At 42.1% G+C, this 144,179-nt stretch overlaps 1 protein-coding gene across 1 annotated transcript; it reads left to right on the top strand.

Annotated features, from left to right (window-relative positions):
- The first annotated feature begins 69,546 nt into the window (after positions 1-69,546).
- LOC126162225 (U6 snRNA-associated Sm-like protein LSm4) lies at positions 69,547-143,581 on the top strand. The gene is made up of 5 exons (XM_049918583.1): positions 69,547-69,676; positions 116,519-116,560; positions 116,662-116,760; positions 122,834-123,014; positions 143,153-143,581. Exons 1-5 carry the CDS (start codon positions 69,674-69,676, stop codon positions 143,227-143,229), a joined length of 402 nt encoding a protein of 133 aa, XP_049774540.1. The 5' UTR covers positions 69,547-69,673; the 3' UTR covers positions 143,230-143,581.
- Positions 143,582-144,179: the final 598 nt, after the last annotated feature.

The raw sequence follows: 144,179 nt of genomic DNA, 5'->3' as shown, positions 1-144,179 counted from the left end.
ATTGTCAAAAGCTTTCTCTAAGTCTACAAATGCTAGAAAAGTAGGTTTGCCTTTCCTTAATCTTTGTTCTAAGATAAGTCGTAAGGTCAGTATTGCCTCACGTGTTCCAGTATTTCTACGAAATCCAAACTGATCTTCCCCGAGGTCGGCTTCTACTAGTTTTTCCATTCGTCTGTAAAGAGTTCGTGTTAGTATTTTGCAGCTGTGGCTTATTAAACTGATAGTTCGGTAATTTTCACATCTGTGAACACCTGCTTTCTTTGGGATTGGAATTATTATATTCTTCTTGAAGTCATATTTCGCCTGTCTCATACATCTTGCTCACCAGATGGTAGAGTTTTGTCAGGACTGCCTCTCCCAAGGCCGTCAGTAGTTCTAATGGAATGTTGTCTACTCCCGGGCCTTGTTTCGACTCAGGTCTTTCAGTGCTCTGACAAACTCTTCACGCAGTATCATATCTCCCATTTCATCTTCATTTACATCCTCTTCCATTTCCATAATATTGTCCTCAAGTGCATCGCCCTTGTATAGACCCTCTATATACTCCTTCCACCTTTCTGCTTTCCTTTCTTTGCTTAGAACTAGGTTTCCATCTGAGCTCTGGATATTCATACAAGTGGTTCTCTTTTCTACAAAGGTCTCTTTAATTTTCCTGTAGGCAGTATCTATCTTACCCCTAGTGAGATAAACCTCTACATCCTTATATTTGTCCTCTAGCCATCCCTGCTTAGCCATTTTGCACTTCCTATCGATCTCATTTTTGAGACATTTGTATTCCTTTTTTATCTGCTTCACTTACTGCATTTTTGTATTTTCTCCTTTCATCAATTAAATTCAATATTTCTTCTGTTACCCAAGGATTTCTACTAGCCCTCGTGTTTTTACCTACTAGATCCTCTGCTGCCTTCACTACTTCATCTCTCAAAGCTACCCATTCTTTTTCTACTGTATTTCATTCCCCCATTCCTGTCAGTTGTTCTCTTATGCTCTCCCTGAAACTCTGTACAACCTCTGGTTCTTTCAGTTTATCCAGGTCCCATCTCCTTAAATTCCCACCTTTTTGCAGTTTCTTCAGTTTTAATCTACAGGTCATCACCAATAGATTGTGGTCAGAGTCCACATCTGCCCCTGGAAATGTCTTACAATTTAAAACCTGGTTCCTAAATCTCTGTCTTACCATTATATAATCTATCTGATACCTTTTAGTATCTCCAGGGTTCTTCCATGTATACAACCTTCTATCATGATTCTTAAACCAAGTGTTAGCTATGATTAAGTTGTGCTCTGTGCAAAATTCTACCAGGCGGCTTCCTCTTTCATTTCTTAGCCCCAATACATATTCACCTACTAAGTTTCCTTCTCTCCCTTTTCCTACAATCGAATTCCAGTCACCCATGACTATTAAATTTTCGTCCCCCTTCACTATCTGAATAATTTCTTTTATTTCATCATACATTTCTTCAATTTCTTCATCTGCAGAGCTAGTTGGCATATGAACTTGTACTACTGTAGTAGGTGTGGGCTTCGTATCTATCTTGGCCACAATAATACGTTCACTATGCTGTTTGTAGTAGCTTACCCGCATTCCTATTTTCCTATTCATTATTAAACCTACTCCTGCATTACACCTATTTGACTTTGTGTTTACAACCCTGTAGTCACCTGACCAGAGGTCTTGTTTCTCCTGCCACCGAACTTCACTAATTCCCACTATATCTAACTTTAACCTATCCATTTCCCTTTTTAAATTTTCTAACCTACCTGCCCGATTAAGGGATCTGACATTCCACGGTCCGATCCGTAGAACGCCAGTTTTCTTTCTCCTGATAACGACATCCTCTTGAGTAGTCCCCGCCTGGAGATCCAAATGGGGGACTATTTTACCTCCGGAATATTTTACCCAAGAGGACGCCATCATCATTTAATTATACAGTAAAGCTGCATGCCCTCGAGAAAAATTACGGCCGTAGTTTCCCCTTGCTTTCAGCCATTCGCACTACCAGCTCAGCAAGGCCGTGTTGGTTATTGTTACAAGGCCAGATCAGTCAATCATCCAGACTGTTGCCCTTGCAACTACTGAAAAGGCTGCTGCCCCTCTTCAGGAACTACACGTTTGTCTGGCCTCTCAACAGATACCCCTCCGTTGTGGTTGTACCTACGGTACGGCTATCTGTATCACTGAGGCATGCAAGCCTCCCCACCAACGGCAAGGTCCATGGTTCATGGGGGGGGGTGTATGGTGCTTGTATATGTATATAAACTTCTAATGATTTATTAAAGGTGAATAAATATTCTGTTCTTGTCCATGTGCATCTGGTACATACAGAAGAACACATGGGTACATAAAAAGGACAAAAAGGAATGTAATTATTACAAAACACAACCATATGTAAATATGTGTAATTAAATAACTTTCTTTATATTATAGACTGCTGATGAAGCCTATCATGCATAAGCAAAACGTGTTTGGTAGCTGAAATTAAACATTCAGGTGCAAAAGATAGATGTGTTCCAATCTATATAATAAAGCATAACTAGCAGACGAGGAAAACTGATTACAATTATTAAGACCTTTATTTTACAGATTTCTTTGTTTTTGTCACTCTGAACGTTTTTCACTTAAGAGGTCAAATATGTTACAGTGGATAATAGTTTAGGTTTTGCAAGACCTAGACAAGTAAAGAATGTACATACACTGTGCAAAGATAATAATGTAACTTGATGAAACAATTGTCATTAAATAACTGTCTTTAACAGGAGAAAACGCTCTACTGAAGGGGAAAATATAGATTTTTTAAAATTATTTGGTGCTTGGAAACAAAGAAAAATTATGGATAAAGTAAAATGTCCGTATATTGACACACAAATATTATTTGATGTGTTTAAATGTACGTATTTCCTTTCGTATGTAAATGTCAATGTTTTCAAATGTTCAGATGTCATTTTTCCTATTATTTCATTTTTCACCAACATGTAAAATTTACCATGCAGTCTTTGTCAAGAACATTCCTTATTAATTTAGCTTTGGCATCAGTAAATTCTACTGTTACTAGTTCCTTAACAATGATACTGCATTTCGGCTTTTTGTATAATGGATGGTATAATGTAACCTCGATTTCAGTGCTCAGTACACCTTCCTTTCCACTCCATTTAGTTCCACTTACGTCCGATGTGAGATGACCTTAAATAGTTAGTAGAGCGCCTCTTTCCCTTATTGTTAGTAGTGCTATTTCTGAAAATAAGTACTTTTAATGAAGGCCCTGAAGATCGACTGGCACTGGACATCATTGAAATAAAAACAAATGTGAATGTTACCATTAAATCCACTTGTGTCAACATTAGGCAGATTTTCAGTTCATCACTTTGCTTAGTGTGCTACTGCTTGGTGAAAGTGAGGTTCTTCTCTGATATAAGAAATCGGAATATGGCTTTATAACTAAAAATCTAGCAATAATATGAGAGAACAGTTTATTAAGCACCTAGAATAATTCATAATACGTGTTCTTGAGAAAAACCTTAAGGCAAGGTTGCCATAAGACGAAGAATGGGAATAGTGTCGTACAGATATTTCAAAATATCAAGATTTGTTTGCAAGGGAAAATATACACATCAAACAGTATTCAGTGTGTCTGTAGATAAGACATTTTTGCTTTGGCCATTGATTATTGTTTTCTGTGCAGGTACCAAGTAATGCTGAAAACAAGTTTATTTTTCTCTTTCAATAGTTCTGACTTTCCCACGCTTAAGGAAGGCTCTTTATGATAATTATTTTATATTTATGTTGTGAAGCATGTACTGTCTTGACTTTCCCTTTGCACAAGTGTCATAGAACTTAAGTCATTAATCACTTTTAGACACTTTGCTTTTTTCTGCGAAAAAATTTGTTAAAAGTACATCTAAGTTCTCACACAACCTCAAAATGAGCCATGAAAACAATGAAAAAAAAGTAAAATAAAAGTTAAGGACTTGTAAAAGCCAAAATCCACTACTATAACATGGAAAGGACAGGTTAACTTCATATGCTAGCAGATGATGCGACACTCTTCCATCAACATCAGTGTCAAAACGTGTCCAAAGAAACCTTGATTCTGTCATTCTGTTCCATACTGTTCCATTTCATTCCATTTAAAGTTATTGTGAATGCCACCATTTCAGTTCACAAGAAGAAGTTCATCTTAAGTGAAGACATAAATATAAAAACAAACTGATGAAACCAGCAGTACTCTCATATGTATTCTACATTGTTTTGGCGTGTCACTGTTCATCAACTGAGGAACGAAAGTAACTAAACCACTGCACCAGTACTCGATCATGTTGTTGAAAATATATACATGGCGCACTGCATTGTACATGTAAAATACCTTGGACTGTCTAATTATTTCTGCCAGTTAGAAAAGTAAAAATTTTGCTGCACAAGCACACCAGACTAGAGGCATAGAAACTTGCCAAACCCAAAATTCAGTATTTTTGAAATGGTACTGTCAAACATAAGCTGGGATGAGGTATACACATAAAAAATTTAGATGCATAATTCTCCAAATTCTGTACAATACGTACACCACGCTTTAAGCAATCATATCCAAAGTATTCAAATTACAAAACGCTACTTAATGCTGAAACAAAGCAAACTGGAAGGGGTTAATACAAGAAACAAGATAACTGAGACAAGATCAAAATAACTTACAAATAAAAGCCATAGTAGATCGACAAATGATACACGGAAATTAGCAAATTTTGTGAATGAATATTTTTCGCATATGGTATAGAAGCTATGTCAAAAATTCTCAAAGTCAAATATTGTCCACTATTATTATGCAGTAACTAAAATTATATTGCTACCCCCCACTGAGGATGAAATCAGGATAACAGCACAAAGATTAAAAACACAAAGTCTGCAGTCATATAAAAATGTCCAGCAGCGTACATAAAGAATGCAAAGACAGCTTGAAAGCTACACTAACAAATAAATAAAATATTCCTTCAGCTCAGATAACTATCAGGAACATCAAACAGTCAGGAGTTTTTTCTCTATTGAAGAAAGGTGAGGCCAAATATATATAAAACCACAGGCCTCTTTCTCTGCTGTCATTAGTCTCACAAGTAATACAATCTCTTAGTAAAGTCAGAAGTGATACTTGATGCATTAGACAAGGATGAATGTGTCACACATATGAAACTAGTTTGATGTTGACCATAAAATTCTCTTAACAAACCAGAATTTTTGGGAATAAGGTGCACTGCCAATCACTGGTTCTTATCATATGTTAAAGAAACAGGGTACAAAAGGAAGAGGTATAACCGGTTCAAATGAAACAAAAATTTTAGTGTAACATTATTAGATCCCAAGTATATTAACAAAGGTAGCCCTCAGGGCAGCATCTTAGGGTTGATATTGTTTTTGACATACATCCGTGACTTTCCAGACAGTGTTGGTAACAGGGAAACCATTCGTTGTGCTGATGAGAACAACACTGGAATCAGAGATAAAACACCAGAATTCCTAGTGGACAAAAGCAAATGAAACCCTAAAGAATGTGTGTAGTTGGTCATCTTGCAATACTAGCACTGAATATACATGACACAAGCAGCATGAATTTTTGCTTAAGGAGGGCAAAATTTGTAAAATTAAATTTGAATGAAGATTTCATAGATTGCATAGCAAACAAAACAATTTTGGGAGATAATATTGATGGCCACTTGAGTGCAATGAAGACACAATTCCACTAGCAAAGAAAATGTGATCTGCACACTATCCCAATTAATGAAAGTAAAATCTGTGGTGCATAAGCCCACTGGTCACAGTCCTTCTATATGTGTAATGGACAATACCTTATAGTTTTATACTGTTCATATGTGCACTCTAACTTTAGCCATGGAATCTTTTTTGGGAGTCCCAATACATTGAACATCAACACAGTAACACATTACAGAAAATGGGCATTACAAGAATAACTGAACATCTTATAAAAATACTATGTAAAAATTGCTTAAACAACTAGAGATTATAGTGCCACCAAGTGAGTATATCTGCCAAACTGTTATGCTCATCAAAAAGAACATCAGCAATGATCTAACAAACAGCAATGTAAGTGATCATGGAACAAGAGCTGAACTAAATTTACATTTCCAAGAGTATACAAACAAAAAACATAAAATAGCATATTCTAGATTGGAATAAATTGCACAATAAATTTCTCAAGAAGATTAAGCGGCAAGTAAAATCCAAAACTTTAAAAAGTCTTTTAAAGCATACCCATCAAATAAATCATTCTATAACGTTGAGGGTTATTTAGATAACATAGAGTAGAAAAGGTAAAAAATAAACATTGTTTAATACTAAGTATCTGTAAGTCTACAACAAACTGAAATAATTTAATGAACCATACTGTCAAATTCTATTAGAATGATCTTTGATGGATAATTATTAACCTCATCGAGCACATGTGACGATCCTATTAAATATATAGGTATTGATCAACTGCACAGACCAGTTTATTGTTCAGACAATACTGTAAGTCGCAAGAGACGCTCTCCTGTGGCCCTGTATCGTTGTCTGAAAAATTATTTTCTAATGCGCTTTGTACACTGCAAAACATTTTATTTTTATGCCACGACTTCGAGATCTGTGTCACATTCTAAACTGCCATTAAGACGTTCTGATCCACGACCTCTCGCAGACAACAAGGATATCACCCCAAAGTACAGTTATCCAAGTCTTTGCACTGTGACACGATTGATGTCATTCAAGATGGCTGCTCTGACGTCAGCTGATGACGTGAGTACCGTTACCCAAGATGGTAGGAGAGTGCCACACCTCCTGCCAAGCCCCCCTGGTGGGAAGTTTGAATTTTGGAGGGAAGTTAGGTCAACTGGGGTACCTCTACATTTAAACTCGTGTGTCACAGTGATGGAATAGCTGATAGCTCTGCGTTCCGTTTCGACTGATTCCTCATATTGCGCTCATGTACGCAATCATTGTTTTGGTGCTAGCAACCCCCAGAAGGTGTGACCCATCTACAAAACTCTCTTCCCAACTCAAACAAGCGCTGTCAGTCAATCATTATGTGGTAACCAACAGCCTATCAGTGTATGGATGGGATGGATAAGGCATCGCCACTGTACTGTAATAATAAGCACCACAGTTGATAGCGTGAACAATTTTAGCAATTTTACAGTAATTTCAACACAAGCCAATGATGTGACAGCATGTTTCCCCAATTTCAGTATAATAGCTAAACCGGCCCTTCTCTACTTTGCGAATATCATTGGGAATGTAGATAGATGACTGTGCAGTACATCCATTCAATGTTAGTTCTCGAACACATAAATCATCAAAGTATGTCAGACACCACTCTACATATTTCTAACACCTCGAGCATAGTGCATAATTTATGATCTATCTCTATGCGCACAGGAGTCATAGAGCATTCTCGCTGTCTTAGGATAAAATTAGAGACTGAAATGCCTCCCTGCACTGTGTTTGACCATCCTGCCCTGTAGCACCGTTACCGATTTAATCTGCAGCTGACCAGTAATAGACCGCTACATTCCACGTCTTGTAATGAATGGAGCTTGCCGAGTCCTCAGCCATTCAGGTGCACAAGATTTCCCCAGATGCAGTCATGTCAAGGAGGTTAGCACCCCTTATTGGTGTATAGTAACAGATTTGAAAGTGTTGTGATGAAATAGCACAGAATTTGCGAGGTTTAGTTGTCGGTGCAATATCGCGATTAGTGCAAAATGGTTTTTCGGTGTTGAAAGTCTCATCTGCAGAAAGAAAAAGAAAAGGCGGATGGTTCTTCAACACCGACAGCATCAGTAAATTTGATAAGAGCCGATCATAATCCCACATTCATTCACAAGACATCCATTGTGCTGGGATATAGGCGTCTCTCCTTAGCAGTGAGAACGTTTGTGTATGTTGAATGCAGGAAGGGTAACACGTGATGGACAGGGTGCTATGTTACGACTGCAAGGACGAACGAATTCGCATTTTCCTTGATGTTCTATCGATAGTGATGATGATTACAGTACACCAAACCACGTCGGTGATGTCTTTCCAAGCATTACGTCCATGGGTGCGGTATCTGTAGTACTTGCCTCTACTTTTTCTGCTGCAGAACCAATAAGTAAGGTGAAACGATGGGATAAAAAGGCCAAAGCAAAGGGGAGGAGTAGAGCTTTTAGACTCACTGATTGCACTATACTGGATAAACATCAGATCAAAAAAGTACTACCATCGTTTATTTTTTCACTTCCTTGATATGGTGGTTGAATGCATGGTTGCTGTACAGAAGATACTGTGATTCTTTTGGTGTAACAAAAATAAACAAAGGTAACTTTCTCAGTTCAAGACTGAAATAGCTGAAGCATTGTGCAAAATGAACAAGGACTTGAGTGGGAGAAAGATGGGTAGACCTTCTTCAAGTATTGATGTCGAATATGTAAAGAAGAAGAACCTAGGACATGCATCTAAGCCAATCCCCCAAAGGGTTGTTCATCAGGACAATGTTGGACATTGGCCAGTTGTGTCTGACAAGAGAGGTAAATGGGAAAAGCCATACTGCAAAAGAAGTTCATCAATTGAGTGCCAGGAGTTTGGTGTTCATTTGTATATTGAGAGAAAAAGAAACTGTTTTCTGGACTTTCATAGGGAATGAGAAGTATGAAAGTCAAACGTTTTAATTCATAAATATTTTCAATTGTAAGAAAAGTATATATATTTGTATTCACTCTCCAACATTTAATTACTTGGTATCCTTAAATGCCTACCGTAACAAATTTGAAATGTTAAAAATATATATTGTTTAAATATGACTTTTTGCATTTTTAATCAAATATGTTTAAAGTGACCACTAAGTAATACAAATATAGCATTTAGAGTTTTTTGTTTGTATTACATCATAATACTGTCCATAGAGGGTTAAATAAATAAAAAAAACTAACAAATGATCAGCATGGAGGCATATTTACAACAAAAATGATGTTAATATAAAAATGACTCATTTCACTTCATTAAGATGTATCAGCAGATGATCAAAGTAGTTATACATTCCAGTTGTGATGTGTTTGATTATTCCTGAAAGCTGACAGAGTTACTGGCGAAAAGCATTCTGGGAAAAGAAGCAAATAGGCTGCTGTTGGAAAGGTATACCTATATGTTACACAATGACTTACATACATGTTAAAGCAAAATATCCATTTTATCGAGTCTAAACGTTTGAGATCATTCCCTTAATCACATTTATGGTATCGCACAATGCTGGAACCTGTTTGAAAAGTTATATCTTTTTTTTACACTGTAAATGCTATTATTGGTCTCACACTGAATGATGCATCGTAGGTAAGATTTCAAAGTTAGAAAACGTGTAAGCTATAGTGAAACTAATGCACTGATAACCTAATAAAGCAAGAACTCTACTCTGCATGGAGGTACACCTCAATGCAGTTCTGTTTGACTTTTCAGTAATCCTTCACATTGTTGACATGCACAAGACACGATAGCATGCCTTGCGTCTTCCCTCACTGCACACGTTTATGGGCTTGCAAAGAACACGTAGGTAAGTTTTTTGCAAGCTCGAACATTAAAATATTAGACATATGAATTTAAAACTGAAAATGTAAGGATCAGTAAGTAATAAAAGTTAGAAAACGAGCATTGGTTTCGGAGTTCCAGCTACATTTGCTATGAATGCAAATACAGTGAAAGTGGGATTAAATGGATTACGAAATCATGCTTTTCAATCCGTTTCTTCTCTTCTTGGTTATTCGAAACATAGCAATGAATACAAGTTACGTTAACGAGGCAAAATATGTCGTATTACAAGAATAAATATGCATTTAAGAACAGAAAAACGTTTGAAATTGCCTTCCTGACACTAGCCTATATTATTCATTGAAGAACTGTAATTTTTAGTATTTAAAACAGCTGTTGCCTGAACATGACAGAAAAAACGTACAAGAAGCTAATGTTTTGCGCTATTTAAGATGGTGGCAGGCCCCACCCACTCTGGCTTCAAAACAATGGACAGCGTCAACTCCCTTCTTTTTTAACCTACATGTTTTTTTTCACCCTGTATAGCGATGGGAAGTAGAAGGTGGCATGTTATGTGCTGTTAATTGTCTTCATGTTTCTTAGATAATTGAGGAATAGGAATAAAATCCTGTAACCAGTTTCAATCCATGTTTTCGTTATTTAAAATATGCTCAGTTATAGGATTCTGTTGAAATTCCGACAAAAGTAGCAATTTACTTTCATGTAGCTTCTTGTTACCTTTAAATTTCATCATGCAATTCGATCCTCAAACAATTTATGACATACGAGTAATGTTATGATTATTTAATTCTGGCTTTTACAATAGCATATGAGTCTGGGTTGACGCATTTTACATAAATCTATTTTCTTGAACTTGGTGATAGATAGCGACATCTTTCCAAGTTTAAAGAATAATCTAGTATTCATAGCGACCCGTTTTTCGCTGCAAACTTTCCAAACTACTTGTAGTAGTTTACTTAATGTCTAAAGATATGAAGCTGAAAAATCAAGCTGTGAAATGTGTGAGAGTCAAATTCTTTTACAGAAAAAATTCTTTACAATCGTTTGAGAAAGACTGTGTAATGGGTGACTTGCGCGTCTTGCCATTCACGCAGTCAAATGAGGCTGTTAGCTTTGAGGCTTACTCTTACATCATGTGCAGGGTTTAGTATGAGAGGTAGCTGTCACCCCTCCCTGATAGCTGGCAGTCAAGCATGCCATCTAGCAAACTTCTGGCAAACCTTACTTCGTGTGAGATGGGTGTAAATCAAGCACTCGAGTGCTGTGTCAGTCCTCCCCATCACTGAGCCCTGTCCCCACCACCACATGTGAAAGATGAGGGAGGGGGGGAGGGTTACCTGAGTGCCTGCCTGTCCAGACAGGACACACAAATAAATTCAATCTATTTCTGATGCTACACATACATGCACCTTATTTCAGTGGTGTCTTGACACCTGCATGTTCAGCCAGTATGCTGCACAAGCAAGTTTCAATCTGTTTCTAATATGATTCGTAAGTGCACTCAACATCAGTTGTGCCTAAACAACTGCCTGTCCAGACATGGTGCACAAACTGTTACGATATGTTTCTATTGCTATACATAAATGCACTGAGGCCATGCAATACCTAGAAACCTGCACAAGTAGATGGGATGTAAAAACAAGTTTCATCCAATTTCTGTACTGTCTCATCCTGCAGCTGTACTGTTCAATGACAAACATGTTTTAAAATGTCATGATAGATTGATTGATGGTATGACCTGTGTGGATAGAAAACTCCCTTAAAAGCTTACCAAACGCATTTGAACATGTACTCTAGACCTACAGACAATGCATTTGACCCTGCATGGATTCTATATGGAATATAATACATTGTTATCAAAGAAACTGCATTAACAACAGGCTATATGAGGATTTAATTAGGTTTCATTCATTCATCACAACAATATCACTAAGTTTTGTGATCTCAAATCTGAGAACACTATAAGAAACACATCTGTGAAGTTAAGAAACAATTATCAAGTATCAGGATAGAAACTGCTAAGCATGGATTATTATATAACCGCATGCATTGTGACAAGACTGTATGATGGACCTAATAGTAATGTCTCCATCATAGGAGAACAAAGTGAATTGTACAAAACAGTGGCTATTTCATGAGGCTAATGTACTTGGTATTAAAGGGTATTATTGTCTGTAAATTATGGTCAGAAAAAGTGTGTTTGCAATCCACACAAGAAACCAAACAAGATATGTTCTATGGAAAATGTTCTTTTAATTGTGAATTGGTTAAATAAACGAAAATTGCTTATCAATGAATGTAATTTGAGTGTGAAGTTTATAGTGATATGTGGGAGTTATAGCTCTTGTCAGTAAGGTGACTGAGTCATACAAAAATAGGTTACCTCCATTTGATGGTAAATAATCCTTAAGCAAAAAACAGACTCATGAAGAAATTGCATACCTACATCTCTATTCCTTCTAACCATCCAAGTTGTAATGATCACACAATTTGTCCAGAGACAGCTAATAGAAAAACAATCAATATTTGTGTTTTTAATACGTCATCCACACTTCAACTCAAAATAATATATATACTAAAAATAAGTAGAGAAATAATGTTTTTCGTTATGAATGAACCATTGAAGAGGTAACAAAATGAAGTGTTCAGTACCAAAGCAGCAAAAAACAACATAATGACGATGATAATAGACAGTTGATGACTATTTAGTTGTATGTATTTAATTAATTTTTGACATTCTCATTTCAGTTGATGTAATCGAACATTCTCTGACAAAACCACCGCCACAAGAGGACCTATCAGAGGCAAAAGTATCAGTTTTCCACGAATCTTTCAGTTTAAATGCCAGTGACACTGAACATGCTGTTTTCAGAATGAGGTTGGATCATGAATTCAACACATTTGTTATTACTTTTGTTATGCTTGTTATTAATATGTTTGCTTGCAAAAGTCCTGTGTTGTATTTTGGAATTCATGACATGCTCTACACCTGACATGTGGTTATTATGTAAGTGATCTGATGTTGTGGCTTAAACTGTTTTAACCCTAATCTGCAATGATAGTCTGTGACTGAAACCGGTCGATATTTGGATTTAAGATAAAAGCAGCTGATGGTCAGACATGCATTTCATACATTGCTTGATGGCTGTTGGTACTCTCCTTTCAAAAATGTTTAGTTTAATAGAGCTTGCATATCAGATCTACAACGTACAGAAAATACCTTCACACAACATTGTGAAGCATACTGTGCATCATAACTTAGCACATGGCATATAAAACCCAATATCTTCTCAGAAACACACAAAATGTACGCCAGCATGCAATCACATTTCTCACAGCAGAAATGCTACAACATACTTTCGAAGAGATCGCCATTTACATGGCAATATCACTGTGCACGCTCCAGTACTGATCAACAAAAAAATGGTTCAAATGGCTCTGAGCACTATGGGACTTAACAGCTATGGTCATCAGTCCCCTAGAGCTTAGAACTACTTAAACCTAACTAACCTAAGGACAGCACACAACACCCAGCCATCACGAGGCAGAGAAAATCCCTGACCCCGCCGGGAATCGAACCCGGGAACCCGGGAGTGGGAAGCGAGAACGCTACCGCACGACCACGAGATGCGGGCTACTAATCAACACTGTGCTATCAGTGTTTCTGGTGTTACTGCAGCATGTGCAGCAGGAAATCTGGCTTTCATGTTGTCCATTCTTGTTGGAATCTGCTGATTCTCTACACTTTTCACATGTCCCTAGACAAACACGTCAATGGGGTAAGGTCCAGTAGCTGTGCTGGAAATCTCTGAACAGGATTGGCTAGTCCTATCCGTTGATTTGGGAATTGTTTTTATTTTATTTTCACAAGTCCGTCTTGATCACACAGATTTCTTACACTTTATTACCAGTTTCAGCATACTGCCTCAGATGATGGCAGTATCACCGGTAATAAAGTGTAAGAAATCTGTATGATCAAGAGTTGTAAAAATAAAGTGCCAAAAATGATTGTGGATTCAGTTACAGACTTTATGTCTTCAGTTAATAAAAATTGTTGGTTTGGCGCATTTCTTGCTGCCATGGCAATATGCTAATACCACATTATACACATATCAAAAAAAGTTTTGCATCACTCCGGTTCTCAGAACTCCTGAAGATAGACGTTGATTGTGGATATTGTATCAGAGACACAGTCCCTTTCACTGTTCAGAGATGTCACTAAGCCCACCCAAAGGTGTAAACAACCATGCATGAGCAGCGCCTTTCAGACAGAGAGGGTCCAACAGCCGATCAGTTCCAGTCATTCCACCAGGAAGGAGGTACATGGCTCGTGTTGTCTGTAGTTCAACCATACCTAGACGGTCAATACCACGGTTCCATTGCGTCCGCATTGTTACTTTGTGCCAGGAAGCGTTCTCAACAAGGTAAGTGTCCAGGCATCTCAGAGTGAACCAAAGCGATGTTGTTCGGACATGGAGGAGATACAGAAAGACAGGAGCTGTCGATGACATGCCTCGCTCAGGCCGCCCAAGGGCTACTACTGAAGTGGATGACCACTACCTACGGATTATGGCTCGGAGGAACCCTGACAGCATCGCCACCATGTTGAATAATGCTTTTCGTGCAGCATATTGGCGAGGCATTCGTCTTCATATACGGCAATTCGCGCCCCCATCGTGCACATCTTGTGAATGACTTCCTTCAGGATAACGACATTTCTCGACTAGAGTGGCCAGTCTGCATGTTCTCCAGACATGAACCCTATCGAATATGTCTGGGATAGATTGAAAAGGGCTGTTTATGGTCGACGTGACTTACTAACCACTCTGAGGGATCTACGCCGAATCGCCATTGAAGAGTGGGACAATCTGGACCAACAGTGCCTTGATGAACTTGTTGATAGTATGCTACGACGAATACAGGCATGCATCAATGCAAGAGGACGTGCTACTGAGTATTAGAGGTACCGCTGTGTACAGTAATCTGGACCACCACCTCTGGAGGTCTCTCTGTACGGCAATATAACATGCAATGTGTGGTTTTCGTGAGAAATCAAAAGTGCGGAAAAGATGTTTATGTTGATCTCTATTCCAATTTTCTGTACAGGTTCCGGAACTCTCGGAATAGAGGTGATGCAAAACTTTTTGATGTGTATATGATGCACAAGAGAAAGTAGGCCTTCCATCAGTCCTGATAAGGTACATCCAAAGAACTGCTCATACTGTTACTGGCAAGAATCCCATCAATGAAATATGGGCCAATGACGTGTGTCCTTCAATACGACACCATAAGTTGACACTCAAAAGACATTGATGTTCTACATGAGGAAGACAATGCGGGTTTTCCGGTGACCAGTGCTGCATATTGTGTAAACTGACGTTCCCATGGTTTGTAAACATGTCTTCATCAGTGAACAGTACCCTTACACGTGAGGTCATAGCCTAGCCACAGAACCCACTGACAATATTTAAGGCGAATTTCGAAAGTCACTGCTGTGAAGCCCTTAATGTAGTTAAACGTGTACAGATGGTGCTTACACCTGTGAAGACTGCTCAGAACACTTGTTCAGGACCGATGACCATGTAGTTTGGTCCCTTTAGACATCAAACCATCCAACCAACCAACACTTGATCGTGGGCTTCCCACCAGTCTCTCCATTTCACTAGAATTGGCATGAGGGTTTACTGCAGCTGCCACCAGAGCAGCTACTTCGGTTGCTTCACTTTTGTTTCAGATCCGCGTTCGTAGAGACATGCGTCCTATCATGCAAAACCATCTACCAATATTCGTGAAGGTGTGGGGGGTGGGGGTCAGATGATATCTATTAGGATAGCACTGGGCATGCAGTTGTGCCACTCATGTGGCATTTTAGTGAGATTCCCCATAAAGTAATAATAAATGGTTCAATTGGCTCTGAGCACTGTGGGACTTAACATCTGAGATCATCAGTCCCTTAGAACTTAGAACTACTTAAACCTAACTAACCTAAGGACATCACACACATCCATGCCCGAGGTAGGATTCGAACTTGCGACCGTAAAAGTAATAACATGTGAGCCATTTTTTCATTTGTGAAAACCATATCAAATGCGAGGTAAATTAATATCACGTTTACAACATTGATACCAATTACTGTGTACAGTACAACAGTGCCTTTTACCTGTACATACCTCAACACAGAACAACCTGCTTTGTAGTGAGCTGATCCCACACACAGCCGATTGCGGTCCGTCCCAGTACACAGCTGCAGAGCCGAGAGGTTGTATTGGGTTGTGTAAGAATGAGTCAGCGTAAATGATCAGTATTATTCGGTAATGTGCATGTAGAAAAATAAAACACGCAAAGGAGAAACCATTATGTACATATCAATGTACTTTCGGCCCTCCTGATAACAGTGAAAATAAGGTTACGTACGCCAATCACATCGCAATTACGAGCAACGTGGAGTTCATGCTTGTATCTATGGATGTGCAATGGTGGCCGATATGGTTTACGTCAAGCATCAACTTCGCCTTGCAGTTTCTCAGGGTGTAACTAACATATTGCGATGCAACCAACGCCATTCTTTTTTGTGATTTTTCGTGTTATTGACTGTGTAAGAAATAACATCGAGTGTCCATTTAAAAAACATTTTATGTTGAAACTAATATTTGCTTCCGTTTCAGAATGTTTACTTTCATGAGCCCCTGCCTTAACATTCATACCTGTGAAAGCCGCTCTTCAATGTTTATAGTTGTTCCAGAGGTATGTGTGCTGAAATATTTAATGGACCACCCTGTACATATCTTGAGCGGCTAAAATGACGACATTAAAAAAATTATCTCTCCCTGTGCGGGAGTCACAATGTGAGAGCATAGAGAATATGAACAACAGGACAAATAGAAGTTTATATTGGTCCAGCGGGCGTGTATGGATAGCCAAAGTCTTTAAGGTGATGGAAATCAAGGTTTGCATCCTAGTCTGGCACAATTTTTCATATGTCACTAATAAAATGTACATCTGATGTCAATAAATATTCACAATTTGGAAATCCATATCAGATTGTATTGCTAATGTACCCAGATGGAGTTCATTTTGAACATATACATATTTTTTCAAAAACGTTATTCCAGCCCAAATACCAGCTATTGCACTAGGTACTGTCAGGTTCTGATGGTGTACCATACAAAATATTCACTAGAAGCAGCGATATTCCACTACGGGAAAGAGTAAAGCCGAATACTGTGTATATTTTTGATGGTGTTGCAGTGCGAATCCGCATCAAATATGAAAATATTTCTGTTTCAGGTGCCAAATGAGGATAGATGCTTTTTGTTTGAGTCACACTTGCTGTATGATTCAGGAACAGTTGGTAAGTGAAAACACAAACATTATTATCACTTTTAAACAAGATGATATGAATTTATAAAACCTTTCAGAAGCACATGTAGGAACTGATGTGACATTCAATGACGTGGGAGTTTTTAAAAAGATGATGGACATATTTACACAAGTATTACATATATGTGAAAAGAACTTAACATGAACAGCTCATATACACATACACGCATATTGCCACAAGGCATAGTCCATACAGCATAGTACACTGGACAGCATCACTGACAGGCATGCTGCGGCTGCCAGTTAAAATCCAGACACCAGACATTATTTGTTACTTAGTATTTATCATTACTGTGAGATTCTTGAAAGATCTGATGTTTATAACCTTTGTATTTTCTGGAATGTTCGATGTTTGTATAAATAGTTGCACTCTCTGTTCATGAGATTAGTTCTTTTCTGGGTGTATGTTGGTGTCAGTAATAAACATACTTTCAATATGAAGGTTGAACCACTGACAATCCTGATTTCGGATTTAGTCTTGATGGTGGTTTAGATGTGACATTGTTTGATGGAGACAAACAGGAACTTCAAAACATCTTCAGCACCATAGCTCTAATTAGGAAACACAAAGCTATCACTTGATTGTTGAGAAAAGTTTTCTTCACTTCAGCCGCTAATTTGTCCCAAGTATTGAACTTCTCTTCATTGTTCTCGAACCCCTAGACAACAAACAGACTACAAGCAGTACATCATTTCTAAGACCTTTCCATTCACGTATCAGGTGTATTCCAAAACAGCAGTAAGTCTGCTACACGTCAGGCATCCATTGGTGTTTTCTGGAGATGCTGGTCAGGTTCCAATGAAATGGCTAAGCTCATTAGACCAAGTCTCCAAATGTAACATGTGGGATGACATGATGTGTTTGGGGAATGTGACCTTCCATTTGACAGCATAGCCCAGCAGTGGTTCGAGAACAATGAAGAGAAGTTCAATACTTGGGACAAATTAGAGGCTGAAGTGAAGAAAAATCTTCTTGACAATCAAAAGTAAGTCTGCACAGTGGAAGAACGACTGAAGAACAGGGTCCAATGTCATAGGGAAATTATGTAATTGTACATAAAGAATGTTTTGGCCAAACAACATACCATACATCGGAATATGTGAGAAACTGACAAAATCTCACACTTGATGAAGGGATTCACAAAAGACATTTACAAAGCTCTTCTGATAAAGGATGTCACACGACAGAGGAATTCACCAATTGGCGCCATGGGATTGAGGAAATGCAACAGAAAACAGCTTGAAGAAAAAAATATGACAAACTACTTAATAAGGTCCTGATGACAATTATGGAAGACCACCATGAGCTCCCTTCTCTCATATGCCAGATAGTAAGAAAAGAGATACAACAATGTACAGCAGCCACAAATGTAAGTCCGAGCAGACAAGAGTTAGCAGCCTTTAACATCAACCCGATAAATCAGGAGGTATTAGAAAATATTGAAGAAGAGTACTAGTCTCCACCACCAGTCGACTGTGCCTTGCAGAATGGATTCAGCCAACTCGGACTCACATCACTACTGCCGCCGTCAAACTACAACTCAGCATCCAACATACACAGATACAACCTACTCCTCCACCAAGTAGGAAGCTCTGCAGAAGAACTGATATTTGGAGGAAGGAGGACAAATGCCAGTCTGTTTTCAGTGTGGACGCCCTAGACACGTTGTGCGTCCTGCAGACAGAGAAAATTGATTATTCGACGACTATGATCCCACTACACATTAACCACCACAACAGTCCTATTGATGCCAGTGTTGCAGACGATTATAGTCGACATGTGGGATGAATCACATCATAGTTCCCTCGTCGAGGTCACTTCCTAACACACTGTAGTCATTCTCCATCACCATCAAAGGTGGTGGTGGAAGCACATTCCTATGGGTCCAAACTGCTGAGGTCATCAGTACCTAGGCTTATACACTTCTTAATCCAACTTAAACTAACTTATGCTAAGGACAATACACACACACCCACGCCCGAGGGAGGACTCGATCTTTAAACCGGGATAGCCGTGCGAATCTGTGGCAAGATGCCTCAGACCATGCAGCTACCCTGCATGGCACCGTCAAAGGTACCAGCTAATCACGTAGCTGCTGAATTCAGGAAAACCGTGTGAGGCGATCATCTATGTAGATGTAGCCGCCACAGATGAAAAGGCTTCATGGATGATAGTCACCAAGGTGATAGGAAATCTCATCTTTGTCATCATTGATGGCCAATCAGCCTGCTGCCTACTCGATTCAGGGGCTTTTTTCTCTGCATTGTTGAATACTTATGGCTGCCAGCTGAAGAAAGGTATGTTTGGTGTTATGAAATGAATTGTGCTGGAAGTGACAAATGTGTATTACCTCCAGCTGACAGGAAAATGTGCCGCAACAATAACTGCCAATCACAGTAAACAGCCCTTCAAATTTGTCGTTGGGACTTCTTGCTGGTATCAGAAGTAATCGTGGATTATGGAAGATCAGAACTTCAGACTGATGAAGGTATTCCAACAAGAAGACATAAAAAAGATTGCTCCAGACGGTTGTTTGCCGTTGAAGACGTTGTTATCCAGACATCATCAATGAAACGAGTTCCAGTCATCATTCAAACTGCTCGGTAAAACTGAGAGGCTCTTTTTTATATAAAAAAAGCTACTCACAGTCACAAAATAAATTTACGTACCTGCAACGATCAAAGCATTGTAGGTGGCCAAGGATTTCTCAAGAGCAGCCACAACTCATCCTTAAAGGTATGTGAATAGGGATGGCCGAACCAGCTCAGAAAGGACAGCTTAATGTCTTCTACTAAGAATTGTGCTCCGCAATCACTCTATGTAACACAGGGAATGGGAGGAATCAATTGTTGAGCTGCCAATAGAATCTGGATTGACTGAGGAACAGTGTCAATGAGTAATAGCCATCCTGTATCAGTTTTCAGGTACTTTCAAACCTGGAGTGGAAGAAAAACTGACCAAGCAACCCTTTATAAAACACTGTACCAACACCAAATATCATCCACTAATTGGTCAGCGCTAATAAAGAGTGTCGCTGGCTGAACAACAGATAATCCAGGAGAAAATGGAGAAGATGTTGCAAGTCAACACCACTACCCAGAGAGGCCTTAGTTCTCTCCAGTGGTCTTGTGAGGAAGAAGTCCAGCACATGGCGTTTCTGTGTCGACTACAGGCGACTGAATGACATACACTGATGATACCGTTGACTGCTTGAAGAGAGCAAACTATTTCTCTCACAAGCCAGTATGGGCCATGCAAAACAAATTTAGTCTTTTTTATTTTCGACTTTAATACATGTCTTCCTCCTTGTCGACTGTATCCCTAGGAAGTTAGATGTAGCTCCACACCCCTTTATTGGATCAAAGACATGTGAGTGGATGTCAAGATAGAGTCCATCCAGAACCCCATTCCTGCGTTTCAGAAAATTTGTTCTGTATGACACTCAAGGTTAATGTCTGAAACCACTCAGCATTAAGAGCCCACAGTATCATATCACTATCCACTAATGGTGATCATCTCTTCAACACCAGAGTTCTGTCTTGGAGGGTGCAAGCTCACAGGATAACACTGCACTACGCTTAATGGTGGGATATCGCTCATCGCTCATCGCTAATGATTTTGGAAAGTTTTCTTTCCAAAACAGGTAGTCAAACGTCAGTCAAACGTTCAGGACATGGATAGGATTTCGGTATTCTGGTACCGCGCGCCGCGGAATTTAAATCCGCGCCAGACGTCATGGACGTTGAAGACCCGTAGAGGTCTCTGCACCATCGCGCCGTCAGCTGTGGCGGCACGCGCCTCCTGGCCCGCTTTTAGTGTGGGGGCGCCACAGTGGAACACGTGGTCCCAGCGGCCACTAAGGCGCCCCCGATAGCATACTTAAGTGCCTGCCTCGCGATCAGCCAGCAGTCTAACATCGCGTGCGTCTCAGGGCATGTCGCCTCAGGCAGCGTATTGACTTTCGTGTTTCTATTCCAGTGGACGTGGTTGTCTTGTTTGGTTCGTTACTCTGTTGTCTGATCATGTTGTGTCGTAACGTCCTCCGTTGGTCGTGTCCGTCCTCTCCCGTTGTGTTGTTGTTCGCGGGCCGCTCCGCAGGTCCCGCCGCGATTCCGTCACTACTACCCTGCGACCGTTCTGGTCGCTGTTACAACAGGTACCCTCCCAAACTATTGTCAATCCTATTGTACAAGATCCTATTTCCAAATGCACTTCGAACTGCAGAGTAATTTAAAGGTGACCTGTGGCTGACCTGATGAGCATCTACATTATCACTAGTAGGACGGGGCAGGGAACTGATGTTAAAAATGAACTGCTATCACTGTTAGATGACAATGAAGATTGAGACCATCACCTCCACAGTGAACTGACCTTGCATGGCTGTCTGCTTGGTCGGGGATGTGGAGCAGCTGCATATGTAAACCCCCGATCAAATGCATCAGGCCAGAAGGAGCATCCAGACTGCAAAAATGCGTCTTGCGTGAGTTGACAAGGCATGTCGGCCACAGCAGCAGGTGCAACTCTGGAAACTACCAGCCTTGACGCAGTTGGCGGCGTCCTAATGACTGGGCATAGTGAACCAGAGGGCGGAAGCCCACAGGCCTTTTATCACCCACGTTTGCTAGTGCGATGGCAAAGGTGAGGCAGTGGTGGCGGAAGTGGCGGGGACAGCGGCGGACGTGGTGCAAGTGGCTGCCTATACAGGACCAAGCCTCATCCTTGCGAGCGAAACGTGCCTGATGAGGCCACATTTTGGCGACTCCTTCATCGGTCACGACACCCACGCTACTGCTTACTGTGGGGATGGTGGTGGTGGAGGAGGTAGATCTCTTAGAGACACTGTTGTCTCACTGACTGTAGAGAGACAGAAATAATAAAGAAAATAAGTACTCCATTCCAGAAACAAACGTATAAACTTGCCCACTCCAGAGAAAGAACAAGTAGGATAAGTATATAAATTACCTGAAGTAGGATCATTGATACCATACTGCATCTACAATGACACCAGTACACAGGCTACTGGCAAATCGAAGCTGACAAGGTATAATGGGAAAAGACTACCTTTGTAACTCCTGATGTCCTCTATGAGTTCAGAGTTATGGCATATGAACTATGTAATGCTTCGAATGAATGAAGGACAACCTGATTCAACACCTTAAATAGAAGACATGTCTTTCGTATCTGGATGACACTGTCGTTTATTATAAGGCATTTGAAAAACAACTAAGCTGATTCACAACCATCCTAAAGTGAGTTCAGATTGTGGTGTAGACATGAATCCGAAAAAGTGACTCTTCATTGCCTAGATAATAAAATTATTGGGATACCTAAAGAATTGCGATGGAGTCTGTTCTGACCCAGAGAAAATAGCAGCACTACAAATACTTTGAATCCTCAGTGTAATCCTGATGCAAGAAGTTTTCTCAGAATGTGCTTGTACTATCAGCGATTCATAAAGGACTGCTATACCAAGGAGTATTGGAACAAAGCTTGTTTTGGTACAGCCCTCATTGTTGCCGAATTTATCCAATATGGTGGATCCAACATGGTGTTGTTAGATGTAGAAATGATAGAAATGTTATACCCCATACCCTGCCCCCTCCCCTACTTTATCTCTCCCCACATCTTGCCCCCCCCACCCCCACCCCCACCACCACCACTCTCACCAACCCTCCCCTCCCCATCTGGAAATGGAGGATGCTCAGAGTGTGCTGAGCTGTTGGCGCAGTAGGATGTAGGGTACACTCTTTATTTCATCATTTTTGGTATGTCCAGATGCTATCCTGTTGGAGAAATCTCCCTAAAATTTTCTTGTGTGTGTATGTGTGTGTGTGTGTGTGTGTGTGTGTGTGTGTGTGTGTGTTCACCTTGGTGTGCAGAGACTGAGTAGTCTGGTTCGCAATACTGCCAGCAGAGGGTGCTAGAAACAGGTGGGAAAAGCAACCTCACCTCCCCTACCCCACCTGGAAATGGGTGGAAAAAGATCACTCTGTGCTGAGCCGTTGGTGTCGAAGCATATAGGGTTTTTTTGGAAGGTGCAAGTTTTACCTGACTGGAAAATTTCCTGCCAAACAACTATATGTCCTAATTACGTAATTAAACTGCTAAGCCCTGTTACAAATCATCAATAGTGACCCAACTAGATCAGTTAAAAAATCATAAACATAGTATACACTGCTACAGATCTCATAAAGATCCAATGCACAGTCCTATACATATTTAAAAGATCGTGAAATACTGCAAAAAACTGTACCCCAACACATTATCATAAAAAAACCTCACCTAAACTTCACCTAGAGATCATAAACATGCACCTTACGTACTGCAAATAGGGTCTAAATTGACATCTAAACATTGTGCATAATAATACTTGCACCTTTGTGGGAGTCAGAGCTGTATATGCCCAGGCCACTGCGGGCATGGAATGCACATGGTCAGTTCGGAGCCCATAGCTACCTACATTCACTCACTGCGGCAGCTAGCGGCTGACACCTCGTTGCACACTCGGGTGCATGAGCTGCTACATACAGATCACGCAACAGCAAGGAGAACTAGTACATTTCCTGAGATTACACAACTGAGCCATCTAGCAGTCCTTGAGTCAGCTGAGGCCTGTGGGCCATGCAACAGTGGCCGCGCCCTTAGAGGTCCCGCAAGCGACCAGTCCTGCCCAGGTGAGTGGTCTACTGTCACATAGGCTGCTGTCCTTGCCAGCCCACCCAAGGACTGCGCTGAGTATTGTAATTCTCTCGACATGTGCACTGGTGGCAGCTTGCTTTCTACAGTGCTGCCTCCAGCAGCAGTAAATCATCTGTCTCAGGTGTCACGAAAGTACATATTCTCATTAAAAAATTCGTAGTTCTGTAATTTATGTGTCCTTGTGTGACTGCAGAATAGTGGTACATTGATTCCTGTAGGAGTGCAAGTCAGATGATGGTGAAGTGCCAAACGAAATTGTCAGATCTCTTTATTTCTCTAAATTTGCTGGCCAGTGTGATCTGTATATTGATTTGCTGCTATTCACTGTGGCGGTTAATCAGCACTACTGCTGGATCAAGACATATCCTAACTTATATCTTTCCAACTGAGCATACACACTCATAAATTGCATTTTTGCTCCACATGTTTGAACTTGTTTTCAGTAAGTGAGTATTCAACAAAGCATTAGAAGATTGCAGTTAACATGAATCATCACATGTTGGCCTGTCCACCAAGGAAAATAAATTCTTAAGATTTATGAACACACATCAGGAGTGATGTTCCTTTGCAGTATATGCTGATTTTGAGTGCCTCCTCGCAACTGTGAAACTCTATGAGGGCAACCATACAGCCTCACTTAGCATCTTCACAGAAAAACATGTACCATATGGGGCAGCGTACTAAGTTGTGTGTCCATACAATTCGAGGCTTAACTGCCGAAATCATTTGTTGGGGTAATCCTACGATTTGGCTGCTTAGTGAGTTCGAAAAACTTTAGTGGGAGACCGGTATGAGGTACAGCAGCAATGTTCCATGACTGCATTGCAGGAAATTGGTGATTTGTACAACAAGACAGTTGGCTGTCATGTTTGTGTGCTGCCATTAGACAGAAAATCGGAAGCTCCTTGTAGGGACCACTGTCATCTAACGGGTAGGTTCTCTGACACAGCTCATAATAAATGAAATCTAAATTACCATGACACATATCCGTTTTCTTTTACAATTTGAGTCGGTATGATGCTCACTTTCTTGTTGAGGACTTGGCAAATTTCTGTATGGAGGATGATCAGGTCACTGTCCTGCCTGAGATCTTTGAGAAATATACACTGAAGAGCCAAAGAAACTGTTACACCTACCTAATATCGTGTAGGGCCCGGCGAGCACGCAGAAGTGCCGCAACACAACGTGGCATGGACTCGACTAATGTCTGAAGCAGTGCTGGAGGGAATTGAAACTATGAATGCAGGGCTCTCCATAAATCCGTAAGAGTACAAGGGGGTGTAGATCTCTTCTGAACAGCACGTTGCAAGGCGTCCCAGAAATCCTCAATAATGTTCAGGTCTGGGGAGTTTGGTGGCCAGCGGAAGTGTTTAAACTCAGAAGGGTGTTTCTGGAGCCACTCTGTAGCAATTCTGGTCGTTTGGGCTGTCGCATTGTCCTGCTGGAATTGTCCAAGTCCGTCGGAATGCACAACGGACATGAATGGTTGCAGATGATCATACAGGATGCTTAAGTACATGTCACATGTCAGAGTCGTATCTAGACGTATCAGGAGTCCTATATCACTCAAACTACACACTCCCCAAACATAACAGAGTCTCCACCGGCATGAACAGTCCTCTCCTGGCATGCAGGGTCCATGGATTCATGAGGTTGTCTCCATACACGTACACGTCCATCCGCTGAATACAATTTGAAACGAGACTCGTCCGACCTGGCAGCATATTCCCAGTCATCAGCAGTCCAATATCGGTGGTGATGGGGTCAGGCGAGGCATAAAGCTTTGTGTCGTGCAGTCATCAAGGGTACGCGAGTGGGTCTTCAGCTCTGAAAGCCCATATCGATGATGTTTTATTGAATGGTTCGCTCTCTGACACTTGTTGATGGCCCAGCATAGAAATCTGCAGCAATTTGCGGAAGGGCTGCCCGTCTGTCACGTTGAAAGATTCTCTTCAGTCGTCGTTGGTCCCGTTCTTGCAGAATCTTTTTCCTGCCGCAACGATGTCGGACATTTGATGTCTTGCCGGAGTTCTGATATTCACGGTAGACTCGTGAAACGGTCGTACGGAAAATCCCCACTTCATCGCTACCTCGGAGATGCTGTGTACTATCGCTCGGCGCCGACTATAACACCACGTTCAAACTCACTTAAATCTTGATAACATGCCATTGTAGGTGTAGTAACCGATCTAGCAACTGTGTCAGACGCTTGTTGTCTTATATAGGAGTTGCCGACCACAGCGCCATATTCTGCCCGTTTATATGTCTCTGTATTTGAATACACATGCCTATACCGATTTCTTTGGCGCTTCACTGTATTTCTTTCTCCAAACAAAAGGCAACAACAATAATGCTCCACTTTCTGGACTCACTACGTTTCATGCAAGCACACCTCCAGAAGCTTGTTGAAATTCTGCCGCAGGAGGATATGCACATCACTCGAGGTGCATATCCCAATGCTGAGAAGTTTCAACTTGCGACGAGAAAGGAGATATTACCGCACGAGTGTCTGGATTATACGGAAAAACTCGACGAAACCTGACTACACGACGTAACTACATTCACCAGTAACCGTACAGGCGATGACATATCAGGTGCAGAGTATGAACATGGTGTGAATGTTTGGCGTGAGTTCAACATCCTAACTTTAGGGGAGTATGCAAAACTTTATGTGGGCAGGGACGTGCGTTTAATTGCTAATGTTTCTGAGAAATTCTGGAGCGTATCCATTACCACAAATACTCTGGATCCCGCCTTTTGTTATATACCACCTGGTTTTTTTTTGGAGGCTATGCTGAAGAAAGATGAAAGTCAACTTCGAACTATTGACTGGTGTTGACATGCTTCTTTTCTTTGAACTCGGGATCCGTGGTGGATTTCGCCAGTGTGTCCGTAGATACATGGTTGAGAGGGTCAACATATCCAACGATTTGAGTTACATCATGTATCTAGATGTCAATAACTTATAAGGGCATGTCATGCTACATTGCTACCCATTGGCGAGTTTCGATAGGCTCCTGAAGATGAATGAGTTGGGTTAGCAGAAAATATCCATAATGTGATGGTGATTCTGGTGTAGAGTTTGTTGTGGAAGCAGAACCCACATACCTATTAGTTTGCATGATGCGCACAGTGATTTCCTACTATGTCCAGAGCAACTAGTTCTGCAAGGAGACTCCAGCTCCAAACTGATGACAACGTTGGGGAACAAGCAGAGATACATTATCTCCAGCAGTGTCTCAGCTTATGAATCGAGTTGGTTGAAATCTACATCTACATCTACATCTACATCTATACTCCGCGAGCCACCTTACGGTGTGTGGCGGAGGGTACTTATTGTACCACTATCTGATCTCCCCTTCCCTGTTCCATTCACGAATTGTGCGTGGGAAGAACGACTGCTTGTAAGTCTCCGTATTTGCTCTAATTTCTCGGATCTTTTCGTTGTGATCATTATGCGAGATATATGTGGGCGGTAGTAATATGTTGCCCATCTCTTCCCGGAATGTGCTCTCTCGTAATTTCGATAATAAACCTCTCCGTATTGCGTAACGCCTTTCTTGAAGTGTCCGCCACTGGAGCTTGTTCAGCATCTCCGTAACGCTCTCGCGCTGACTAAATGTCCCCATGACGAATCGCGCTGCTTTTCGCTGGATCATGTCTATCTCTTCTATTAATCCAACCTGGTAAGGGTCCCATACTGATGAGCAATACTCAAGAATCGGACGAACAAGCGTTTTGTAAGCTACTTCTTTCGTCGATGAGTCACATTTTCTTAGAATTCTTCCTATGAATCTCAACCTGGCGCCTGCTTTTCCCACTATTTGTTTTATGTGATCATTCCACTTCAGATCGCTCCGGATAGTAACTCCTAAGTATTTTACGGTCGTTACCGCTTCCAATGATTTACCACCTATGGCATAATCGTACTGGAATGGATTTCTGCCCCTATGTATGCGCATTATATTACATTTATCTACGTTTAGGGAAAGCTGCCAGCTGTCGCACCACGCATTAATCCTCTGCAGGTCTTCCTGGAGTACGTACGAGTCTTCTGATGTTGCTACTTTCTTGTAGACAACCGTGTCATCTGCAAATAGCCTCACGGAGCTACCGATGTTGTCAACTAAGTCATTTATGTATATTGTAAACAATAAAGGTCCTATCACGCTTCCTTGCGGTACTCCCGAAATTACCTCTACATCTGCAGATTTTGAACCGTTAAGAATGACATGTTGTGTTCTTTCTTCTAGGAAATCCTGAATCCAATCACAAACCTGGTCCGATATTCCGTAAGCTCGTATTTTTTTCACTAAACGTAAGTGCGGAACCGTATCAAATGCCTTCCTGAAGTCCAGGAATACGGCATCAATCTGCTCGCCAGTGTCTACGGCACTGTGAATTTCTTGGGCAAATAGGGCGAGCTGAGTTTCACATGATCTCTGTTTGCGGAATCCATGTTGGTTATGATGAAGGAGATTTGTATTATCTAAGAACGTCATAATACGAGAACACAAAACATGTTCCATTATTCTACAACAGATTGACGTAAGCGAAATAGGCCTATAATTATTCGCATCTGATTTATGACCCTTCTTGAAAATGGGAACGACCTGCGCTTTCTTCCAGTCGCTAGGTACTTTACGTTCTTCCAGCGATCTACGATAAATTGCTGATAGAAAGGGGGCAAGTTCTTTAGCATAATCACTGTAGAATCTTAAGGGTATCTCGTCTGGTCCGGATGCTTTTCCGCTACTAAGTGATAGCAGTTGTTTTTCAATTCCGATATCGTTTATTTCAATATTTTCCATTTTGGCGTCCGTGCGACGGCTGAAGTCAGGGACCGTGTTACGATTTTCCGCAGTGAAACAGTTTCGGAACACTGAATTCAGTATTTCTGCCTTTCTTCGGTCGTCCTCTGTTTCGGTGCCATCGTGGTCAACGAGTGACTGAATAGGGGATTTAGATCCGCTTACCGATTTTACATATGACCAAAACTTTTTAGGGTTCTTGTTTAGATTGTTTGCCAATGTTTTATGTTCGAATTCGTTGAATGCTTCTCTCATTGCTCTCTTTACGCTCTTTTTCGCTTCGTTCAGCTTTTCCTTATCAGCTATGATTCGACTACTCTTAAACCTATGATGCTTTCTTTGTTTCCGTAGTACCTTTCGTACATGATTGTTATACCACGGTGGATCTTTCCCCTCGCTTTGGACCTTAGTTGGTACGAACTTATCTAAGGCGTACTGGACGATGTTTCTGAATTTTTTCCATTTTTGTTCCACATCCTCTTCCTCAGAAATGAACGTTTGATGGTGGTCACTCAGATATTCTGCGATTTGTGCCCTATCACTCTTGTTAAGCAAATATATTTTCCTTCCTTTCTTGGCATTTCTTATTACACTTGTAGTCATTGATGCAACCACTGACTTATGATCACTGATACCCTCTTCTACATTCACGGAGTCGAAAAGTTCCGGTCTATTTGTTGCTATGAGGTCTAAAACGTTAGCTTCACGAGTTGGTTCTCTAACTATCTGCTCGAAGTAATTCTCGGACAAGGCAGTCAGGATAATGTCACAAGAGTCTCTGTCCCTGGCTCTCTAGCATTCAAGCAGTCATCCTGGGTGAAGGAGTATATTGATTTCAATACTGAAAAGAGGAGTTCCACGGTGAGTGATTTTGAAAAAGATTTTTTTAGGTTAATGAATAATGTAATTTTTGCTAAGACAGTGGAAAATTTGAGAATACCACGAAATTCTTATTAGAACATAAAGGGACGGGAGTTGAGTCATAAGGAAATGTATCGCCAGACCAAATTTTAATGGATCACTGTCTTCAGTAAGTTTTATGCTGTGGAGATGGTGAAGGTTGCAATAGAGTTCACAAAACCTGTCTGTGTGGGGAAGTGCGTATAGCTGTAAGACCTGTCCAAACTCCACATATATCGATTTCATTATGAGTTTGCAAAAACCCATTTCGCAGATCCCAAGCTACTTTATATGGATACAGATAGTCATATCACAGTGAGAGCTATTAAATAGTAAACCTCTACTGCTGAATAGCACACAGATGGGCTGGGTTACTCGAAAGTATTCGAAACATAGGATAGTGGTGTAACATCCACGAGATAAATTTTATCTACAGTGCGACGAGAGGAAATTATGCCTGTAACAGTTATAAACATTATCTATTCGACATATGAAAAAATAATGAAAAATATTAATTATTTATGTAATATTCTATGATATAATTGGACATATCGATGTGTATCATACAAAGACAATGATAATTGTAAATTCCTTTTATGATCTGCGTTTGTCTTCCTTTGTTTTTACCTTTTTGTTGGTTGGCTTTTGTAAGTTGCGGACGCATATCAAACTGAGGTCTGTTAAGAAATTGTAATTATTTGTTAATTATTACTTGAAAATAGAGTTCATTATTATTATAAATATGAGTGAATAATTATTTGTAACTTTAATTCCTCTCTCAGTAAGCATTATCTGTGTTAATTATTTCTTTCCGCTGCAAGGAGCGTAGCCATTGCTGATAGCGATTTGTATCGCGTTTTTGTCTGTGTTTTCCTTAGAAACAAATCAAATGTTTGCTTGATGAAGTCTAAATAGTGCACAATACGAAAGTAGAGTTTCTGTAAAGTTTGTTGTTGTTGTTGTGGTCTTCATTCCTGAGACTAATTGATGCAGCTGTCCATGCTACTCTATCCTGCGCAAGCTTCTTCATCCCCCAGTACCTACTGCAACCTACATCCTTCTGAATCTGCTTGGTGTATTCATCTCTTGGTCTCCCTCTACGATTTTTACCCTCCACGCTGCCTTCCAATGCTAAATTTGTGATCCCTCGATGCCTCAGAACATGTCCTACCAACCGATCCCTTCTTCTAGTCAAGATGTGCCACAAACTTCTCCCCAATCCTCTTCAACACCTCCTCATTAGTTATATAATCTACCCATCTAATCTTCAGCATTCTTCTGTAGCACCACATTTCGAAAGCTTCTATTCTCTTCTTGTCTAAGCTATTTATCGTCCATGTTTCACTTCCATACATGGCTACACTCCATACAAATACTTTCAGAAACGACTTCCTGACACTTAAATATATACTCGATGTTAACAAATTTCTCTTCTTCAGAAATGCTTTCCTTACCATTGCCAGTCTACATTTTATATCCTCTCTACTTCGACCATCATCAGTTATTTTGCTCCCCAAATAGCAAAACTCCTTTACTACTTTAAGTGTCTCATTTCCTAATCTAATACCTCCAGCACCACCCGACTTAATTCGACTACATTCCATTATCCTAGTTTTGCTTTTGTTGATGTTCATCTTATATCCTCCTTTCAAGACACTATCCATTCCATTCAACTGCTCTTCCAAGTCCTTTGCTGTCTCTGACAGCATTACAATGTCATCGGCGAACCTCAAAGTTTTTATTTCTTCTCCATAGATTTTAATACCTACTCCAAATTTTTCTTTTGTTTCTTCACTGCTTGCTCAATATACAGATTGAATAACATCGGGGAGATGCTACAACCCTGTCTCACTCCCTTCCCAACCACTGCTTCCCTTTCATGCCCCTCGACTCTTATAACTGCCATTTGGTTTCTATACAAATTATAAATAGCCTTTCGCTCCCTATATTTTACCCCTGCCACCTTCAGAATTTGAAAGAGACATTCCAGTCAACATTGTCAAAAGCTTTCTCTAAGTCTACAATTGCTAGAAACGTAGGTTTGCCTTTCCTTAATCTAGCTTCTAAGATAAGTTGTAGGGTCAGTATTGCCTCAAGTGTTCCAATATTTCTACGGAATCCAAACTGATCTTCCCCTAGGTCGGCTTCTACTAGTTTTTCCATTCGTCTGTAAAGAATTCGCATTAGTATTTTGCAGCCGTGACTTATTAAACTGATAGTTCGGTAATTTTCACATCTGTCAACACCTGCTTTCTTTGGGATTGGAATTATTATATTCTTCTTGAAGTCTGAGGGTATTTCGCCTGTCTCATACATCTTGCTTACCAGATGGTTGAGTTTTGTCAGGACTGGCTCTCCCAAGGCCGTCAGTAGTTCTGATGGAATGTTGTCTACTCCCGGGGCCTTGTTTCGACTCAGGTCTTTCAGTGCTCTGTCAAACTCTTCACGCAGTATCGTATCTCCCATTTCATCTTCATCTACATCCTCATCCATTTCCATAATATTGTCCTCAAGTACATCGCCCTTGTATAGACCCTCTATATACTCCATCCACCTTTCTGCTTTCCCTTCTTTGCTTAGAACTGGGTTTCCATCTGAGCTCTTGATGTTCATGCAAGTGGTTCTCTTATCTCCAAAGGTCTCTTTAATTTTCCTGTAGGCAGTATCTATCTTACCCCTAGTGAGATAAACCTCCACATCCTTACATTTGTCGTCTAGCCATCCCTGCTAAGCCATTTTGCACTTCCTGTCGATCTCATTTTTGAGACGTTTGTTTCCCTTTTTGCCTGCTTCATTTACTGCATTTTTATATATTCTCCTATCATCAATTAAATTCAATATTTCTTCTGTTACCCAAGGATTTCTACTAGCCCCCGTCTCTTTACCTACTTGATCCTCTGCTGCCTTCACTACTTCATCCCTCAAAGCTACCCATTCTTCTTCTACTGTATTTCTTTCCCCCATTCCTGTCAATTGTTCCCTTATGCTCTCCCTGCAATTCTATACAAACACTGGTTCTTTCAGTTTATCCAGGTCCCATCTCCTTAAATTCCCACCTTTGTGCAGTTTATTCAGTTTTAATCTACAGTTCATAACCAATAGATTGTGGTCAGAGTCCACATCTGCCCCTGGAAATGTCTTACAATTTAAAACCTGGTTCCTAAATCTCTGTCTTACCATTATATAATCTATCTGATACCTTTTAGTATCTCCAGGCTTCTTCCATGTATACAACCTTCTTTCATGATTCTTAAACCAAGTGTTAGCTATGATTAAGTTGTGCTGTGAGCAAAATTCTACCAGGCGGCTTCCTCTTTCATTTCTTAGCCTCAATCCATATTCACCTACTACGTTTCCTTCTCTCCCTTTTCCTACTACCGAATTCCAGTCACCCATGACTATTAAATTTTCGTCACCCTTCACTATCTGAATAATTTCTTTTATTTCATCAGACATTTCTTCAATTTCTTCGTCATCTGCAGAGCTAGTTGGCATATAAACTTGTACTACTGTAGTAGGTGTGGGCTTCGTATCTATCTTGACCACAATAATGCGTTCACTATGCTGTTTGTAGTAGCTTACCCGCATTCCTATTTTCCTATTCATTATTAAACCTACTCCTGCATTACCCCCATTTGATTTTGTGTTTATAACCCTGTAGGCACCTGACCAGAAGTCTTGTTCCTCCTGCCACCGAACTTCACTAATTCCCACTATATCTCACTTTAACCTATCCATTTCCCTTTTTAAATTTTCTAACCTACCTGCCCAATTAAGTGATCTGACATTCCACGCTCCGATCCGTAGAACGCCATTTTTCTTTCTCCTGATAACGACATCCTCTGTAAATACACAGCAGCACACAAACAACATTAGCTGCGTGTGCAATTTTAAATAAAATCAGTTCTATTACGGTATATTGATAATTTTTACTTATGGGCCGTCTGACAGCAACTGAATAAAACACAATTTTAGTGCCATGAAAACATTGCTTTAAAACAAGCGTTCAGTGCATAGTGCTGTGGAAAAAACCGCAAATTGGCGTTCATAAGAGGAAGAACAACACCAAAAACGCAACAGGAGCGTAACATGTAAGAAATTGTCCACGCAACCTGCCACTGATGATGCCTTGCAGAAAATAAAGGCGAAACGCGTATGGCACTATAATTGTGTTTTATTCAGTTGCTGTCAGACAGTACATAACTAAAAATTATTAATATACCGTAATATTACACGCAACTAAGGAAGACAGACCTAATGAGGTTGAAAAAAATCGGTACCTCCAGCTATAAGTAATAATAATTGAATATTCTGGCTGCGAGAATAATATTTTTGTGTTATTTGTGTATATGTGTTAGTTATAAGATTATTTTGGGTCAGTTGGTGGTTGTCAGTGATTTATATATTTGTTGTGCTATATTGGTGATAGAATGGTTAAACAAAAGAAAAATAAACCGAATGAGCATATTGATGCCGAGATGACATCAGAGTCTCAGGTAGAACAATCTACCCATATTTCTCTCGAATTATTAGAAAATTTAATCATGAATGATAATTTAGTAACTGATGTCCCGAGTGATAGTAAAACTGAGGAGCTGCCAAAACAAACTGACACTCCTGCATTCAACCAGTTAGGAATTAATGACAATATTTGGTCTGAGCAAGGGGCAGAAGTTAGCAATGCTCAAGCTATGTCGATACAGGATATGCTAACAGCATTTTTTGAAAAGTTTACTATTAAAGAGCAGGAGCGTGAAAGACAACGTCAGCAGGAAAAGGAAAAACGTAGACAGGAAAAGCTTATAGAAAAACAGCAACAGGAGCTCAGGGACCAAGAAAAGGAAAAGAAATTTATAGAAAATATAAACAACATTTTTCTGGAAAGAGATAAAGAAATTGTCCGTAGGATAAATCAAGTGTTGGTCGATCGTGATAATGCTATTACTACCCATTTTAAGCAGGAGATCGATGCAGTAAAAATCACTATTGAACCGTTAACAAACATTCCAGTTCAGGTCAATAGTCTTCAAACAGAAGTAGATAGACTAGAGAACCAATTTAAAGCCTTGGCTACCGCTGTGGAAACAATGCAGGAGGACATTCCCTCGGAAATCCGAAAGCAAGTCCGAACAGAAGTAGCCAGGGTGCTGAGCTCTGAAAGTCAAAACTTTGAAAATCTGACAGTATGCAGTAATGACAACAATGGTACTGACAGGGAAAAGATCGCAGATAATCTAACGGCGAATTTTAATGCACCAGAAGGAAGACCAAATTGTGGTAATCAGCCGATATTACCAGAGCAATAGGTGACACCAAGGAACAATAATAGTGGAATAGAATGTACTTGCAATAAAGTAACCACACCACCTGCGAATGATAGCAATTCCATGCACTTAACTACTTTGATGCATGAAGAAAACCTATTTAAGCATAGACAGTTTCAAATATTTAACGAAGAAAGCAAGAAAAATATACATCCCGTAGTTTTCATTCGAAACTTCAAAAGTGTTCTTCCAAAATCATGGTCGGAACAACAGAAAATACAGTTTGTGGTTTCACATATTTCTGGTGATGCGCGCTCTGGGCATTAAATGCAGCAGAAACTTGCAAGACTTTCCACGACTTTGAGAAGGCGTTCCTTGTCAATTTTGGTCAGCGTCTACTCAAGAGCAACTCCGTAAAATTGTTTACAATGCAGAAATGTACAATCCGAAGTCAGGTTCCTTAAGAAAGTACTTTGAAAAATATATTAACATGACCCGGTACTGGGATGAGCCAGTAACCACCAGAGACTTATTGCGAGTGTTAAAAGCTAGATTACCCATAATTATTAGAGAAAAATTATTTAATGTCACAGACACCGATCTGAAAGAATTTCTGTCTGTAATTGATTCTCTGGATCTAGTGCAAGAAGATGCCAGAAAAAATTCTGACGTGATCAGCAATAATAATAGTCCTAATAGAAAAAATTCATGGAATGGAAATAATGGAAATAGGGGCGAAGGTAGTCCAAAGAAAAATAAAAGTAAAGCTTATAGTAACGAAAAATACAATAATAATAATAATAATAATAGTAGGAATCCCTATAACCAAAATTTTGGCTATCCTAATAATAATAATAACAGTAATTATCAAAAGGCCAAAGAACACCAACAACCGAATGGTAATCAGAGGCCGTACCACAATGAAAACCCAAACAATAACAATAGCAACCGAAAGAGACGAAATGACAACAGGTCAGACAGTCCATATAAAGACAAGCTTAAAAATATGTTGGGTGACAGTGAATATTGGCGACAGCCAGGGCCAAGTCATTGGCAGCCGCAGCAAAATTCTATCAATTCAGGGCAGCTAATAAATTATGTACAGGCTATACCTATACCAACCAATCAATATACACCGTGGTGGGATCCAAGCAGGCCTCCTCCGACTGAAAACTCACAAAATGTTAGAACAGTGGAGGTACCTTCGGAAACAAAACAAAACACTCAGAAGCCAACAAACTAATTTCGGTCCCTGTTGGCCTTCGCCAGGTGACCGAGGCCAACAATGAAGGCAATAGGTCGACGGAACAAAAAATAAACATGATACGCTATCAGGATGGCAACAGGATAGAAGATGAGCTATATCAGGAACCTGCTGTCTCTGATAAGCCACAAAGGGAAAATATCCAAGCAAGTGTCACCGGAGCTGTAAATGGTGTAACAACTACTATTCTGCTTGACACAGGTGCGAATGTATCAATTATGAACACGCAGTTTTTCAAGAAGGTATCGGAGATAAGGAGATTGCCGATTTTGCCGGTTGCAAATTGTAAGGTTATTAGGGCATTGGAAAAAAAGGCACAAAGTATAAAATACCAGACACAGGTGGAAGTTTCCTTGGGAAATGATCGCTTATTATGCGCGTTCCTACTAATGGATAACTTGTCAATACCGGTGCTTCTGGGTCTTGAGTTCCTTCGGGAAAGGGAAGCTATAATTGATCTCGCCCGTGGGACATGTGCACTTAAGTACCAACAGCGACCCATAACATTAATGCTGAATCGGGAGTTCGGTGCGAACCTTCCGCTGATGAGAAAAATGAATCTTTCTGTCAGCAAACAGTAGTTGTTAGTGTTGGATCATAAGCACCCACAGATGTGTCACAAAAATCGAAATAACGATGCACTCAGCAACGTGAGTGACATCGTCACAACAATAGAAGAGAAAGTACAGGAGGCAACTTGCATTAATGCTTCAGAGGCTGACAATTGACTGAATTATTATCCGGATACCTCGAAGTATTCAATGAACGCCCTGGAATCATAAAAAAAGTGGCTCTGAGCACTATGGGACTTAACATCTGAGGTCATCAGTCCCCTAGAACTTAGAACTACTTCAACCTAACTAACCTAAGGACATCACACATATCCATGCCCGAGGCAGGATTCGAACCTGCGACTTTAGCGGTCGCGCGGTTCCAGACTGAAGCGCCTAGAACCGCTCGGCCACTCCGGCCGGCTGGAATCATAAAAGATTACCATTATAATATGAAAGTATATCCGCACAAGACCTATTGCAAAGCATCTTACTAGGTCCCCTGGACTAAGAAAAACGAAGTGAATATACAAAGGACCAATCAGAAGTGCAAGTGCACTATGCTACAACTGTAAATATAATGTTTATGGTAAAATAATTAGCAGTAATAATCTGATAATATTATGTATGTATTAGTTTATAAGCTTTTACGTCAAGTATTACACTGTAATGTTCTTGAATTATTTGAACAAGGAGTAGAGAATCTCCATAACATATGTATTTTTAGTCTAAAAGGGATAAATAACTTGATAAACACTTGAGTGTTATTGCATTAAATGTGAGGAATTTTACCTTTCTATACGTAGGGCAGAAATGATTAAAATGCTTAAATAATATATTTTGTTCATGTATAAGAATGGATATAACAAAAATATTTTCAAAAGGTTGAGTCAGGTAGTCCCATACACGTAGCGAGTGTTGGTGGTGTGTGAGCTGTGTGACTGAAAAAAAAAAAAAATATATATATATATATATATATATATATATATATATATATATATATATATATATATATATATATATATATACACACTCCTGGAAATTGAAATAAGAACACCGTGAATTCATTGTCCCAGGAAGGGGAAACTTTATTAACACATTCCTGGGGTCAGATACATCACATGATCACACTGACAGAACCACAGGCACATAGACACAGGCAACAGAGCATGCACAATGTCGGCACTAGTACAGTGTATATCCACCTTTCGCAGCAATGCAGGCTGCTATTCTCCCATGGAGACGATCGTAGAGATGCTGGATGTAGTCCTGTGGAATGGCTTGCCATGCCATTTCCACCTGGCGCCTCAGTTGGACCAGCGTTCGTGCTGGACGTGCAGACCGCGTGAGACGACGCTTCATCCAGTCCCAAACATGCTCAATGGGGGACAGATCCGGAGATCTTGCTGGCCAGGGTAGTTGACTTACACCTTCTAGAGCACGTTGGGTGGCACGGGATACATGCGGACGTGCATTGTCCTGTTGGAACAGCAAGTTCCCTTGCCGGTCTAGGAATGGTAGAACGATGGGTTCGATGACGGTTTGGATGTACCATGCACTATTCAGTGTCCCCTCGACGATCACCAGTGGTGTACGGCCAGTGTAGGAGATCGCTCCCCACACCATGATGCTGGGTGTTGGCCCTGTGTGCCTCGGTCGTATGCAGTCCTGATTGTGGCGCTCACCTGCACGGCGCCAAACATGCATACGACCATCATTGGCACCAAGGCAGAAGCGACTCTCATCGCTGAAGACGACACGTCTCCATTCGTCCCTCCATTCACGCCTGTTGCGACACCACTGGAGGCGGGCTGCACGATGTTGGGGCGTGAGCGGAAGACGGCCTAAAGGTGTGCGGGACCGTAGCCCAGCTTCATGGAGACGGTTGCGAATGGTCCTCGCCGATACCCCAGGAGCAACAGTGTCCCTAATTTGCTGGGAAGTGGCGGTGTGGTCCCCTACGGCACTGCGTAGGATCCTACGGTCTTGGCGTGCATCCGTGCGTCGCTGCGGTCCGGTCCCAGGTCGACGGGCACGTGCACCTTCCGCCGACCACTGGCGACAACATCGATGTACTGTGGAGACCTCACGCCCCACGTGTTGAGCAATTCGGCGGTACGTCCACCCGGCCTCCCGCATGCCCACTATACGCCCTCGCTCAAAGTCCGTCAACTGCACATACGGTTCACGTCCACGCTGTCGCGGCATGCTACCAGTGTTAAAGACTGCGATGGAGCTCCGTATGCCACGGCAAACTGGCTGACACTGACGGCGGCGGTGCACAAATGCTGCGCAGCTAGCGCCATTCGACGGCCAACACCCCGGTTCCTGGTGTGTCCGCTGTGCCGTGCGTGTGATCATTGCTTGTACAGCCCTCTCGCAGCGTCCGGAGCAAGTATGGTGGGTCTGACACACCGGTGTCAATGTGTTCTTTTTTCCATTTCCAGGAGTATATATATATATATATATATATATATATATATATATATACTTAAGCGAAATCTGAATGTGTACTGATTTACGTACACGGTTTCATTACAAGTCATTTAAAATGCTCTTATGAGCAACATTCCGGTTAGATAAACCGAACATGGACATCTGTCCCAAAAACATGGTAAATAACAATCCCAATAAAAAGAAATAAAAAATATAAATATATGTATCTGTAATAAAAATGGAAATGTACTGTTATCTGGACAGCTCAGTAATGATCTCATGGTCAAGATAATGTAGCAGATTCTGAAAGTTGTATATTGTCTCATGTTTATGTGACAGTGTAAAATTTTAAATTTTGTTATTCAGTCATGGTAATATGAACTTACGTGTAAGTGTACCAGACCTCATTACTTGAAAAGTGTCATTTGCATATAGATTGTCTGTTAAGTACTGTGGAAAACTACTGACAGCAATTAGAACAGTGAAACGTGTTTTGCAGGAACTAGTGGACGCGTGAAGAACTGTGATTTACATTGTGAATAATGATGAATTGTGATAAAAACTGTGATCACGTAACCTTATGAACGCTCTTGGAGAGTCAAAGTTAGCAGCAACGCTATGAACGTTGAGTACTGTTGACTGTATTAATAATTAATTTGAACTGATGACCTTTAGTAGTTTGATATGAAGCATCTCCGCGTGCCAAGTTTAATGTGACAGACTGTACAGCCAGCCGCGCGGCAAAACAACAATGCAACGCAATGCAATGCAATGCAGCGCGTCGCGAAAATATTTACATTCCGCTTAAGTAAACGAAGCACACTACGGACACTTGTATGATTAACGGTGCAGTGTTCAAAATGTGCATATTGTGATAAACGTACATGTGAATCACTACAGTGTGTTGAACAGTGTCAAAATACAGAACATACTCCAAAAACAGTATATATTCCATCCGTGTGAATGCAAGTGAAATGGACACTAATAAACTTTTCCACAGGATGAGAATAGTAATTATCTTGTCACTGATGCTTATATTTTGACATTTCATGTACCCGTCTTAAACTGAGGGACGTGGGAAAGGAGAAACAAGACCTGCTGCAGCGCGACTTCTAGCCAGCAGCAGATCCAAACCACGATGCAGCCGACGCCTCTCCGACTCGGCCTGGGGCGGTCCAGCAGCAGCCACTACCTGTCTGTGGTCCAACAGCTCGACACGGGGGCGGTCTTACGACGTCAGCAGCAAATTGTTATGGCATTCGATAAATGAGTGACTTTGGAAATTTTATGATATACCACCATGAGAAAACATTCATTATCTCAGATGCTTACAACAGTCATAAATTTGCAATTTCCAGCATATTTTTTTTTACATTCATGTCAAGCCTGACTGTTAAAAGTAGGTGTCTGTACTTTCTTGAAGCCCCTTGGACGGTTTTATTCCCGGTTTTCCTAGTCCAGTGAACCCAAATGGGGGGGATTAGTTAATCCGGGAAGTATCCGCAGCAATTTCCGTGATAATATAGTCACTGAAGTCGTTTAAAGTACTCGATTCAACTATAATTTTATTATGTCTAAAACAACATTGAAACTAAACATTCGCATCTTGAGAATAGCAAATCTACGTGGGTTACGTGGACTGATAAAAAAAAATACAATACAGGGTTATTACAAATGACTGAAGTGATTTCACAGCTCTACAACAACTTTATTATTTGAGATATTTTCACAATGCTTTGCACACACATACAAAAACTCAAAAAGTTTTTTTAGGCATTCACAAATGCTCGATATGTGCCCCTTTAGTGATTCGGCAGACATCAAGCCGATAATCAAGTTCCTCCCACACTCGGCGCAGCATGTCCCCATCAATGAGTTCGAAAGCATCGTTGATGCGAGCTCGCAGCTCTGGCACGTTTCTTGGTAGAGGAGGTTCAAACACTGAATCTTTCACATAACCCCACAGAAAGAAATCGCATGGGGTTAAGTCGGGAGAGCGTGGAGGTCATGACATGAATTGCTGATCATGATCTCCACCACGACCGATCCATAGGTTTTCCAATCTCCTGTTTAAGAACTGCCGAACATCATGATGGAAGTGCGGTGGAGCACCATCCTGTTGAAAGATGAAGTCGGCGCTGTCGGTCTCCAGTTGTGGCATGAGCCAATTTTCCAGCATGTCCAGATACACGTGTCCTGTAACGTTTTTTTCGCAGAAGAAAAAGGGGCTGTAAACTTTAAACTGTGAGATTGCACAAAACACGTTCACTTTTGGTGAATTGCGAATTTGCTGCACGAATGCGTGAGGATTCTCTACCGCCCAGATTCGCACATTGTGTCTGTTCACTTCACCATTAAGAAAAAATGTTACTTCATCACTGAAAACAAGTTTCGCACTGAACGCATCCTCTTCCATGAGCTGTTGCAACCGCGCCGAAAATTCAAAGCGTTTGACTTTGTCATCGGGTGTCAGGGCTTGTAGCAATTGTAAACGGTAAGGCTTCTGCTTTAGCCTTTTCCGTAAGATTTTCGAAACCGTCGGCTGTGGTACGTTTAGCTCCCTGCTTGCTTTATTCATCGACTTCCGCGGGCTACGCGTGAAACTTGCCCGCACGCGTTCAACCGTTTCTTCGCTCACTGCAGGCCGACCCGTTGATTTCCCCTTACAGAGGCATCCAGAAGCTTTAAACTGCGCATACCATCGCCGAATGGAGTTAGCAGATGGTGGATCTTTGTTGAACTTCGTCCTGAAGTGTCGTTGCACTGTTATGACTGGCTGATGTGAGTGCATTTCAAGCACGACATACGCTTTCTCGGCTCCTGTCGCCATTTTGTCTCACTGCGCTCTCGAGCGCTCTGGCGGCAGAAACCTAAAGTGCGGCTTCAGCCGAACAAACTTTATGAGTTTTTCTACGTATCTGTAGTGTGTCGTGACCATATGTCAATGAATGGAGCTACAGTGAATTTATGAAATCGCTTCAATCATTTGTAATAGCCCTGCAGATAAACTAATTTTTTTTCTCAGCCCAAGGGGCATTGTAACATCCACGAGATAAATTTTAGCTACAGTGCGACGAGAGGAAATTATGCCTGTAACAGTTATAAACATTATCTATTCGACATATGAAAAAATTCATTATTAATTAATGAAAATATTAATTATTTATGTAATATTCTATGATATAATTGGACATATCGATGTGTATCATACAAAGACAATGATACTTGTAAATTCCTTTTATGATCTGCGTTTGTCTTCCTTTGTTTTTACCTTTTTGTTGGTTGGCTTTTGTAAGTTGCGGACGCATATCAAACTGAGGTCTGTTAAGAAATTGTAATTATTTGTTAATTATTACTTGAAAATAGAGTTCATTATTATTATAAATATCAGTGAATAATTATTTGTAACTTTAATTACTCTCTCAGTAAGCATTATCTGTGTTAATTATTTCTTTCCGCTGCAATGAGCGTAGCCATTGATGATAGCGATTTGTATCGCGTTTTTGTCTGTGTTTTCCTTAGAAACAAATCAAATGTTTGCTTGATGAAGTCTAAATAGTGCACAATACAAAAGTAGAGTTTCTGTAAAGTTTAATAAGCATTAAAATACTTATTTGCTCTAACAATAGAAAGTCTCTATCAATTGTCTGCCGCCATCTTAACAATTGTCTCAGCGGCAAATTCAAATTACGCAACTCTGCAGACATAAATGCCGAACGTAATACAAATGTGTAAAAATAAATGTGCACCGGTGGTCCCGAACTCATTTGAATGAAAATCATTCGAATCAGATTGGTTCTTTAAAAATAGTGCTCATAGCACGATCGTTATAACAGACTTTTCTAGCTGATGTATGGAGCCGAAATTAATTACGCACGAGTTGCGAAGAATATTGTTTCAGGTAACATACGTTAGTGTTGTGCGCGGCTGATATTCGGTGGTTTCAGTGAGCATTTTGCTGAAGATAACATTTTCCATCATAATCCATAGTTGTATAGAATCCGTTGTATGAATTGTGATTTAGTGACACTTACACAACTTACAGACAACACTTTAACACGACGTTAACTTGGAGTTCTTTAGCAACTTGACCAAATCTTTAGCCAGGAGAAAAATTATGTAGTAATTGCTCAATGTAGTAACATAAGATTATCATTTTCATTTACAAATTAGTTAAATACCAACCCACCGAATAACACAGCAAACGCCATAGTGGCTGTTATTGGGTGGGGTACGGTGTATAAAATACTGTTGTCTATAGCAACGAACTGGGCTTCAATTATGGGTACAACCAGATCGCTCCAGAGGGGGGTCGCTTGCTCAGTGAGGATCAACGCGACTTCGCATGCTTTTTTATGGGTGCAAAGGATGGGTGCTGAACACATGTAGTACTTCCCATGTTGGCAGCTTTGCAAGGCGCGCTCGGATAGGACAGAATGAGTTTGGCAGTTCTTACTGATAACAAGGATTTCGCGGGTTTTCCACATAACGTGAACTTGTACAGTGGGTCAGTATACTGGAAAAACGTGGATGCAGTAGCTTTCAAATTCACTGTTAGCACAAGTCACTGGTACATGAATCTTAGTTTCCAAATGATCGCGGTCTCGAGTCATCTGGACACGGGCTGAACTGTAGCACAATGCAAGAGACAATGCAAGAGTTGCCTCTCGTATGGGATATATCATCTGTAGAAGGGCCGTTAGACAGGATGAAATATTGCTTAAGATTTGCAGGAAAAGTTCAGCTGGTAGTAGATGGGGACTTAGCTGATGTCCTAAACCGTTCTAAATGACGTTATGTAGAGAGCTAACTTGTACTCGCGTAGCCTGTGCATAATATAGAAGTATCTGCAAGGTCTTCATCGCCTTGAGCATGGTGGTTACGTTATTAAGTTCCTGATGGACCAAGGTGAGATGATGCTGAATCGAATTACGCATTTCCTCATATTGGTGGACTAACTCAGTAGCAGTTTCGCGTATTTGGCGGGTGGTTGCCAATATGTTATCTTCTATATGGATGAGGCGAACTTCCTGATGTATTATGGCCTTGTGGTTGTACTCTGCCTGATGTATGGCATCATTCCAACGTTTCGCATCTGATTGATCGGGAGTACCGAAAATTGTTTTCAAAATTGTACCACCAGCATTAAACCACGCTCGCTTAGTGCGGCGCAAGGGTACGGCGTCGGATATGCTACGCAGGTGTCCCTGGCTGTGCATAACTACTCGTCTTAAATCGCGCAACGTGCGAAGAGTTTCTCCCTGGTCGGCACGTGTTAGTAAGCTCTGACAGGTTAACAATCTGTTCACCACGTCTTGTAACGCAGCTTCTTCTTCCTTAAGCGCAGATAAATCCAAGTTGGAAGAAATTACTACCTGGTGCAGAGTATACAACAGGTTATTCAACCGTTCGAACATAACTCCTGAGTTGGACGGGTGATTCCGAATTGGTGGAAGGTCGACAACAATAGCAACAAGAGCGAGCACCAAATAATATGTCATTGCGTTAACACACAGAGGAAGATGTTAAAACACTGATAGTGTTGACAGGTGGTAGAACTGAGTGCGGGTGGTCAGGCTTGAGTACTTATAAGCACGAATTAATCTTGTTAGCTCCAGCTGGTGGTTATGTTACAAAAGGGAAGTGTTACAGTGGATGAAAAAATAGTAAGTAATTAGCTGAAGTTGTAGTGGGGGTGAAAAGTCGCTGGTTAACTTAAATGTCAAATGCACACAATGTCACTGAGCAATCTAAACTGGCAATTCCAAAGAATGGCAGTAGCAACGGGGCAGTGGGGGAAAGAGGGGGGTATGGTCGTGCTGAAAAGAGGCTTACTCGTCATCTTGATCAGCATGAGTGCAAGAATGTGGGGTTGCATTAATCAACGCCTGCAATCGATGCGTAGATGGAATTCGCAGTATTTAGTGGTTTCGTAAGTGATTTGCTGAATCGGAAGCTTTAGTAATGGATGTTGTGGCTTAGGAGGAAAAGGGATTGACTAATGGGAAAATCATGTTTCGTTTAATGCAGAGTTTTTTCTGGGTATAATCGTCTGCGATCACAACATCAGGGCATCCCGACATATTGGCTATTTATGCCGAGCAGCCTACCCGCGGCGAACTGGAACACGTTGAAGAATTAGGAATGGGGTATAATCAGGATTAAGTTCAGGTAACGGGTTGCAGAATAAGATTGATTCAGCGGTGATATATCCACTAGTCGCAAATTACAGAGATATGTGGTCAGACACACATGGCTACTGGGTGATTGGACACTTGCTCGAGTAACTACCCAAATCACAGATTTTCCCCAACGGTAATACAGCAAATGGACCAGTGTAATCAAGGAAGGAGCAATACCTCTATAAAATGGCTGGAAAAGTGTGTCTAACATACAGTGCTATATTAGCTCTTGTGGTACTGCCGGAAGGCATAGCTAACCTACCCTTCCCTGACAGAAGAAAGGAAAAGACAGAATAGAGACGCTGACCCGGCAGCAGTGTAAGAGAAAAAAGGAGAGGGGAAGAAAAAATCTGCAGCGACTGATACGGCAGTATGGCGCACAGTCCACAGGGATTTCCACAGCAGAATCTGCCGCCTACCGCCAACCTAGCAGGAGAGTAAGGAACCGAGTCAACGAAAATTGGCCTCTACTAAACTGAGTTTACCATGGGTCAAAACAGGTCTGGTCCTAGTTAGTCGACAGTGAAACGACTATGTAGCACCTTGGGGGTGTGCAATGTCCTTAAAGAACAAGGTAAATGGAAAGTCTCTGGGGCACAAGTGTGAGTCAGTTGTGACATAACCATCGTGTAGCAAATTCGCTCATGAGAGCGAATAATACTATAAGATGGTGGGTGGTGGAATTTCGATAAAACTTCTCGGGCGTTTTGTGGGCCATACAGTAAAATCAGCCACAAACCATGTACTAGCTGGTTTGGAGGTGGGTCATCTCATTGCCTGGGACTATGAAAGTCGCATAGCCTCGACAGTAGGAAGTGTTAGTGTAGGAGGACAGTGTCAAATTATTGAGGTTAATAGTGTGTGAATGTATGTTTGTGTTGTCGGTTGCAAAACAGCTCTGCTTAACCTTCATGCCAGGGAAAAAGGAGACGGAAGCAGTGTTGCTGCAGTTGTATCATCACTGAACAAGTCTGTTACAAGTTTCCATAAAAGGGCCTGAGCAAAAATGGGCGGATAGTTTAAGGGCATGCGGCTAGAGGAGCCCCGAAGGTCTGTAGGCTGGTGATTGGAGCAGACGACAACAGAGAAATTCTTGGCAGTGTGGGTGGACGTCATATCCTTCCCCCTCCCTCTGGGGGGAGGCGATATGTCCGAGTAGCATTGGATACCAACCAGGGTGTAAATGAAAGCGAGCCTCGTCGTGAAACGTCAATGAAGTATAGATGAAAGAGATAGGTCGGCGATCAGTTTATGAAAGCGAAAACTGAAAGAATAAACCGATCAACTGGGCAATCTACGGGCGCTAACCGCACTGTGTAAGGCACACGGCCCTGGAGGAGGGAGGTACAAAGTAATGGTTGAGGTTGGAACGAATAGACGAGCGACTCAGAACAAGGGTAGTAACCTAGCGCAATGCATGGGCGAGGGAGGAAATGTGCTCTGTCTCCATAGGTGTGATTACGTCTCATGGGGATTAACTACTACAAAATTCCCAGAACCCCTGAAGTAACAGGGTGAGTAGTTCTCCTGGGGGCGCGAACTACTGCGACAGTGTACAATAAAACTTTTATTCATTTGGGTGGAAGTCTCTTGCTAACTACATTTGCAACAAGATAATGCATAACTGCGCTTCGGAGATGACGTCACGTCATGGGTGCTAATCGTCAACAATCTAGTCCTTATTTCAGTGGGTGCCTCAATTTATTATGTCATGGGTGTGAATTTATTACGTCATGGGTGTGATTGTTTGAATAAACAAATGGGTGTCTCTAACTTCCTAAACATACGGCGGAGCACTGTATGCAAATGGTAGCAGTGCCGATTTTCGTGCTCGCTCGTAACATCTTCACTTCATCATTAAATTACTTCGCAAGATGTAGGGTGAAAAATAACGAAATTTGTGTTCGTCTGGGTGAACTCTTAAATGTGCAAAACGCAAATGGGGTGCGAACTACAATTCTTCACTTACTTGAGTGAAAATTATTTTGTTTTATCCGATCACAAAACCTATTTCGCTTACCACTCTACAGCGAGAGGGTAACGCACTTCTTCTCAACTTCAGCAGCGCATTCGACACTTCTTTATTGAGTAACTTATATAACAACGGGTGCTTCACTTTCTTCTAAACATACCAGTCCGGCTCTGGACACGAACATGGCACATAATGGGATTCCGGAATCGCTGACTCACAAAATCGTGTATCACGACTGAAGGGAAATCTTGCGTAATGGGAGTGTTGCTATAGAGCAACATATCTAGAATCCAGGACTGTGGTGGGCCTTTACATACTGGGGTCAAAAAGAAAATACAAGTACGTATTGTACAAAACAAATGGCATAAATTAAAAAAAAATACATGCGTGTTATAACATATAGAGTGTAACAAGGGATCTGCTGCGCAGCAAAATGATTGGGAAATGCTTAAAAGTAATACAAAATCATATGGGGAGAAAAATACAAGTTATTTGGTAATAATTATTAAACAGCTAGCAACTAGCAGAGCATAGTGGGTCGCACATCGCTCAACACCTCTAATCACACAAAATACGCATAATACTGAGCCTTCCGGTACATCTCTGGGTAGGTAAAAGAGGTTACACACCGTTTACTGGCGGGGTGTACTTGTTTTAGTGTTCTGGTGGTGTATCATGTTGTAGTCACGGGACTGACTTACCTGTAATTATTTTTCCCGGCAGCTGTGGCCGAAGCTCAAAACCTGGTTCTCTTGGGTCGTGTGTCTCTTAGTCCCTCGGATTTACTTGTGAGCTTTGATGTCGTGTCGCTTTTTACGTGGGTTCCTCTGGAAGAATCCTTGCAATTAATTGGTGAGAAACTGGATGAGGAAACAACCAGGCTTTGTCGCCACGTGCTGACGTCGACGTACTTTTTATTCAATGACAAATATTTTGAACAGACTGACGGAGTGGCTATGGGGAGCCCATTGTCCCCAATAGTCGCCAATCTTTTTATGGAAGATTTTGAGGACATGGCGCTGAAGACGGCGTCCTTAAAACCAACCTGTTTCTGGAGGTACGTTGAAGATACGTTTATGGTGTGGCCTCATGGGAGAGAAGCTCTTGACCGCCTCGTAGATCATTTTAATTCCCTGCATCCTAGCATCAAGTTCACCATGGAGGTGGAAAGTGATAGAAAGCTTCCATTTCTGGATGTTCTGGTGTACAGAAAGGATGATGGGACACTGGAACACAATGTTTATCGAAAGCCTACGCACACGGACCGTTACCTGCATGCTTCTAGCTGTCATCCATCGTTCCAGCGTACGGGGGTCCTGCAGACGTTGGAGAGGAAAGCTTATGCACATTTCAGATGGAGAAAGCTTGACACAAGAATTGGACCATCTTAAGGTTGTGTTCAAGCAGAATGGCTATACAGATAAACAGATCCGTCGTGCTTTCCAGTTTGGACCTTCGCCTGAGCCACCAGAAGATACCTGCAAATCGGTGGCTTTTCTGCCTTTTGCTGGGAGCATTTCCTCGAAGATAGGAAGAATTCTGAAAAGATACCATATCAAAAGTATTTTTCGTCCGCCAGCCAAGATTAGAGCGCTCCTTGGCTCTGTAAAGGATGACTTGGGTTTGAGGAAGCCCGGTGTGTACAAGATCCCTTGCCACTGTGGGAAGGCTTATATTGGTCAGACAATCCGGACCATTCAGGACCGATGTGTTGAGCATCAGCGGCACACACGGCTGCTTCAACCTGAGAAATCTGCAGTGGCGGAGCACTGTCTCACCGAGGGACACAGAACGCTCTATGACGAGACACAAATGGTTGCCCCTGCATCTCGCTATTGGGACTGTGTTTTAAAAGAATCCATAGAGATCTGACTATCTTATTAATAGAGACAAGGGTTATCTTTTAAGTAAGACTTGGGACCCGGTGTTATCTGACATTAAAAAATAACGGTCTGTGTTTCGATCGTCGGAATAAAATTTTTTTTAATTTTTGACAGCGATGTCTCGATTTCGCCTATTTGCACCACTGGCGGCGTGGTATGTTTACTGCACTAGAGGGCAGTTACGGCAGCTTCTCGCGCACGCGTTGTGGGTCTTCTGCGGCCTATATAGGGGCCGCCGTTCGCGCTAGGAAGTCAGTTCCGGCGAGATCGTACACCAGCACTCTCACCTGAAGATGGCGGCCAGCTGGACCGCGGAAATATTGTGTCATGAAGACGTTGTGATCCGGCTGCATACCCGAGAAGAATATTATCACTGATTTCACGTAAATTAAGAATATTAGAGTGGGATTAGTGACTGTTGCGAATAGTATCCTAACTCCTTTCTTGAACGAATTGATATATATGGGTTTGTTGGGTAAAATTACTATAGCTCACATATAAAGAATTTTTTTAAATTTTTTTCTTTTTTTTCCTCTCATGGTGACAAACGTGAATAGGCCGTGATGGACATGTAATGGTGAAACCATTTAAGAATTTGTAAGAGGAGCAGGTAATCGTTCTTAAGATGTGTCAGACTAGGCAGAAGGTGGTATGGTGGTGCTATGCTTCGGAGGAGGCTCGGAAATGCAAAGTGCCACCAAACTAAATGGCGGTGCTCGGGAAGACACCCCATAACGGCCGACTTCGTTTCTGCGATGCGTTTCCACTTCGCATTCCATATGCTGGGGTTCGCTTGCTTCAAAACTCCCCTCGGAATTATAGTCTGCTCAGCAGGCGTGTTAAGGGTCTATGTGTGCAAGTAAATTTACGGATGGGTTTTCAAGTTGTTGAAGTTACCCAGGTATTGAGATGGAAGGATGGAAGAAATCACGTTTGAAATAGGTATTACGTAAGAAGATGGTACCTTTCTCTATTAACTTGTTATTCATTGGTTGATAGCGAAGATAGTACATTCTAATATGTGTAAGGTCCCTTTAATAGTAGTCGTCAGGCGCATGGATGGCGCTTGGAGAGAGGGGAAGGAGAGGGGAATCAGGCGGCGACAGCGGGCGAGGCCAGTGAGACGGCGAGGGTTGGGGAGGTAGCAGCAGTGTCAGGTGTTGGAAGTGACTACGCCCTTCACATTATGGCCGCCGCACATGCGACTCCTCGTTGACGGGTCCACCTGATTCTGACAGGCAGAGCGCACGTTTACAGCTTCACAGTACTGCTGAGCGGCTAAACATACCTTCTGAGTAAACCTGTAAAAGAACAGGCGTCCGTGAAGAACAGTAGGGGAAATTTAGAGTGTCACTGTTGTGTGTAGGCCACACGGCCATGGTACAGGAGTAATCATTGAGTTATGTAACATTTCTTTTGGTGTCAAAGCGACAAGTTATGTATCTTCATTAGGAGCAAGTTTCTCAGTTAGTACTGTGTGTTGTTAATTATCACTCTGGGTGTTCAAATGGGAAAATGACTTAATGAAACAAGGTGCCATTTCAGGGAGAAAGTCTTTGGAATAAAAAGGTAGAGACTTAATGCAGTCATTACTTCATACAACATCCTAATACTGATCCATAACTTCTCCATATGATACTCTTATTTAGAATTAAATGTATTAGTATTGGAAATAGAGCTGTTGTCCGACCACTAGACATGTCATAACACATAAATAACATAATAAAAATAGCACAATAAAAATACTGGTTATAATTAGGGATTACATTGTTAGGCCAGCATTGCAGAACAGGCTGGGTCAGTAAAGGTCTGATAACCTCTTTCAGAGAGGAAGGCTAAGGTGATATCATTTGCTAAGGAAAAAAATAAGGTGGTTGCTTTAGCCTTGTTACTTTTCTTTGTTGGGTTGATATAACTGGGAACCCCCTAAGCAAGAATAAGTACCTTGGTGTTTAGTCCCTGTATCTAAGGGCATATGGGTGTTTAGATCTCTGAGTGTGTCTGGGGCGAGCTGGGAGGGGGGCGGGGTGGAACTTTCCTTTTCCTCCACTTCACAGGGGGGGCAGAACCTGCTGAAGGTCCGGCGCTTGTCTCAGAAGGCAGTGGGAGAGGCATAGTTCCTGAATATGGTTTTAGTCTATCAAAATGGACGACAACCTTGCGGTCAGGCAGTTGTAATTCTGCATTGACAGGGGAAGTGAGCCGAATGATTGAATATGGTCTATCACACAGAGGGGTAAGTTTCTTCACTCTTCCTTTCTTTATACTTGGCTTCTTTAGCAAAACCAAATCACCAGCTTTATGAGGGGGGGGGGGGAGGGGGAGGATGGCATTTTATTACTTCTTTCCTTCTGTTTCCTGGTTGCTTTGCGGTTGTTCCGTTGTACCTTCTTCCAAATGGCCTTAAGGCGGCGGGCTAGCCCCTTAACAGTTGTGCGATCAATTCCCAGAGGTAGTTTATCGATCTCAAAGAGCGATTCCATAGGGCGGCCAACAATCTAATAAGGGGTATGTTCGGTGGCTTCATGGAAATGGCTATTGTACGCACTTGCAACGTACGGAATGTATCTTTGTCAGTCACTGTGGGTGAGTTGATGTAACAGGAAAGCATTCGTTTCACAGTGCAGTGGGCACACTCAATGCGGCCTTTTGCCTAGGGGTGAAAAGGGGTGGTTCTCCATTTTCTAATTCTCATCAATTTGCAAACTTGGACAAATAAGGCGGACATAAAATTGGTTCCTTGGTTTGTTATAATGGCCTCAGGACTTCTGAAAGGAAAGACAAGATGATCCACAAAAGCTCGTGCTACTGTTTCAGCTGACATGTCCGCGATGGGTACCAAAATGAGGTATTCGAAAATGTGATCAATAATGAATAGAATATATTTACGACCGGCCAGTATGGCCGAGCGGTTCTAGGTGCTTCAGTCTGGAACCGAGCGACCGCTACGGTCGCAGGTTGGAATCCTGCCTCGGGCATGGCTGTGTGTGATGTCCTTAGGTTATTTAGGTTTAAGTAGTTCTGGGTTCTAGGGGACTGATGACCTAAGATGTTAAGTCCCATAGTTCTCAGAGCCTTTTGATTTGAGTATATATTGACTTCCTTGTGTACTTATGGGAAGTGGCCCGACTACGTTCAAAGCCACAAAATGAAAGGGTTTTGATGCCTCAGGAAGAGACTGTAAGTGAATTTTGATTCGCGGGGGTGGTGCTCTTGGGCACATGGTAGGCAGTTTTTTATATACTTACAAGGGAACCTCCCCATCGCACCCCCCTCAGATTTAGTTATAAGTTGGCACAGTGGATAGGCCTTGAAAAACTGAAGACAGATCAATCGAGAAAACAGGAAGAAGTTGTGTGGAACTATGAAAAAAATAAGCAAAATATACAAACTGAGTAGTCATGCTGAAGACAGGCAACATCAAGGATAATATGAACTCAGGAGCGCCGTGGTCCTGTGGTTAGCGTGAGCAGCTGCGGAACGAGAGGTCCTTGGTTCAAGTTTTCCCTCGAGTGAAAAGTTTACTTTGTTTATTTTCGCAAAGTTATGATCTGTCCGTTCGTTCATTGACGTCTCTGTTCACAGTAATAAGTTTAGTGTCTGTGTTTTGCGACCGCACCGCAAAACCGTGCGATTAGTAGACGAAAGGACGTGCCTCTCCAATGGGAACCGAAAACATTTGATCGCAAGGTCATAGGTCAACCGATTCCTCCACAGGAAAACACGTCTGATATATTCTATACGACACTGGTGACGGCATGTGTGTCACATGACAGGAATGTGTTGTCGACGCACCTAACTTGTACACTTGGCGAATGGGTAAAAAGATTCTTCTACCTTGCCCGATTTAGGTTTTTCTTGTGGATGTGATAATCACTCCCAAAAAAGTGATGAAAACATAAGAGATTGTCACATAAACTGCAACAAATGAATGCAACAGTTTCACAGTCGCACAGTTTTCCCTGTGCTCTGTCAAAACATGTTTTTAACGTTTCAAATTTTTCCGTGTGTAGGCCGTCAAATCCTGCATATGTCCAAGCAAATCTGAACATGTCCTGGAATTTTGGAGAGCGAAGTTGATTATGTGTGAGTGCCTGAACTTTGACAATTGTCTGAAACTAAAAAATTGAACTTTTCACTCGAGGGAAGACTTGAACCAAAGATCTCTCGTTCCGCAGCTGCTCACGCTAACCACAGGACCACGGCGCTCCTGAGCTTACATTCTGTTTGATGTTGCCTATCTTTCGCATGGACTACTCAGTTTGTATATTTTGTTTATTTTTTTCATAGTTCCACACAACTTCTTCCTGTTTTGTCGATAGATCTATGTTCAGTTTTTCAAGGCCTATCCACTGTACCAACTTATAACTAAATCCGAAGGGGGTGCGGTGCGGAGGTTCCCTTGTTAGCATCATCCCGCCATCTTTTGTCCCACCAGTACTTCATGAAAATGCGGGCGTTTGTGGCTCTTCGTTCACTATGGCAAGCTTGAATGCTGTCATGACACTGGGCAATAATTCTGGATTGTACGTTTTTAGATATTACTACACGTTTACCCTGTGGGGTCTTGCAGTATAGAATTTCGTCTTCTGTAACAAAATCCAGATGGGAGCGATACTGGCAACATTTTGCGTCATTCTCCTGTGAGTCTTTTAATTCGTCAATTGACATATCGTCTGTTTGAGCTACTCTCAGTTTTCTACTAAGGGCGTCAGCATTCTGGTGCAGTTTTACAGCTTTGTGTTGCACTTGGTAATCATAACCACTCAACTTCAGGGCCCAGCGGGTGAGACGGCTGCTAGGGTCTTTTAAACTTAATAGCCACTGAAGTGAAGTGCTGCATGATGTGTTACTACTGTAAACTTTCTCCCATAAAGATAGCATCTAAAATAGTTAACTCCAAACATTAATGCCAGCAATTTTTTCTCTGTAGTACTGTAATTCATTTCCGCCTGGTTCAGCTGACGGGATGCGTAACCATTTGGTCTTTCTTCATCGTCAATAATTTGACTCATAATAGCCCCCACTGCAAAATTGGACGTGTCACAAGAGAGAATGAATGGTTTTTCGAAATCGGGATAGATCAATAAGGGGGGACTAGTCAGAATATCTCTGAAATGTTGCACAACAGCTTCACACTCGAGGGTCCATTGATATGGTACATCTATTTTCAACATGTGGGAAGGGGTTTGGCTACTGTGGCATAGGCCTTTACAAATCGCCTGTAATAATTGCTGCGTTCCAAAAAGCTTTGCAGTTCTTTTACATTTTTAGGGGAAAGGAATGTTCTAACTGCTTCAGTTAGGTGGGGATCTGGCTTTACACCATTAGCACTAATAATATGCTCTAGATACTGTACTTGACTCTCAGCAAAGAAACTTTTTCTATTTTCAAACTTAAATTGGCACTTCTTAGTCTAGACAAAACATTTCTTAACCTGGTAACATGCTCGTCTATGGTTCTGGAAAAGACAAAGACATCATCTAGATAAACTAGGCACGTTGTAGATTTAAGTCCTCTTAACAGTAAGTCACCGAAGTGCTGGAAAGTGGCTGGCACGTTGCGCAGCCCGAATGGCATTCTCAAAAATTCATATAGACCGGAGGGGACTACAAACGCTGTTTTCGGCCTGTCCTGTGGTGCAATCGGTATTTGATGGTACCCACTCTTGATATCAAGGGTAGTGAAGTATTTGCAATTTCCTAGCCTGTCCAGTGTTTCGTTGATATGTGGGAGAGGGTAAGTATCAGGAGTGGTTACCTTATTTACTGCTCTCATATCGACGCAAAGAGGATAGGTCTTCTCTCCATTGCTTGATTTCTTTGGGACGACTATGATTGGGGACGACCAGGGGCTGGCGGAGGGTTGTATTATCCCTGCCTATAGCTGCTGTTGGATAGTTTCCTCCACAACAGGCTGGAGGTGATACGGTATTCTATATTCTGCGCAATGGGCCTTGAATCTCTGGTGGAAATTTCATGGTAAACAAGGTCAGTAGCCAGCAAATAATGCCTTTCCTCGAATAACCAGGAGTGTTATTCCAAGATGGAGTATAATTTGTTTTGGTCAGCTGCAGGCAGATGAGCTAACTTATCTTTAAATTTGTCTCTGAGCACGGGAGCAATATGACATATGCTGTCCTGGAAGCTGATGTTTCCGGTTAGATTTTGGCTTTTCTTGCACAGGGTGGTTTCCTTCAATCTCGTGGCCGCTAGCTATAATGGCGCCAATAGGAATTACTACCTCTTTTGTTCCGAAATTGTCGAAACAGCCGGGAACATAAAATTTCTTTCCCTGCACTTCCGCTATCGTTAAGCCACGTTTAATATGTATCTGTAATCTGTCGGGACATCGTTTCGATGGAGAGGGTCCTCCAATATGGCTGTTCTCGGCAATTCGCGGTATTTGACCCCAAGCCAGAGAATGCGTTCCGCGCCACCGCTGATTCTAACAGAGGTAGTTGTGCGCAACGCCCACGTTTGCGCAGAAGGAACCTGTGGAAGCGGCCGCGTTTCACAAATACTTTGCGGCGGAACGACGTGGGGGCCGCCGAAAGGGTGGGTTTCCTCACCAAGACGGACAGTTTGCGTTCTGTAATCTACTACACTCTGATAGTGGCGGAGGAAATCATTTCCCGAGATCACGTCAAAATCTCGCCTTCGTTTTCGAATTACATCCATGTCAAAAGGGTAGTGGCTGGCTCCGGCTTTCAATTTAACTTGGCAGTACACAGCGGGTATGATTATTTCGTCGCTCAGACCGTTAATGTGGTGACAGTGTGGTTTTAACACTCATCTGTCTCCATGTCCTACGAATAATTCGCTGGTTTGTGCTCCCGTGTTGATAAGCACTCTTACTTTTTTTCCTCGAACTTTGCCTTTGAGGAGGATTCTCGCCGTCTCATTTAAGACACCGTGGAGAACTGGGTGCATGAATTTTACAGGGGGCGCGGTCTGGTAGCGTGACTTGCCCCCAACCATTTCTCGGCTGATGTTGGGGTCGTGGTGAAATATTAGCGACTTATTTCCTTTGCTGGTTGCGTGAGGGGCCCCCGTTTCCTGGGTTCTACAGGCAGTTTTTACTCATGTGCCCTATGGTTCCATACCAGGAACATAAGGTGCGCGGCACTGCGTAGCAGCATGGCCTGTCTTTCAACAGTGTTGGCATGCCTGCTCGTATTTAAAAATTGGATGCGACTGTTCTTCTGGACGCAACAAATTGGCAATAAAATGTCCTACCTCCTCTCGCATCATCGCAAGTCGTGTGGCATCATGCAACAAGGCGGGTGATGCTATTTCGACCTCTCCTCCAACATATGGGTTGATTCCACATATAAATACGTCAATCAAGTAAGTTTCCGCCTGCTCAATTAACACCTCATTAGGGCGGGATCGTGTAAGTGCGGCAGGCCACAGCGCGGATTCGGTCAGCAAATCTCTCTATATCCGCCCCTTGTTTCTGGCTGAAGGTGGATAATTTGTTCCTGTAAGAGCGGGCGTCACGCCTGTCCGAATATCTCTCTTTCAACCCAGCCTCTATATGTACGGGCGTCACCTGACGATTTAAAGTGAAGTACATTTCTTAGGAAATCGTCTGGCCAAGAGCAAGTGCGGCCTACATCTTGGACAGTTTGCAGAAAGGAATTTATTTGTTCATTAGGTTTCCCAGAAAACGTCGGGATGAAGTTGACTGCAGGCAAACTGTTAGCCAAAATTGCAATGAATGGCTGGGATACCGTGCTACTTAAGGTGCTTGCAGCAGTCATTTGCGGCGCAGCAGGGTGTTTTTCTGACGCACTTAGATCGGCAGACTAGGTTTGAGCCAATTTTTGGCAGTCTTCTGTCAATTCTATCTTTCTCAACATTAACTTATCGATTTCTGCTTGAAGGGCAGCTACTGGATCTGATTTTTCCGTAGGTGGGGAATTCCCTTCGCCAGTGGCGGTACTACGGGTTTGAGGCATGGTTACAATATTAGGACACCTACTGCTCGCTGAAAAATTTAGTATTACAACATAAAAGGAGAAGGGCCTACAATTGACAAGATGATGGCGTAGCTGGCAGCAAGGAGGCGGCGGCGAGGAGAAATTGAGCGATGAACTTACATAAACTGTAGTTGCGGCGATGGTGAGTCGTCGACGGCTGCATCCCATTGGGCGACAGCGGCAGGAAACAGCGGCGAAGATGATGGCGGTGTCAATGGCTGTGCGACGTGCCTCAGCTAGCCGGCCGGAACATGTGCGTTTCCTGGATGTCGGCGCGCGGCCAGAACATGTCACCGTGCTACATCGGAGCGGTGTGGAGGATGGCTATCCATGGCGTGGTGTACCACCGGACTGCCTGGGAATGACAGCGGCGGCAGCTCTCGTCACGCCAGCGGCCTGGCGTTCATTGCGGCAGCTGTTAGGAGAGAACGCCGAAATGGCGGAAGACTGCGTGGCGAACCACGAAAGTGTGCGCTTGTTACTGCGCATCGCATCTGGTACGTCAAGTGCGAAATACTTCTGGCAGCTCCATTGGGTACAGAATGTTGTTCTTTAGTTGGGTCAATAAGATGGGCCTAATGGTGAGCAATCCCACTTCTGACACTAGATGTTTAAGTGTCAGGATTGGTGAGGAAGGGAAAGCAGTGGGCACCCATTGAGGTGAAGAAGTTAAACATTTTATAAGGTCACGGTGATTTAATGCAGTAAAAAAGGCAGGCCTAGAGAAGCCGCTAAAACTAAATGGGCTGCCGCTCAAGAGAGCAGGAGAGGAGAGCGTCTAGTCGGGTCGGAAGCTGCCAGCAGAAGAGAACAGACGGTGTGTCCGCTCCCGTCGGCTGGCCACGGCTCCACCCCCGCGTGACCACCTCCAACCCTCCCTATGGGACAGCCAAATTGTAGACGTGCAGTTCAGTAGCGTTACATCGCCAGCAACACGAGTTTAGCTGCTGATGGTTCAACACCTGAGTTTCTATATGGTTCTGTCTGGTTTCATGCAACGTGACTTACACGCTGAAACTAGCTGCCAGGGAGAAGGCACTGGCAAACATAAAGTGAAAAATAAAAAATAAAATTTTTATAATATTAAATCCATTCAGTACTGTACATACTAGAAAAACAATTATCTCCATATTTATTACATTATAAATATAGTTTGACATATTTGTATGTCTTCATTTTCGCTAGCAAGTAAATATCGATGCTTAGGAATCTTGGTTCACTTCTCAGCATTTTACCAAACAAAACTGATGGAGAACATATGGTATGTTATGAAGTTTGCTGTGGCCATTTATAGACTTCATTGTTGTTAGTTCCTCGGTTCCGATACTGTACTTCAGTTTTTTGTATCATGACTGGTATCTCACAACCTCACTTTCAATGTGCAGTTCTGCATTAATGGAACTGACGTGACATCGCTTGATGGATGGTGTGAATGCACCCTGACATGACAGTGTGGTGATGCAATGCCCAGTGCGATCTGGCCTCTAATGGCCAATGCAAACTTCGTAACCGATATTCTTCATCAGTTTTGTATGCTCAATTGCTGATAAGTGAAACAATCTTTCAAAACATCGATCTTTATTTGCTACTGATAATATGTGCACACAAACACATCGAAGTATATATTTATAAGGGAAGACGTACAGCCTGTTTACCTTATCCATTTCATTTTTTCCTACTTAGCAAATAAAATGATAGACAATTGTATTTTTATCCTTCAAGAGAACTGGATTTTTCAGTTAATAAAAAGATATTTAATAAAAATTGCTTCATCAATTTATGTTATTTATACACAGTCAAGGTGTGAGCTCTGTTCTGTTTGTAGATGTTGTGGCTTCCATCAAATCTCTTTTAAAAGAATGAACATGGCGATAGGGTTGGTAGAAATTAAAATAGCTGCCTGTCTTCCGATTCCCAGTTAGAAGGCACATTTGATCATACCTGTGAACCTTCTACTGCCTTGAGCATAGTCAGCATCGATCCTCATTCTTCAAGCAGGGGTTTCTGATTACACAGGCCAACTATGGAAAAACTTTTTTGCTGTAAATACCTTACTCTTACGGCTTTTAGGGTGGGAAATCCAAGTATGATACTTAAAAAACTGTATCACCCACCATTTATTCACATTTTACAGTTAAATTTATTTAATTAAGCGATTTTTTAAAGAATTTAACACCTTTTATATAGTTAAAATAATTTAAAAAGAGATGTAATTAACGTAGGTGGCATTGGTACACTGCTGAAAAACATTTGCGGGCAAAGAAAGGTAGATTCTATTTTTCATTTAACAGATGGTGTTTTGTTTACTGTCAACCTAATCTCACTTTCAAAAATGGTTCAAAAGGGCTCGGAGCACTATGGGACTTAACATCTGTGGTCATCAGTCCCCTAGAACTTAGAACTACTTAAACCTAACTAACCTAAGGACATCACACACAGCCATGCCCGAGGCAGGATTCGAACCTGCGACCGCAGCAGTCACGCGGTTCCGGACTGAGCGCCTAGAAACGCACGGCCACCGCGGCCGGCTAATCTCATTTTCCCATTTCTTGTACATGTGATCAGTACAATGTTATCTATCATACTTTGGATCTAAACTTGTTGATCAAGATAAATCTTGCGCCCCACATAAGGTATGTTAGTGTTGAAGATCTGAGAAAATGGTCCAAAAAGGAGAAAAAAAGCCTTTAGATTTGTTGTTCCTATGATGTGGAGGGAGCCAAGAAATCATTACCATGATTGCTACTTTTGCAGTGTTGATATTACTGGTCTTAATTAAAAAAAGAAGGTAATAAGCTACCCTAACCTTCCATCCGCATTCGACCAGTAGGGCATGGTGTAGATTTGCCGGTTCCTGAACCACCAGATGATTTAAATTCTATTCCAACAGAAGTATTTTCTGATGTACGATCTGATTTACACGAGCCAGATGATGATGAATTCCATTGTACTATAGAAAGTCTGGAGCTCAAATTGTTTACTCAGATCGAGCTCAACGATTTGGCTAGGGACCTGGGATTAACGGAAGAAAAAGCTGAATTGCTTGGCTCTAGATTAAAAGAAAAGAACTTATTGGCAGTTGGAATCAGCATAAATATGTATAAAGAGAAAGAGCAGCAATTTTCCAACTCTTTCAACAAGAAGGTGGCTTAGTGTACTGCTCAGGCATTCCCACTCTGATGAATGAGTTTGGTACTGAATACAAAAAGGAAGACTGGAGGCCATTTATTGTTTCATCCAAAACTAGTTTAAAGGCTGCTTTATTACACAATAGTAACATGTAGGCATCTATACGTGTTGGACATTATGTACATATGAAAGAAAGCTATGAAAACCTTGAAATAGTGCTAAATAAAATAGGCTATTCTGCTCATGGTTGGATGATATGTGGCGGTCTAAAAGTAACATGCATGCTCCTTAGTCAGCAAGGTGGCTTCACCAAATTTCCATGTTTCTTGTGTAATTTAATAGTCATGGGTGACTGGAATTCTATAGTAGGAAAAGGAAGAGACGGCAACCTAGTAGGTGAATATGGATTGGGGGCAAGAAATGAAAGAGGAAGCCACCTGGTAGAATTATGCACAGAGCATAACTTAATCATAGCTAACACTTCGTTCAAGAATCATAAAAAAAAAAGTTGTATACATGGAAGAAGCCTGGAGATACTAGAAGGTATCAGATAGATTATATAATGGTAAGACAGAGATTTAGGAACAAGGTTTTAAATTGTAAGACATTTCCAGGGGTAGATGTGGACTCTGACCCCAATCTGTTGGTTATGAACTGTAGATTAAAACTGAAGAAACTGCAAAAAGGTGGGAATTTAAGGAGATGGGTCCTGGATAAACTGAAAGAACCAGAGGTTGTACAGAGTTTCAGGGAGAACATAAGGGAACAATTGACAATAATGGGGGGAAAGAAATACAGTAGAAATAGAATGGGTAGCTCTGAGGGATGAAGTAGTGAAGGCAGCAGAGTATCATGTAAGTAAAAAGACGAGGGCTACTAGAAATCCTTGGGTAACAGAAGAAATATACACTCCTGGAAATGGAAAAAAGAACACATTGACACCGGTGTGTCAGACCCACCATACTTGCTCCGGACACTGCGAGAGGGCTATACAAGCAATGATCACACGCACGGCACAGCGGACACACCAGGAACCGCGGTGTTGGCCGTCGAATGGCGCTAGCTGCGCAGCATTTGTGCACCGCCGCCGTCAGTGTCAGCCAGTTTGCCGTGGCATACGGATCTCCATCGCAGTCTTTAACACTGGTAGCATGCCGCGACAGCGTGGACGTGAACCGTATGCGCAGTTGACGGACTTTGAGCGAGGGCGTATAGTGGGCATGCGGGAGGCCGGGTGGACGTACCGCCGCATTGCTCAACACGTGGGGCATGAGGTCTCTACAGTACATCGATGTTGTCGCCAGTGGTCGGCGGAAGGTGCACGTGCCCGTCGACCTGGGACCGGACCACAGCGACGCACGGATGCACGCCAAGACCGTAGGATCCTACGCAGTGCCGTAGGGGACCGCACCGCCACTTCCCAGCAAATTAGGGACACTGTTGCTCCTGGGGTATCGGCGAGGACCATTCGCAACCGTCTCCATGAAGCTGGGCTACGGTCCCGCACACCGTTAGGCCGTCTTCCGCTCACGCCCCAACATCGTGCAGCCCGCCTCCAGTGGTGTCGCGACAGGCGTGAATGGAGGGACGAATGGAGACGTGTCGTCTTCAGCGATGAGAGTCGCTTCTGCCTTGGTGCCAATGATGGTCGTATGCGTGTTTGGCGCCGTGCAGGTGAGCGCCACAATCAGGACTGCATACGACGGAGGCACACAGGGCCAACACCCGGCATCATGGTGTGGGGAGCGATCTCCTACACTGGCCGTACACCACTGGTGATCGTCGAGGGGACACTGAATAGTGCACGGTACATCCAAACCGTCATCGAACCCATCGTTCTACCATTCCTAGACCGGCAAGGGAACTTGCTGTTCCAACAGGACAATGCACGTCCGCATGTATCCCGTGCCACCCAACGTGCTCTAGAAGGTGTAAGTCAACTACCCTGGCCAGCAAGATCTCCAGATCTGTCCCCCATTGAGCATGTTTGGGACTGGATGAAGCGTCGTCTCACGCGGTCTGCACGTCCAGCACGAACGCTGGTCCAACTGAGGCGCCAGGTGGAAATGGCATGGCAAGCCGTTCCACAGGACTACATCCAGCATCTCTACGATCGTCTCCATGGGAGAATAGCAGCCTGCATTGCTGCGAAAGGTGGATATACACTGTACTAGTGCCAACATTGTGCATGCTCTGTTGCCTGTGTCTATGTGCCTGTGGTTCTGTCAGTGTGATCATGTGATGTATCTGACCCCAGGAATGTGTCAATAAAGTTTCCCCTTCCTGGGACAATGAATTCACGGTGTTCTTATTTCAATTTTCAGGAGTGTAGATTTTAATTGATGAAAGGCGAATATATAAAAATCCAGTAAATGAAGCAGGCAAAAAGGAATACAAACGTCTCAAAAATGAGATCGACAGGAAGTGCAAAATGGCTAAGCAGGGATGGCTAGAGGACAAATGTAAGGATGTAGAGGCTTATCTCACTAGGGGTAAGATAGATACTGCCTACAGGAAAATTAAAGAGACCTTTGGAGAAAAGAGAACCATTTGTATGAATATCCAGAGCTCAGATGAAAACCCAGATCTAAGCAAAGAAGGGAAAGCAGAAAGGTGGAAGGAGTATACAGGGTGTTACAAAAAGGTATGGCCAAACTTTCAGGAAACATTCCTCACACACAAATAAAGAAAAGATGTTATGTGGACATGTGTCCGGAAACGCTTAATTTCCATGTTAGAGCTCATTTTAGTTTCGTCAGTATGTACTGTACTTCCTCGATTCACCGCCAGTTGGCCCAATTGAAGGAAGGTAATGTTGACTTCGGTGCTTGTGTTGACACGCGACTCATTGCTCTAGCATCAAGCACATCAGCACGTAGCATCAACAGGTTAGTGTTCATCAGGAACGTGGTTTTGCAGTCAGTGCAATGTTTAGAAATGCGGAGTTGGCAGATGCCCATTTGATGTATGGATTAGCACGGGGTAATAGCCGTGGCGCGGTACGTTTGTATCGAGACAGATTTCCAGAACGAAGGTATCCCGACAGGAAGACGTACGAAGCAACTGATCGGCGTCTTAGGGAGCACGGAACATTCCAGCCTATGACTCGCGACTGAGGAAGACCTAGAACGACGAGGACACCTGCAATGGACGAGGCAATTCTTCGTGCAGTTGACGATAACCCTAATGTCAGCGTCAGAGAAGTTGCTGCTGTACAAGGTAACGTTGACCACGTCACTGTATGGAGAGTGCTACAAGAGAACCAGTTGTTTCCGTACCATGTACAGCGTGTGCAGGCGCTATCAGCAGCTGATTGGCCTCCACGGGTACACTTCTCTGAATGGTTCATCCAACAACGTGTCAATCCTCATTTCAGTGCAAATGTTCTCTTTACAGATGAGGCTTCATTCCAACGTGATCAAATTGTAAATTTTCACAATCAACATATGTGGGCTGACGAGAATCTGCACGCAATTGTGCAATCACGTCATCAACACAGATTTTCTGTGAACGTTTGGGCAGGCATTGTTGGTGATGTCTCGATTGGGCCCCATGTTCTTCCACCTACGCCCAATAGAGCACATTATCATGATTTCATACGGGATACTCTACCTGTGCTGCTAGAACATGTGCCTTTACAAGTACGACACAACATGTGCTTCATACACGATGGAGCTCCTGCACATTTCACTCGAAATGTTCGTACACTTCTCAGCAACAGATTCGGTGACCAATGGATTGGTAGAGGCGGACCAATTCCATGGCCTCCACGCTCTCCTGAACTCAATGCTCTTGACTTTCATTTATGGGGGCATTTGAAAGTTCTTGTCTTCGCAACCCTGGTACCAAATGTAGAGACTCTTCGTGCTCGTATTGTGGACGGCTGTGATACAATATGCCATTCTCCGGGGCTGCATCAGCGCATCAGAGATTCCATGCGATGGAGGGTGGATGCATGTATCCTCGATAACGGAGGACAACCTGAACATTTCCTGTAACAAAGTGTTTGAAGTCACGTTGGTACGTTCTGTTGCTGTGTGTTTCCATTTCATGATTAATGTGATTTGAAGAGAAGTAATAAAATGAGCTCTAACATGGAAAGTAAGCGTTTCCGGACACATGTCCACATAACATACTTTATTTCTTTGTGTGTGAGGAATGTTTCCTGAAAGTTTGGCCGTACCTTTTTGTAACACCCTGTATAGAGGGTCTATACAAGGGCGAGGTACTTGAGGGCAATATTATGGAAATGGAGGAGGATGTAGATGAAGATGAAATGGGAGATATGATACTGCGTGATGAGTTTAACGGAGCACTGAAAGACCTAAGTCGAAACAAGGCCTGGGAGTAGACAACAATCCATTACAACTGCTGACAGCCTTGGGAGAGCCAGTCCTGACAAAACTCTACCATCTGGGGAGCAAAATGTATGAGAGAGGCGAAATACCCTCAGACTTCAAGAAGAATATAATAATTTCAATGCCAAAGAAAGAAGGTGTTGACAGATGTGAAAATTACCGAACTGTCAGTTTAATAGTCACGGCTGCAAAATACTAACGCGAATTCTTTACAGACTAATGGAAAAACTGGTAGAAGCTGAGCTTGGGGGAGATCGGTTTGGATTCTGTAGAAATATTGGAACATCTGAGGCAATACTGACCCTACGACTTATCTTAGAAACTAGATTAAGAAAAGGCAAACCTACATTTCTAGCATTTGTAGATTTAGAGAAAGCTTTTGACAATGTTGACTGGAATACTCTCTTTCAAATTCTGAAGGTGGCAGAGGTAAAACACAGGGAGCGAAAGGCTATTTACAATTTTTACAGAAACCAGATGGCAGTTATAAGAGTCGAGGGACATGAAACGGAACCAGTGGTTGGGAAGGGAGTGAGACAGGTTGTAGTCTCTCCCCGATGTTATTCAATCTGTATATTGAGCAAGCAATAAAGGAAACAAAAGAAAAGTTCGGAGTAGGTATTAAAATCCGCGAAGAAGAAATAAAAATTTTAAGGTTCGCCGATGACATTGTACTTCTGTCAGAGACGGCAAAGGACTTGGAAGAGCAGTTGAACGCAATGGACAGTGTCTTGAAAGGAGGGTATAAGATGAACATCAACAAAAGCAAAACGAGGATAATGGAATGTAGTCGAATTAACTCAGGTGATGCTGAGGGAATTAGATTAGGGAATGAGACACTTAAAGTACGGTAGTAAAGGAGTTTTGCTACTTGGCGAGTAAAATAACTGATGATGGCCAAAATATAGAGTATATAAAATGTAGACTGGAAATGGCAAAGAAAGCGTTTCTGAAGAAGAGAAATTTGTTAACATCGAGTATAGATTTAAGTGTCAGGATGTCGTTTCTGAGAGTACTTGCATGGAGTGTAGCCATGTATGTAAGTGAAACATGGACAATAACTAGTTTGGACAAGAAGAGAATAGAAGCTTTCGAAATGAGGTGCTACAGAAAAATGCTGAAGATTAGATGGATAGATCACATAACTAATAAGGAGGTATTGAATAGAACTGGGGAGAAGAGGAATTTGTGGCACAACTTGACTAGATGAACGGATTGGTTGGTAGGACATGTTCTGAGGCATCAAGGGATCACCAATTTAGTATTGGAGGGCAGCGCGGAGGGTAAAAATCGTAGAGGGAGACCAAGAGATGAAAACACTAAGCAAATTCAGAAGGATGTAGGCTGCAATGTGTACTGGGAGATGAAGCAGCTTGCACAGGATAGAGTAGCATGGAGAGCTGCATCAAACCAGTCTCAGGACTGAAGACAACAACAATATCAACATGGTTTAATTGATGATTAATTCCATTATCTTTCTGAATATTAATCATATCGACCTTTGAGATACATCAATTTATTAACAAATGCTAGAGAAAAGTCTCTGTTCTACATGTTACTGTAAAACCAAAATCATTTGTCCATTTCTGGTATCTAGCATCACTTGTGGAAAGCACACGAAGGAAAAAATATTCAAGCTGTCATGGAACATTTCCCATTTGTCATGAAAACAAATAAAAATCACAAACTAACGCTTAAGAAGACATAAATGTACCAAATGTACTGGTATAGAAGAAGTGAGAGCAGGGAAACTAGAGTAACCTCGTATTTTACCAGGCAACACGGTCTGCAGACGAAACTTTCGTTTGGTTTGTATGAATAACGCCATTTGAACGTATCCTGGAACGTATTGACGTGACATAGCTGCTAGCGTGAACTATCCTAAAAGCAGCTGTGGTTCTACTAAATTCCATAGTTCTAGTGTATTGCTGTTTATGCGAGTTAAACAATAAAACAATTTTCTTACCACTGTCAATGACTCTCAGGAAGGAATATCCGCGTTCATACTCTAATTTCATCCAACAAACAGTTTTTTTCCTCACTAAAAAGATTTTCTTCTACAAAACAGTCAATTTTCGAGAATTGAAGCTACAACCAAAGAACCACTTTCGAACACTGAGGTGCAGTTGATGTTGTTGTTGTTGTTGTTGTTGTTGTTGTGGTCTTCAGTCCTGAGACTGGTTTGATGCAGCTCTCCCTGCTACTCTATCCTGTGCAAGCTTCTTCATCTCCCAGTACCTACCGCAACCTACATCCTTCTGAATCTGCTTAGTGTATTCATCTCTTGGTCTCCCTCTACGATTCTTACCTTCCACACTGCCCTCCAATACTAAGTTGGTGATCCCTTGATGCCTCAGAACATGTCCTACCAACCGATCCCTTCTTCTAGTCAAGTTGTGCCACAAACTTCTCTTCTCCCCAATCCTATTCAGTACCTCCTCATTAGTTATGTGATCTCCCCATCAAATCTTCAGCCTTCTTCTGTAGCACCTCATTTCAAAAGCTTCTATTCTCTTCTTGTCCAAACTAGCTATCGTCCATGTTTCACTTCCATACATGGCTACACTCCATACAAATACTTTCAGAAATGACTTCCTGACACTTAAATCTATACTCGATGTTAACAAACTTCTCTTCTTCAGAAACGCTATCCTTGCCACGCTTTCCTTGCCATTGCTAGTATACATTTTATATCTTCTCTACTTCGACCATCATCAGTTATTTTGCTCCCCAAATAGCAAAACTCCTTTACTACTTTAAGTGTCTCATTTCCTAATCTAATTCCCTCAGCATCACCCGATTTAATTCGACTACATTCCATTATCCTCGTTTTGCTTTTGTTGATGTTCATCTTATACCCTCCTTTCAAGACACTGTCCACTCCGTTCAATTGCTCCTCCAAGTCCTTTGCTGCCTCTGACAGAATTACAATGTCATCGGCGAACCTCAAAGTTTTTAATTCTTCTCCATGGATTTTATTACCTACTCCAAATTTTTCTTTTGTTTCTTTCACTGCTTGCTCAATATACAAATTGACTAACATCAGAGATAGGCTAAAACCCTGTCTCACTCCTTTCCCAACCACTGCCTCCCTTTCATTCCCCTCAACTCTCATAACTGCCATATGGTTTCTGTACAAATTGTAAATAGCCTTTCACTCCCTGTATTTTACCTCTGCCACCTTCAGAATTTGAAAGAGAGTATTCCAGTCAACATTGTCAAAAGATTTCGCTAAGTCTACAATTGCTACAAACGTAGGTTTGCCTTTCCTTAATCTAGGTTCTAAGATAAGTCGTAGGGTCAGTATTGCCTCACGTGTTTCAATATTTCTACGGAACCCAAACTGATCTTCCCCGAGGTTGGCTTCTACGAGTTTTTACATTCGTCTGTAAAGAATTCACGTTAGTATTTTGCAGCTGTGTCTCATTAAACTGATAGTTTGGTAATTTTCACATCTGTGAACACCTGCTTTCTTTGGGATTGGAATTATTATATTCTTCTTGAAGTCATATTTCGCCTGTCTCATACATCTTGCTCACCAGATGGTAGAGTTTTGTCAGGACTGGCTCTCCCAAGGCTGTCAGTAGTTCCAATGGAATGTTGTCTACTCCAGGGGCCTTGTTTCGACTCAGGTCTTTCAGTGCTCTGTCAAACTCTTCACGCAGTATCATATCTCCCATTTCATCTTCTTCTGTATCCTCTTCCAATTCCATAATATTGTCCTCAAGTATATCGTCCTTGTATAGACCTTCTATATACTACTTCCACCTTTCTGCTTTCCCTTCTTTGCTTAGAACTGGGTTTCCAATTGAGCTCTTGATGTTCATGCAAGTGGTTCTCTTGTCTCCAAAGGTCTCCTTAATTTTCCTGTAGGCAGTATCTATCTTTCCCCCTGTGATATAAGCCTCTACATCCTTACATTTGTCCTCTAGCCATCCCTGCTTAGCCATTTTTCATTTTCTGTCGAAATCATTTTTATGACGCTTGTATTCCTTTTTGCCTGCTTCATTTACTGCATTTTTATATTTTCTCCTTTCATCAATTAAATTCAATATTTCTTCTGTTACCCAAGGATTTCTACTAGCCCTCGTCTTTTTACCTACTTGATCCTCTGCTGCCTTCACTACTTTATCCGTCAAAGCTACCCATTCTTCTTCTACTGTATTTCTTTCCCCCATTCCTGTCAGTTGTTCCCTTGTGCTCTCCCTGAAACTCTGTACCACCTCTGGTTCTTTCAGTTTATCCAGGTCCCATCTCCCTAAATTCCCACCTTTTTGCAGTAAGCAATGACAATGTGCAGTGGCGGCGGGCGGCTTTAGATTTACGCTTTATTGTTCGTAATTTTCTTTGTAAATAATTAAAATTTCGGCATTCTGGCGATAAGAGCAGATGCGCGGAGTGGCAAGGATATCAACTGAATGAAAACCGTAAAAATCGACACTTTGTCAGTTACGCGGTATTGTTCCTTCACCAACGATGTGGGTAATTATGTTCGATGTTTATATGTGGTTGTTCATGTAACCAACAAATTTGCTGCCCGTCCTTTAAAGAGAGGTGGCATGAGAAGGCTGACAGAGAGAAGTGGAAGGCGAAGATTAGGAGTACATCCAATTCCCATACATATGTAGGAACTGCGATGCATAGTCGGGTTCACTAGTTCGATGTTACGTGTATATTCCAAGCGAAATTTTAGGGTTATTCACATAGGAAACACAACAGCTGATAATAAACAATGTTCTTTCCTTGTGTATAATCCCATGTGAACCAACACTACAGGTCGGCCTTAATCACTATCGTTTGGTACATTTGCGCCCGATTAATTGACCACTATACTACTGGCGCCATCAAACGTCAAGCAAGCTGCAGTACACACGACGGCGAAAAAAGTATATTATCTTGCTGATAATTAGGTGGCGACAGAGTCTTAAATTTTGTGTCGTATTCTTAAACATTGAATTTTCTTAATATTGTTGCCCTAACTTTCTTTTGTGTAAAAGGTCTCCACCAGTCGATGTTGCTTGTTGAACCTGTCACTCCGTAACGGAATATTGCATGCATTACTTTTGGATGTCCTTTTGTCATAACTATCACTCGGAGGATTTACCTGTCCTTTTACTCCAGGCACGGCCGCCTGTATTAGTCGGCCGTGCTCTAGTTGTTCTGTTAATTAGTAAGAAGTGTTTCGTTTTTCAGTTGTTCTTTGCTTGAGCAAGTAGTACAGTTTGCGATTGTGGCGCCAACAGTTGTTTGTTTGTTTGTTGATGGACGTTTAAAGGGAATTGAGTTTTTGCGCTGATTGTAAAATGGTGAGTTTTCGATTTACATTTGTATGGAGAGGGTTCGTTCGTTTGTGAAAGGGCGTTATGTGGTAAAGCGCGCGTTGCGCTTTGTCCAAAAAATAATTGTAGTTGTGGTAGGTCTCGTAAGTTACTGAGCAGATGACCATCTTTTGCGATTAATAACCGCATATATCATAGTATAGCTATATTTTTGTAGTAGAATGTGGGAGTAAGTTAAACTGCGGAGAAGAATGATTAAAAGTGTGCAAATTGTCTTTCAAAGCCGCGAGTAATTGATATAAACATTTTTGCAGCCACTTCAAAGTACGTGTTAAGGCATTATTTGTCAGGTGTGGACGTATTTCGGCGCATACGAATGTATGTTTGTGAGACAAAAGATGAAAACTGCGGAATGTATCCTTTATCAGCTTACACGTTAATTTTTCGTTAACATTTTAATGTGTAGGCCTGAAGGTAAAGGCAGCGTTAGATTTTTATGAAAAATGGGCGTCCATTCAGTTTTTTTCCCAGTGCAGTGTGATTGAAACTTTATTTTGCACTTTCTGTTAGCATGTTATGTATATACACCACACATCAACTATTAATAATTTATGGAAGATCCACGGTATAACATTAATGCAAAACACTGTTTCAACCCCCCCCCCCCCTCCCACCTCTTTTATTTAGAGGTCTTATTTCACACAGGAAGTGCGAGATTTTTGTGTGTGAGATTCTTAAAACACTGTTCTCTGCAAGTAATTTGGACGTTCTGTCGTTGTATCAGGCAAATAGTGAGGATAATCTTAAGACCCCAATTGCAAATTTTGTTGTAGGCGAAAATGGTTCATAAACAACATAAAAATTTACATTCATTTCACATAACCTCATTTTTAAGCCACTAGTCCACAGCTTTTGTGCTAACATGTTCATTTTAGTGGCAGTTGTATTGTTCAACTTCCTACTTTTTAACATTGGAAGTCGTCTCAAATCCCCATTGAGTTTTCTGGATAACTCAAAAGTATCTTGTCAGAGGGGCAATAGACATAGTTTTGAAGTCCTAGTTGCAAACATGAACAGGCTCGTTGTCAGTGTGGCAAGTGGGCCAACATTACAGGTTGTAGTGTAGTTTCCAGTTACAAGCTGCTGCAACTTCTCCCTAGTGCATGTAAAGTATTGTCTATAAATTATGAAATATTCAAGGACATTATTTAAGACTAGCTTACTATATGCAGATTAAAATTACTTTATGAATGACATTTGTATGATTCTCTAAAACTGTCAAAGATAAGTACTGAGCAGTTTTTTTGAAAAGGAATTTCATCCCCCTTCGTTCCTCAAGCTGAGTTATGCTTTGCTTGTAATAACATGCTCACATTGCTTTCCTTTCATTTGATTACCACTACTGGAAAACTTGTCAATGTTTGTAAGTACCTGTTTCACACTTCAACCATGTTTGTTGAAGTAAGAAACTTTCACTACCTGCCTCACCTTTATCACTATTATAAGCAACCACAGGTCTGATAACATCACACATTGTTGATTTCATTCTACCTATGTTACTTCTTTCTCGTAAGAGAAATTCGAGTAGGCCGCGCATTACACATATTTACATGCAGCTTTGTGTGTGTGTGACATAGTTCTGCCAGTGTCGATTTTACATTGTACTCATCTCATTGTTGTTTTCTTTTTTACACCAAACTAATGTGGCATTACTTGCGGCATTGCAATATCTTGAGTTTCTTGTATTTTTGGCACGAAGCTGCCATGTACTATTCTCTCTAAATTTGTCTTGCCATTTTAGATATTTAAAAATGTTGTTTTATATAGCAGGCAAAACTCCAATGTGTGTTTTGATGCATGTTGTGTACGTGTACTATGGTTGCACCACAAAATTCTGGTTGTCAGAGGGGCAAGAGACATGCTAAGAGGAAAGTGCTCAGTGCACAAATGTCACACAAGTTGTGAAGTCCTAGTTGCAAACATGAACAGGCTCATTGTCAGCATGGCAAGTGGGCCAGCATTAGACAGGCTGTAGTGTAGTAGCCAGTTAAAAGTTGCTGCAGCTTCTCCTGGTGCATGTATAGTATGGTCTGTCAACTATGAAAAATTGTGTAACATTATCTAAGACTAACTTACTACACTCAGATTAAAATTACTTTGTGAATGACATTTCAGCAAATCAAGTGTTAAGTGTCTGTTGCTGTCCAATCATAAAGGGTACTCTATGTACACCATGTTGTCCATATTTTAGGAGCATGCAGTGCGTTATGGAGCTCTTTCACTCAGTCCAATAAGTGACTGTCTATAACTTGCTGAAAATTATGTAATTACTACAGAATAGTTTGATTTGGAATTGAAAATGTTACTTGCAGAGATCAGTTTGCTACTTGTTTCCATTGTCTGTCACTGTAGTATAGTGTTTTCTTGCCACTTAAATTGTCATTTTCTTTTTACTTAGCCTATTTGTTCGATATCAACTATTTTTCCATTCTGCTGTCATTTCTACATTTGTCAGGTACCTTTCAGTGTAGGTTAGGGGAGTGACTCATTGGCAGATTTCCTTGTAGGTGTAATGTAGTCTCCAAATATCCAAATCAGTTTGGAACTGAGACTTGGTTTATTATCAGCTAAATGAGGTGTGTTGAAGATTGGCACATTTTTGAGGTTCTTGTGACAAACTGGGCTATTCATTTGCATGTTGCCGAGGCAGCATATATAAATTATGGGTCATTCCATGTCAAGTGGCCGAAGTGTCCCCACTGGACCCTCTCCAGTATTGATGAAATTTTTACAGGATGTACATAAAAAACTTACATGAAGCACTTCCAAATTACAGCTCCATAAGTAGTGTGGTTGGGCCACTAGCCACCTTTTCATGGAGGCTAGTTTTTTGACATCGTGAGGAATAAATCATCAACTTTGTTTCATCATTGCTGAGGATCTAAAAGTCCTGTTGTGCTGAAACTTTGTGATTCTGTTTAATGGCAATACCATTGCAGTCTTTTTGTGTTCTACCTCCGTAAGGCATAGGACACCACTTGGTGCCATAAACATTTACTTACACCTGAATGGAGCTTTTGAAGCTCCCTACTTATTTTTATTTGTCAGTTTTTAACCCACCAGTTGTTTTGCATTAGAGCTGATCACTCACTCGGCCTCTCTTCACTCAGTAGTATGTTCAATCAGAACACTTCTCAGCCTTCTAAATTTCCATTTGTTATTTTATTTGAGCAACCAATATCGGTGCTATATTATGCCATCTTTAGGCCCCTGACTGACATTGGCAAATGATGATAAAAGGGATCGCTGTGTCAAAAGTCTACGGATACTAGTCACTGAATGCTGGTCCCCATTTTGACTGGACCAGAGGTGGAATTCTTTCTACATGTCTGTCAGGGGGTCTGAACATGGTGTAATGTAGTGCTGAAACTAGTTGCTCAAATAAAATAACAATTGTAAATTTAGACAGCTGAAAGGCATTTTAATTTGACATTTTATTTGACAGTATACCTGATTCTCCGTGAAAGTACTTTTTATTGTGATATGTAATAGTGTTAAACTACTTTCGGACAAGAATAAGATGGTTAGGGCATCTACTGCCACATGTTTTGCCTAAGGTACCCTCAACCCCACCTCCTTTGCCAGCTGACTTCGTCATCCCTCTTTTACTCTTTCTTTAATGGCTTTTAGATGTGGTTAGCCCCTTTTTTTCTGCCACACCATGTTTACTGTTTTATAGGTAGCACACTGATAAATATTTGTTTTTGCCCCCCCCCCCTCCCCACTATAACACTTTTGACTATAATGGATTGGTGATGGTGGGTGAGAGAGATAACTGCCATTGCAGGTAGAGCCCTGGGGCCCACCCATCTATTAGTCTCATTATTTCCTTTATTGTTGTCGATCCAACTGATGTTCATTACAGTTTTAGCCGTCTCACTTTTACTTTTAAGAATCTTCCAGCTAGATAGCATTCTCTACTCTGTAACATTAATTTTTCTTAATGAGGAAGGCAAGGAATGAGCTACAGGTGTGGTTCTCTCACTACAGAAGAGCCCTGTGGGAACTCTCATCTGTGCTCTTGATCTGTATAGCGACCCAACCTGTATATGTTTACTTCTCTTAAATTACTCCTTGGCTCTTGTATCAGCATTGCTTTCAGTGCCTAAATTTCATAACTCATACTTAACTTTCATAATTCAATCAAATTTGTAGGTTTATGCACCATCTCCAGATGAACTATATGTTGACTGGGGGACTGATGACGTGAGCAAACAATCAATGAAAAATTATGAAAAAAGATTGTTTATATGGAACAGATGAAGCTGCCAGAAAAGTTCAGATAGGTTATATACAGGGTTATTACAAATGATTGAAGCGATTTCACAGCTCTACAATAACTTTATTATTTGAGACATTTTCAAAATGCTTTGCACACACATACAAAAACTCAAAAAGTTTACTTAGGCATTCACAAATGTTCGATATGTGCCCCTTTAGTGATTCGGCAGACATCAAGCCGATAATCAAATTCCTCCCACACTCGGCGCAGCATGTCCCCATCAATGACTTCGAAAGCATCGTTGATACGAGCTCGCAGTTCTGGCACGTTTCTTGGTAGAGGAGGTTTAAACACTGAATCTTTCACATAACCCCACAGAAAGAAATCGCTTGGGGTTAAGTCGGGAGAGCGTGGAGGCCATGACAGTAATCGCTGATCATGATCTCCACCACGACCGATCCATCGGTTTTCCAATCTCCTGTTTAAGAAATGCCGAACATCATGATGGAAGTGTGGTGGAGCACCATCCTGTTGAAAGATGAAGTCGGCGCTGTCGGACTCCAGTTGTAGCATGAGCCAATTTTCCGTGGGCTACGCGTGAAACTTGCCCGCACGCGTTCAACCGTTTCATCGCTCACTGCAGGTCGACCCGTTGATTTCCCCTTACAGAGGCATCCAGAAGCTTTAAACTGCGCATACCATCGCCGAATGGAGTTAGCAGTTGGTGGATCTATGTTGAACTTCGTCCTAAAGTGTCGTTGCACTGTTATGACTGACTGATGTGAGTGCATTTCATTTCAAGCACGACATACGCTTTCTCGGCTCCTGTCGCCATTTTGTCTCACTGCGCTCTCGAGCGCTCTGTCGGCAGAAACCTGAAGTGCGGCTTCAGCCGAACAAAACTTTATGAGTTTTTCTACGTATCTGTAGTGTGTCGTGACCATATGTAAATGAATGGAGCTACAGTGAATTTATGAAATCGCTTCAATCATTTGTAATAGCCCTGTAATGGCAAGACAGATTATATATAGGGCCTACCAGGTTTTAAACTGCAAAACATTTCCGCTAGTAGATTGCATTCTAACTCTAATTTTTTGCTCGTAAACTGCAGATTAAAACAGAAAAAAATTCAGTAATGCAGGAAGATACGGAAAATGAAAGCTGGATAAACCAAAGGAATTATAGTGTGTTGAGTTTTTAAGAGAGCATTAAGCAACCATTGACCAATGGGAAAGGAATACAATCATGAATGGGTAGCTTTGAGATATGAAATAGTACAAGCACCAGAAGATTAAATAAGCAACTGATATGAAATTCCAGTAGAAATCCTTGGTTAACATATGATATATTGAATTTAATTAACAAAAGGGGAAAATATACAAATGAAATTGGCCAAAGGGAATACAGACATCTAGAAGATGGGCCTGACAAAAAAAAAAAAAAAAAAAAAAAAAAATGCAAAATAGCAAAGTGTAAATGGCTAGAGGATAAGTGGGTCATTCCATGTCAGTTGAACCAATTTGAGAAAATGTTCCAGCTGATACTCAGATTTGCCTGAAATTTAGCACACCAGTGCTACCAAGTGTGGGACACTCATGTACAAAATTTTAAGTTCCCCCGCAAAGGTGAAAGAAGGTGGCATGACCCGGAAATTGCAACCCGCATCTGGCAATCTATCTTCAGACCCAACTTCAGGTCTTAACAACTTTGGAACTATTCCACACAGTCCAATGAAATTTTTACAACCCAGTAACATCCATGTAGAGAACACTCTCTATGAATCAAAACACCAACAACATATTTCTGAGGGAAAATAAAAAATTCCAAATTGTGATTAAAAAAATGTAATACGTTAAAAGGTACATATTGTAGGTGCCCTCTATGCCAAATGTAATTCACTCAAAAAGGGTATAAATTTTTTTGTGGTAAGCTTAATGTGGCCTAAACACACACAGAACTCATCTTGTCCATATCAGTCACACAAACAGTTACATGCACACGAAAATACAAAAATTTGAAAAATTACCGGAAAAAGATGGGTTTTCGAAGTGTGGTAGCACAAAAGGGACAAGTGGTATCCAAGCCAAATTTCAAACACTGCATAAGTAGACCATAATATAATATGTGGCAAAATTTCAACTTGTTATTGCAAGGCATTTGTGTGCAATAAAAGTGGACTGAGATGTATTTGGTTACGTTTTTTTTAACACGATTTAGCAAGTAATAGTGATGATGCAGACAGCTTGTTTCAGATAAAGCTGCAGCAATTGTTGGGGACCATTACGCAACAGGAAGTTAAACAATGGTAGTTTTCAGGGACAGATTGAGTCATTGTTAGGCAGGAACAACAAAGGAAACAAGCAACAATTACAGGTTACTCATATTTTTAAGATTCTAGTTCAGACTGGTCAGTACTGTTGTGGAAAGTCAGTACGGAGGTAGAAGAGTGTACTAGTGATGCTTTTGTTCAAACAAGTTGCAGTATTGGTAGAGCACAAGCATCTGAATGTCATAAAACAACATATGGAACAAAATGTGGCATTTGCTTTGTACTGTAAGATCTGGATGAATCGGACCAAGATTTGTTGCTATGGAGATCCGGGATACACCTTGTGGGCACAAGAAGTACAGTTCCAGGAAACTTTAGTGTTTGTTATCACCATATGAAAGTGTTTCTGGATAAGTATTCTTTCCTACAAAGAAGTTGTTTTGGTACATTTCGGATTCGTAAGAGGACAGTGAAGTGTAGCCTCAGAGAAATTGATATAAAATCAGTATTGAAAGTGAATCAGTGCATGGGACTAAACATGAAACCAGGACAAAAGTTATGTTCCAGGTGTGTTACACTGCTAAAAATGAAGAATATTCTGATAATTTACATGACAGTGACGAAGAGCATCAGCCACCTACAACCACAGCGGATGAGCAATTAAATACTTCAGTGACTGCTCTTGGTTTGTCTCCCATGAAGACACACAAAGTTGGGAAAAGCGATAGGCCCAGCTATGGTAGAAAAAAACTACAAGAAGCTCAAATGGAATTAAAACACAAAATAGCTGACACATATATGGTATATATGGTCCACCCCAAGAACCATGGACCTTGCCGTTGGTGGGGAGGCTTACGTGCCTCAGTGATACAGATAGCCGTACCGTAGGTGCAACCACAACAGAGGGGTATCTGTAGAGACGTCAGACAAACGTGTGGTTTCTGAAGAGGGGCAGCAGCCTTTTCAGTAGTTGCAGGGGCAACAGTCTGGATGATTGACTGATCTGCCTTGTAACACTAACAAAAACGGCCTTGCTGCGCTGGTACTGCGAACGGCTGAAAGCAAGGGGAAACTAAAGCTGTAATTTTTCCCAAGCTTTACTGTATGGTTAAATGATGATGGTGTCCTCTTGGGTAAAATATTCCGGAGGCAAAATAGTCCCCCATTCGGATCTCCGGGCGGGGACTACTCAGGAGGACGTCGTTATCAGGAGAAAGAAAACTGGTGTTCTATGGATCAGAGTGTGGAATGTCAGATCCCTTAATCGAGCAGGTAGGTTAGAAAATTTAAAAAGGGAAATGGATAGGTTAAAGTTAAATATAGTAGGAATTAGTGAAGTTCGCTGGCAGGAGGAACAAGACTTTTGGTCAGGTGAATACAGGGTTATAAATACAAAATCAAATAGGGGTAATGCAGGAGTCGGTTTAATAATGAATAAAAAAATAGGAGTGCGGGTAAGCTACTACAAACAGCATTATTGTGGCCAAGACAGACACGAAGCCCATGTCTACTACAGTAGTACAAGTTTATATGCCAACTTGCTCTGCAGATGATGAAGAAATTGATGAAATGTATGATGAGATAAAAGAAATTATTCAGATAGTGAAGGGAGACGAAAATTTAATAGTCATGGGTGACTGGGTCATTCCATGTCAAGTCACCCAGGCCTTGACACCAACCATGTCAGATTTTGATGAAACTTGGTACAATTACTTCTTTTATCATCCTGAAAGCACTTGTAAAATTTTTTTGCTCTATCTCTTATAGTCTTTTTTAAATAAATTTTTAAAGTTTTTAGATTTGGCTTTGTTTCAGCAGTCGGAAATTGTAACTTAAACGTGTCCTCACAACTAAAAAAAATTGTATATAAAAGAATACTCAAGATATCAGTATGAAATTTTGGAATAAGTTTGTGTATTATATCTAAATGTTAAAAAAAATTACCATAAAGATATATTAAATTCTTCCAAATGAAAAAAAAATTATAAGTTTTTTATTTTATTTTTTTAGCTAACGGATGTTTAGTTTTACAAAAACTGCAATATCTAGAGTCTCAGACCTGATAGAAAGCTCAAACTTGTTTTAAAATACTCTTAATTGTATAGGCTATTAGATAAAAGAAAAATTATGTTGGCTTTTTAACCTGTTTAATAGTTATCTAATTTTTAAAATAATATTAATTATATTTTAAAAATAAAAAATGCCAAGTGACTTAGACACCGAAAATAAGTTTTTGTCTTCTTGGAGTAACAATGTACACTTGGATTTTGTATTGTTACTCCTGTTTTGAAGTAAAAAATTATTACAGTGTTAAATAGTGCTTGGATAGTATTTTATTAAGTTTATTCGAACTCTCAGTAAGTATGGTTGCTTAGTTTACAGAGATTATTTTCCAATATCCTAAAAAAGTAACCAGAACAGTAATCAGACCAAAAGTGAAATCAGGATGTCAGCTATTCAAACCTGTAGTGTAGGGTTATTTAAAAAATCTGACTGTTTCCAAACAACCTACACACCTTCAAAAAAGTTACAACCGGTATCAGAATTGAGTGAGGAAAAAAAAGAATTGATCCACTTACGATCTGGAATTAATCTGTGTGAATTTAAGAACATATGTTCACACCACAGCTACTACTTTTTAAATGTTTTTGAAAAGTATCAAACAACATGTGTGGACCCACTAAAAAAACACAAAAAGCCCCCAAAAAATCGTTGAGAAGTGTAGGCTTGGATCTTTCTAAACAATTACTGACAAAAAATATTAGCATAAAACCTGGACAAAAGCTTTGCTCAACATGCCATAACTTTTGTGAGGAAAAATTAAGAGTTGAAGTCAATGAAAGTGAAACAGATGAAGTCATGGTTGAATTAGAATCATTGGAATCCAGAAATGAATCCCTCGTACAAACAAACATTGCTCTTGATTATTTAGATTTAACACTGATAAAGCTTCATGGCTTGTCAGAACAAAGTAAAGGGTCTTATTTTAAAAGGAAGGTTAGCAGTATTGAAAAGACTGCAAAAAAGGCGGTTTCAATAGCATTAAAATATGATGCACCAAGTTCTGATGATGACGAAGAAGATAAAAGTGTGGTTGAGAAAGCAAAGGATTTTGATGTAATGATTTCTCTTATGAAAGAGAAGATTTCATCTGTTGGGAGGTCTAGAAAAATCCAGATTCTGACCTTGGCTCCAGATTCTTGGACTCGAAATAAAGTGATGAAAGAATTTAATGTAAGTGAGTACATGGTGCGACAAGCTAGAAAGCTAAAATCTGAAAAGGGTATTTTGGAAACTCCTGGTCCAAAAAAAGGTAAAACTCTTTCTGAAAATATGGTAAGACTTGTAACAGATTTTTATGAAAAGGATGAAAGTTCCAGAGTGCTACCTGGAACAAAAGACAAAGTAAGTGTTCAAAAAAATGTGTACATGCAAAAAAGACTCATTTTGTGTAACTTGAGAGAACTCTATTATTCTTTCAAATGAGAGAATCCCGAGGTAGAAGTAGGATTTTCAAAATTTTGTTTCTTGAGACCTAAATGGTGTATCCTTGCTGGTGCTACAGGCACACACACTGTGTGTGTGTGCAGTATGCACCAGAATGTTAAACTATTACTGGATGCTGTGAAAATTGAAGAAACTTATAAAGACCTAATTAAGATGCTTGTGTGCAACACAGAAAACCAAAACTGCATGCTACATCATTGCAACAGCTGTCCTGCAAATACTGCACTAACAGAGTGCTTAACTGAAAAACTAAGTGAAGATTATGATTTAGAAGAAGAAATTGTAATCAGTCAGTGGGTTAACACAGACAGGGCAGAAATGATCAAACAGTCTATCAGTGTTGAAGACTACATTTCTTTATTGGTTAGGTCATTGGAAAAGCTCACCCCACACTCGTTTATAGCAAAATCCCAATCAGCAGCCTTTAAAAGATTGAAAGAAGACCCACCACCCAAAACAGCAATTATTGTGATGGATTTCAGTGAAAATTATTCCTTTGTTATACAAAATGAGATCCAAAGTTACCACTGGAATAGAGGTGGTTGTACTCTACACCCAGTTGGAGTTTTTCTAAGAAATGAGGAAAACAATGTTTTTGTTTCCAACCACTGTTTTTTTAGTGATGACCAAGAACATGACACTGGTTTTGTTAACTTTGTACAAAAAGAAATTACAAAGTGGCTGTCATTACATCATACTGACATTGACTCTGTTCACTACTTTACAGAGGGTTGTGCTGGGCAGTACAAAAATAGAAACAGTTTTAAAAATTTGACTGAACACTTGAGAGACTTGAAGGCCCAACACTCTTTTTTTGCAACAAGTCATGGGAAGTCAATTTGTGATGGCCTAGGAGGAACTATTAAAAGAATTTTAAGGAAAGCCAGTCTACAGCTTTCAGACAAAGAACAAATAATGACAGCAATCGATGTGTATAAGTTTTGTGAAGAAAAAATATTGAAAACATTCATTTTCACTTTATTGACAAAAAAGAAGCTGATTTGCTACGGTTAAAACTAGAAAAACGTTTTTCAGCAACCCGAACCATTCCTGGAACTAGAAGTTTTCATAACTTCAAACCACTTCCAACAAACAACCTGGAAATTAGGACTACAGATAGTGTAAAACCCTCCTTAGTCTTTTCTTTCCATTCTTCTTCTGATTGGGTTCGTGTTGAACCATCCATAAATTGCTATGTGGCTGCAAATTAAAATGGTAACTGGTACTTTGGACTGGTAAAAACAATATTCAATTATGAAGAAGATGCAGAAATTCTATTTCTACATCCTTCAGGACCCGCTGCATCATTTTATTGGCCTGAAAGAGAAGATTCCTGCATAGTGCCTTTGGAGCACATAGTCTGTATAGTAGACGCACCTTAATCAAGCGGCACTGGGAGAATGTGTTACTTCAAAAAAGACTGTATCAAAAGAACTGAAAGCTCTTGGATGAAGTGGAAAAACAGTTTGAATCAGCATTAATGTTTATTAAAAAGACAAAATTACTCAAAAAAATTCAATGTTTCAAGCAATCAGTTGGGTTATACATAAGTGTCGTAAGTAAACTATCTTTGTACATAATTCTGATGTAATCTACTATAATTAATAAACATGTTAAAAAGCCATCATTATTTTTGTTTTATCAAGTAGCCTATATGTTTAAGAGTAAATTAAAACAAATTTGAGCATTCTATCAGGTCTGAGACTAGAGATATTGCAATTCTTATAAAACAAAACATCCGTTAAAAAAAAGAAAAAAAAATACATATATATAATTTTTTTTTTCATAGAAAATATTAATATATTTTAATAGCGTCATTTTTATCTTCAAATATGTATAATAAATAAACTTGCTGCAAAAATTCATGATGTTATCTAAAAGAGTTTTTAAGATAAGCAAATTTAAAGTTTTGAATACAAATTAAACTGACCATTTCCGAAGGTTCAGAAAACGCAAAACATAAAAACTTTAAAAATTTATTAAAAAAAACTGTAAGAGATACAGCAAAAAAAAAAAAATTGCAGGTGTTGTCAGGATGGTATTAGAACCATTTGAGCCAAATTTCATGAAAATCTAAGTAGGTGGGTGTAAAATTTATTTTTTATTGGGTGATTTGATATGGAATGACCCGACTGGAATTCGGTAGTAGGAAAAGAGAGGGAAGGAAACATAGTAGGTGAATATTGATTGAGGATAAGAAATGAAAGATGAAGCCGCCTGATAGAATTTTGCACAGAGCACAACTTAATCATAGCTAACACTTTGTTCAAGAATCATAAAAGAAGGTTGTATACATGGAAGAACCCTGGAGATACTAAAAGGTATCAGATAGATTATATAATGGTAAGACAGAGATTTAGGAACCAGGTTTTAAATTGTAAGACATTTCCAGTGGCAGATGTGAACTCTGATCACAATCTATTGGTTATGAACTGTAGATTAAAACTGAAGAAACTGCAAAAAGGTGGGAATTTAAGGAGATGGGACCTGGATAAACTGAAAGAACCAGAGGTTGTACAGAGTTTCAGGGAGAACATAAGGGAACAATTGACAGCAGTGGGGGAAAGAAGTACAGTAGAAGAAGAATGGGTAGCCCTGAGGCATGAAATAGTGAAGGCAGCAGAGGATCAAGTAGGTAAAAAGATAAGGGCTAGTAGAAATCCTTGCATAACAGATGAAATATTGAATTTAATTGATGAAAGGAGAAAATATAAAAATGCAGTAAATGAAGCAGGCAAAAAGGAATACAAACGTCTCAAAAATGAGATTGACAGGAAGTGCAAAATCGCTAAGCAGGGATGGCTAGAGGACAAATGTAAGGATGTAGAGGTTTATCTCACTAGGGGTAAGATAGATACTGCGTATAGGAAAATTAAAGAGACCTTTGGAGAAAGGAGAACCACTTGCATGAATATCCAGAGCTTTGATGGAAACCCAGTTCTAACCAAAGAAGGGAAAGCAGAAAGGTGGAAGGAGTATATAGAGGGTCTATACAAGGGCGATGCACTTGAGGACAATATTATGGAAATGGAAGAGGATGTAAATGAAGATGAGATGGGAGATATGATACTGCGTGAAGAGTTTGACAGAGCACTGAAAGACCTGAGTCGAAACAAGGCCCCGGGAGTAGACTACATTCCATTAGAACTACTGACGGCCTTGGGAGAGCCAGTCCTGACAAAACTCTACCATCTGGTGAGCAAGATGTATGAGACAGGCGAAATGTGACTTCAAGAAGAATATAATAATTCGAATCCCAAAGAAAGCAGGTGTTCACAGATGTGAAAATTACCGAACTATCAGTTTAATGAGACACAGCTGCAAAATACTAACGTGAATTCTTTACAGCCGAATGTAAAAACTCGTAGAAGCCAACCTCGGGGAAGATCAGTTTGGGTTCCGTAGAAATATTGGAACACGTGAGGCAATACTGACCCTACGACTTATCTTAGAAGCTAGATTAAGGAAAGGCAAACATACGTTTCTAGCATTTGTAGACTTAGAGAAAGCTTTTGACAATGTTGACTGGAATACTCTCTTTCAAATTCTGAAGGTGGCAGAGGTAAAATACAGGGAGCGAAAGGCTATTTACAATTTGTACAGAAACCATATGGCAGTTATGAGAGTTGAGGGGAATGAAAGGGAAGCAGTGGTTGGGAAAGGAGTGAGACAGGGTTGTAGCCTATCTCTGATGTTATTCAATCTGTATATTGAGCAAGCAGTGAAAGAAACAAAAGAAAAATTTGGAGTAGGTAATAAAATCCATGGAGAAGAATTAAAAACTTTGAGGTTCGCCGATGACATTGTAATTCTGTCAGAGGCAGCAAAGGACTTGGAAGAGCAATTGAACGGAGTGGACAGTGTCTTGAAAGGAGGGTATAAGATGAACATCAACAAAAGCAAAACGAGGATAATGGAATGTAGTCGAATTAAATTGGGTGATGCTGAGGGAATTAGATTAGGAAATGAGGCACTTAAAGTAGTTAAGGAGTTTTGCTATTTGGGGAGCAAAATAACTGATGACGGTCGAAGTAGAGAAGATATAAAATGTATACTGGCAATGGCAAGGAAAGCGTTTCTGAAGAAGAGAAGTTTGTTAACATCGAGTATAGATTTAAGTGTCAGGAAATCGTTTCTGAAAAGTATTTGTATGGAGTGTAGCCATGTATGGAAGTGAAACATGGACGATAACTAGTTTGGACAAGAAGAGAATAGAAGCTTTCGAAATGTGGTGCTACAGAAGAAATCTGAAGATTAGATGGGTAGATCATATAACTAATGAGGAGCTATTGAATAGGATTGGGGAGAACAGAAGTTTGTGGCACAACTTGACTAGAAGAAGGGATCGGTTGGTAGGACATGTTCTGAGGCATCAAGGGATCACCAATTTAGTATTGGAGGGCAGCGTGGAGTGTAAAAATCGTAGAGGGAGACCAAGAGATGAATACACTAAACAGATCCAGAAGGATGTAGGTTGCAGTAGGTACTGGGAGATAAAGAAGCTTGCACAGGATAGAGTAGCATGGAGAGCTGCATCAAACCAGTCTCAGGACTGAAGACCACAACAACAACATATATGGTAAAACAAGCTAGGAAAATAAAAGCAACTCAAGGAGTGCTTCCACAGCTTCATCAGGCTCAGGGTAGGCATTTGAGTTCAGAAATAAAGGTGCTAGTGTCGTAGTTTTATGAAAATAATGACTACGGCCAAATAATGCCTGGAAAAAAATACTATGTAACGGTGAAAATGGGAAATATACGTGTACAGATGCAAAAAAGACTATTGATATGCAACATATCAGAACTATATGTAGAATTCAAGGAAAAGTATCCCAATACCAAAGTAGGTTATCATCTTTTTTTCAATCTTCGGCCAAAATGGGTTGTGCCTGTAAGTGCAAGGGGCACACACAATGTTTGTGTATGTGAGACCCATCAATATGCTAAGCTGATGTTTGCTGCTATATAGGATTCTGGTCTGGATTACAAATGTGCAGTGAAGCTGCTAATGTGCGACATCAGTTCCTACCAGTGCATGATACACAGGTGTGAAAAGCGTCCTGGTAAGGCAAATATTGCAGAACACATGAATAACAAACTGTACGGTGAACTCCTTATGGATGACGATGAACTTGTTTCTTATAAACAATGGATCGCACAAGTTTTGAAACAAAGCAAAGTACAGTGGAAGATGTTGTTGAAATGTGTTGTCAAGAAACAGACGAACTGACCACCCACAACTTCATAGCAACAGCACAATTGGCTTATCTCCAGTTTTGTAAGGATAATTTGAAACAAGATGAAATTATAGTAATACTAGACTTTTCTGAAAATCATGCATTTATAGTTCAAGATGCCATCCAAGGATATCATTGGGACATGTGATGGTATTGGTGCTACCATTAAGTGCATGGCATCACGAGCTAGTCAGCAGCACCCTACAGAAGGTCACATTCTAACACCTCTTCAATTATTTACCAGGGTACAGAAAAATATCTCTGGCATACAATCATTCTATGTTTCGAAAGATGAGGTGAAATCAGTCGAAGAGTTGCTTGAAAGCAGACTAGAACACGTTAAAACTGTTGCAGGCACAAGGAGCCATCATCACTTCTCTCCAGCGGACTCTGACAATGTGCAGATGAGCAGACTGTCCAGTTATAACTATAGGTTCATGCACAACATGTCTCTTCACAGTGTCTCTGACTCAGGATTCAGAAGCAAAAGCAGCAACATACAACCAGGTTGCTATGTTATTGCTGTTTATGATGACAAATGGTACTTAGGATGTGTTGCAGAGTGCTGTGAAGCAGAAGGTGATGTATTTGTGAACTTCATTGTACCAGCAGGACCAGCAAGATCATTTCATTGGCCACGTTTGGCAGACAGGTGTTGGATTCCTTTTGAACATATTCTTATGACAGTTCCAGTACCTATCACAGTGTGGGGAAGACAGTACAGTTTGCCACTCAATGTACAGAGTACAGTAGCTAAAGTGTGGGAGAACTTCAGTTCAAAGCACAATCGACTTGTTCTTAGCGGTTAAGGTGCAGTAAACATTAATGATAGGTTGTGTTAATCTGTCTGTATGTTGTTGCTTAGTGATGAAACAGTTGTGGGAGAGGGTAAGAAGAGGCAGAACAGTTTACGATATGTTTTTACAAAATTGTGTTGTGGAACAATGGCCACATCACCAAATACATCTGTCAACTTCCATTGTACATAAATGTCTTGCAATAAAATGCTGAAATTTTGATATATATATATAATTATGGTCTACTTATGCAGTGTGTGAAATTTGTCTTGGATACCACTTGTCCGTTTTGTGCTACCACACTTCGAAAATCCATGTTTTCAGGTAATTTTTCAAATTTTTGTATTTTCGTGTGCATGTAACTCAGTTTTTGTGACTGATATGGGCATGATGAGTTCTGTGTGTGTGTTTAGGCCACATTAAGCTTACCACAAAAAATTTATACCCTTTTTGAGTGAATTATGTTTGGCGTAGAGGGCATCTACAATATGTACTTTTTAACGTATTATATTTTTTTAATCACATTTTGGAATTTTTTATTTTCCCTCAGAAATATGTTGTTAGTGTTTTGATTTGTGGAGTGTGTTCTCTAAATGGATGTTACTGGGTTGTAAAAATTTCACTGGACTGTGCGGAATACACTCCTGGAAATTGAAATAAGAACACCGTGAATTCATTGTCCCAGGAAGGGGAAACTTTATTGACACATTCCTGGGGTCAGATACATCACATGATCACACTGACAGAACCACAGGCACATAGACACAGGCAACAGAGCATGCACAATGTCGGCACTAGTACAGTGTATATCCACCTTTCGCAGCAATGCAGGCTGCTATTCTCCCATGGAGACGATCGTAGAGATGCTGGATGTAGTCCTGTGGAACGGCTTGCCATGCCATTTCCACCTGGCGCCTCAGTTGGACCAGCGTTCGTGCTGGACGTGCAGACCGCGTGAGATGACACTTCATCCAGTCCCAAACATGCTCAATGGGGGACAGATCCAGATATCTTGCTGGCCAGGGTAGTTGACTTACACCTTCTAGAGCACGTTGGGTGGCACGGGATACATGCGGACGTGCATTGTCCTGTTGGAACAGCAAGTTCCCTTGCCGGTCTAGGAATGGTAGAACGATGGGTTTGATGACGGTTTGGATGTACCGTGCACTATTCAGTGTCCCCTCGATGATCACCAGTGGTGTACGGCCAGTGTAGGAGATCGCTCCCCACACCATGATGCCGGGTGTTGGCCCTGTGTGCCTCAGTTGTATGCAGTCCTGATTGTGGCGCTCACCTGCACGGCGCCAAACACGCATACGACCATCATTGGCACCAAGGCAGAAGCGACTCTCATCACTGAAGACGACACGTCTCCATTCGTCCCTCCATTCACGCCTTTCGCGACACCACTGGAGGCGGGCTGCACGATGTTGGGGTGTGAGCGGAAGACGGCCTAACGGTGTGCGGGACCGTAGCCCAGCTTCATGGAGACGGTTGTGAATGGTCCTCGCCGATACCCCAGGAGCAACAGTGTCCCTAATTTGCTGGGAAGTGGCGGTGCGGTCCCCTACGGCACTGCGTAGGATCCTATGGTCTTGGCGTGCATCCGTGCGTCGCTGCGGTCCGGTCCCAGGTCGACAGGCACGTGCACCTTCCGCCGACCACTGGCGACAACATCGATGTACTGTGGAGACCTCACGCCCCACGTGTTGAGCAATTCGGCGGTACGTCCACCCGGCCTCCCGCATGCCCACTATACGCCCTCGCTCAAAGTCCGTCAACTGCACATACGGTTCACGTCCACGCTGTCGCGGCATGCTACCAGTGTTAAAGACTGCGATGGAGTTCCGTATGCCACGGCAAACTGGCTGACACTGACGGCGGCGGTGCACAAATGCTGTGCAGCTAGCGCCATTCGACGGCCAACACCGCGGTTCCTGGTGTGTCCGCTGTGCCGTGCGTGTGATCATTGCTTTTACAGCCCTCTCGCAGTGTCCGGAGCAAGTATGGTGGGTCTGACACACCGGTGTCAATGTGTTCTTTTTTCCATTTCCAGGAGTGTAGTTCCAAAGTTATTAAGACCTGAAGTTGGATGTGAAGATAGATTGCCAGATGCGGGTTGCAATTTCCAGGTCCCACCACCTTCTTTTCAAGTCATAATACTGTAACTAATTGGCGGGGGAAACTAATACTTTGTACACAAGTGTTCCACACATGGTAGGATTAGTGAACTGAATTTCAGTCAAATCTGAGACTGAGCTGGAGCCACTGCTTGAACTGACATGGAATGACCCAGAAGTAAAATACGGGGAGCTGAAAGTTATCTATAACTCGTACAGAAATCAGATTGCAGTTATAAGATTCACAGGGCATGGAAGGGAACCAGTGATTGAGAAGAGAATGAGATGTGGTTATACCCCATCCTTAGTGTCAGTCTGTTTGTACATGGAGTATAGTACATGCATGGTGAGCATGGGGTCGTAAGCTATTGAAGCACCTCCTTTGTTTTCTGTGTTGCAATCTCTCGTCAATTTTGCTCTCTTTTTCGTGGTGGCAGACTTCGATGTTGACCTCACTATTTCGTTAGTTCTGCCTTCCATTCTTGGAATGTTTATTGACCACCTTCTGGGTGAAATAATTGGTGGTTGCGTGCTGGGTTTGACCATCATTTCAAGACTTTTTTGTAACGACTAATGGTGCAGAAACATCTTAAATAGCACCAAATGTCTTCAGTTTTGAAGATTGTCGGCATACAACACGTATGTAGGCTCTTATATGTGCTTCACCTGCTTCAAAATCAACATAGTAGCCAATCAAACCAAGTGGGATTGCTATGTATCCTTCTTGTTTAGGCCTCTGACAACACAGGGATCACTCTGCTGTTACCTGAGCTTCTAGCTCCCCATGCATGCCAGGAAGTAGATACCTGCCTTCCTGGAGAATCAGGACTTCGGCTGTGGCCATTGTGCTAGGTGGCACCTATGGGGAGAGCCCTTGATAGTAGTAGATAGCATCAGGACAGATCGTTCGTACGTGACACATATTAAACTACATCAGAACAATGGCCACTCTGATTTGGCCATATCTTCAGGAATCAAAACTTCAACGCAGAAAGTTATACAACCCCATTGCTTTCCTCACCCCAGCTATCCCATGAGAAAAGGGCTGAGCCGAATGTCTAGAAGCAAAACAGTTTATTCAGTATTTAGTACGTACTCGAATTGATGGGGATACTTTTACTGTGACAGAGTTGTTACTGTTGTGGGACATATTGAAGATAAATTTGGAGAAGTTGAGTAATTAGGAAAAATGTGCAGTGAATCACTATTGATTAAAGCCTCTTTTGCGTACGATCTTCAGGTCTTCAGGCATGTGATCATTCCACCACACAAGAAGGAATCATCTTCCACTGAGCCCGTAACCATTTCAGATCTGAGTTTTTTTTTAGAGGAAGGGAAATTTATCTTTTAGTGGTAATGATCTTAGGTGATTTTTAATGATTTTAGGTGAAAGATTTATACAAAAATATGTACCTCTTTTCAAAACATACTTGGTACACTTGGCTTAATTGTTTTGGACTAAGATAAGTAATAGCGAAAAATTCTTGTTGTAATAAATAATAACATGATCATTCAATAATGTAATGCCAAAAACAGTAACAATATTCAATTATACAGCAGAATATAGCGAACTGGCCGCATCCGAATAGTCTGTTGGTCATGACCTGCTGCGCGCTGCTGCCATTGACTTGCTGGTATTTTCATAGTGATAGCAAACATTTGGCAGCACTTGCGCATGATGAAAAAATTGAACATTGACAAATGTGTTCAGGTTTCCACTGGGAAAAAATACTTTTATTGCAGCAAAGACATAGTAAAAGTTAATGTACACAATTGCAGCCAGATGGCCTGAAAGGGTTAAGCTCCAAACAGATGGAGCCACAGGTTAACCTTGATCAGCAAGGCACACACTTTACTCAGTGTATCCAAAAATGTCCAGAGGGTAATTAAGCAGATACAGATGCCTTTATCTTAGCCTTTGAAGGGAATATCCTCCTGGAAAACGTGAGTCATGGTCTACAGGTGTGATACGAGGGCATATGGTGGGGTCTCTATGTCAGTTTGGAAAGATGTGGCCAGTCAGTGGCCTCTCCTTGGTACCGCGTCGGAAGCAGCAATGCCTGAACGCAAAAGATCTTAGTGATTGCACCACTTGCAATGTCTACATACCTCCTGGCAGGCCACTTACTTACCTTGAGTTGACACTTTAATCCAACAACTTCTCCCCATCCCCCTTTTATCGTACAAGGGGACATCAATGCGCACTTTGACTGTGACCTGTCTCCCCTGAGTGATCGTGTTCCAACACATTGCAGTACAGCCCATGGCACCTTTTCAGTTGTCGTTCTAATTGTCTCTTCCCCCAGTCTTGTGGCTTCACTGCATTGGTCGCTATGTGACGATGTTTCTGCCAGCGGCCACTTTCTGGTGATCTGTCGCTACCTTGTCACCAGATGGACCGATAACCACATTAGGTGCTTCAAGAGCCTACTAACAGACATATGCCTTCGCTGTTATCTTCTCCCTTCCCCCCTCCCCCTGTGGGCCTGGGGTTTATAATAGATCTGAGGTATTCCTGCCTGTCGTAAGAGGTGACTAAAAGGAATCTCTTACTTTTTGGCCCTATGAGTTCAGGTCCCATTCTATAGTTGGACCTGCCACTTCCAAATTCTACAGAAGTGCGAGCCATATGGGGAAGGATGCCTTAACGTGGTGCACGAGTTATCCATAGTGCCCTTAGATTCGATCTCCTGAATCTCTTGTCATGGCTTTTCATCCCCAGCTGCAATTCAACTATTTGGGTGAGGACAGTTTCTAGGGTATGTCATCTTCTTCTGTTGCTCCTGGCCTCTTTTGCCCCCATGACAATATTGGATTTCTCTGCACACAGTATCCAGTATGGTAGCCAGTCCTTTGTGGTGGGGCCTTCCTGTACTCTTTCGGTGGTAGCCCTCTGACAACACAGGGGTTGGACTGCTGATGTCTGAGCTGTAAACTCCCCATGTATGCCAAGGAGTAGATGCCCATCTTCCTGGGGCATCAGGACTCCCAGCAACGGCCATCATGCCAGTTGGCCTTTGCTGTGCCTAGGAGGCACCCATGGGAAGAGCCCCTGATCGGAGTGGGTGGCTTCAGGGCAGATGACCCGCAATGAAGTGGACTAAGTCATGTCTTGCTGGTGATCGTATGGCACCAGCAATCTGTAAGAAGGGCAAGATCAAATACAATGCCGTCAAGTATGACCCTAAATCGTTTCCCTCCCTTGCTACACCATGTGACGAAGGTAGGGCTACAGAACGGAGAGGGCCATATTCACCTCGGTTTTTATTCTGTAGCAGAACTGATGGGGACTCCTTTCTACCTATGAAGCCTCAGTTTTTCATTGAACACCTTGAGGATAAATTTTGAGAAGTGACAGCGATGTCCAAGATGCGAAACGACACAGTCTTCATTCAGACAGCATCTCCAGCCCAATCCCAAGCATTACTCGCCAGTGACAAGCTGGGTGAGATTCCCGTTTCCGTCACTCCCCATCAAAGCCTCAACGTGATCCAGGGGATCATTTTGCATTGCGATCTCCTCATGCAGTCTGACGACGAGATCCACACCAATTTAGAATGGCGGGGCGTTCATTTCATCTGGGGCATTTACAGGGGACCCAAAGACAACAGGGTTGATAGCAGTGCTTTTGTCTTGACTTTTGAGGGTGATTCATTGCCTGAAAAGGTCAAGGTGATGGTGTACCACTGTGACGTTAAACCATACGTCCCTCCCCCTATGTGGTGCTTTAAGTGCTGGAAGTTCAGGCACGTGTCTTCCTGCTGCACTTACAGCGCCACATGTCGAGTCTGCAGACGTCCACTGTACCCAGATACTCCATGTGCGTCTCCTTCCACTTGGATCAACTGTGGAGAGCACCAGTCCCCCTGCTCACCAGACTTCCCAGTAATCCAAAAGGAGTGGAAAATTATGGAGTAAAAGACCCTGGACTGGTTGACTTGCACAGAGGCTAAACATAAATTTGAAAGTTTACACCCCATTCGGTTGACGTCGACATATGCTGCAGCTACGTCGCCATCGCCGTCCTAAGTGCCAGTGATTCCTCACTCTGTGCCACGAACAGTGGCCCCTCCGGGCCACCAGAATACATCTGCCCCCTTGCTGGTAGGGGGCAAATCTTCCTCCGTTGCTCCCAAAACATCTACTTCGGGAGCAAGACCCCCAAACGCAGGGGACATCGGTCCCCTCTCCCCCCCGTCAGAGAAGCAACAGGCTCCACCGGCTCCTCTTGTGTGGAAGAGGTCCTTTGGGGCCCTCTCTCCCAATGTCTCCACTAATGCCATGGCGGACACTCGCCAGTGGCTAAAGGAGCCAAAAGCTGCTGGACGAAGAGCTGTACGGACTTCCTCAGTGCCTGAACTGCTTTCGAGAAATCTTCCCAGCGTGCTCCTAAAGAGAAGTGAAAGAGCAAGCAAACTAAGAAGCAATCTGTTAAGAAACAGGACCCTCCGGTGGCCCCAGCACCACCACTCCCTATCAGTTCCGCATCTGAGGATGCGGCGGAGATATTGGCATCCCCTGTGGACCTGGCTCTCACTGATGTCTCATCCACCATAATAGAAATAGCTATAAATAATCAATCGGTGGCAGCAGGTGACCCTGAGGCATAACCTGCCTCCTTGCGCACTTCATGCCTTCCCAGCCTCATGACATCATCCTCCAGTGGAATTGTGCCATTTTTTCCACCACCTGGCTGAGCTATGGCAACTCTTAAGCTTTACACCTACTTTCTGCATTGCCCTTCAGGAAACCTGGTTCCCGGAAATGCGGACCGCTCCCTCCGCAGCTATAGGGGATATTACAAGAACCGTAGTGACTATAATAGTGTGTCAGGTGGAGTTTGTGTCTATGTCCTGAAATCAGTACGAAGTGAACCTGTGCCCCTTCAAACACCTCTTGAAGCTGTGGCTCTCATGATAAGGATGACGCAGAAAATAACTGTCTGCAATGTATATCTTCTTCCACCCCCCTGCGGGTTCGGGGGTTAGAATAGGCCCGCGGTATTCCTGCCTGTCGTAAGAGGCGACTAAAAGGAGTCTCACATGTTTTGGCCTTATGTGATGGTCCCCTCTCGGGTTTGACCTCCATCTTTCTAAATTATTCCGAAGAGCGAGCCAATTGGGGAAGGGCGCCTTACATGGTGCACTGTATCAGTCGTGCAATTAGACCTTTAGCCGGCTTTCACGTCGTTGCAATGGTGTCCCGCTCGTTTTCGATCTTTAGGGCGGGGATACGTCCCTGGGTGCGATTACCACGCTGCCCTCTGCAGTGTTTCTTTTAACTGCGACGACGACCTTGGACAGTTTTGCACCTAAGATCCAGCACGGTAGCCAGTCCGTTGTGGTGGGGCCGCCATGTACCCTCTTGGTTGTAGCCCCCTGACAACACAGGGATCGCTCTACTGATGCCTGCGCCGTTAACTCCCCACGTATGCCAAGGAGTAGATGCCTATCCTCCTGGGGTATCAGGACTCCCGGCAACGGCCATCCTGCCAGGTGGCCTTTGCTGTGGCTGGGTGGCGCCCGTGGGGAGGGCCCTTGGTCGGAGCAGGTGGCATCAGGGCGGATGACCCGCAATGAAGCGTGGTACATCATCTCTCGCTGGCGGCCAGCCGCCAGCAGTCTCTAAGCGTTCTCGGGCTCAATTTAATGCTCAGAAGTACGATCCGAAAACGTTCCCCTCCCTGGCCACGCCGTGGGAAGAGCGTAAGTCCCAGGATGGAGGTAACAGTTATTCGCCCCGATTCTTAGTTTGCACGAGAGCTGATGGGGAGTCTTTTCTCTCCACAAAGCCTCAGTTCTTCGTCGAGCATTTAGAGGACAAGTTTGGGGAGGTGGAGGGCTTGTCTAAAATGCGCTCTGGCTCAGTACTGATACAAACGGCATCCTCCGCCCAGTCACGCAGGTTACTTGCTTGTGACAAGTTGGGGGATGTTAACGTTACTATTACTCCACATAAGAGTTTAAATATGGTCCAGGGTGTTATTTTCCATAGGGACCTCTTTTTGCAGTCTGATGACGAGCTGCGCGCCAACTTAGAACGTAGAGGTGTTCATTTCGTCCGGCGCGTTCATCGGGGTCCGAGGGACAATCAGGTTGCTACCGGTGCCTTCATCTTGGCCTTCGAGGGTGATACGTTACCGGAAAAGGTCAAGGTGATGGTCTACCGATGTGACGTCAAGCCCTATATCCCTCCCCCGATGTGGCGCTTCAAGTGCTGGAAGTTCGGCCATATGTCTTCCCGCTGCACTTCCAGCCTCACATGTCGAGATTGCGGACGCCCATCTCATCCCGATACTCCATGTGCCCCGCCTCCCATCTGCGTCAACTGCGGGGAGCACCATTCACCTTGCTCGCCAGACTGCAGAATATTCCAGAAAGAGCGCAAAATCATGGAATATAAGACCCTGGACCGACTGACTTATACTGAGGCCAAACGGAAATACGACCGATTACATCCAGTGCGAATGACAACTTCCTACGCCGCTGCTACAACACCTGTGCTAGCCCCATCAGTTTCGCGCCTTCCAGCCGGATCGACGAGTGGTACAACTCCTCCTGCCCCCTTGCCAGTGGGGGGCTCTACCCACCGGGTTGCTCCTGTGCCACCTACCTCAGGAGCAACACCATCCCCCCCATCGGGGACGTCGGTTCCCGCTTCTAAGCCGGAGAAGTGTCCAACTTCTTCGGCTTCTCACGCTCGCAAGGGGTCCCTTGGGTCCCTCCCTTCCCAGGTTTCCACCGGCGGGAAGGCTGACGATCGACAGTGGCGTAAGTGCCCACAATCTGCAGGTCGAAGGGCTTCCCGATCCTCCTCAGTCCCGGAGACTGAATCGGTGAAGCCCTCCCAGCCAGTTAAACCCAAGGAGCAGCGTGAGAAATCAAAGAAGAGCAGCTCTAAGCCCAAGGAACGCGCGGTGGTAGCCACCCCATCGCTACCTTCTAGCTTTGCGTCTGAGGACGAGGTGGAGATTCTGGCGTCCGCTGAGGACCTCGATCTCGCCGGTCCCTCAGACGCCGTGAATAGCAATAGCACTAGCACGGGTGCTCAATCGGAGGCAGCAGGTGACCCAGCGGCGTAATCTGCCGTCCCAGTCCCGGCACGCCTTTCTCAGCCATGGACAAAACCATCCTCCAGTGGAACTGCAGCGGTTTCTTCCACCATCTAGCTGAGCTCCGCCAACTTATCAGCCTTCACCCTTTCCTCTGCATTGCTCTGCAGGAAACTTGGTTTCCAGCAATGCGCACCCCCGCCCTCCGTGGCTATCGGGGTTATTATAAGAACCGAGCAGCTTATGAAAGGGTGTCTGGTGGCGTCTGCATCTATGTCCTTAACTCTCATCACAGCGAGTCTGTCCCTCTACAAACAGCTTTAGAGGCTGTCGCTGTTAGGGTGTGGACGCCGCAGGCTCTTACCGTCTGCAGTCTTTACCTTCCACCGGAGGGTGATATCGCGCAGCATGTCCTGGCTGCGCTGATAGCCCAATTGCCGCCACCTTTCTTATTACTGGGCGACTTTAACGCCCATAACCCTCTGTGGGGTGGGTCAGTGGCAACAGGTCGAGGCGCCACCGTTGAGCATTTATTGTCGCAGCTCGATCTCTCGATTTTGAATGATGGTGCCTCCACACACTTCAGTGTGGCGCATGGCACCTACTCCGCCATTGACCTTTCAATCTGTAGCCCTAGCCTCTTACCATCTGTCCACTGGAGTGTGCATGACGACCTGTGTGGTAGTGACCACTTTCCGATTTTTCTGTCACTACCACAGCGTCACTCTTCTGGGCGCCCTAGCAGATGGGCTATGAATAAGGCTGACTGGGACTTGTTCTCCTCCACTGCCGCTATTGAGCCTCTCTCAACTGATGCCATTGATGCGGTGGTTACATCGGTCACCGCCGGCATCGTCACTGCCGCCGAGTCTGCCATTCCCCGTTCTTCTGGGTCCCCTCGGCGGAGGGCTGTGCCTTGGTGGTCGCCTGAGATCGCTGAAGCGATTAAAGATCGCCGGCGGGCGCTCCAGCGTCACAAGCGACATCCCTCCATGGACCACCTTATCGCCTTCAAACGGCTGCGTGCGCGGGCCCGCCTCCTTATCCGCCAAGGCAAGAAGGAGTGCTGGGAGCGGTATGTGTCCACCATTGGACTCCATGTCACTCCATCGCAGGTCTGGGCCAAGATTCGACGGGTCTTCGGCTATCGGACCCCTGCCAGCGTCCCTGCGCTCTCACTGAATGGAGCAGTTTGTACTGACTCAGACGTCATTGCAAACCGCTTAGCAGAGCATTTTGCTATGAGTTCCGCTTCTGCGAATTACCCCCAGGCCTTCCGCTCCATTAAAGAGCGGATGGAACGTCGGAGCCTTTCTTTTCGCACCAACGCTTCTGAACCCTACAACGCTCCATTCAGTGAATGGGAATTTCAGAGTGCCCTTGCCGCTTGCCCTGATACCGCTCCCGGGCCAGATCGCATCCACTGTCAGATGCTGAAACACCTTTCAGTGGACTGCAAGCGACGCCTCCTCGACCTTTACAACCGTCTCTGGGTCGAGGGTGAGTTTCCGTTGCAATGGCGGGAAAGTATTGTCATCCCCATTTTGAAACCTGGAAAGAACCCTCTGGAGGTGGACAGCTACCGTCCCATTAGTCTCACCAACGTTCTTTGCAAGTTGCTTGAACGGATGGTGAGCCGGCGCTTAAATTGGGTGCTGGAGTCTCGGGGCCTTCTGGCTCCGTCTCAGGGTGGGTTCCATAAAGGCCGCTCCGCCACCGACAATCTGGTGAGCCTTGAGTCGGCCATCCGTACAGCCTTTGCCCGCCGTCAGCACCTGGTCGCTGTCTTTTTCGACATGCGGAAGGCGTACGATACGACATGGCGTCATCACATCCTTTCTACGCTTCATGGATGGGGTCTTCGGGGCCCTCTGCCGATCTTTATCAGAAATTTTCTGTCGTATCGTACCTTCCGCGTGCAAGTCGCGGCCTCGTATAGTTCCTCCCTCGTCCAGGAGAACGGGGTACCCCAGGGCTCTGTCCTCAGTGTCTGCCTGTTTTTAATTGCAATAAACGGTCTCGCTGCGGCAGTAGGAAATTCTGTCTCCGCTTCCCTGTATGCTGACGACTTCTGTCTTTACTATAGTTCTATTAGCATTGCAGCAGCTGAACGTCAGCTACAGGGCGCAATCCGCAAGGCGCAGTCTTGGGCTGTAGCGCGTGGTTTTCAGTTTTCGGCTGCCAAGACCCGCGTTATGCATTTCTGCCGGCGCCGAACGGTCCATCCTGAGCCGCGGCTTTATCTTGCCGACGAACTTCTTGCTGTGGTGGAGACCCACAGGTTTTTGGGTGTCCTTTTTGATGCCCGGTTGACTTGGCTGCCTCATATCCGGCAGCTTAAACAAGCGTGTTGGCGGCATCTCAACGCCCTGCGTTGTTTGAGCCACACCCGCTGGGACGCCGACCGATCTACCCTGTTGCGGCTCTACCAGCCGTTAATCCAGTCTCACCTGGATTATGGGTGCCTAGCTTACGGCTCAGCATCCCCATCTGCGTTGCGCGTGCTGGACCCAATTCTCCACAGCGGGATACGCCTTGCCACTGGTGCTTTCCGCACCAGCCCTGTGGACAGCGTCCTAGTGGAGGCAGGTGTACCTCCACTGCGGTTCCGACGCCAACGTTTGCTGGCCGCTTATGCTGCCCATGTTTTTAGCTTGCCCGGGCATCCAAATTATCGTGTCCTGTTCCCGCAGTCGGTCGTCCATCTGCCAGACCGTCGGCCCCGGTCGGGTTGTCCGATCGCCGTACGCATCAAGGAGCTTCTCTGCGGGCTTGGGTTTTTCCCAGTTCCACCTCCTTTCCGGGCGCCTCTGCGTACACCCCCGTGGTGTGTTCCTCGCCCTTGCCTTTGGCTCGACTTGGCACAGGGCTCGAAGGACTCGGTCCCTCCAGAGGCCTTCCGCCGCCGCTTTTATTCCATCCTGGCCACGTATCAGGGCTCTGGAATTGTTTACACCGACGGTTCGATGGTTGCTGGTCGTGTCGGGTATGCGCTAACTCTAGGGGACCATTCCGAACAACGGTCTTTGGCGGCTGGCTGCAGCGTTTACACTGCTGAGCTAGTCGCCATCTTTCGTGCCCTAGAGTATATCCGCTCCTGCTCAGGTGAGTCCTTCGTTATCTGTAGCGATTCCCTGAGCGGTTTACGAGCTCTCGACCAGTGTTTTCCTCGTTCTCGTCTGGTGATGGCTATCCATGAGTCCCTGCATACTCTTGCGCGTTGCGGCCGCTCTGTGGTCTTTGTGTGGACCCCCGGTCATGTCGGTATCCCGGGCAATGAACATGTTGACCGCCTGGCGAAAGAGGCCACGAGTAAACAGTCTCTGGATGTTGGCCTCCCAGAGACTGATTTGCGGGCAGTCCTCCGCCGAAAAGTTTTTGCGCTTTGGGACGCTGAATGGCGCAATCGGATCATGCCCAATAAACTCCGTGCCATCAAGGAGACGACGACTGTGTGGCGGTCATCCCTGCGAGCCAACCGCAGGGACTCTGTCGTCCTTTGTCGGCTCCGCATTGGCCACTCCCGGCTGACACACAGTTATTTACTGCGCCGGGAGGACCCTCCTGCATGTCGCTGTGGGGCGGCTTTGACAGTGGCCCACATTTTGTTGGCCTGCCCCCTTTTAGCTGTGGTCAGGCAGACATTTGCGCTGCCTGATACGCTCCCTGCCCTCTTATGTGATGACCCTGGTATGGCTGACTTAGTTTTCCGTTTTATTCGGGCAGGGGGTTTTTATTATTTACTCTGAGTGTTTGTTCTGTTCTTTTGTGTTGATTCTGGCCATTGGCCTACGATTTTACGCTGAGTTTTTAATGTGTTCTCGGTGGTTGGCTTTTCCTTTTTATCTCTATGGTCGGCCAACCACTGTCACACTCTGTGTGATTTTAATTTGTTTCGTCTGATCTCTGTAGGAGTATTTCTTGTCCTGTGTCGTCTGACGTCTTTCCTGTTGTTCGTTTTTTTTTTTTTTTTTTTATTCTCTTTGGGTGGTTTAGCTTTTTTTGGAAAAGGGGACCGATGACCGTCGCAGTCTGGTCCCTTTAATCCCCCAAACCAACCAACCAATCTTCTTCCAGGTGGTGCAGTATCCCTGAACACATTGGCTGCACTGATTGATCAACTCCGTGAACCTTTCCTGCTTTTTGGAGATTATAACACTCATAACCCCTAGTGGGATGGCACCGTGCTTACTGGTCGAGTCAGAGATGTCGAAAATTTCGTCACAACTCGACCTCTGCCTCTCAAATACAGGTGCCCCCACACATTTCAGTGTGGCACACAGCACATATTCAGCCATTGATCTCTCGGTTTGCAATCCTGGCCTTCTCCCATCTATCCACTGGTGTGCACATGATGACCTGTGGGGTAGTGACCACTTTCCCATTTTCGTGTCACTGCCCTGGCGTCAGGCCCACGGACACCTGCACAGATGGGCTTTAAACAAGGCAGACTGGGATGCTTTCACCTCTGCTGTCACCATTGAACCTCCCCCACATGGTAAAATCGATGTGGTGGTTGAGCAGGTAACTACGTGATCCCCGTTATTTAGGGTGCGCCCAGCTAGAGACACTCCCTTGGTGGTCGCCGGAAGTCACTGAGGCAATTAAGGAGTGTCGGCGAGCTCTACCACAGCATGAGGGGCACCCATTCCCTGGAGCAACTCATAGCCTATAAACGGCTCTGTGCGTATGTTCACCAGCTTATCAAAAGATGGAAACAGAGGAGTTGGGAGAGATACGTCTAGACCATTGGGTGCCATATGTCACCTTCCCAAGTCTGGGCAAAAGATCAAATGAGTTTTTGTGTACCAGACCCCAACAGTATCCCCGATGTAAACATAAACGGTGTCTTATCTACTGACGCAAATGCGATTGCCGAGCTCTTTGCTGAGTACTATGCTCGCGCCTCTGCGTCAGAGAATTACCCCCCAACCTCTTGCACTCTGAAACGGTGGATGCAAGGGAAAGTCCTCTTGTTCACTACATGCCACCGTGAAACCTATAATGCCGCATTTACAGAGTGGGAGCTCCTCAGCGCCCTCGCACATTGCTCCGACACAGCTCCTGGGCCAGATCGGATCCACAGTCGGATGATTAAACATCTCTCGTCTGACATCTCCTCATGATCTTCAATCGGATCTGGTGCAATGATGTCTTTCCATCACACTGGCAGAAGAGCACCATCATACCAGTGCTCAAACCTGGCAAAAACCTGCTTGATGTGGATAGCTATCGGCCCATCATCCTCACCAACATTCTTTGTAAGCTGCTGGAACATATGGTATGTCGGTGGTTGGGTTGGGTCCTAGTCATGTGGCCTACTGGCTCCGTGCCAGGGCGGTTTCCTCCTGGGTCGCTGTACCACTGATAACCTTGTGTCCCTCGAGTCTGCTATTTGAATAGCCTTTTCCAGCCGCCAACACTTTGTTGCCATCTTTTTTTGATTTACAAAAAGCATATGACACGACCTGGCAACATCATATCCTTGCCACATTATACGAGTGGGGTCTCAAAGACCCACTCCTGATTTTTATCCAGAATTTCCTGTCATTTCATACTTTCCATGTCCAAGTTGGTGCCTCCCGTAGCCCTCCCCCCCCCCCCCCACCCCACCCCACCCCACCCCACCCCACCCCACCCCACCCCACCCCACCCCACCCCATATCCAGGAGACTGGGGTCGCATGGGGTTCTGTATTGGAGTGTGTCTCTATTTGTAGTGGCCATTAACGGTCTAGCAGCAGCTGTAGTGCTGTATGTCTCACCCTCTGCTCCACGAGTACTGGTGTTGCTGAGAGGCGTGTACAGGGAGCCATCCACAAGGCGCAGTCATGCGCTCTAGCTCATGGCTTCCACTTTTCGGCCGCAAAGTCATGTTATGCACTTATGTCTGCATCATACCGGTTGTCCAGATCCAGAACTTTACCATACTGATGATGCCCTTGCAGTAGTGGAGACATACTGATTTTTAGGATTAGGATATCGAGAATCACAAACTAACATAGTGACTGAGGTAAACATAGGAATGGCTGGGGAAATGCATGCCGACTATATAATAACTCCCAACTGTTTCAACAAGCCTTACAGTATAATAATTGGAAGTAGGGAGCAGAGGGGAAAAAAAACAGTTCCACACCGTATGGGGAACATTGTTTGGTTCACCGATGGGTGGAAATCAGACCAAGGCATTGGGGTGAGGGATAGGGGGTTCAGCCAAGGCTGGAGGGCATCATCTCTCTAGGTAAACTGGCCTCTGTATTCCAAGCTGACATTACTGCAATCAGGGCATGTGTGGAGGAGAATATGCATAGGTGCTACGATGACCGTAGGATCTACATCTATTCAGACAGCCAGGCAGCCCTGAAATCACTGGCAGCTCCTGCAACAAGATCTAAGATTGTTGCAGAATGCCACAGGGTTCTGGTGGAGCTAGGGGGAAGCAATAGGGTAAACCTGGTGTGGGTCCCTGGCCATTCAGGGATCAGTGGCAATGAACAAGCTGACAGATTGGCCAGGATGGGGGCAACAACTCCATTTATTGGACTGAACCTGTCCTGACAATCGCCAAGGCTATGATCAGACTAGAACTACAGAACTGGCTCAGGAAACAGCATGTAGAATATTGGACCAAGGTCCATGAACAAAAACATGGTAAGGTAATGATGCCCAAGCCATGTTTTAAAAGAAGCTCTGTAATCCGGGGATTGATCAGGAAAGAGATCAAACTCGTGACTGGACTGATGACCGGCCATGGGAGTTTCAAAAAACACCTACACACAATGGGTATAATGGAAGAAGACTAAATGTAGGATCTGTGATGGCAGTGAAGAAACTGCATCACACCTAATTGGAGAGCAAAAGGTACAGAATCTTCGGGACAACTAGACCTGAAGAAATTGTGTGTAACAAGAAACTGGTAAAGGGACTCCTTGCACTCTTTAAGGGCATTGGTTGGCTTTACTAGATATACAGGGAGCGATACCACACAATAAACTTGGTTTCGGTGCGGGCAGTGGCAGGTTAGACCTAAGCTGTTTTAGCTTCCCTGTCAAAATCGAATCATCAAATCAAATCAGCGTCCTGGCAGAGGCTGGAGTCCCTCCATTGCAGGTCAGATATGTGCAACTGTGTGCCAGTTACCTTACACATGTTCTTAGTTCTCCTGCGCATCCGAATTACCATCTGCATTTCCTGCCCATGGCGGTTCATCTCCCACATTGGCGGCCCCGGTCAGGGCTTACAATTGCAGTTCGCATCTGAGCCCTTCTATCTGAACTGCCTTTACCACCTACATTCAAGGTCCATTTGCATACACCTCCATGGTGTACACCTAGGCTGTGACTTCACCTGGGCCTTTCACATGGCCAAAGGGTTCACCCCGTGGCTCTCCACTGTCATTTCCTCTCGATTCTTGACATGTACCAAGGCCATGAAGTGGTTTACACAGACGGCTCGATGGCTGATGGTCACGACGCTTTGCGTAAGTCCATGGAGGACATAATGAGCAGCATTCCTTGCCCGATGGCTGCAGTGTTTTCACTGCAGAGCTGGTGGCTATATTTCGTGCTCTTGACCACGTCTGTTCATGCCATGGGGAGTCATTTCTTCTGTGTACTGACTCCTTGAGTAGCCTACAAGCTATCGACCAGTGCTACACTTGTCATCATTTGGTAGCGACCATCCAGTAGTCCATCTATGCCCTCGAATGGTCCGGTTGTTCAGTGGTGTTTGTGTGGTCCCCAGGACACGACAGAATCCCAGCCAACGAACTTGCTGACAGGCTGGCCAAACAGGCTACACGGAAACTGCTTATGGAGATCAGCATTCCAATAACTGACATGCATTCTTTTTTACGCTGCCAGGTTTTTCAGCTTTGGGAGACGGAATGGCATAGTCTCGTTACGCACAACAAACTGTGTACTATTGAGGAGATTGTGAATGTGTGACAGTCCTCCATGCGAGCCTCTCGCAGGGACTCTTTGGTTCTCTGCCGGCTCCGCATTGTCCACACTTAGGTGACCCACAGCTACATTTTGTGCCATGAAGACCTGTCACCTCAGTGTCGATGCAGCGCCCAGTTGACAGTGGCCCATATTCTGGTGCACTGTCCCGCTTTGACTGCTGTGCGACGAAATTTTCGGTTATCAGACTCGTTGCTGCTAATTTTATGTGACAATGCCTCATTGGCTGATTTAGTTGTACGTTTTATTTATGAGGGTGGGTTTTATCATTTGATCTAAGTTTTAACGCATGTCCTTTGTCCCTCTGTGTCCTCCACCCTAGTGCTTTTACAGTTGAGGTTTTAATGTATTGCAGAGTGGCTGGCTTCTCCTTTTTATTCTCATGGTCTGCTAGCCATGGTAATCTGTTTTATTGTTTTAATCTTTTGTACCTATTTCTTGCGTTTCTTTAATTTTCTTCTCCCATTTTCTCCATTTAAGTGTTGCCCTTCCGTCGTTCTTGTGGTTTTTCCTTTCTCTCCGTTTTGTGTTGTCAGTCTCGCTTGTTTTATTCTCACCCTTGTGGAATTGTTTTATTCAGCTCAAGGGACCAATGACCTAGCAGTTTGGTCCCTTCGCCCCTCTTTTAAACCAACCAACCAATTTCTCTCCTTTCTGTCAGATTGCATTGATGAGATTGTAAAAGACGTCTTCAATGTGATAACTGCCGGCAGGTGCCATTGTGGACCATAGATATTGCAATAGGTTTTCAGGATCATCAAAGTGCCCTTCAACAATTCAAGCAACATCCTCTGCAGCCCAACTTTTCAGCGACTTTGTTCTAAAGCTTGCTCTCTAAACAAACTCAGTAAGAAGGCTGGGAACACTATGGCTCCTCCCTGGGAATGTATGTCTCTTCAGTTAGCCTTCTGCCGCCAAGCAGTGTGTCACCAGTGTGCAAGTAGCAGCATTACTGCATTTACTAGACAGTCTTGTGTTTTAATAACCGTTTAAATTTTATTTTGAATTGTTTGTGCTCTCTGTAGATTAGTTCAGACGTTCCTTGCACAACAATATTTAACATGGATAGGGACTGCGACTGCCGTGTTCGGATGCAGGCTGAGTTGGCATCGCTTCGCTCCTAGCTTCAGGCAGTGTTGGCTTCGGTCACACAGCTTGAGGCTGTTGCCAATGGGCATCACTGTTGGGGACAGCCAGCTCATCCCACGCATCCCCCGATCGGACTACAGCTCAGCTGTGGTTGCCCAGGATACTGCCCACATTGAGGCTGACCCCTCACCCGTGGTAGGGGGGGGGGGGGATGTCATCTCGAGGTGTGGCAGGGGGCGAAAGACATTCCGGAGGGTTGAACGGAAGGCCTCTCCAGTTTCTCTGACGTACCGGTTTCAGGCTCTGTCTCCGGCTGATACTGATCTTTGGCCAAACATGGCTGCTTGTCCTGTTGCAGAGGTTGCCCCTCAGTCTGCAAGACCAGGGTGGTCGCAGAGAGTGGGCTTACTGGTAGTTGGGAGCTCCAATGTCAGGTGCGTAATGGGGCCCCTTAGTGATATGGCTGCAGGGGAGGGGAAGAAAACCAATGTGCACTCCGTGTGCATACCAGGGGGAGTCATTCTAGATGTGGAAAGTGTCCTTCCGGATGCCATGAAGGGTACAGGGTGCACCCATCTACAGGTGGTCGGTCGCTTATGTTGGCACCAATGATGTGTGTCGCTATGGATCGGAGGAAATCCTCTCTGGCTTCCGGCGGCTATCTGATTTGGTGAAGACTGCAAGTCTTGCTAGCAGGATGAAAGCAGAGCTCACCATCTGCAGCATTGTCGACAGGACTGACTGCGGAACCTTCGGTACAGAGCCGAGTGGAGGGTCTGAATCAGAGGCTGAGATGGTTCTGCGCTCGTGTGGGCTGCAGATTCCTCGACTTGCACCATAGGGTGGTGGGGTTTCGGGTTCCGCTGGATAGGTCAGGAGTCCACTACACGCAGCATGTGGCTACACGGGTAGCAGGGGTTGTGTGGCGTGAACTGGGCGGTTTTTTAGGTTAGATGGCCTTGGGCAAGTACAGAAAGGGCAACAGCCTCAAAGCGTGTGGGGCAGAGTCAGGACATGAGGGGACCAAACAGCAGTCGGTATTGTAATTGTAGACTGGACTCTGAGCTAAATATTTGTAGTATCGTTCCCAAAACCGATCGCGGTCCTCTGGTTTCGAGCCAAGTAGAAGGCTTAACCAGAGGCTCAGATGATTCTGCAGAGATCTGGGGTGCAAATTTCTCGACCTCCGCTATCGGGTGGAGAAATGTAGGGTCCCCCTGAATAGGTCAGGCATGCACTAGGTGCAGGAAGCGGCTAGAAGGGTAGCGGAGTACGTGTGGGGTGCACATGTGGATTTTTTTAGGTTAGAGGATTCCCTCCCTAGACCCGACAAGACGCCTCTTGAGACGCGGCAAGGTAGTAGACAAAACGCAACAGGGAATGATAGTATTAATGTGGTAATAGTAAACTGCAGGAGTGTCTATAGAAAGGTCCCAGAACTGCTCTCATAAATAAATGGTCACAATGCCCACATAGTACTAGGGACAGAAAGTTGGCTGAAACCAGACGTAAACAGTAATGAAATCCTAAACTCAGATCGGAATGTATACCGCAGAGACAGGCTGGACAGTGAAGGGGGAGGCGTGTTTATAGTTATAAGAAGTGCAATAGTATCGAAGGAAATTGATGGAGATCCGAAATGTGAGATAATTTGGGTGAAGGTCATGGTTAAAGCAGGCTCAGACATGGTAATTGGATGTCTCTATAGGCCCCCTGGCTCAGCAGCTGTTGTGGTTGAGCACCTGAAGGATAATTTGGAAAGTATTTCGAGTAGATTTCCCCGCCATGTTATGGTTCTGGGTGGAGATTTTAATTTGCCGGATATAGACTGGGAGACTCAGACGTTCATAACGGGTGGCAGGGACAAAGAATCCAGTGAAATTTTTTTAAGTGCTTTATCTGAAAACTACCTTGAGCAGTTAAACAGAGAACCGACTCGTGGCGATAACATATTAGACCTTCTGGTGACAAACAGACCCGAACTATTTGAAACAGTTAACGCAGAACAGGGAATCGGTGATCATAAAGCGGTACTGCATCGATGATTTCAGCCGTAAATAGAAATATTAAAAAAGGTAGGAAGATTTTTCTGTTTAGCAAAAGTGACAAAAAGCAGATTTCAGAGTACCTGATGGCCCAACATAAAAGTTTTGTCTCAAGTACAGAGTGTTCAGGATCAGTGGACAAAGTTCAAAACAATCGTACAATATGCGTTAGATGAGTATGTGCCAAGCAAGATCGTAAGAGATGGAAAGGAGCTGCTGTGGTACAACAACAGAGTTAGAAAACTGCTGCGGAAGCAAAGGGAACTTCACAGCAAACGTAAACATAGCCAAAGCCTTGCAAACAAACAAAAATTACGTGAAGCGAAATGTAGTGTGAGGAGGGCTATGCGAGAGGCATTCAATGAATTTGAAAGTAAAGTTCTATGTACTGACTTGGCAGAAAATCCTAAGAAATTTTGGTCTTATGTCAAAGCGGTAGGTGGATCAAAACAAAATTTCCAGACACTCTGTGACCAAAATGGTACTGAAACAGAGGATGACAGACTAAAGGCCGAAATACTAAATGTCTTTTTCCAAAGCTGTTTCACAGAGGAAGACTGCACTGTAGTTCCTTCTCTAGATTGTCGCACAGATGACAAAATGGTAGATATCGAAATAGACGACAGAGGGATAGAGAAACAATTAAAAACGCTCAAAAGAGGAAAGGCCGCCGGACCTGATGGGATACCAGTTTGATTTTACACAGAGTACGCGAAGGAACCTGACCCCCTTCTTGCCGCAGTGTACCGTAGGTCTCTAGAAGAGTGTATCGTTCCAAATCATTGGAAAAGGGCACAGGTCATCCCTGTTTTCAAGAAGGGACGTCGAACAGATGTGCAGAACTATAGACCTATATCTCTAATGTCAATCAGTTGTAGAATTTTGGAACACGTATTATGTTAGAGTATAATGACTTTTCTGGAGACTAGAAATCTACTCTGTAGGAATCAGCATGGGTTTTGAAAAAGACGGTCGTGTGAAACCCAGCTCACGCTATTCGTCCACGAGACTCAGAGGGCCATAGACACGGGTTCACAGGTAGATTCCGTGTTTCTTGACTTCAGCAAGGCATTTGATACAGTTCCCCACAGTCGTTTAATGAACGAAGTAAGAGCATATGGACTATCAGACCAATTGTGTGATTGGATTGAAGAGTTCCTAGATAACAGAACGTAGCATGTCATTCTCAGTGGAGAGAAGTATTCCGAAGTAAGAGTGATTTCAGGTGTGCCGCAGGGGAGTGTCATAGGACCGTTGCTATTCACGATATACATAAATGACCTTGTGGATGACATCGGAAGTTCACTGAGGCTTTTTGCAGATGATGCTGTGGTGTATCGAGAGGTTGTAACAATGGAAATTTGTACTGAAATGCAGGAGGATTTGCAACAAATTGACGCATGGTGCAGGGAATGGCAATTGAATCTCAATGTAGACAAGTGTAATGTGCTGCGAATACATAGAAAGATAGATCCCTTATCATTTAGCTACAATATAGCAGGTCAGCAACTGGAAGCAGTAAATGCCATAAATTATCTGGGAGTACGCATTAGGAGTGATTTAAAATGGAATCATCATATAAAGTTGATCGTCGGTAAAGCAGATGCCAGACTGAGATTCATTGGAAGAATCCTAAGGAAATGCAATCCAAAAACAAAGGAAGTAGGTTACAGTACGCTTGTTCGCCCGCTGCTTGAATACTGCTCAGCAGTGTGGGATCCATACCAGATAGGGTCGATAGAAGAGATAGAGAAGATCCAACGGAGAGCAATGCGCTTCGTTACAGGGTCATTTAGTAATCGCGAAAGCGTTACGGAGATGATAGATAAGCTCCAGTGGAATACTCTGCAGGAGAGATGCTCAGTAGCTTGGTACGGGCTTTTGTTGAAGTCTCGAGAACATACCTTCACCGAAGAGTAAAGCAGTATATTGCTCCCTCCTACGTATATCTCGCGAAGAGACCATGAGGATAAAATCGGAGAGATTAGAGCCCACACAGAGGAATACCGACAGTCCTTCTTTCCACAAACAGTACGAGACTGGAATAGAAGGGAGAACAGATAGAGGTACTCAAGGTACCCTCCGACACACACCGTCAGGTGGCTTGCAGAGTATGGATGTAGATGTAGATGTAGACTGTCGAAGCTGCATTGGTAAAGTACCTGAACTTCATGCGCTGATAGAAAGCACCAAAGCTGAAATCATTATAGGTAGGGAAAGCTGGCTGAAGCCAGAGATAAATTCTGCCAAAATTTTTACAAAGGCACAGACGGTGTTCAGAAATGATAGATTGCATGCAACCATTGGTGACATGTTTGTCGCTGTTAGTAGTAGTTTATCCTGTAGTGAAATAGAAGTGGATAGTTCCTGCGAATTATTATGGGTGGAGGTTATACTCAACAATCGAGCTAGCTTAATAATTGGCTCTTTTTACTGACCTCTTGACTCGGCAGGATTTGTGGTAGAACAACTGAGAGAAAATCTGGAATACATTTCACATAAATTCCCTCAGCATGTTATAGTCTTAGGTGGAGATTTCAATTTACCAGATACAGACCGGGACACTCAGGTGTTTAGGACGGGTGGTAGGGACAGAGCATCGAGTGACATTATGCTGAGTGCACTATCCGAAAATTACCTTGAGCAATTAAACAGAGAACCGACTCGTGGAGATAACATCTTGGACCTACAGATAACAAACAGATCCAAACTTTTCGACCCTGTAAGTGCAGAACAGGGAATCAGTGATCGTAAGGCTGTTGCAGCATCCCTAATATGGAAGGCAATAGGAGTATAGAAAAAGGGAGGAAGGTTTATCTGTTTAGCAAGAGTAATAGGAGGCAGATTTCAGACTACCTAACAGATCAAAGTGAAAATTTCTGTTCCGACACTGACAATGTTGAGTGTTTATGGAAAAAGTTCAAGGCAATCGTAAAATGCATTTTAGACAGGTACGTGCTGAGTAAAACTGTGAGGGATGGGAAAAACCCACCGTGGTTCAACAACAAAGTTAGGAAACTACTGCAAAAGCAAATAACTTCACTGTAAATTTAAACGCAGCCAAAACCTCTCAGACAAACAGAAGCTAAACGATGTCAAACTTAGCGTAAGGAGGGCTATGCGTGAAGCGTTCAGTGAATTCAAAAGTAAAATTGTATGTACTGACTTGACAGAAAATCCTAGGAAGTTCTGGTCTTACGTTAATTCAGTAAGTGGATCGAAACAGCTTATCCAGACACTCGGGGATGACAATGGCATTGAAACAGAGGATGACATGCTTAAATCTGAAATACTAAACACCTTTTTCCAAAGCTGTTTCACAGAGGAAGACTGCACTGCAGTTCCTTCTCTAAATCCTTGCACGAATGAAAAAATGGCTGACATCGAAATAAGTGTCCAAGGAATAGAAAAGCAACTGAAATCACTCAACAGAGGAAAGTCCACTGGACCTGACGGGATACCAATTCGATTCTACACAGAGTACGCGAAAGAACTTGCCCCCCTTCTAACAGCCGTGTACCGCAAGTCTCTAGAGGAACGGAAGGTTCCAAATGATTGGAAAAGAGCACAGGTAGTCCCAGTCTTCAAGAAGGGTCGTCGAGCAGATGTGCAAAACTATAGACCTATATCTCTGACATCGATCTGTTGTAGAATTTTAGAACATGTTTTTTGCTCGAATATCATGTCGTTCTTGGAAACTCAGAATCTACTATGTAGGAATCAACATGGATTCCGGAAACAGCGATCGTGTGAGACCCAACTCGCTTTATTTGTTCATGAGACCCAGAAAATATTAGATACAGGCTCCCAGGTAGATGCTATTTTTCTTGACTTCCGGAAGGCGTTCGATACAGTTCCGCACTGTCGCCTGATAAACAAAGTAAGAGCCTACGGAATATCAGACCAGCTGTGTGGCTGGATTGAAGAGTTTTTAGCAAACAGAACTCAGCATGTTGTTATCAACGGAGAGACGTCTACAGACGTTAAAGTAACCTCTGGTGTGCCACAGGGGAGTGTTATGGGACCATTGCTTTTCACAATATATATAAATGACCTAGTAGATAGTGTCGGAAGTTCCATGCGGCTTTTCGCGGATGATGCTGTAGTGTACAGAGAAGTTGCAGCATTAGAAAATTGTAGCGAAATGCAGGAAGATCTGCAGCGGATAGGCACTTGGTGCAGGGAGTGGCAACTGACCCTTAACATAGACAAATGTAATGTATTGCGAATACATAGAAAGAAGGATCCTTTATTGTATGATTATATGATAGCGGAACAAACACTGGTAGCAGTTACTTCTGTAAAATATCTGGGAGTATGCGTGCGGAACGATTTGAAGTGGAATGATCATATAAAATTAATTGTTGGTAAGGCGGGTACCAGGTTGAGATTCATTGGGAGAGTCCTTAGAAAATGTAGTCCATCAACAAAGGAGGTGGCTTACAAAACACTCGTTCGACCTATACTTGAGTATTGCTCATCAGTGTGGGATCCGTACCAGATCGGGTTGACGGAGGAGATAGAGAAGATTCAAAGAAGAGCGGCGCGTTTCGTCACAGGGTTATTTGGTAAGCGTGATAGCGTTACGGAGATGTTTAACAAACTCAAGTGGCGGACTCTGCAAGAGAGGCGCTCTGCATCGCGGTGTAGCTTGCTCGCCAGGTTTCGAGAGGGTGCGTTTCTGGATGAGGTATCGAATATATTGCTTCCCCCTACTTATACCTCCCGAGGAGATCACGAATGTAAAATTAGAGAGATTAGAGCGCGCACAGAGGCTTTCAGACAGTCGTTCTTCCCGCGAACCATACGCGACTGGAACAGGAAAGGAAGGTAATGACAGTGGCACGTAAAGTGCCCTCCGCCACACACCGTTGGGTGGCTTGCGGAGTATAAATGTAGATGTAGATGTAGAAAACTATCTCTGACGTCGATCTGTTGTAGAATTTTAGAACATGTTTTTTGCTCGCATATCATGTCATTTCTGGAAACCCAGAATCTACTCTATAGGAATCAACATGGATTCTGGAAACAGCAATCATGTGAGACCCAACTCGCTTTATTTGTTCGTGAGACCCAGAAAATATTAGATACAGGCTCCCAGGTAGATGCCATTTTCCTTGACTTCCGGAAGGCGTTCGATACAGTTCCGCAGTCCTTCGAGAATGTAGTCCATCAACAAAGGAGGTGGCTTACAAAACACACTTTCGACCTATACTTGAGTATTGCTCATCAGTGTGGGATCCGTACCAGGTCGGGTTGACAGAGGAGATAGAGAAGATCCAAAGAAGAGCGGCGCATTTCGTCACAGGGTTATTTGGTAAGCGTGATAGCATTACGGATATGTTTAGCAAACTCAAGTGGCAGACTCTGCAAGAGAGGCACTCTGCATCGCGGTGTAGCTTGCTTTCCAGATTTCGAGAGGATGTGTTTCTGGATGAGGTATCGAATATATTGCTTCCCCCTACTTATACCTCCCGAGGAGATCACGAATGTAAAATTAGAGAGTTTCGAGCACGCACGGAGGCTTTCCGGCAGTCGTTCTTCCTGCGAACCATACGCGACTGGAACAGGAAAGGGAGGTAATGACAGTGGCACATAAAGTGCCCTCCGCCACACACCGTTGGGTGGCTTGCGGACTATAAATGTAGATGTGGATGTAGATCCCAAGTTTGGACCAAGCTTCTTAGTATTCTGGGCTGCCAGTGACCAAAAAGTGTTTTGGGTCTTGTCCTTTGGGGTGGTTTTTGTACTGATGAGTCGGTTCTTGCTGAACACATTGCATAAACACACTCTTCTTAACCGCTACCTTTCTAATTCAGAAATAACAAGTTGAAGATGTCCCTCTGTGTACCTAGAGTTCGGGTCCAGCTGGATTACATCATGGTCAGACAGAGATGCAGAAAAAGATGTACCCAGGACCAAATATAGACTCAGATCACAATTTGTTAATGATGTTTGAAAACTGTCAGGAAGAATTGGTGTGAAAGGGAGTAGGATACTGAAGTATTTGAGGAAAGATAAGCGTCTGGAGTTCACTAAGGATGCAGATCCTGCGATAGGGAATGTCAGAGCAGTCAGTTCAGTAGAAGAGGAGTGAACATCTCTAAAAAGGACAATCATGGAAGTTAGACAGCCAAACATAGTTTCAGTAAGTAAATGAGAAAAAACTTTGGGTGACTGAAGAAATACTTCAGTTTATTGACAAAAGAAGTAAGTACAAAAATATTCCGATGTTGATGCTATAACACATTACAAGAAATACTGCAAAATATTAAAGTCTGTAATACGGACGTCAAAGCAAATATATTACAAGGAAAAGATAGTCATATCAGATAACAAAATAAAGACAATATGAGAAATAGTGAAGGAGGAGACCAGTAGAACCAGACATGAAGAGGAACAAATAGCATTAAGCGTAAATGATACATTGGTGACAGATGTGTATAGTGTTGCAGAACTTTTTAACAAACATTTTATAACTGTTACTGAAAACATGGGGTTGTCAGGTTCGGTAGATGCTGCTATGGAATACCTCAGACCAGACATTTCAAGTAACTTCCATAATATGAATTTGACCCTCACTACCCCAGCAGAAATAATGTCCACCATAAAAACCTTTAAAATCAAAAACATCTAGTGGGTAATGAAATATCAACAAACTTAAAGAATGTGATTCTGAGCTAAGTAACATATTAAGTTATCTGTGTAACCAGTTGTTTCAGTGGAATATTTCCTGAATGGTTGAAATATGCTGAAGTTTAAGAAGGGAGATAAGGAAATAGTATCACATTTCTGTCCAATTTCACTGTTGCCAGCATTCTCAGAAATTTTTAAAAAAGTAATGTAAAATCGGCTTTATAACCATCTTATCTCAAATAACATACTGTCAAAGTCACAGTTTGGTTTTCTAAAGGGTTCAGATATTGAGAAGGCTATCTACACTTACAGTGAAAATGTGCTTAATTCATTAGATAAAAAATTGTGGGCAACTGGTATATTTTGTGATCTGTCAAAGGCATTTGACTGTGTAAATCACAATATCCTTTTAAGTAAATTAGAATATTATAGTGTAACAGGAAATGCTGCAAAATGGTTGAAATCTTATATCTCTGGCAGGAAACAAAGGGTGTTATTAGGAAAGAGACATGTATCAAGCTATCAGGCATCATCCAACTGGGAACTAATTACATGTGGGGTCCCACAAGGTTCCATTTTGGGCTCTTACTTTTCCTTGCGTATATCAATGACCTTTCATCAGTAACATTACCAGATGCCAAGTTTGTTTTGTTTGCCAATGATACAAACATTGCAATAAATAGCAAATCAAGTATAGTCTTAGAAAGATCAGCTAATAAAATATTTGTGGGCATTAATCACTGGTTCCTACCCAATTCTTTGTCACTAAACTTTGAAAAAACACACTACATGCAGTTCAGAACTTGTAAGGGGTGTCCCAGGAGTATATGTCTAACATACAATGACAAGAAGGTAGAAGAAGTGGACAGTGTTAAATTCTTGGGATTATAGCTCGATAATAAATTCAACTGGGAAGAGCACACAACTGCTGAAGCGTCTTAACAAATCTCTATTTGCAATGCGAATTGTGTCAGACATAGGGGATATAAAAATGAAAAAGCTGGCATACTATGCTTACTTTCATTCCATAATGTCATATGGGATTATTTTTTGGGGTAATTCATGAAGCCAAGCTAAAGTTTTCCAGACACAAAAACATGCAGTAAGAGTTATATGTGGTGTGAACTCAAGAACATCATGCAGAAGCCTGTTTAAGGAACTAGGGATACTAACTACAGCTTCCCAATATATTTATTCCTTAATAAAATTTGTCATTAAAAATATATCACTTTTTCATACCAACAGCTCAATTCATGGAATCAGTACTAGAAATAAGAATAACCTTCACAAGGATTTAAAGTCACTTAGTCTTGTACAAAAAGGTGTGCATTATTCAGGAACACACATTTTCAACAACTTGCCAGCAGCCATAAAAAGCTTAACAACCAATGAAATTTAGTTTAAGAGAAGCCTAAAGGATTTATTGGTAGCCAACTCCTTCTACTCCATTGATGAATTTCTCAGTAAAACCAACTGATTTGTGTATATATATATATATATATATATATATATATATATATATATATATATATAAAAACAAAGATGATGTGACTTACCAAATGAAAGTGCTGGCAGGACGATAGACACACAAACATACACACAAAAATCTAGCTTTCGCAACCAACGGTTGCCTCATCAGGAAAGAGGGAAGGAGAAGGAAAGACAAAAGGATATGGGTTTTAAGGGAGAGGGTAAGGAGTCATTCCAATCCCGGGAGCGGAAAGACTTACCTTGGGGGGAAAAAAGGACAGGTATACACTCGCACACACACACATATCCATCCGCATATACACAGACACAGACACAATGTCTGCTTGTGTCTGTGTATATGCGGATGGATATGTGTGTGTGTGCGAGTGTATACCTGTCCTTTTTTCCCCCCAAGGTAAGTCTTTCCGCTCCCGGGATTGGAATGACTCCTTACCCTCTCCCTTAAAACCCATATCCTTTTGTCTTTCCTTCTCCTTCCCTCTTTCCTGACGAGGCAACCGTTGGTTGCGAAAGCTAGATTTTTGTGTGTATGTTTGTGTTTGTTTGTGTGTCTATCGTCCTGCCAGCGCTTTTGTTTGGTAAGTCTCATCATCTTTCTTTTTAAATATATATTTTTCCCACGTGGAATGTTTCCCTCTATTATATATATATCTGTGTGTGTGTGTGTGTGTGTGTGTGTGTGTGTGTGTGTGTGTGTGTGTGTGTACAATCTAACTTCTGCACCATTTCAGTGCAGTGCAGTTTCAGTAATATAGTAGTTGTATTAAATGTTTATTATCAAATAAATAAATAAATAAATAAATAATTTTTTTTATTTTAAATTCAATGCATTATTATTTGTAAAATGACTATTTCATATAGTGTTCATTAAAAAATGACGATCATTCCACTTGGAACCTGTGTAATGGTACATTAGCTTATTTGTTTTAGTTGTAAATATTTGTCATGTGTTGTTGTTTTCCTGACATTTTCTACATCCTGGGGGGACCTCCTCACTACGGATCAATTGGAATGAAAGTAAATGTAATCTAATCTAATTCAAGAAACAATAGAAATACAGCAATATAAATCGATTAGGAATGAAACAAATAGGAAGTGCAGGACAGCCAAGATGAAATGACTGCAGGAAAGATGCAAACAAACAGGAAAAGAAATATCTTCAGGAGGACTTTCGGCATTAGAAAAGCCAAAACAACTCTTGGTGGAACTAAAAGCAAAGGTGGTAACATTAAGACTGCAATAGGAAAAAAGTTTTTGACAATGTAAAATAGTGCAAAATGTTTAAAATTCTAAGAAAAATAGGAGTAAGATATAGAGAAAGACAGATAATCTACAATATGTACAAGAAGCAAGGGGGAACAGTAAGGTTGGAAGATTGAGAACGAAGTGCTCGGGTGAAAAAGGTTTTAAGACAGGGATGCAGTTCTTCACACCTACTGTTCAGTCTATGCAATGGGAGATATAAATGAAAGATTAAAGAATGTGATTAAAATTCGGGGTGAAAGGATATCAGTGATAAGATTTGCCAATGACATTGCTATCTTCAATTAAAGTAAACAAGAGCTGTTGAATGGAATGAACAGTCCAATGAGTATAGAATACAGATTGATAATAAACTGGAAAAGACAAAAATAATGAGAATTGTGAAAAGCTTAACATCAAAATTGATCACAATGTAGATTAAGTTAATGAATCCTGCTATCTTGGAATCAAAATAACCTGTGATGGATCAAGCAAGGAGGACATAAAAAGCAGACTAACACAGGCAAGAAAGGGAGACCTAGTCAACAGAAGTCCACTAGTATCAAACATAGGCCTTACTTTGAGGAAAAAATTTCGGAGACTGTGTGTTTGGAGCATGGCATTGAATGGTAGTGAATCACAGCCAGTGGGAAAACAGGAGCAGAGGAGAGGCACATGGTGCTACAGAAGAATGTAGAAAATTAGGTGGACTGGTAAGCTGGGGTGAAGGAGAAGGGGGAGGACATGGGTTGAGACATCAGGGAATGACCTCTCGGGTACTAGAGGGAGCTGCGGATGGTAAAAAAGGTAAGGGAAGACAGAGATTGCAATACATTCAACCAATAATTCAGGACAGAGGGCACAAGTGCTGTTCTGAGGTGAAAAGACTGGCACAGTAGAGAAATTCACACTGGGCTGCATCAAACCAATCTGAAGACTGATGACTAAAACATAAGTTATTTATTGTCAGGCATACTCCTGCCATTGACCTGATGTAGTCATCGTAAACTCAGACGAGTTCAGAGTAATTTTAGTTGTTGCACAGCATTTTGTAATGGGTCAAATCATAATTATACTAAACGGAAAGTTAAGAAAATATCTGCAGTGAAATGTTTAAATAAGTCGCTTTTTTTCTTTTTTCAGTTGCCACTGTCTTTACTTCGGACAGCACAGAATCATCCCATGGTGAGTTAAAACTTGAAGGCTTGAAAAATGGCAATAATGGTAATAATTACAAAAATATATTAAACATGATGCTGTTACTGATTGACCTCTATTGCTTTTAGTTGGTGGAGCTGAAAAATGGTGAGACCTACAACGGCCACTTAGTTAGCTGTGACAACTGGATGAACATTAATTTAAGAGAAGTTATATGTACATCAAGGGTATGTAAGGACATTGTTAATACCTGATTTTAAAAGCTTTTATGAGAGTGGTGTCTAGTACATGTACTGCTTTACAAGTGCTTTTCTTATCTGTGTTGTTTATATTTGTACAGGGTTTGGTAGTACACATGTAATAGTTCATTTATAATTGCAAGTTTGTTAACTTCTGTAAATGAGAGTTTGTGACAATATTTTTGAATATGATTTATTGTATTCAGACTAGTGGCAGTTATGCTGCTTCCTAGAGGATTACTTTTGAGATCATAACCACATTTATTGGACAGAGTTTTCCTCATACTCAGGGACACAATTACACCTCCATCTGCAGCTCGGTGTATCGTTTAATTTGCAACCCTACTGTGTGGCACAGGCATTTACAACTACAGTTGAGTTACATAAGTTGACCCCTGACAGTTGCAGTGGGCTGGGTGTGGCAGCTTTGTTGTGGGCCTACCTAAACCAGTATACATCTCCATGGCAACATCTCAATTTTGCCACAGCTCTATAAATGGCAGCCGTTGTGCCAGCAGCCATTAATGCTTCACAGTTGAAAGTTGGCAACAGCTCTGCAAGCTGTCGTGGATCTTCTTACAGAATGTAGCCTGTAGTCATTGGATTGACAGAGAGAGAGATGGGAGGCTAAAAAAGAGCTGCCTGTTTTGGTACTTATTTTATCATACTTGATCACTTTCTATATTGGGCATTCACAACTGTTGTGATCAGTTTTGTTAGGGCACAACTCTAATTGTATACAAATATTTGCTGTCACATCTGCTTTTGGCTCCTAGCCATTATCAAGCACTGATCTGTAAGCTATCACAAGAGGAGTCATGTTGTAACTTATCATCTAATCAAATATTTTGTTAACCTTTTAGCAATGGGAGAAGTGCTAGTAAAACACAAAATGCCTTCCAGAGCGATATCAGGATCTGGTAATGAGCAGTATGTTCTCTTGAATGTTTGAAGACACATTGTCTTCACAACATATTAACAGTTCAGACATTTAACTGTCTCTGGTTGACTTGATTTTTGTCTGTGGCTTGGATAAAATGCAAGCAATTGTGTCCACCACATGTGAAATGCAATAGTACTACCCTTTCTGCACTGCAAGTCTAACCTCAATGTCCAGCAAATAGTGGCTGGGTGTGGGTCTGGTGGACTAGGACTATTTCCAAGCCTTGGGCTGGTAAGTACTATTAGTCATTTGCTGCCATAAACTCTGGGCATGTTTTAGTGACAACAATATGGAGTGATGGGAATATTGTGCATTTAAGAGAGAAGTGATGTTGGTATAATTAACCACGTCATTTGAATGATTAAAGTGTCAAAATCCTCATATGTTCTGTCTGCCATGAATGGCTGTTGAAGCAAAATACTCGCTGGCAGGCACAACCCACTCCTTGAAGAATACCCAGACAAGTTAGGCCCTGTCTGGTTGGACATTTACTTCTGTGGCTCCTGCTGTTAAAACTCTGGATGGAGTGGGTAAACCATCTGAGAACACCAGTATACAGGCAACAGTGAGACCTTGGATGAAAAGATGTCTTAAGAAAACAACAAAATTGTAGGATTTTTGGTAAAGAGTATAACAAGGCACAAATTTTGCAAAAATATTCATTTATAGGAATTAAGAGAGATGAGTCCTTTTTAAAGATATCACTGTTCTCTATTTGCAAAGTTTTAAAATATAATACTTGATGTTGGAAAGTCAAAAAATGTAACAGCACTGTTCTAGTTTAGACAGCTACATCCAAACAGTTGTTTAAGCTTCTGGTGTCCAAAAAATTAGGTGACTACCATATTGAAACTGAAATTCTTATGCCGAACACCCTTAACTGCAGCAGTGTGTAATAACCTTCCACAGTATAAATGAAATTAATCCCAAGAAAATGTTGGAAATAACACTCCAGGTTGAAAGAGTGTATGGTAGTTGCAGATGAAATGTACATGAAGCAGATTGATCATGTACCTCTCCACCAAAATGTGTAAACTGTTCAGATGAACATCCTATGAAACAGGGGTTGCTGTATTTGTGCCAAGGAGAGAAAAAATCAGAAACTGAAGATGAGAGAGGAAGTCGACTATGGCGAGGTTTACATAGTCCTAAAGGGCCATGCAACCTCCAACATTTCCCACTTCCTTTGCAGCAGTTCATAGAAAACATGACATCAAAAGAAACGCTGTACACCAATTCAGGCATCTGAGTCAAGGCTGAGTACATGTGCTAGCAGATACAACCACCAGAGACTCCAAAGCCAATGGGTATTCCAAATTGAAACATTCAACCTCAAGAATCTAGAAAGGCATCATTGTGTGTGCAGCACACACAAACACCATCACCTCCATGTATAGAGAAACATCCTGCTACAAGCTGACCGAAGTCAAAGAAGAAAACTCTATTGTCAAGCACTGACATTGCGGAGTGGTCTAATCTATGTTATGGAGATGGAGGACCAAAAAGTCTAATTACATTGTCCCTTATCTGCAGTGCATCACTATGGCAAAGAAAAATATGTAAATAAAAGCATTACAGGTTGGCGCCTCTCATAATTAAGAGAAATATGAACAGATTCAGTCTGGGATTCCGTGGAAGAATCTTACAGGAATGTAATTCATCCACTAAAGAATTGGCTTACAAAACACTTGTTTGACACATTGATTAGTCTGGGACCTTTACCAAGTAGCATTGATAAGAGAGGAAGAGAAGGTCCAGCTAAGAATGGCACATTTAATTACGGGTTCTTGTAGTAAATGCAAGAGTGTTACAGAGAAGCTCAACAAACTCCAGTGGCAGTTGCTACAAGAAGTGCTATGTGTCGCAGAGAAGGTTTCTGTAGAAATTGAGAGCATTCATTCAAAGAATTAGGCAGAATGTTACTTCTTCCCTCATTTTTTGCAGAATGACCCTGATGAAGAGATACAAAGAATTAGAACTTACACAGAAGTCCATTGACAGTCATTCTCCCCATGCATCATTAGCAAATGGAACAGAGGAGGTGGAAAATTATAGTGGTATCAGAGGTATCCCTACCACATATTGTAAAGTGGCCTGTGGAATGTAGATGTAGAACTCACAAGCAGCAGCTCCAGCTCCTTGTACCGAAAAAAAAGAATGTAGAAACACTTTAAAAGTATGTGCAGGAGAGGCACTACAAAACTTCCAATGCCCAGTGGTAGAAGCTCTCTGTCCCCGAGAAAGTTGAGATTAGTAACAACAGGGCTAAGTGTGGGGGTAGCGTCATTCATTAGTAACTTATAACACACCTCGTTTATTCCCACTGTTGTCAAATATGTAAAGAATTGAATTTGCTATCTGCTCCTTTCCTCTTGAGTAACCACCTTTCATGGCCTGATTGTATTATGACAGACCCTACAATTTGTTTCCTTCCCAGTCACTGCAAGCTTGCAGACAGCAGCTGTTGCCATTGTTGAAAATTAGCACATGTGCTGGGTACTTACTGCCTCACAATCCATATGTTAAAGATGGTCTGTTAGACCTAGGTAAACAAGTTTCAGCCATGCCTGTTTGTTGAGGAATTTAATGTTTGCTGTGTGCTTTGAGGTTCCAACAACAGCTGCTGCAGTACTTGAGTTCTTGAGAGTTGTGTTATGAGAGAGACATATGTCTTATGAACAGAAGTTAAGTGATGCATTTCAACTGAGCCAGATTCATTCTTGGCCATTAGCCTTTCCTTCTGTTCACTTGCCCTCTCAGTAGCCACTGACCTTTTGCAATTGTTCACCTACCCTCACAGATGTTTTGGAATGGGAAGTGGACATTGATTTTCACACAGACGACCACTTCCTTATCTACACACACTTTTGAGACAAGCAACCCAGACATGAGGCTACTGAAGTGGGTAGTCTGCAGAATAAACTACATATTTCATGGCCTGTTAACTAGGTTTGGACATGACAGCCTCCAGGACTGTGTGGGTGATATTCAGTGTGATCTGCCAAGCTGCTGAGACATCCACACTAAAACCACTCAAAGCACACTAAGAACCAGCCTTTTGTATCAGGAAACGAGTGTTGCAGTGCAATCAAACTCAGGCATGAGGCACTGCAGATTCGAAGATCATGCTGTCAGGACAGAATGTAACAGACTGCTGTTTGTGAGCCCAGGCACGAGGCACTGAAAATTTGAAGATCAAACTGTCAGGATAGAACCTAGCAGACTGTCATTTGTGAGGCCAAAAGCATGTCAGACAATTAAAGAGAGCAAAAAAAGTTCATGGATGAATTCCATTAGTTGTTCCAAATCGGTCACAAGAGTCAAAAGGCGGATTTCTGGTAAAGGCTGATAGAAACTTGTGTCTTCCGTAGTGGTCATTTTAACTTCACTATTTTATGTGGCATAAGTAGTGACTAATTACTCTTATAACATAACGTTCCTAGTCAGGAAGGAAACACTGTAGAGGACACACTTGGACCTAATTTCAGCCAATTGGTATTAAAGTTTTAACGATCGAACATTTGCTCAAACAGCTGTGACAATTGTAGATGAGCTGGTCAACAGATGTAATAACATATAGAAATCAGTCAGTAGTCATGTTTATTGGCCAGTTGAAAAATAGAGTTAAGTCTTGATGGCTCCAAGGTTGCATGCAGGACTATTTTTGTGAAGGTCAGGGGGGTTCAATTCCTGCTAATCCGAAGTGTCCCCCCCCCCCCACCCTCTTGTCGTCGTCGTCATCATCATCATCTCTCCCCATCCTTGTTTGGTGTCCACATTAAACCGTAGCTCCCCATATATCTGGACAGGTAAGTCTGATGAAAGGTCAAAGAAAGCAGTGGTACACTACCTCCAAAAGGACTGTGCCCAGTAAATAACTGTTGTGGCCAAACCAACTTTCAGGTAGAGGACAACTCTGAACTTGTGGACTATTGAAACTTTTGAGAAAACTGCTAAATCCATGACCGGTGATCTGTAACATGTTTCCAGTATGTTCAGAAAACTTCCGAAAGTCTGATATGACACTATAGCCTTCTACAGTTTGTGTTCTAACTGACCTCGTCCGTAAACAACCTATGCTGGGTAGCTGTGAATTATGAGCTGCCAAATGATATATTGTCTATAATGTTAGTTATTTAGTTAGTTGTGAAGACAGTTATTAAGTTCATAGCCAGAAAAATTTTCACTCTGTAGCAGTGTGTGCATTAAATTGAAATTTCTTGGCAGACTAAAACTGTGCGCTGGATGGTGACTCGAATCTATGACCTTTTCCTTTTGTGAGCAAGTGCTCTACCGACTGATACATCAAAGCATGAGTCACAACCCACCCAACACTTCCTGCAAGCAATCTTCTAGCCTGTGCCTAAGCAATTTCTCCGGATTATCCTTCATTCCTTCTTTCCGTAAGTTCTAATCCTGCAAGGTATGCAGGACATTCTGTGAAGTTTTGAAGATAGGATATTAGATACTGGAATAAGTGAAGCTGCACGCTTGGGTTGAGAGTTGTGCTTGGATAACTCAGTAGGGAGAGCACTTGCCCTTGAAAAGCAAAAGTCCCAGGTTTGAGTCATAGTCTGGCACACAAATTTAATGTCAGGAAGTGTCATAACATTGTTTTGAAACCATGCTGCCTGAATATTCCACTTGCTGCTTCCCTAATGTTCTGGGTCACTGTGGTGGATGGTGTTCTATGCTAAAGAGTTTTAATTGCTGAGAACTATATTGTTCCTTTTCATTTACTTTTGGAAATTTCATTGACTCATTTTCTTCCATCTTTACATCAAGACACCCAAAATAAAGAATACTGCATATCTATGATGTATGATCAGCATCAGTGGTTGAAACACGGTTAATATGTCAATAGCTAATTTAAGTGTTGCCAAGCACGTCTTGTTTAGTTTAGGTCAACACTTTACTGAACATTGACTAAAATTGATCTTTAGACGGCACTGTTTATGCAGTTGGCCCTATATGTTACCTGATTGTCAGATTTCATCAGTTATCATCATCATCATCATCATCATCATCATCATCATCATCATCATGCTCATTCAAAGCTTTCATTATATTTATTGTAATGATGTTCTTATAGTTTCACTTTATTCAAACTATTTACAGGATGGTGACAAGTTCTGGAGAATGCCAGAATGCTATATCAGAGGCAGCACAATTAAATACTTGCGAATTCCAGATGAAGTAATTGACATGGTTAAGGAAGATACATTAGTGAAAGGTCGTGGCCGTGGAGAAATGAAAGGCAGAGGAGGCCAGGCTCAGAGAGGACGTGGCAGTGGAAGAGGTAAAGTACAATTTTCAACCATGTGAACATCCTGTATGTATTAGAGCAAGTAATCCCTCTCCCCACACACGATTCCTGTAAAGGCTCAAATTTTCATGTATAAAATAGCTTCAAAGTCTCATAACTTTACAAATGAAATCATGCATTAAATATTTGGCATTAAGCATGCAAAACCTTTATGGTTGAAGACGCAAAATCCTAATTGTGTTGGTCCCATTAGTTTTGGATTATCCATTCATAAACTAATGAGAAAATCGAAACCAAAAGTTTAATTCTATGCTTCAAGTTGTTTGGAAGTCACCATTGCTCTCATTACCAAACAGTGCTTGAGTATAGTGTGGATAATATGCTCTCCATTTTAAGAAAAACTAGTTTTTCACACATCTAAATATTTATGTGCATAATATCTCCTGAACTATATGCTGTACAATGATATAATGTTGCAGGTGCATTCAGTGGTATACACTGAGGTGACAAGTCATGGGATGCCTCCTTTTGCCCAGCATAGTGCAACCATCCACAATTGTGAAAGTGTTTCCAGTCAGGATTTTATGCACAAATTGATGTATCAATTATGTAACATAAATATTCGTTGGGTTTCATGTTGGATGATTTCGGTGGCCAAACCATTCACTCAAATTATAGAGAATATTCCTTCAAATCATTCACAAAGAATTGTGGCCTGGTGAAGTAGCATGTTGTCATCCATAAACATTCTGTCATTGTTTGGGAACATGAAGTCCATGAATGGCTGCAGAAGGTCTCCAAGTAGCCAGGAATAACCATTTCCAGTCAGTGATCAGTTCAATTGAATCAGACGACCCAGTCCATTCCATGTAAATGTAGCCCACACCATTGTGAAGCCACCAGCAGCTTGCACAGAGCCTTGACAACTTGGGTTGATGGCTACATAGGATCTGTGCGCCCTACTCAACCCTTACCATCAGCTTTTACCAACTGGAGTAAAAACTCATCTGTCCAGGCCGCAATTTTCCAGCCATATAGGGCACTTTTGTTAATTGTCTGTCACAGCCCATTAACGCAAAACCCAAAATGTTGGCTGACCAGGACTTTCTTCATGGGACCAAACAGTTGACAGTCCAATGGTGCAAGGTCTGGGCTGTATGGTGGATGTTCACCTGCCACCCAAATTTTTCGATTTTTCTCACAAACCAGAGTAGCAACATGGAGGCAAGCATTGTCATGAAGTTTGACTCTGGCAGCATTAATGTTGTGGCATTTGTCACAAAGGGCACGATGCAGCGTAACCAAAGTTTTAACACAGTCTGCAGCCTTCACAGTGGTCTCATGTTCAGTAAAGTCCACCAGTGACATACCATACATATCCCAAAACACTGTCACAAGCACTTTCCTAGCAGACTGGGTCACTTTGAATGTTTTTTTGTGATGGAGAACCAGCATATTTCTGTTCCATAGAGGCTTGCTTGGCTTCGGTCGTGTATTGGTATGTCCACGACTCATCATCAGTGATGATACCTTTAAAAATTCATGCCATTCTGCAGCATAATGCATTAAATGATCCAAGCTTGTCATCATTCGCTGGTCCTTGTGGTTGTCTGTCAGGTTCTGAGGCACCCAGCATGAAATTTCAACATGTCATGAAAAATATCGTAGACTGCACCATAGGAAATATTGAACTGCCATGATAAAGTTCACAGTTGTTAAAAATTGCTACCTCAATGACTCCAACATTCTGTGGGGTTGCAGCTTAATACTGGACACCCACTGTGGCGAATCACTAAGGTTCACATGGTCCTCCTGGAAGAATGTACACCACCTGGAGACATTGCTACGATCCATATGGTTGTCCCCACACAAGTCGCACATTTCCCTGAGAATTTCACTCTGTTTAATACAATTTGGTCCACAAATATCGAAACACTTCTCTGCTCTTCACAAGTTGATGACAGTATCATGCATGCCATGTTTGTTTTGTAGTCCCAGTTTCTCTCGCTAGAGCTGCATATGAAAGCAAAATATCCTCCATAGTGCAAACTTCAAACTATATTGTCATTAAATTTCATCATCTATCTGCAATTTCAGGAGAGAAAAAAATTGTGTGTTACTAACCGGCGTGTGCCAAACTTTTAACATAAATTATACCTCTTAATGATGAGTTTATGACTACATTTAATTTTTTTTTTAAATGCAGCCAGCAAAAGCCATTAAATAGGCAACCTGTAATTGGAACCGTGCACGAAGTTAGCCGTTTAATAATATAGGTGATTGATATGCTGATAGATCTTCTTGTAGATGCTATTGTAATAACACAAGTACTCAGTTTACTTGATATAATCCTCAACTGCTGTTCAGATGTAAGCACCAAATTTTGTTTCAGTTGGACAGACAACTTTTATATAAAATATCATACCATCATAAATAAAACAGTAGCTCTTATTGGTTAGAAAATGGGATACTGATTCATAAATGATACAGCTGTGAAGCAGTTGCTGCAGACACTAACTGCCACAATAGGGACATGGGTTATGGAAACCCTTCTCTTCTCACATGTAGTGTGTGCCAAGAGACATGGAAACTGTTCTGGTGTTTTCCACACTGAGCACCTTCCTATGGTAAAACTGTAAAGAACAGTAAGCAAACAGTGAGATGAAATGTTGCATCTAATTGAAGCTGAAGTTGCTTCTCTAAGAGGAGGCACGTATAATCCTGTGACAGAAGGGAAATTGCGTCTTGTTTTGTGTTCTCACAAAAATATTCAGAATGCAGCAGAACAGTGGAATTTTCCACCTGATCAATATTCTAACTAATAAAAAGCAAATTTTACAGGAGAACAAAGAAACTTCTTTTATATTTACCTATGTAGGAGTTTTGGATGTGTGGTAGTACAGTCGAGGTGAAATGCCACTACATATTTCTGTGACAGTTATTGCACAATTGCTTAAATAATCCTTTGAAAAAGTACTATTTCAGTTTTCTTGGACCAATGAAATAGCAGTATTGTATTGCTGAAACAGGTTGATTTTTCTATATTAATCATTGCAGAAATAGAAATCCAAATCTGCACAAGCAGCAGCAGAAGACACTGAAAAATTTAACACCATTGCAGCTTAATTACTCTAAACATATACATCCAGCATTAAATTTTGAGTCTTCGATACATGGATTTTACCACATGGACATGCAAAACAGCTATTCATTTGGTAGTTGGTTATAGAAATATAGTTCTTCAGCTGGGATATGACAACACATGTCAAGTCAGTCTTCCTTTTCGAAGCTTTTCGTTGGAAAAAGTTATCATACAAGACAGGGAAAACGAATATCAGAGGGTGACAGAGTTATTTTACCAGTACCTCTCAGTCGTTTTGCAATGCTTTGACAGGTATAGGGTTGCAGAATGTTAAGACTCTCTCTTCTCCATAGTGTAGTAGGGTCATCGGATGAAACATGTAGAATCTTTTAGCAAGAAATGTCAATGCTGTCTTGTAAATCAGTTTATTCACAACCAGTTTCAGCCATAAGACCATTCACAGTGCTGTATTCATAAAACAAAATCAAGGAAAAATAGCGAACATTGAAATACAATTTACACAGAAAATTCTGATTGTAGATTTTAAGTATTTACAAAAAATATCTTTTACAAAGGTAACATCACATGACATTCATGTCTTCAAACATGACATGAACAGCATAGAATGACTTGAAAAATGTAAATCCTCATTCTTACAGCATCAGTTCACACAACAAGTAGCCTGCTGATAGTGTAGGTCACAACTGCGACCCAAGCTTGGCCAAAGATCGTATGGTCGAAGACAAACTGAGAATAAAGTGAATTACAACACACATCACCAAAAAGAAACATACACTCTGTGGAAAAATGAACTATTAATGAAATTAGGATTGTAACTATACATATAAAGTCAAAAGAAGTATAGTAAAAATTTCTTACTGGCAATGTCTTACTCGAGCGAAAAATTTGGAAAATTGTTAGTATCAGTCATAATCTAAAATTTGGTTCTGATTCCATACATGTGCATAGGTCTGTTAGAAGGGAAAATGCTGTAACATGTAAATGGAAATCATATTCTATTAAAACATTAATAAATAATAAAAGCAATCACTTACATAGTGTAAAATCTAAATGATATAACAACAAAAATGCTAATGAGTCAGTCTTTACTTCTCATCCTGTCCAGTAAATCTCCCCTGACTCGGGGTTGTGGTGACTTTTCCAAACTCTACCCCTTTTCTTACACCTCTCCAGTTCTTTTCCTTCACCCCTCCTCCTTCCTCTTCAGTTCTTCTGCCATAAGAGCGAGCCTCTTTTTCCGAAAGCTCGCCTATGTAATACCTATTCTTTGTGTATGTTCTCCTCCTCCTGCTTCCAGTTACAAAAACTAAATGACAACATATTTGTATTATTATGTCCCAGTGAAGAACAGTTAGACTATACAGAAAGGATCAGGACACTTATGTAACAAAAACAGCTCAAATGTCAAGTCTTAAGTAAAAGGCTAAACGATAAATCTTGTGTACCAAAATAAAACTAGATTCAAATCATACATTGGTATGCTGTAAACTAAATTATAACAAGAAAGCTGCAAGAAGAGACCAAGAGCATCTGAACATAAATAACAATAATGTCTTTGCTTACTTTATGCCATATGTGAATAAAGTGTCCAACAATACCAGTATATAAAATTACATTCACAGTACATATTCAGGGATCTACCACTAATTAATTCCATTCTCCTAAACTGTCAGTGATCCCAGCATACCACATGTATCAGTCAGATTAACAGAGCTGAAAAAGTCGTATATATAAATCTGATTCGTCAGATTTATTTCACAAATTAAAGTATCATACAAAAAGATTATAAAACTAGGTGTATGGTAATCCAAGGCGTAAAAAGAAAAAGATTATTGAAAAGAAACAGCAACATCTGGACATAAATAGTGCAATTATAAATTAATCCACTTGAACAGGAGATACTGACTACATAAAACTAAGCCCTATTATCTGATATTGTTGATAATGTGAATAAACTACCATAGAAGTATCAGTATAAAAAATTTATCTGCAGTTTCTGTCTGTCAGATTTGGCCCCAGAGGGCACACAGCTCTTTTGTGAGTATGTGTATGGCATGCACTGGTCCATGAGTTATTTCAGACTTTATTCTTTTCCAGACTACTTTACCTTACCCTTCCTTCTCCCTCCCTGCCCTTATTCCTTTCCCTTTGCCCCTTCTGTTCCCTCTCATGGTGTTCTTATTAATATCAGCCCGGCTATTCTCTTCTGACTTTGTTTCGTATTGTGATTTTGGTTTGTTTGCTTTTCTTCCTCCTTTTTCAGCTTTTCTTTTTTGGTTCCCCTTAGGGATTTGACGTCCATCTCTAAATTTGAAATTTGTTATGTGAGCCAGAACTTCATCCCTTGCGTCTGTAGTGGGGGCTTCTCTCCCTATCTTCTTCCTCTCCCACTCCCTTTTCCCCTTCCTCTCCCTCCGGCCATAGCCCTTTAGCTTTCTTGCTAGGTCACCTGCTCAGTAACCAGTCCATGTGGTGAGACCATTATGTACCCACCTGGCCGAGCCCCCTAACAACACAGGGGTCAAACTGCTGGTACCTGCACTGTGAATGCCTTGTGGAAGCCTAGGAGTGGTTGCCTATCTTTTCTGGGCATTGGAACTCCCGGCAGTGACCATCATGACAGGCGGCTGTTGCTGTGGCTGTGTGGCGCCAAGCCCCAGATCGGATTGGATGGTACCAGGGCAGACGTTTGGCACATGAAGCAGTTAAAACTCTCTGGCCACTCTTCCGCAGCTTTGTCTCTTCCTAGAAATAGTTCTGTCTCAGTTCTGTCACTACCTTCCTGGCTTTTCCTCTTGGCTACTCCCTGGTAGGAGGGCCAAGCCAACCGGCTTGGGGGAGAACCCTTTCCACAGTTCCTGGTCTGTACCAGGACCGACGGGGTGACTTTTGCCACCACCAAATGCACCCCTTTAAAAAAAAAAGTTGAGGACAAGTTCGGTGAAGTTGAGTCCTACAATTAGACGAGATTTGGCTCCTTCTTTATAAAGGCAAGTTCTGCCAGCCTGTCGGCCTCCCTCCATGCCTGTAACCATTTAGGAAACATCTCGGTGAATATCAGTGCTCAAAAGTTTCTAAATATTACAGGGTGTAATTTTCCATAGGGACCTTCTCCTCCATTCCAGTGATGAATTTGGGGCTAATCTGGGACGACATGGCGTTCATTTCGTCTGGGACGTCCAGAGAGGTCCTACATTGGCACTTTCATCCTGACCTTTGGGGGGGCATACCCTGCCCAAGAAAGTCAAGGTCATGGTATACAGGCGTGACGTCAAACCATTCATTCCACCTTCCGTGCATTGCTTCTGTTGCTTGAAGTTCTGCCACATGTCCTCGTGATGCGTTGCCACTCACACCTTTGGTGAATGTGGCCACCCTCCTCACGTGGGGAGCCCTCACACTCCACTGTCTAACTATGCAAACTGCTCTGGTCTACATTCTCCCCACTCACTGGAGTGTCCAGTGTACACAAAGGAAAAAAGAATCTCGGAAATGAAGATCCTTGACCTTCTCCACTACTTTGAGGCCCAGAAGAGTTTGACTGACTTCACCCTGTGAATTTATCCTCTAACTGTACCTCAGTTATGCCTTCCCCTTCTCCCACTCCTCCTCACCTCAGTTGTACTACCCTCCCCCACCCCACCCCAGCAGCTCCCATCCCTTTCCCTCAAGAAGCCATTTCTCCTCCTCCTCCTCCACCTCCACCTCCACCTCCACCTCGACCTCCTCAGCCAGAGAAGAGATGTTCTCCCTTGAGTCAGATAAGGGACCCACACTCAGAGAGCTCAAAAGCTGCTTGCTATCTGTCCAACCCAGATGTCACTGCCAGCTATTCCCTTACTGGTAACACCACCTCCCTCCCAAAGAAGTAGTAGTCCAAGAACAAGGCCTTCCCAGCATCCCGGGGGGGGGGGGGGGGGTGGCTTTGCCCCCTCCTACCCACTCTGAATCAGCGCCAGTTTTTATGGACGTCACCCCTCCTCGTCAGTGACTACCACTGACCCAGTGACATGACTTACCCTCGGCTTCTTTACGTCTAACCTGGACTCTTGCCACATGATAATCCAGTGGAATTGCAATGGATATTACAGTCATCTACTGAAATACAACAATTTGTTTCTTCTTATTCTGCATTCTATAGTGCTCTTCAAGAAATGTACATTGATGATGACCTCACTGCAATGATTCGTGTTTATCTGCCATCCTGTCGGTACTGTGCCAGCCCCAAGATAGCTTCTGGATGGGTCTGTACATTGGTTCAAACAAATTTCATTAGTGACTGGCTCCCCCATCATACCAACCTAGAAGCGATAGCGTTAAGATTACAAACTACCCCAACAATCACCATTTGCAATGTCTACCTCCTCCAGGTAGGCCCTCTTCCTTATGTTGAAGTGCCAATCTTAATACAGCAGCTCCGGCCCCCGTATCTCCTCCTCCATTACTTTAATGCAAACCACCCCATGTGGGGGAGTGCCACTTTGACAGGTAGGGGTCTTCAAATTGACCAACTTATTACAGACTTCGGTTTGTGTCTCTGAAATATTTGGTGCCCTATCCACTTCAGTGGCACACTTGTAGCACCTTCTCTGCTGTAGATCTCATGATCTTCTCTCCTGCTGCTCTCGTGGCTTCACTACATTGTTCACCCCCCCGCCCCCCCACATACACATGATAATCTTTGTGACAGTGACCACTTTCTGGTGATTGTATCATTCCCCCCGCTGCTGCCGGGCAAGTAGGCCCCCATGTTGGGCATTCTGTAGTGCCAGTCAGCCTTCATATACGTCTACTGTGCACTTAGAGACCTCTCTTGGATTGCATTGTTGCCATCGTGCAAGTTGCCTCTGACACTGTTCTTCATGCCACTGGCACTGCTATTCCCCTATCACAGGCCCCCCTTGTCATCGACCGGTACCATAGGGGATCAAGAACATAGCAGTTGCTAGCAAGGACTGCCAACGGGCACTGCAACAATTTACAACACCCTTCACAGACCGACCGTATTGTTTTTAAACATCTCCATGCTAAGGCTCGCTACCTTATTAAACTAAGTAAAAAGGAATGCTGGGAGCACTATGTTTTCTCCCTGGAGACGTATGCCTCTTCATTGCAGATTTGCTTCAAGCTCCGTAGCCTCTGGGCCATGAGCAACGATAGACTGTCCAGGGTGCTCTGTATAGTGATCCATTGTTCCTTGCAGAACACCTCACAACACACTTTGCAACAGCATCGGCATCCTCTTCCTATCCTGCTACCTTTCTCTGGCAGAAACGACGAGTTGAAGAAATCTCCTGTGTTTCAACCTCCACCAAGCTGAAGTCTACAATGAATCCTTCACTGAATGGGAATTCTTGCAAGCTCTTTCCTCTTCACATGACATGGCCTCAGGCCCAGATTCCATCCACAACCAGATGATCCAACACTTGGATGTTACCCAAAGGCAACTCAGGGTCTTCAACCGCATTTGGCTCACAGGTGCCCTCCCCTCTCAATGGCAAGATGGCATAGTTATCCCTGTCCTTAAGCCCTGGAAGAACCCAACGTCTCTCGAGAAGCTACTGACTGATTAGCATGAGCAACATACTGTGTAAACTGCTAGAGAGGAAGATTAGGTTCCGATTATGTTGGGTACTCAAATCTCGTGCTTTTAGTCCCCATACCAGTGTGCCTTCCGGGAAGTTCGATCTACAACTGACCATTTACTCAGATTGGAAACAGTAGTCTGACAGTCTTTTACTAACCACAACACCTTATTGCAGTCTTCATTGACCTACATAAAGCATACGACATGGCTTGGCACCATCGCATTTTAGTTACCCTCCATGACTGGGGCTCTCGCAACCCCCTTCTGATTTTTGTCCGCACATTTTTACCCCACCAGCTCTTCTATGTTAGACTTGACACTTCACTCAGCACCCCTCGGATCCTGGAGAATGATGTCCCACAGGGTTCTGTGTAAGTATCACACTCTTTATCACCATCAATCGGTTTGTAACCTCTGTTGGGCCTCTGGTTACTCTGGCATTGCATGTCGATGATTTTTGCACCTGATACGAGACTCAGAGGGCCATAGACACGGGTTCACAGGTAGATGCCGTGTTTCTTGACTTCAGCAAGGCGTTCGATACAGTTCCCCACAGTCATTTAATGAACAAAGTAAGAGCATATGGACTATCAGACCAATTGTGTGATTGGATTGAAGAGTTCCTAGATAACAGAACACAGCATGTCATTCTCAGTGGAGAGAAGTATTCCGAAGTAAGAGTGATTTCAGGTGTGCCGCAGGGGAGTGTCATAGGACCGTTGCTATTCAGAATATACATAAATGACCTTGTGGATGACATCGGAAGTTCACTGAGGCTTTCTGCAGATGATGCTGTGGTGTATCGAGAGGTTGTAACAATGGAAAATTGTACTGAAATGCAGGAGGATTTGCAACAAATTGACACATGGTGCAGGGAATGGCAATTGAATCTCAATGTAGACAAGTGTAATGTGCTGCGAATACATAGAAAGATAGATCCCTTATCATTTAGCTACAAACTAGCAGGTCAGCAACTGGAAGCAGTTAATTCCATAAATTATCTGGGAGTACGCATTAGGAGTGATTTGAATTGGAATGATCATATAAAGTTGATCGTCGGTAAAGCAGATGCCAGACTGAGATTCATTGGAAGAATCCTAAGGAAATGCAATCCGAAAACAAAGGAAGTAGGTTACAGTACGCTTGTTCGCCCACTGCTTGAATACTGCTCAGCAGTGTGGGATCCGTACCAGATAGGGTTGATAGAAGAGATAGAGAAGATCCAACGGAGAGCAGTGCGCTTCGTTACAGGATCATTTAGTAATCGCGAAAGCGTTGGGGAAATGATAGATGAACTCCAGTGGAAGACTCTGCAGGAGAGACGCTCAGTAGCTCGGTACGGGCTTTTGTTAAAGTTTTGAGAACATACCTTCACCGAAGAGTCAAGCAGTATATTGCTCCCTCCTACGTATATCTCGCGAAGAGACCATGAGGATAAAATCGGAGAGATTAGAGCCCACACAGAAGCATACCGACAATCCTTCTTTCCACGAACAATAAGAGACTGGAATAGAAGAGAGAACCGATAGAGGTACTCGAGGTACCCTCTGCCACACACCGTCAGGTGGCTTGCGGAGTATGGATGTAGATGTAGATGTAGATGTAGATGTAGATACAGCTCCCACTCTAAGCCATGTTCTGAACACCAGTTCCAAAGCTCCATCTGATGAGTCTCTGCATGGGCCATGGGCCATGGGCTCTTTGGTTATGGTTGTCAAGTTTATGGCTCAGTGGCTCCTTCCATCAGGCTATCAGTGCCTTTTGCACTAGTTGTCGACAGTCTCCTCGCAGAAGTAAGGATTCCCCCCTCTACAAATACGACAAAGCCAGCATCCTGGTTTCTTACGGAATTGCCATTTGACGATTCACTAGCCATCCCGTGTACCCTGTCCTCTTTGCAAACGAGGGATGCCTCGCTCCTGATAACCCACCCTTGGGTGGGATTGCCAGTTGGAATGCATCTCCACCGCCTCTCACTGGGAAGTGCCCTGTTTTTCTCCTGCACCCCTCCTTGGATGGTGCCACAACTGTGGATTAGGGCTGACCTATTCCACGGTCCTAAGGTCTCCACTGCCCGTATGATATTCCGGCATCTTGTATGTTCCATCCTTGAAGAGTTCCATAGTGCTATCATTTCCTATGCTGATTGTTCTGAAATGACATAAGGCGGGATACGCTTTTATGTCTCCTACTGGTATGGAACACCATGTACTGCCGGGATCATGTACTGTGTTCACAGCAGAGCTGCTAGCCATTGACAGGGGTTCGGTCCCTTTAATCCTTAAACCAACCAACCAACCATTGACAGGGCCCTCCATTTTGTTACTCAGGCCTCCCCCCCCCCCCCCCCCCACAATGTTTGAATATGTACTGAGTCAATGAGCAACCTGCAGGTTATGGACCAATGCTACTATCACCACCCTTTGGTCTCTGCTATCCTCCTTTCTGCCCTTGGCCATGTCGCCTGCTCAGTTGTCTTTATCTGGCTCCCAAGTTATGTCTGCATCCCAGGGAATGAACTGGCTGACTGTTTGGCTTCGGAGGTAGATATGTACGCCCCATTCCTTTTCGTGATTCCAGGTGCAGATATGTGGCTATACGTCAGATCTCTCTTTACCCAAAAGTGGAATGACATCTTGTGCACTCCCGCTCTTAGTAATAAACTTCGCACAATCAAGGAGATTACTGTAATTTGGCGCTCTTCCTTCCACTCCTCTCTGAAGGAGTCCACTGTCTTATGCTGTGTACACACCAGTAATATTAGGCTCACCCATTGTTTTCTTTTGCTTAATGGGCCACCCCCCACTATGTGGTTGTGGAGCCAGACTGACAGTATCCCACATGTTGGTGGAATGTCCTCTTCTTTTGGCCCTTCCTTGTCTTTAATATTGGCAGATGATTCACAGGCGATTGAACTGGTCCTCAGTTTTCCTACATGAAAGTGGCTTTTATTTTCAGTTATAAGGTTTTGCTTTACTCCTGGAGCAGGGGCAGTGTAGCTCTCATTGGGGCCCCTCTTGATGTTTTCTTGGTCAGGAACACATGATCACTCCCCGTGCAAAGACCACTCTTGTATCCCTGTGTTTTCCACTTTTTAGATTTGGCTTACCCTTTTATACCTTCTACTATGTGTTTTTAGCTTCCTTGATTTATAGTTGGACCCCTCTAGCCAGATCCACACACTTTCAGTGGACACCTCTATCTCACGCATGTAATTTTTCAATCACAGGATTGATGACCTCACTGTTTAGTCGTATAACCACCCTCCCTCAATGTGTCCACATGATTCCAGTATTACTCCATACTGACATTAGAATGATGTACTTGTATGTTGATCAGTGGTAATATAAAAGGTTAAATATGAAGTCCTGAATAGGGTATCACCTATCACATCCTGTTTTAGTGTGTTGATTTGTGTAAGGACAAAACATCAGGGAACAGCAACCAAAATGGAGAGGTGCGGGGATGTAAGTGGGATAGAAGACATTTTTATTTTAGGCTGTAGCCACACTTCTGCAGGTCACTAATATATCGTATTTACTCAAATTTAAGCCGCACTTTTTCCGGTTTTTGTAATCCAAAAAACCGCCTGTGGTTTAGAATCGAGTGCAGAGTAAATGGAAGTTCTGAAAAATGTTGCTAGGTGCCGCCACAACTAACTTCTGCCGTCAAATATATGTAGTGCTACACAGGCATGCTTTGCAGGCACAAAGATAAATACTGACGCCAAAACCTCTGCGTCAGTAAATAAATTAAAAGAAAAGGCAGAAGAATGTAAACATTATGCCATGTATTCTTTAGTGTTTGCTGCTATCTCATTTAAATCCTATCTGCCTAATAAACTACGAAACTAGTGTGGGACAACAGCAAACGCGGAAGAATATACAAATCGTGTCATGTTTATATTCGTATTATTCTTATGCTGTATGGCGATACAGTCAGAAATGAAGCACAGCAACTGACTAGATTTTTAAATCTAAGATGACTCTAATTTCTGTGCAGAATGTAATGTACTAAAGAGGTGTCTGCAAAGATTTTCAAACGGAGAAAAATTTTTGCTAAACTCTCGGTCAGAACATCTATCATATGCAGTCTATTATTTGGTTCTTGTTGATCATTATCAAAGAAAGCAGCAGTGTAAGTAACAACAAATAGCAGTCTCTTTGCCATTGTTTCGCTTATGAGAAAATTCCTCTTTTTATATTATTATTATTATTATTATTATTATTATTATTAGTCGTAAAGCTCCCAACATGGAAGACGCTAAGTAAAGATGGTTCACTTCTGGGGCTTCTTATTCTTCTTGTTTGCCCACCAGGTCTTCATTCTTTGCGAGAATTCAGCTTTTCTTTCTTCGCTCCATTTTGTTCCAGTTCTCGGCGTTTTTGTCTCTGGTTTGACCTCCCATTTGTCAACTTTAAGTTTGAAATTGTTTCTTTTGTTCATGTCTTCAGTAGTAATGTTGGCTAATTCCAGATCTTTCTTTACATTTTTGATCCATTCTCCTCCATTAACAAGGGATGCTACGTATCTTACTATTCTTTTTGTAAGTCTGTGATCGGGAAGTCTCATTATGTGGCCATAGAATTTTAGACGCCTCTTCCTCATGTCTATCTCTATGTTAGAATATTCTTCAATTTTAGAATTTTTCTGTAATCTATACCCCTCTTTGGTCCATCTTGGTCCCAGAATTTTCCTAATGATTTTCCTTTCCTCTTTCTTCAGGTTTTCCATATCTGTTTTTCTTTTAAGTGTCAAGGTTTCACTGGCATATAGCATTATTGGTTTAATTACCAACTTATAATGTTTAATTTTTGTATTTATAGATAGACATTTTTTATTGTAAATGTTTTGGACCAGCCCTAGACCCCTACGAGCTTTTAATATTCTTTCTTGTTGTGAGTATTTTTCAGAAATTATCTCTCCTAAATATTTAAAGTATGGTACCCTCTTAATTTCTCCATATTTGGTTTGTAACTTAGAAATTTCTAGATTTGTTGTTGTAAACACCGTTTTCTCAAAAGATATTTGTAGGCCAACTTTTCCTGCACACTCTTTTAAGGTTTCTATCTGTTTGACTGCCATTTCACTAGAATCTGCCATTATTGCAAGATCGTCTGCGTAGGCTAAGTAGGGGATTTGTAGGTCATCTTTTTTGGTTCCCAGTGATATTGGTTTCCAGTACTTTTCTTTTTTGAGTTCTTTTTCCCATTCTGCCATGACTCTATCCAGAACTAAGTTAAATAACAGAGGTGATAATCCATCACCTTGTCTAACCCCAGTTTTTATCTCAAATGATTTTGAAAGTTTTCCCATGAATTTCACTTTGCATTTTGTATTTGTTAATGTCTGCTCTATGATGTTCCGTGTCTTCTTATCCAGTCCTTGTTCTTCAAGAATTTTAAATAGTGTGGGTCTGTGAATTGAATCATATGCCTTTTTAAAGTCGACAAAGACATATACTGTAGGCTTCCTTCGCATTTGTGTCATCCTTGTAATCAATTTCAAGTTTAAAATTTGTTCTGGACATGATCTGTTTGGTCTGAAACCAGCTTGGAAATCTGAGATTTTGGGTTCTAGCAGTTTTTGTGTTCTTTCAAGAAGACAAGCTGATAATATCTTGTATGTGACGGCAAGTAAGGAGATTCCTCTATAGTTGTTCACATCCGATTTATCCCCTTTTTTTATGTAACGGATGTATTAGGGCACATTTCCAATCTTCTGGTATTTCTTCAGTAACCCATATGTTTTGAATAATTTTAACTAGCTCATTTCTTGAGTTAGACCCTAGACTTTTGAGAAATTCGGCTACAATTCCATCTTCTCCTGATGCTTTGTTATTTTTGAGGTTGTTTATGTGTTTGATAATTTCTTCTTCAGTTGGCGGTACAGAGTCTTGCTGTTGCGGACCTTTAGTGCTGGATATTGGAAGAGCTTCTGTTGGCTCTGGACAGTTTAGTAGCGTTTCAAAATATTTGGCTAATTCTTCACAGTTTTCTTCGTCGCTTAGTGCCAGATTCCCATCTGATTTCCGAAAACAGACATTTTGAGGGATATACCCTTTAATTTGGTTTGCAAAAGTTTTGTAGAATCCATGCGTATTATAATTTTTAAAATCTGCTTCTATTGATTCCAGTTGCTGAGTTACATACTTTCTCTTCTCTTGTCTAATAAGTTTATTTGAAAGTTTCCGTGTTTCTAAAAAGTTTTGAAGAGTTTTCTCATTTTTATTTGAACTGTACTTCGCAAAGGCTTCTGTACGAACTTGAATTGCCTTTTCGCATTCCATATTCCACCATGGATGTTTGTGCTTTTTCTTCAATGGTATTTGCTCCTTCGCTATTTTTGTGATTTTTTCCTTGAATGTTTCCCAGTTGTTTGCGGGAGAATTTTCCCATTTTTTAATTGTTTCTGATTCTGTTAGTTTTTGTAGGTCAAATTTTGGGATTGCTGGTGGAATTCTTGGTGTTTTCCTTTTTGGGGTGAATTGGACCCGAACTCTTGTGAGATAATGATCTGAGTCAATATTTGCACCTCTCCTAACCTGGATATCTCTGATCTCTTTTTGGAAGTTATATGAGATGGCCACATGGTCAATTTGAAATTCTCCCAATTGGCTTATAGGGGATCTCCAGGTCTTCTGTTTTCTTGGTTTCTTATTGAACGACGTTGAGCTGATTTTCATGTTGAATTGTTGACAAAGTTGGATTAGTCGCATGCCATTTTTGTTGGTCAATTTGTGTGCTGGGTATAGCCCAACCGTCTTCCTGTATTTCTTTTCTCTGCCAATCTGTGCATTGAAATCTCCAAGAAGTATTTTGACATCATTCCTCGGTATCTTTGACATTTCAAGTTCTAATCGTTCCCAAAATTTATCCACATTGTCTAGGTCCTTTCTATTGTCAACGTTGCAGGGTGCGTGAACATTAATTAGGGTGTAATATTTATTCTTGTGTTTCAACCTAAGAAACATTAGTCTATTGCTAATAGTTTTTACAGATTTTACAAATTTAACTGAGGATTTTTCGACCATAAAGGCCATACCAAGCATGTTTGCCCCTTTACCAATTTTTCTGTCCGTTCCACTTTTGAAAATTCTGAAGCCATTGTAGTCAGTGATTTGATTATCAGGAAATCTGGTCTCTTGTACTGCTAGGATTTGGATTTTCAGCTTCTTTAATTCTTCTGTTAATGTGTATAATTTTCCCGTTTGTATTAGTGTCCGTATGTTTACTGTTCCAATATAATCTTCATTTTTGGGAAGTTTTCCAGAGTGCTCCGATCCACTCACAAGTCGTGTAGGTCCGGTCTCCCCAGAATCCGATAGACCGGTTGCCACCTTTCTGCTAGGTGGGTGGATTTCACCACCTGGGGTACTTTTGTTATTACATACACGAACCATGATTTTACTTGTAATTGTATTTTGGTCTGACATGTGCCAGTTGGTAGGATCAAGGTTGTGGAGCCTTGAAACACAAATCAGCCGCCTCTAACGTGTGGAACAGACGCTGTCGGGAAACCGCCACTGACATGTGGAACCGTCGTGCCCTAGTTTGCTAGTTTTGGTCCACCCCGGGTATTTTATTTCCCCGGTACCCACCATATCTGGTGAGCATTCCCCTATCCGCCACCTGGGGAGGCGCCTGGTAGGAGACTAGCAACTCCCCCAGGTCCTCTTTTATATATATATATATATATATATATATATATATATAATTTTTTTTCTTTTTTTAATTGTAAGTGGCGGTAGCGCACACAAAAGCAAGCCATGCCACAAGCGGCGGCGACAGGTCATAAACAGTCATTATCAGAATGCGACAAACAATGCACGACACAGTACTGTAATGCATTTTCAGCTTAGAGTGACATAAACACCGGTAACAAAGAGAACGGCACTCATCAGATCAAAGCAAAATAAGCAATCGATTCAAACCAGACGAAGCAGGTGAAAACGGAAGGGTACCAGTATAAATACAGATGGAATGCCTGACACATAGCAATGGCTACTTGGTAAAGCTTAAATGTTAAGCTTACGACTCGAACCAAATTACAGTAGCTGTATCTTCATCCATTCGACCTAAATTGTGTCTCATGTTACAGTGGACCAACTTTGTTTCGATTTCGAGGTGGGGTCTAAAACTTTTCTCTCCCCTTGAATTTAGAGTATCAATTTTCAGGTGCAGATTAGATTCGAGTGTGGCTTAGATTCGAGTAAATACGATACTTTTGATTACATGTGAAAGTTATTCAAATCATGTTTGTTATTCAAATAAGGTTTAAGTCGATCTGTTCGTAAAGAACTCTATCTGGGTGTGAAATAAGTTTGTGAAAATTTCAATCTCTTCTAGCAAATTCATATTAATACCTTTATGAACTTTCTGTAATAGTTCCATCAGATCTGAGATGAGATGTTGCCTAGTGTAAGATTGTGTGCTTTCAACTTGGTGAATAAAACATATGTATTGCTGTGATATGCATGTCATTCGAACCCTATTCTTAGTTTCGTACATGTCTGACTGATATTAATTTTGTCACATTGCTGACAACTGATTCTCTAAACTCTAGATTGATCATTTATAAACTCCTGACTAATGTCATGTTTTTTACTCAAGCTGCTATCGGTCTGAAATGATAAAAATGTTACTTCTCTTGAAAAACTGTTCATCATTCTCAGAAACATTCCCACAATAAGGCAGAACTGCATATTTGTAATTTTGTTTGTAATTTTTTCTTAAAAGTTATTTCATAAGTACTTTATTCTCCTCCTCAATGGCTCCTCAATTGGTACATAAGTATATAAATTCACTACATCAAAAGAGCGTAAAGCAGTGTTATCACTCACATGGGTCTCATTCAAAAATCTGACCAATTCAGCCCTGTTCTTGATTATATATTTCTCACAGAAGATGTAATTATTATTAATGGTGCAATTAAGCTTTTGACTAAGTAAGTAAACTCAGCTGTTGATGTAATTGACAATCAGGCTAAATAGTATGCCACTTTTGTGTATCTTCTGTTGGTTTAAACCTAGATGATTTTGGGTTCATAATAAGTGTATTCTTTTTTAAATTCATTTAATACATATTGAACATTACTTTTTTGTCGGGGATTTTTAGAAAGAATGTATGGGAGTCATTCTATAATATAGCAATGTTATTTGATTCAAAAATAGTTTTTTTTACTAATGTAATCATTGATTTGTAAAACAACTAATAATTACCTTTATCTGCTCTGGCTATCAAGTATTGTCCTCCAACAACCTTCTCCTTAACATTTTGTGATATTCAAGTTTACTAACTTTGTTTCTCTTATTTTCTTGTATGTGTAAAATCCAGGATGGAATGAAACGATATTATGAAAAGGAAAGTTGCTACTCACCATATAGTGGAGATGCTGAGTCGCAGATAGACATAAATAAAGCTTTCAGCCTGTAAGGCTGTGTGTGTGTGTGTGTGTGTGTGTGGTCTACTTTTGACAAAAGCATTACGGGCTGGAAGCTTTATTTGTGACAGTCTTTTGTTGTGCCAATCTGCGACTCAGCATCTCCGCTGTATGGTTAGTAGCAACTTTCCTTTTCATAATATTGTTTCTTGTATATGTTGTTTAATAAATTTAGCTATCTCACAGGACATGTAATTTTCCTGTGCTAATGAACACCCAGATTTCAAAGATTAATATTTTTGTACTTGCAACTGGTCTTTTAAAATTTTTATCATTAACTGAAGGATGTAAGTTGTATTTTACCCCATTTTCTAACACTTTGAGCTCTTCATTTGTTTGGTAGATTTACTACTATGTCATAAAATTGGAATTCTGCTGCAGGATTATTAGTATATGAACACTTTCTTATGTCTATCACTAACAGATTGTCTGTCCAAATCAGTATAATAGTAAGCTGTTTCACACATTGACCAGAGGTATGCCCAATTTAGCATTTTCACCTTTTTAGTAAGAGTGAGCTCCTTATATTTCACTTTCAACTCTTCTTACAAACATATTTTTTCTGAACAGTTTTATTTCCTAAGAAACATAATCTCATACCTTTATTTTTACATGGCAAACATGGGTACAATATTTGTCAATAGGCATTTTTTGATGAATGTAATAGCCCTACATTCATTAGTTTCCTTTTTGGTTACTGTTCCCTGATGATTTATCCTCGCATAAATCAGTAGAGTGAAATAGAATGTCATAAGTGACAATCTTTCAAGATTTCATATCCATGTTTTTATATTATCATCAATTAACATAATAGTGTATCATATTAATGTCAGTATGGATGTAATACTGGAAACGTGTAGGCTCATTGCCTAAATGGCATGTTGTGCGTGCTGTAGTACAGCCACAGCTTACATGGAGGGTCCTGTTATAGTAATCGTGAATTAGATTTTACACTACATGAGTGATTGCTTGTAGTATTTGACAATGTTTAAATACAATACGATATGATGTTGGCTTACATGCCCAACTATTTTTCCTTTTAATAGACCTATGCATAGGTATGGAATCGGATCTAAATTTTAGATTACTACTAATACTAACAATTTTGCAGACATTTTACTTCAGTCAGACATTATTAGTAGTCTACTTCTTGTTGTTTGAGCCAGTGCTGCAATGCTTAGCACTTATATTTCTTTCTGTTAAACATTTTTTAATTCCATTGGCGTTATCAGCACTAACCATCTACATGAAGAGTTTGCCACAATATGAACGTGCATACATTTGACACACTAGATTTTAATTTAAAATCACTTCTAAAAATATCTCTGTAAATATTTTCACTGATATTTAGTTCCGGGCACTACTCCAGGAAAAAGACAACATTTTGTGCACTCTCAGATCTGAACTTAAATAGCAACTGACTCCTTCAAAAGTAGTGGCTTTCTAACTTAACAAGATGATTCAACGTGTGCCAGTACATCTGCTGATGCTTCTCGAAATCAGTTTCGAGCAAAATTGAAAAACCATTACTGTGCTACAGGGAAGTTTTCAGACTTTCTGCCCCAGTCAAAAGGACAGAAAGATGTTAACTATTACATAAATCATGAAAAATCTTCAGCAAGTTGAAAAGTTGTTTTTAGAAATAACTTGAATGTGTGCCTCATTAGACGTGATTTCTATGCGCATGAGAAGTGAAAACGTAAACTTTAACATGTTGGAAAGGTTCGTCCTGTATTTTGTGTGCTCAGCCATCCATATATAGAAAGAATTTCCAATGAGGCTGTATATCATTTGAATAAGACCATAGAGTGATGAATAAAGTGCCTTCTTCAAATATTACATAGCCTCAATAGAATCAAGTCTCCTTCAAATCAATGTTTTGTGGCTGTGGACCCAAACACAAGGGAAAAAATCAATCACCATGCTGTTAGCATCTTATTCAAACCTTGAACCCCCATCCAATAACAGTACCTTTAAAGCTAACTACACATAGTGTATGTGAAGGTTTCTGATTAAGCTTGTTTCTCATCTGTTTCATAGGCACATTTGGAGGACGTGGTGGGAGACCAGGACAGCTAGGTCGAGGAGGCAGAAATCCCAAGCAAGTGAAGAAGTGAATGGGCATGTGACTCACTGACATTTCTGCAATGAGTGCTGTTTTAAAAAGAACTGTTATTTTTGTACTGGAACCACTGTGATCTAACTGTTCTGCAGATGCTTTAAGTGAATTGTAAACAGATGAGAGGTTAATGATGTACTTCATTATCATTATTATTGTTATGTGCTGTGTAAAATGTGTCGGACAGATTCCTTGAGTTTTATGCCCTGAGAGGAGAGAAAGATTTGTTGTTATCCTTTTTTTACTAGTCAGAATGGACATACAAAATAAATTTATGAACTACATACTGTGGATATTTGCAGTGTAAGACTATTAATGCCTTCAGTTTCTAATAAAATGACTAAACAATTTGCAGTAGCAATTTTCTGGGGCATGTTGTGATTTCCCTAGCAGTCGGCACTTGTAGAATCTGAGTGCAGGTTTTCTGATTTTTTACTTCACAATGTAGTGTATTATTTCCAAGGAGATGACTGCTTGAAGTCAGTCGTCTGCTCTTGTAGGAGAGCTGCTAGATAACATTACCTGCTTTCACAAGGCATCATGTGACTTGAGGAACATATTAAAAGTGTGATCAGTTCCTGCACTTTCATTGTTGCAATGTTGATCTGTTGTTGTCTTGATTGCAAAAGTGTGTCATGAAATGGAGTATGGTTTGACCGAAAAGAAATTGGGGCTACTCAGAGAATCTAAATCAGCAATTGACAATGACTGTTTTAAAATTGACGACAGTATTTTTGAAACAAACTGTAAATATATCAGCCAGTTGCATTCGTGGTAGTTTTACTGACTCTTGTATTTTGAAGATAACTAATGACCTGAAAATGAAAATGAGATAGCAGATAAAATGGAAGAGTGTGTAGCTCTCATTCAACAAGGCAAAACACAACAGCAGGAGTCTCAAACCAGCGTCCTTGCCTGGGTTAATGAATACATATGTAAGTAATGTTT

This window comes from Schistocerca cancellata, chromosome 2, assembly GCF_023864275.1.
Source record: "Schistocerca cancellata isolate TAMUIC-IGC-003103 chromosome 2, iqSchCanc2.1, whole genome shotgun sequence".
Taxonomy (NCBI): domain Eukaryota; kingdom Metazoa; phylum Arthropoda; class Insecta; order Orthoptera; family Acrididae; genus Schistocerca; species Schistocerca cancellata.
Note: the sequence above shows the minus strand (reverse complement) of the source record. Positions and strands in the feature narration are given on the sequence as shown.

Excerpts from the sequence above, each read along its gene's own strand:
- LOC126162225 (XM_049918583.1), top strand. Across the intron at positions 116,561-116,661 it reads CAGCACAGAATCATCCCATG|TTGGTGGAGCTGAAAAATGG; the intron begins GTGAGTTAAAAC and ends TATTGCTTTTAG. Across the intron at positions 123,015-143,152 it reads AGGACGTGGCAGTGGAAGAG|GCACATTTGGAGGACGTGGT; the intron begins GTAAAGTACAAT and ends TCTGTTTCATAG.